The following is a 144,179-nucleotide window of genomic DNA, read 5'->3' as shown; positions in this document are numbered from 1 at the left end:
GGGACACTTTCGACTGTAAAATCGAAGGGCTGCAGCCTGAGCGCCCATGCCTCTGCTCGCGAAACGGCTCTTTTACCAATTCGGTGTAGGCCACCAAAGATAAATTCGTTCGATTTGGCGTCAGTCCTGATCTTGAATGTTTGACTCATCAAATAACTAGAGAACCTTTCTACCCCCCATACCATGGCCAGTGCCTCTTTTTGTGTATGTGGGTATTTTTGTTCAGCTGCAGATAGTGATTTGGAAGCACACGCAATTACCCTTGGTTGAGACTGAGAATCAAATTGAACTAGAACAGCCCCTAAGCCTTGGGGGGAAGCATCCAGCTCTGTTTCGTCTGACTGATTGTAATATCCCAAAGTTTTTATTTTCGTCCAGGCTTCGTTTTTTAAGTAATCGAATTCATTTTCCAGCTCTTCAGTCCAGTAGAATCGTTCAGCTCTCGATAGTTCTCTCAACCGCCACGTCTTCTCTGCTCTGTTAGGAATAAATCTATCGATGAAGTTTATCAATCCTAAGAAACTTCTCACTTCATCTTGATTTTTTGGTATGCGGAACTGCTGGATGGCTTTAATCTTCTCTTCTTCTACGCTCCAACCGCTGGCTGACAAATTGAATCCCAAAAACGTCACTTCCTGTTTTTGCAGAAAACATTTGCTCTCATTGATCATTACATTATGATCTTCAAGCCGTTTCATAACCTCCGTTAGGTTTCTGTCGTGTTCATCAATTGTAGCGCCAAACACTAAAACATCGTCCTGGTAGTTAACAGTGCCTTTGCATCCCGCTAAGATAACCGACTGCATTATCTCTTGAAATATATCTGGAGCGTTGCAAAGACCGAATGGAAGACGCCGACATCTGTATAGTGCTTCGCCGGAGAAAAAGTTCGTTAAATGACGACAGCGTTCGTCAAGAACGACATGGAAGAACGCATGTTTTAAATCCAATGTAGAAAACCATTTTGCGCCGTGTAGCTCCATAATAATTGATTCTAGTGTCGGCATTTTGAATGGCGTACGATAAATGCATTTGTTTGGACCTCTTAAGTCGACGACCAGGCGAATGTCATTTTTCCCTTTTGGCACTACTAGCAACGAGGAACAGAAAGATCTGTCCATGTCTTCAGTTACTGGTTCGATAATTCCGTATGCCAAAAGCTCGTCCAACTTTTGCTGTGCCAATCTTTTAAATCCTGCAGGGATATGCGTATATACATTTCTAGCTGGAGGCAAATCCTTGTTGTAATGTAGTAGAACTGGGGGAACGTTGAACTTCGGAAATTCTTTGGCAAGTGGAATTGTCACGCTACTAACCATTGCGAGCTCACATTGCCAGACGCTTCCTGTTTCACTTATTGGTACTCGCAGTCCCACATCCAGAAGGCTGTATCGAGCTGCTGTGTTGAAACTTAACAATGACCGTGTCTCCTCTATAACATAGAACTTTTCCAACATAACCGGCCTATCTTTCGAAACATACAGCTTTGCCAAAAAAGTTGCCATTACTTTGATTTCCCCAGGTGAAGCATAGGCATGCAGTTTCTTATCCGATATCTCGCTTAATTCGTGCAACTTGTTCATAGTGGACTCGTTCTGTAGCATTTTGTCCCATATCTTCCTTGCGATTGTATTAACTTGTGCTCCAGAGTCAATGAAGAAAATGACTCGCGCTCCAGCAACATAGCCGACAACATATGCATCTTCTTCTGTAAGCGGATTCCATGCAGGAACACTACATATCAACTTATTAGTACTTTGGCTGATTATGCTAGACTCAAATTTGTCGTTGTCGGTCTGAAAACGAACGAATTATAAATATTGCGACGCATTATACAACTTAGTAGTCTTATCTCACATTTAAAACCAAATAAGTGCAGAAAATTCATAATGCCAATTTAGACTGTTTTGTTGGTAAATGAGGCATGCAAAACTTATGCAACGGTTATCCCGATTAACCAGCGTTACAATTTTTTTTTTATTGTTCTTTGTCCAATAATGGCGATCGCCGAAGATTGAAAACAAATCGCTATTGAAAATCATGAACTGGTTGACCGGAATACCTTGGGTGAAAACCTGCCGCAAATAATATTTTCCATCTCCTTCGATTTGTCTCCGCTCATACTACACACGGAACAATATTCGAACCTAATATTTCACTTGATGGAGACCTCAAATAAACTCCCAACTACAAACAACGTTTCCGAATGATAAATTGAGCCAACCGAGAACCCGTATCAAGAATTTCTTCACCCAATAATTAAAACTTTTTTTTTCGTTTGAGTTTATCGATTTTAATTAATTATTTTTATTTAAATTCAACATTACATCAAATCGTCATTATGCCAAACAAATTCAGTCCAAATGTGAGATAAAACGCTTAAAATATTATCTACTATTATTCTACCTTCACAAAGTCTTGCGCTGCCTCTTCCTTGTCTTCGCCGTTTTGAGTAATCGCTGCAAGCTTCGGTCTTGGTTCATCTTCATCCGCTCCACTGCGTGCACGCTTTTGACCAATCCCTTGACGAGCCACAACTGAACAGGTGCGAGCTAGATGACCTCGCCGGTTACAATTGTGGCATACTTTATCCAGGTTGGGACATTCTGCGGGGCCATGATACATACTGGCGCATCGCCAACAGGAGCTTCTAGACGAACCCTGATGGTGAGATTGTGCCCGCTGGTATATTGCTTTGCCTCTTTGATTGCCACGGAATCGTGTTGTTGCTCCACGCCGGAATTGGGGTTGTCGAACTGAATCTTGCGACACCATCGCTACTGCTGCCGTGTTGTGGCGATTTAGCTTCTGGTATTCCTCCTCATTGGAAACCTCCATCTCACGATCCCTGACTAACGCAATCAAGCTATTCATGTCACCTTGGTTGACCCAATTACGATGAGCCAAAACACGTACTCGCTTGTCGCTTGATCCCTTGACAAGAGTTCGCGCAATAGCCTCCATTTCTTCGTCACCTTTGTAGTCGCATAGTTTCGCGGCAGCTGCAACTCGCCGAACAAAGGCAACGTTCGATTCTCCTTTGATTTGGACAGTATTCATCAGCTTGCCGCGTTGCCCAATGATATAGGTCCTCGATCCAAAATATCGATCCAGCCGAGCGATTGCATTGGAAAACGGATGAGTTCGTTCTTCCGGCATGTCTGTTGTAGAAGATGTTCCTCGCATTACCTCCAAAAGTTGCGCCCCGGCTTTGATCTTGAAGATATCCATTTTTGCCTGTTCGTCAGTTGCGTGAACCAGGTTGAAAGATGCCGAGATTATCTCCTTCCAGTGCTCGTATGCTTTTTTGTCCACATCATTCTCGCCCTCCGACGGCTTGCATTCCGGGATGTTCAACGAGCCAAGAGACATATGGTTCATTGTTACCATCAGAGACTCGTTTTCTGATTTCGGATGATCATTGGAATCCTCACTGGGGCTTGATAGATCGATTCCTTTATCACCGATTTCCTTTTCTCGAAGTAACTGGTCTCTTTCAGCCCGTGCAAGAACCAATTCGGTTTTGAGCGCTATCAGTTCCTCCATAAGCTTCCTTCTCGAAATCTTCTTTGATTTAGAGTTTGTTCTGAAACAAGAAAGAGCAGAATATCCTCATTATCCACATTGCATATCAAATCAGGAAACTGCCTCGACTACAGTTCCGATTATTCTCTTTCTTATGTTCTTACTAACAGGACTGCCTCGACTACAGACCTGTTAAATCAATCAACAATTCAGACACTCTGCCTCGACTATCAGAGGTCAATTAACCGGATTCTGCCTCGACTACAGTTCCAGTTTACTTCATAGTAACAATAGCTTTGGATCTTTGTTGCTTACCTCTCCTGATCGGTAGTGGTTCTCGAACCTTCTGCGCCATTGTCGTAGTCGGCGGACCCCGATTCGGTAGGTGCCCTGACGAACTTGTGACTCTCCATTATGATGACAATCCTTCAAAACGAACCGACCGAAACAAGAATGGGTTGCACGAGCAATCGCACCACTCTTCTGCTTTTCGCTGCTGTCGGAGAAGTCTCGATCCGATTTCAGTGATGACCCGATCGCTTTGCCGTCCGTGATACGAATGAGCTGCGCGAGCGATCGCACCTCTCTTTTGCTGTTCTTCGCTGCTGTCGGGGAAGTCTCAACCCGATTCCGATGGTGACCCGTTCGCTTTGCCGTCCGTGATACGAATGAGCTGCGCGAGCGATCGCACCTCTCTTTTGCTGTTCTTCGCTGCTGTCGGGGAAGTCTCAACCCGATTCCGATGGTGACCCGTTCGCTTTGCCGTCCGTGATACGAATGAGCTGCGCGAGCGATCGCACCTCTCTTTTGCTGTTCTTCACTGCTGTCGGGGAAGTCTCAACCCGATTCCGACGATGACCCGTTCGCTTTGCCGTCCGTGATACGAATGAGGTGTGAATGCAATGGTGTCACTGTTTTATTTCATTGCTTTGTTCGTTGGCAGGGAAACCTCAACGCGATTTTTGCCTCTGCTATTCACGTTCTCGAGCAGAGTAAGCCACACCTCTTTTACAACGGAGTGGATAATTCGCAAAAAGGCCAGACCCTACTGTATGGGATATGTGAATCAGCTATTTTTAAATAATACCAAACTACTAATTTAAAAACAAGTTATTTTTTAACAGTTTTATTGTTCATATCGTTCTTTATTCTCTACATAGACCTCAAATTGACCCTCAATTGGGAAAATGAGAGGCGACGGCTGAGACTTTATTTTATGGAAATTTTCAAAATTGATGAAAAAAATTAAAAATAGTTGTTAAAAATTGCCATATTTATTCGTCGTTTGGCAAAAACTGCACGATAAAATTTTGACGAAACCCTCTCAGATCTTTCGTATAGACCTCAAATTGACCCTCAATTGGGAAATTGAGAGGCGACGGCTGAGACTTTATTTTATGGAAATTTTCAAAATTGATGAAAAAAATTAGAAACGGTTGTTAAAAATTGCCATCTTTGTTCGTCGTTTGGCAAAAACTGCACGATAAAATTTTGACGAAACCCTCTCAGATCTTTAGTATAGACCTCAAATTGACCCTCAATTGGGAAATTGAGAGGCGACGGCTGAGACTTTATTTTATGGAAATTTTCAAAATTGATGAAAAAAATTAAAAATGGTTGTTAATAATAACCATTTTTATTCGTCGTTTGGCAAAAACTGCACGATAAAATTTTGACGAAACCCTCTCAGATCTTTAGTATAGACCTCAAATTGACCCTCAATTGGGAAATTGAGAGGCGACGGCTGAGACTTTATTTTATGGAAATTTTCGAAATTGATGAAAAAAAAAATGGTTGTTAAAAATTGCCATCTTTGTTCGTCGTTTGGCAAAAACTGCACGATAAAATTTTGACGAAACCCTCTCAGATCTTTAGTATAGACCTCAAATTGACCCTCAATTGGGAAATTGAGAGGCGACGGCTGAGACTTTATTTTATGGAAATTTTCAAAATTGATGAAAAAAATTAAAAATGGTTGTTAATAATAACCATTTTTATTCGTCGTTTGGCAAAAACTGCACGATAAAATTTTGACGAAACCCTCTCAGATCTTTAGTATAGACCTCAAATTGACCCTCAATTGGGAAATTGAGAGGCGACGGCTGAGACTTTATTTTATGGAAATTTTCGAAATTGATGAAAAAAATTAAAAATGGTTGTAAAAAATTGCCATCTTTATTCGTCGTTTGGCAAAAACTGCACGATAAAATTTTGACGAAACCCTCTCAGATCTTTAGTATAGACCTCAAATTAACCCTCAATTGGGAAATTGAGAGGCGACGGCTGAGACTTTATTTTATGGAAATTTTCGAAATTGATGAAAAAAAATAAAAATGGTTGTTAAAAATTGCCATCTTTGTTCGTCGTTTGGCAAAAACTGCACGATAAAATTTTGACGAAACCCTCTCAGATCTTTAGTATAGACCTCAAATTGACCCTCAATTGGGAAATTGAGAGGCGACTGCTGAGACTTTATTTTATGGAAATTTTCGAAATTGATGAAAAAAAATAAAAATGGTTGTTAAAAATTGCCATCTTTGTTCGTCGTTTGGCAAAAAACTGCACGATAAAATTTTGACGAAACCCTCTCAGATCTTTAGTATAGACCTCAAATTGACCCTCAATTGGGAAATTGAGAGGCGACGGCTGAGACTTTATTTTATGGAAATTTTCAAAATTGATGAAAAAAATTAAAAATGGTTGTTAATAATAACCATTTTTATTCGTCGTTTGGCAAAAACTGCACGATAAAATTTTGACGAAACCCTCTCAGATCTTTAGTATAGACCTCAAATTGACCCTCAATTGGGAAATTGAGAGGCGACGGCTGAGACTTTATTTTATGGAAATTTTCGAAATTGATGAAAAAAAAATGGTTGTTAAAAATTGCCATCTTTGTTCGTCGTTTGGCAAAAACTGCACGATAAAATTTTGACGAAACCCTCTCAGATCTTTAGTATAGACCTCAAATTGACCCTCAATTGGGAAATTGAGAGGCGACGGCTGAGACTTTATTTTATGGAAATTTTCGAAATTGATGAAAAAAAATAAAAATGGTTGTTAAAAATTGCCATCTTTGTTCGTCGTTTGGCAAAAACTGCACGATAAAATTTTGACGAAACCCTCTCAGATCTTTAGTATAGACCTCAAATTGACCCTCAATTGGGAAATTGAGAGGCGACGGCTGAGACTTTATTTTATGGAAATTTTCAAAATTGATGAAAAAAATTAAAAATGGTTGTTAATAATAACCATTTTTATTCGTCGTTTGGCAAAAACTGCACGATAAAATTTTGACGAAACCCTCTCAGATCTTTAGTATAGACCTCAAATTGACCCTCAATTGGGAAATTGAGAGGCGACGGCTGAGACTTTATTTTATGGAAATTTTCGAAATTGATGAAAAAAATTAAAAATGGTTGTAAAAAATTGCCATCTTTATTCGTCGTTTGGCAAAAACTGCACGATAAAATTTTGACGAAACCCTCTCAGATCTTTAGTATAGACCTCAAATTGACCCTCAATTGGGAAATTGAGAGGCGACGGCTGAGACTTTATTTTATGGAAATTTTCGAAATTGATGAAAAAAAAATAAAAATGGTTGTTAAAAATTGCCATCTTTGTTCGTCGTTTGGCAAAAACTGCACGATAAAATTTTGACAAAACCCTCTCAGATCTTTAGTATAGACCTCAAATTGACCCTCAATTGGGAAATTGAGAGGCGACGGCTAAGACTTTATTTTATGGAAATTTTCAAAATTGATGAAAAAAAATAAAAATGGTTGTTAAAAATTGCCATCTTTGTTCGTCGTTTGGCAAAAACTGCACGATAAAATTTTGACGAAACCCTCTCAGATCTTTCGTATAGACCTCAAATTGACCCTCAATTGGTAAATTGAGAGGCGACGGCTGAGACTTTATTTTATGGAAATTTTCGAAATTGATGAAAAAAAATAAAAATGGTGTTTAAAAATTGCCATCTTTGTTCGTTGTTTGGCAAAAACTGCACCATAAAATTTTGACGAAACCCTCTCAGATCTTTAGTATAGACCTCAAATTGACCCTCAATTGGGAAATTGAGAGGCGACGGCTGAGACTTTATTTTATGGAAATTTTCAAAATTGATGAAAAAATTAAAAATGGTTGTTAATAATAACCATTTTTATTCGTCGTTTGGCAAAAACTGCACGATAAAATTTTGACGAAACCCTCTCAGATCTTTAGTATAGACCTCAAATTGACCCTCAATTGGGAAATTGAGAGGCGACGGCTGAGACTTTATTTTATGGAAATTTTCGAAATTGATGAAAAAAAATAAAAATGGTTGTTAAAAATTGCCATCTTTGTTCGTCGTTTGGCAAAAACTGCACGATAAAATTTTGACGAAACCCTCTCAGATCTTTAGTATAGACGTCAAATTGACCCTCAATTGGGAAATTGAGAGGCGACGGCTGAGACTTTATTTTACGGAAATTTTCAAAATTGATGAAAAAAATTCAAAATGGTTGTTAATAATAACCATTTTTATTCGTCGTTTGGCAAAAACTGCACGATAAAATTTTGACGAAACCCTCTCAGATCTTTAGTATAGACCTCAAATTGACCCTCAATTGGGAAATTGAGAGGCGACGGCTGAGACTTTATTTTATGGAAATTTTCGAAATTGATGAAAAAAAAATGGTTGTTAAAAATTGCCATCTTTGTTCGTCGTTTGGCAAAAACTGCACGATAAAATTTTGACGAAACCCTCTCAGATCTTCAGTATTTGAGGTCTATAATTGGGAAATTGAGAGGCGACGGCTGAGACTTTATTTTATGGAAATTTTCAAAATTGATGAAAAAATTAAAAATGGTTGTTAATAATAACCATTTTTATTCGTCGTTTGGCAAAAACTGCACGATAAAATTTTGACGAAACCCTTTCAGATCTTTAGTATAGACCTCAAATTGACCCTCAATTGGGAAATTGAGAGGCGACGGCTGAGACTTTATTTTATGGAAATTTTCAAAATTGATGAAAAAAATTAAAAATGGTTGTTAAAAATTGCCATCTTTATTCGTCGTTTGGCAAAAACTGCACGATAAAATTTTGACGAAACCCTCTCAGATCTTTAGTATAGACCTCAAATTGACCCTCAATTGGGAAATTGAGAGGCGACGGCTAAGACTTTATTTTATGGAAATTTTCAAAATTGATGAAAAAAATTAAAAATGGTTGTTAAAAATTGCCATCTTTATTCGTCGTTTGGCAAAAACTGCACGATAAAATTTTGACGAAACCCTCTCAGATCTTTAGTATAGACCTCAAATTGACCCTCAATTGAGAAATTGAGAGGCGACGGCTAAGACTTTATTTTATGGAAATTTTCAAAATTGATGAAACAAATTAAAAATGGTTGTTAATTATAACCATCTTTGTTCGTCGTGTGGCAAAAACTGCACGATAAAATTTTGACGAAACTCTCTCAGATCTTTAGTTTAGACCTCAAATTGACCCTCAATTGGGAAATTGAGAGGCGACGGCTGAGACTTTATTTTATGGAAATTTTCGAAATTGATGAAAAAAAAATAAAAATGGTTGTTAAAAATTGCCATCTTTGTTCGTCGTTTGGCAAAAACTGCACGATAAAATTTTGACGAAACCCTCTCAGATCTTTAGTATAGACCTCAAATTGACCCTCAATTGGGAAATTGAGAGGCGACGGCTGAGACTTTATTTTATGGAAATTTTCAAAATTGATGAAAAAAATTAAAAATGGTTGTAAAAAATTGCCATCTTTATTCGTCGTTTGGCAAAAACTGCACGATAAAATTTTGACGAAACCCTCTCAGATCTTAAGTATAGACCTCAAATTGACCCTCAATTGGGAAATTGAGAGGCGACGGCTGAGACTTTATTTTATGGAAATTTTCGAAATTGATGAAAAAAAATAAAAATGGTTTTTAAAAATTGCCATTTTTTTTCGTTGTTTGGCAAAAACTGCACGATAAAATTTTGACGAAACCCTCTCAGATCTTTAGTATAGACCTCAAATTGACCCTCAATTGGGAAATTGAGAGGCGACGGCTGAGACTTTATTTTATTGAAATTTTCGAAATTGATGAAAAAAAAAATAAAAATGGTTGTTAAAAATTGCCATCTTTGTTCGTCGTTTGGCAAAAACTGCACGATAAAATTTTGACGAAATCCTCTCAGATCTTTAGTATAGACCTCAAATTGACCCTCAATTGGGAAATTGAGAGGCGACGGCTGAGACTTTATTTTATGGAAATTTTCGAAATTGATGAAAAAAATTTAAAATGGTTGTTAAAAATTGCCATCTTTGTTCGTCGTGTGGCAAAAACTGCACGATAAAATTTTGACGAAACTCTCTCAGATCTTTAGTTTAGACCTCAAATTGACCCTCAATTGGGAAATTGAGAGGCGACGGCTGAGACTTTATTTTATGGAAATTTTCGAAATTGATGAAAAAAAATAAAAATGGTTGTTAAAAATTGCCATCTTTGTTCGTCGTTTGGCAAAAACTGCACGATAAAATTTTGACGAAACCCTCTCAGATCTTTAGTATAGACCTCAAATTGACCCTCAATTGGGAAATTGAGAGGCGACGGCTGAGACTTTATTTTATGGAAATTTTCAAAATTGATGAAAAAAATTAAAAATGGTTGTAAAAAATTGCCATCTTTATTCGTCGTTTGGCAAAAACTGCACGATAAAATTTTGACGAAACCCTCTCAGATCTTAAGTATAGACCTCAAATTGACCCTCAATTGGGAAATTGAGAGGCGACGGCTGAGACTTTATTTTATGGAAATTTTCGAAATTGATGAAAAAAAATAAAAATGGTTTTTAAAAATTGCCATTTTTTTTCGTTGTTTGGCAAAAACTGCACGATAAAATTTTGACGAAACCCTCTCAGATCTTTAGTATAGACCTCAAATTGACCCTCAATTGGGAAATTGAGAGGCGACGGCTGAGACTTTATTTTATTGAAATTTTCGAAATTGATGAAAAAAAAAATAAAAATGGTTGTTAAAAATTGCCATCTTTGTTCGTCGTTTGGCAAAAACTGCACGATAAAATTTTGACGAAATCCTCTCAGATCTTTAGTATAGACCTCAAATTGACCCTCAATTGGGAAATTGAGAGGCGACGGCTGAGACTTTATTTTATGGAAATTTTCGAAATTGATGAAAAAAATTTAAAATGGTTGTTAAAAATTGCCATCTTTGTTCGTCGTTTGGCAAAAACTGCACGATAAAATTTTGACGAAACCCTCTCAGATCTTTAGTATAGACCTCAAATTGACCCTCAATTGGGAAATTGAGAGGCGACGGCTAAGACTTTATTTTATGGAAATTTTCGAAATTGATGAAAAAAATTAAAAATGGTTGTTAAAAATTGCCATCTTTATTCGTCGTTTGGCAAAAACTGCACGATAAAATTTTGACGAAACCCTCTCAGATCTTTAGTATAGACCTCAAATTGACCCTCAATTGGGAAATTGAGAGGCGACGGCTGAGACTTTATTTTATGGAAATTTTCAAAATTGATGAAAAAAATTAAAAATGGTTGTTAATAACCTACGAGAATAACGTTTTTGAAAATAACGAATTGTTTGACTGTATGTCGGAACAAAACACTAGTAAATCTAGGCTTGACAAAAATCATGCGACGTATCATTACATAAAACATTGATTAGCATTGAGGACCTAGTTCTCAATAGTAATGTAATTGAAGAATTTAATTTACATGGCTCAGATTACGCACTCAACGAATCAACAGGAGAGTTATCCTGCATTCAAATTGATCAAAAACATACAGAAACAAAAAACAATCTTCAGATTAAGGACAGCAGTGATGATTTCTTGTTGAATAGCCAAATAATCAGAGAATTTTGTTTGCATGATGCTGAGGGTAAGCTTGACAAATCAATTGGACATACGTCTAAAGATGAAAATTTGTCTTGCCGTAACAACAGAAAAATGAAATTTTGCATTAGAGACTTCCATGATTCTGGCCTCAAATTCTGTATCACTCGAGAACAATTTAATGATCTGATTGATCCTGTCACTAAACGTCTAATATCATATAAAAAATTACATCATTGCAGGAAATTTACAAATAATACAAATGACAAGAGACAAATCACAGGATATCAAGATTTGATAAGACGTATTAACCCTGAGTGCGTTATGTACGTTGTAAATAAAAAAGATTCTCTACCGTTGAAGAAACAATATCGCACTATTAAGATACATGCAGTATGCATGCATGAAGCGTGCAAACGGTTCATAATAATTAGCACTTTTAAAATAAAAGATGCTGCTGACATCGAATTCCGAATAATGCAAGATATAAAAAACATCAACCATCCTGATCGTATGGCGGCTCAAATTCGTGGTAAAGAGAGGGTGGAAATAAAAAATGATTTACTTGGTAAAAGGCATAAGGATTTTCGCCAAGAACAAGTGACTAAACTTCCATCAGATCGTTTAAAAAAACTAAATGATCTTGGTAAATGTACATCTGTGGATACGATACGTAAAATAGCTGCGGAAGCTGGATCAGATTTAAGAAAAGATAAAGATCAATTTAAATCATTGATATTGATGTCAATTGAACCAGATACTTATATTCATCGTTTATCATATAAACAGAGGAGATCCAGTAATTTTACTATAATTGCAAAAATTGCTTAAGAACACGTTGTGATGTTAATTCTGATCTAAACAAAATGGTATTTATTTTGAATAAGTCCCAAGAGTAGCGTGATTCATCACATAAACATGGTGAAAAATAATTCGCGAATAAGCATGATGAGGTATAAAATATAATAACTAGTGTGGCAATTTTTCGGATCGCGCATGCTAACTTCGCTTTTGAAAATAAAACCGTGTTTATTCGCCGACAGACGTATCGAGAATGAACGCGGCGCTACTTTTTCCTCACACTTCCTGCTCGACAAAGCTCTGCACGGAAACGGTTTGACGCACAACAATTGCGTTTTGCTTTTCCGACCAAGTTTGCCCCTGTGGGTTTCACATTTTACGTTTGAATGCTATTTGAACCTTTTACACTGCTATAGCTCGTCCATCCTGACCTTTCTGTTGCCCTCGACAGATTGTCTATCGTTTGCGCTCATTCTCGTTCAAAATAATTACATTTTTCTCTCTTATTTCTAATGTTTACATTTTCGTGTTGTTTACATTTTAGGTCGCTTTTTTTCATCTAGATACTCCTCATCTACATAACTTCCTATCTCCGACTGATCTAGATACTCAACGTCTTCGTACTCTTCTTCGGAATCTGAAAATTTAGAGATTTCCTCCTCTGGGTTCTTCTGATACAATCGCATGTTACTCGGATCGAAAATACCTTCGAATTTACGATTCGAAACCTGATAACCTTCAATGTCCGAGATTACGTACCGATTACGATCCAATACCTTCTTGACGACGTAGGGCCCTTTAAATTTGGGGTTCAACTTGCTTCTTTCTCCTACTTGCTTAACGGTCCGAACAGAAACGAGATCACCTTCACGATACAGAGTGTCCGCTTTACTCCGCATATCGTACTGGTCTTTGTTGTACTCTTGCAATTTACGGATATTTCGCGATGCTGCATTTCTGATTGCAGGCAAATCCCGGTCAAATTTCTCGTTCAACATATCAACGTAAGCCGTAAGATCTTCCAGAACATTTCGTTTTTGAACTACACCAAACAACAATCGTGAGGGTACATCACCAATCGATCGGTTAAACGTATTGTTTAGCAAATATTCCGCCTCAATCAATACCGTGTCCCAATCTTGTGAACGTTCTTCGGCTAACTTGCTCAACAACGGGATCAGTGTTCGGTTGTATCGTTCAATTTGCCCATTCGCCTGCGGGCACGCGGTTGCTACGAGCTGATGACGTATACCATGATCCTTCACAAACGACGCGAATTGCTTAGAAGTAAACGCTGCTCCCCTGTCGGTTACTAAAACCTCGGGTACCGAATATGCAATGTGAAACGATTTAAGATGCTTCATTACTTCGCGAGAGTTCGTTGTCTTTGTCGCATAAAGCTAAGTATGCTGTTTCGCTCAAGAAAAGTAAAGACATTCCTTGACTGAATGGGTCAAGAAATTTCCTACAGAGAGCCCCCTTTGAAGTGACATTTCTTCTCAACTGCGTACTGCGATCAGAAAAATGTAATTTTCTTGACCATTTCTTGGAAGAAATTTTCCACGCATCGAGATAGGCGATTCCTTTTCTTGTCAGTAGCAAACCAGCCTTAAACCTTCAAAAACTTCGTGAATGCATCTACAATGGCGAGAATATGTACGTTCTTTCCTTTGGTCAATGTTAACGGTCCGAGATGATCTGCATGAATCGTATGGAATGGAATGCTCATCTTGTCGACGATAAGCAGTGGTCCATCCAACTTTTTCAGCTTCGGATTGAACGCGATACACGTAATACATTTAGAGATATGATCCTTGAGTTTTGACTGCATTTGCGAAAACCAATACGACCGCTTTATCAGTTCACTTACTTTGTCGATACCGAAATGCCCTAAACCATTGTGATATTTGAACATCACCGACTGCTCCATACTAACAGGAACATACAACAGAAGACGGTCTTTGTATTTCCGGAACAACAGATTATCCCTGACTTCATAGAACTTGCTTTCACGATTTTCTAAATCAGCTTTTATTCTGACGATGTTTGAGTCCCGTATCTGGTTAACATAAAGCGCATTATCAAATATGGAATCCGTTTCGCGATCGATAGCGTAGCAGTGCATTCGAGACAATGCATCCACATGCTGCATCTTCGTACCGGCGCGATGTTCAATTTCAAAATCGAATTGATCTAAATACAAAGCCCATCGCGCAATTTTCGGGTTGACATCTTTCTTCGCCAATGTCGCTTTTAACGAATTGCAGTCCGTTACGATCTTGAACGGAATGCCGAAAAGATAAACGCGGAACCGTTTAACGCTGTACACGATGGCCAATGTTTCGAGTTCAAACGAGTGTAAAACCGACTCTGCCGCAGTCGTTTTACGCGAATAGAACATTACCGGATGAAATTCATTATCGATCAATTGTCGCTGCATTAGTATTCCACCGAAACCGCTAGCTGACGCGTCAGTATGCAACTGTGTTTCCAACGCCGGCGAGTAGATGCTCAAAACGGGTTTTGAAATTAGAGCATCTTTCAACTTCTCAAACGCTTCGTAATGTCGCGACTCGAACTTAAAGTTCTTATCGTGACTGTTCACCAGTTCATACAGCGGATTCGCGATCTGATTATACCGATAGATGAACTTTCGAAAGTAGCTCATTAAACCGAGAAATCTTTGCAATGCTTTTTCGCTTGTCGGTACCGGAAACTTCTCGACGTTTTCGATATGCATATTACACGGCCGGATTTGATTGAAAGTTACCTCGTAACCAAGAAATACAACGTTCAACTTCAAAAAAGAGCACTTTTTGATGTTCAACTGAATGTGATTATCGGATAACACACGGAAAAGCCTCTTCAGTAAATCTAAATGCTCTTCAATAGTCTCCGAGCTTGCCATAATATCATCGATAAAAACTACTACTTCATCACTTTTTATGAACGGGTCCAAAACTTTGGAAACGTACCGCGAAAATATGGCAGGCGAGTTCGCGTAACCGAACGGTAGTTTGTTGAACTCATATTGACCGCTTTCCGTTATGAACGACGTGTATTTTCTCGAGTCCTCCTCGATATCGACATGATAGAAGCCGTTTTTCATATCAAGCGAGGTAAAATACTTTCGACCTTGAAGCTTACTAATCTGATCTTCAATTATTGGGAGCGGAAAATGGTTACGTTCGACAAGTTTGTTCAACGGTTTATAGTTGACGCAAGGCAGTAAATTTATTAACATTAGTAAACTATTTACTTGAATGTCACCGACTTTTACAAAGACGGAAAGAAAATCCGAATACACGATCGATATCGTTATCATTCGCTTATGCACGTCGCACTTGTCAAAAGCCATATATGACGATGTTGATAAATATTATTCCAAACAAAAAAACCGACAAAGTTTAATTTGCAAAATAGCATTGTCCACATTGTTTGATGTGTACGAAATAGATGATGTATATAGTCTTTTAGAAGCATTATGGAGCTTCATGATCCATGACAACACATCTTCATACACATTATTAAAAACAATCGTGGACAAATATGGAACTAATATATGAACGATATTTGTGAGCCAGAAGCATACAGTGAAGATGGCTTTAAGAAAGATTTGATGAACGAAGATGTTTCGGAATTGAAAACTATTTATGAAGCAAGCCCATTCTACAGAATAGCATATAACGATTTTGAGGCTTTACTTCACAAGAGCAATTCAAGTATCGACGAGTTTGCTAAACATAATCCAAAACTGTCGGACTTCATTCACAATATACTACAAAAATACATAACGTATATTGTAATGCTCTCCCCGTTCTTTTCTATAAAACATCTGTATCGTTGCAAGAAAAATCACAAAAAGTGGCCATTAGAGCAAACAATGGACTAATAGAGGCACACCACAAGGACACGAAAACAGATATTAGAAATTCAGTCATTGTTGGCAATCCGCCTATAAGACTGGATGATCACATCAATCACATATTCAAAAAAGATGTGGAAACTAAAAAATAAAAAGTTCAACCTCTCTATTCCCAATTCAAAGAGCAACACGGAACATAAAAAAAGGAACAGCATTTCTAACCACAAACTATTAAAGCTACCCCTTCCTCAATAAGCAACCCAAGCTCTATTACATGTTCACCGTTGAATTCTACAAAAGAGAAAAAATCTCTAACCAATATGCGTATCTCGGATTTGAAAAAATCAAAAGCAGAGACGATACTCTCCATTCTTCTTTCGCGTTAACACTACCCGACTGGTGTAAGGGCGATGACATATTGCAGGAGTAGAGAAGGGATAAAAGGAGAGAAGAGAAAAGAGTCAAAGCTCTCTCAATGCAAACTATATGGAAAACGCGCTTACCTGGTATACTGAAGGCGAAGTGAAGAGGTTCAAAGAGATCTGTGGAAATCATTTGCTGCTTCGACGCGCAAGAACGCTAGTGAACGCTAGAGAAATATGATATGACTGCGCTCGTTTTTGGCGTAAATGGAGCACGGATCAGAACGTTTGCTAGTAAATTAAATCCACAAATAGGGAATTTTCTAATTAAATGAATTAACTTTTGTAACTTATCATAATTACAACTGATTTATTGATAAACTGTTACCGTGATGAATCAAAATCCGGACAGGACCAATATCCGGACACTCTGGTGAAATTCAATAATTTCAATGTTAAATATCCTTCCTAGTGTGAGAATATTATTCCTACTATTAATGTTAACTATTGTTGACCATTGTAACATGAATCGACATCAAGTTAGTCTTGTAAATCATTAACAAAGACAAAAACAAAAGTCGCGTTTGCTTTCAAAATTAACGATAACCAAAGAAATTCTACTCAATGCGCCATCGCGTTTCGGTGATTCATCACGCGTTCGTTACGTGCTTATCATATGTGATTCATGTTCTGTAGTGATTTGTTTGTATTTTGTTCTCGGCAAAGTCAATAGTTTCGAAGAAATTAATGAAATGCATGTAATTCTGTGCTAGAAAAAGACTGTCCGGATACTTATATGTGTGGTTTCGAATCCTGACACAGTGTGTTAGCATACAATTTTTCAAAGTTCAAAAAGAAATACAACATCATAATTGTTCGAAAACCTGGAAAACTCGTTGAATGTTGTACCGTTGTGATTTTAAATAGTATTAACTGAAAATGTTTGTAAATTATGTGTAATTATTGGGGTACGACGCACATATCACAAGTATCTTTTGAAGACTTCAAAACCTACGTTTTATGATGTTTCTGTATAATCCAACAGAGGAACAACATTATTTTTACAAATCCATGAATCTTTGTATCGTGATATCAAGATATGTTTAATGGTTTTTATTTTTTTTAAGAACAACTGCGATTTTTTGAATGTCCAGATTTTGATTCATGTGTCCGGATTTATGGACACGACATGATGCAGAATTAACTCAATTTTCATTAAATTCATTGTAAATTTTGTGAAAATTATCAAGTTCTAACCTAAAAGCTATCATCCCAAAGTAATACATAATAAAATAACGATTAACCAATCGTATGCAAGCATTTGAATATGTGTATCATCTTAGGTGTCCGGGTTTTGATGCATCACAGTAATCAGTATTTTTGTTTTCTATATTATTTTATTGCTTTCTCCAGTTGATAACTACTTCAGAACATCTTTTATCATTAAATGTGGTGGAAGAATCCCTACTTGGTATTGTTGGCGAAAATGAAAAACTGTTTTCGATCGAAATGGCATTTGAATATAAACAAGAACAGGGGTGAATAATATTTTGCTTGTTCAGCACTAATCTCTCTTTTAAATATCTATATTTTTCAACATTTTTATTACAATCATGAATAATTATAATTCGTCAATCATATATTCCCTATTTCTATTTGTCTTGTTTCCTGTATACATTTTCCTCATAAATCGAGATAAAAAGATGTCGAGGAATATGATCAGTTGATCATGTAAGCTCAGGCTTTGATTTAAACTTTCATCAGTTTGAATATTCACTCTTGTATAATTTTCAGAGTACTCTTGGCTTTATGTGACTCCATTTTGCTGATTTGAAGAGCAGATTGTTCACTGTTAGATGATTTGACAGCAAATAAACAGAAATACAGAATGATAATACTGACATCTAAATTAGAAAAAAAAAAAAAATCAGATGGATTTTCCATCGAAAATTGAAATTCAAGGTAAAAGCAATATTCACCGTCCCAACCTCACCTATCTAAAATAATCTATCCAGCCCAATGTGAAACAAAACCAAAACAACGCCATTATGGGTTCCGGGCAATTCGATCGGATAAACCTTAAGTAACTGTTTGTAAAACGCCTCTAAAAACAGGGAATCTTCCTAGAGTTCTTGATTACGATTCAATATCAAGCACCAGTTCAATAAAATTTTGTGAAATATTGTGTGCAACACTATCATCCAAAGAATTGCTGTTCCATTACTCGATATTTCCATGAGTCGATGGTCCCTCCAATATCGACTCATGGAGGTTTCACTGTATCTAGATATTTTGTGCAACACTATGGCTTACGTAAAACAAACTTGCTGCTTGTGGATCACTTGTCAATGCGGTATATAAAAAATCGACAAGGCATGTTTGATAAAATCTCAAACTATATTACTTAGAACAGACAGAAAGCGAGGATGTGAAAGAGGAGCGTACGCGTTGAAGGTGTCTCCATGCATGTTGTATGAAAATCGCGCTTACCTGGCATACTGAAGCGATGCGAAGAGGGATGGAAAGTGTGGTCAAGCGTGAAAGCAGTTCGTGTGGTGCTTCGACGCGCGAAAACGCTTGAAGATAATTTGAACTATTATTGGCAGCACTAATATTGCGCGTGAATTTCGAACTGATGAAAACAGTTGGGAGTAAACTAAATTAACAAACACAAAAGAAAAGTTCTTTTTTATATTTGAAAAAAAAATGTGTGCTTTGTACCACTGAACTGATCTTATACATTAAATTCCCCAAAGCAAAATTATCACTCGGCCATTCCGTAGAAAAAAAAGGAAAACCACAATGTTCCATGACTTATAAATAAGAGAGTCGATTTGTTATCAATCATTAAAACCATAGCTTTTACTTCAATAAAACGGGAAATTGCTCTCAAATTTGATCGATTATTACCCGTTCGGAAAATCAATATTTACTTAAAAATTAACTGCAATTGGAACCATTCGTGATCTTGTTTATAATATCGATGATTCAAGTTTAGAAAAGATTCCCATAAACCATTTAAAGTACTCGTAGAAAAGGTATGCAATTAACATACTATTTCATTCCATAGATACAAACATTGTTGGAAATTACACAGCGATTTCCTTCCGTGTGTAGTGAGTCCCAACCTCCTCATTGTATACCGTATGACTTCTTAACATTACAGTCCATTGATGAATTGTCAAATAGAATGATTTGTAATCAGTTGGAGTACTTTATAGATAGTAGTTAATTCGCATGATGATAAGAGTTATACAACTGTAGTACCGGCAGTGTTCAAAATAGCCGGTTAGGGAATTCGCATCTCGGAGAGCAAGTCCTGAGACTATAATGTAAGTTATTCAGTGTACTGTACTGTGAATTATTATAATAAATGGAATTCGTTGCAGTCTTGAAGCTGCAGATACAGTGAGCTGCTATCGAGAAGTTTCACTCTTTCCCGAGAATGTTGCGTCCCCTAACAAACATGATATTATATCTATAACTAGTGTATTGTTTAAACTTCCAGTCGTCGCGCGGTTCACCACCGTCAAAACCACTACACTGCTGTTGAGGACGAAAAGCGAGTTTTTTTTCAAAAGTGTTGTACAAAATACAAAAGCGCGACGACTGAAGTGTTAAGTGAATTTAAAGAAATTTTTCGTTCATAACAGCAGAAGTTTAATAATTTAATTTTGATTGGAAAAAGGCATTCAATTTCAAAATTCTCGAAAATTATAACTTTTTTTGAAAAAATATTCGGTAGGCTTGATAGATATCATTTTTTTAATTTCTTTATTTGTATCATTTCAAACATTACATTCATTTCTTCTGTGTGTTCTGTGTTATTGGACAACACTAGCATCCTTATTCAGTAAAACAAATTTAAGATTTTATTAACAACATATTACATTTCATTTGCTGTAGCAGTTCAGATTTTTAACAGGTGAGTTGATTTCACCTGCTTATAAGAGAAAAAACACATTTTCAATTTACTTAACTTAACTTAACCTAAAAATATAACGCATTAATCGTGGCAATAGAAGATTGTAACGTTTTTGCCTGAAATTATCAATTATTTTATTTGACATTTGTTCCAATATTTCAACATTGGATATTTTATGTAACACATTAGTACCATACAAGGGAGGAAGCTTCAGAATCATTTTCAAAATTTTATTTTGAATTCTCTGAAGAGCTTTTTTAAAGACAATTTACACCGTCTTCAGCCATAGGCTGCACAGACTGAACATAACTAACATTAGACAACGGACACACGGAACAACCAGTGGACCAGTGAAGAATTTTTCGTTTGACGAAAAGTTTTCTCCGACTGGGGCGGGAATCGAACCCACACTCCATAGCACAATACGCCTAAACGACTGACGCCGCTAACCGCACGGCTACGAAGCCCACATTTCCTGGTTACAATCACAACAGCTAGTCCATATTGATACAGCATACAGCATGGTTGGTCTGAAAATTTGTTTGCATATCAAAAGCTTGTTCTTAAGACAAAGTTTTGATTTTCTATTAATAATGGGATAGAGACATTTTACATATTTGTTACATTTGACTTGAATGACCTCAATGTGATTTTTGAAAGTTAAATTCTTATCTTGCATGAGCCCTAGATAATTACCTTCATCTGACAAATTTATTGGAACCCCTCTCATCGTGTCAACATGTCTACTTGAAGGTTTCAAATAAAGAGCTTTTGGTTTACGTGGGAATATTATTAGTTGAGTTTTGGAAGCATAAGGAGAAATCTTCCATTTTTGCAAGTATGAAGAAAATATATCCAAACTTTTTTGCAATCGACTACAGATGACACGCAGGCTTCGTCTTTTGGCGGAGAGGCCTGTGTCATCCGCAAACAAAGATTTTTGACATCCCTGACTCTGGTAAGTCAGATGTGAAAATATTGTATAATATTGGTCCCAAAATGCTGCCTTGGGGAACACCAGCTCTTACAGGAAGTCTGTTAGACCTGAAGTTCTGATAATTAACTGTAAATGTACGGTTTGACAGATAACTTTGAATTATTCTAACAATGTATGTTGGAAATTTTTTTTTTTTAATTTTACGATCAAGCCTTCAGTGCCAAACACTGTCGAATGCTTTTTCTATATCTAGATATGCAAGACCAGTAGAATAGCCTTCAGATTTTTTGGAATGAATCACTTTTTTTATACACGTAAAAGTTGATGAGTGGTCGAATGTCCATTGCGGAATCCGAACTGTTTATTGGCAAAAAATGAATGTTCGTTCATGTGGGCCATCATTCTGTTCAAAATGACTTTTTCAAAAAGTTTACTGATGGAGGAAAGCAAACTGATTGGACGATAGCTAGAAGCTTCTGCAGGATTTGTGTCTGGTTTCAAAATTGGTACAACCCTAGCATTTTTTCATTTGTCAGGAAAATATGCTAATTGAAAACATTTGTTAAAAATATACTTTCGGGAAGTTTCTTGATGAGGATGTAAAAATTCCATCATCGCCAGGAGCTTTCATATTTTTGAATTTTTCAATAATAGTTCTCATTTCTTCCAAATCAGTATCCCAGGAATTTTCGAAAACGTTCTCTTGATTGAGAATATTTTCGAAGTCCTGAGTAACTTGATTTTCTATTGGACTAGTAAGTCCTTAATTAAAATTGTGCGCGCTTTCAAACTGCATAGAAGTTTTCTTCTTCCAATGCCGGTATTGGCTTCTGAGGTTTTTTTTTTTTAATTTTAGATATTTTCCAAAAATGCTTAGAGCCAAGGTACACTTGAGAAATTTTATTTTCAAAATTTTTGTTTCTTAATTGAGAAAAACGTTTCTAGATTTCTTATTTATTCTGTTATATTTTTCTCCAATTTTTATGTTGTTCTGCCCACGCAGTTACGGATCACCCACAGTGACGGATCACTTTGGCGTTCAACATCGAATAACTTGCCCAAAACATAAACGTTTACGTAAAACATATTTTTCCCATGTTATACTATTTGTCTTCTACCATTTGTAATGTTCAACCGCTAAATAACGGTGTATTTGACAAATGTTTAGTTGGTACCACACAGCTATCATTATATGGTCGTTTTCTGCAAGAAGTGCCGTCAGCATTCATAAGCTCCCACAGGTGGTAAAATTCAAATGTTATAGCATAAAACATGCTCGTTCGCTTCGATTCAGTATGAATTCATCATTGGAAAACATTTTTCTTGATTGTTGATTCTAAATACCAAATATTAGCACTTCTAACTAGTGATCCATAATATGGACCAGGAAATGATTGTTTACTACGGTTATGGATCACATCCAAAGAATGTAGATATTTTCTTCACACGCCATCGAGAAGCAGTCTTCCTGCTTGATGAGAAATGATTTTAACAAACTTGATACATTCTACAGAGTCGCCTTTACAGGCCTCTGTTGATGCGAATGGGACATGGGAAAGGAGAAGAAACCGAATAGAGCAGCCGTGCGCGCTCTCTCTCCGGTCGCAGGCAGCATGCTGTTGCCGAAGCACAAAATCAATGAAAACACGGAGCGCATTGAAACTCTTTCGAAACCTCTCCCAGTATGCCATACCATTTTTACCTCTTCTCTTCTCTTTTCGCCAACACTTCACTTCACTTCTCTTCTCTTTCAATATGTCATCGCCCTAAGGCGATTCACTCTCACGAATAATACCCTTTGCTAGTAAATCCTCTATGATTTTGTTTTGTTCCTTTCGCTCATACTCGCTTAATCGTTGAGGAGTTGAATTAAAATATCGGTTATCCTTGAGCTTTATCTCAACACAGTGTTTCACTAACGGTTCGATCGGCTTCTCGCGAGACATGTACTCAGTTTCGAAAAGTTTACACACTGTACCGCTTAACGATCTGGTTTCATCTGAGTCACCCACATCAAGAGTGCAGTTTGCGTTCACGAACAACGATTCGTCTTCGCCGTCAAAAACATCTTGCATCGCTTCAATATCGAAGCTTGCTTTAACACTTCGATCGCGCTCAAATATCAAACCACGAATATCGTTCTCTTCGAAAAACTTTCGACCCAAGATCATGCCCATTTTCATCGTATTGTTAGCGACCACAGTTAGATTAGCTACAAAAACATCTGATCGAATCTTCGCTCTCGTCGAGTATGACCCTACTATTTCAATTTGCGAATCGTTCGCCCCTACTAGAGCCTCATTATTATCTTTGCAATACGTTTGCTTGTCTGGGAAACAACTAGTTTTGATAAGACTCACCGGGCATCCGGAATCCGCAAGCGCTTCGATCTGCTGCAGCTGGTCTCCAATATCAAGCTCCACTGGGACCAACGACTGACAATCAACCTCCAAAAACTTTCCAACGCCACCGCTGTCGCCACTGCTCCCGGTCGCAATTAGGTACACCTGGTTACTGGTACTCACTGACGGCTTCAGTACAGCTACTTCGCCGCTAGATCTTGCATTCGGTTCACCTCGTCGCTTGTAACACGTCTCCTCACCATGACCCACTTTGTAGCACACCGAGCACCGGGGCCGCCGCTGGGGCTGCGGACAATTTATCGATATATGTCCGGAACCGTGGCAGTTGAAACATTCATCCTTCGAGTTCCGTTTCGGATGTCCATCACCGTCGTTGCTTGAACGGGAATCTTCGTGTTGCTTCTTGCTACCTCCCGTCACTGTAGCAGCCTTGGCAAAGTTTACCTTCGTTGTATAACTCCGCCGCTTGCACATCTCCTGGTTCGACTCGCAGTAACGAATGTGTTCGAGCAGCTCGTAGATGGTTGCGTACTTCCGTGTAGCGATGCTCCCATACAGCGGATCAAATGACAGACCGCTGATGATGTATTTGATGATGGCTGAGTTACTCAACTTTCCGTTTTGTCCGATGGCATTCATCCTGAACACATAGTTGTCGTACGACTCCTTTCCATCCTTCACGCACTTCGCCATTCGTCGGTGCACATCGGCCTCGTCTTCGTAATCCGGGAAAGCAACACAAATCTTCGCCTTGAAATCGTCCCACGCCAGAATCGATGGCCGCTCGCCGAGATACCACTGGTACGCCGCACCCGAAAGTCGGCACGATGCGTACAACAATGTCGTTTTAAATGACCACGAATACATACCACGATAATGGTCGATTGTTTGGAGCCAATCCGAGACTCCGCCGCCCTCCTTGAATAATGGAATTAGCTGCTTCAGCTCCTCCGGATGAAAACATCGCTCGAAACCTACGGCTGCACGAGATGGCAGCAGCACGTTGCCGTCATTTGTTTCTTCTTCCGCAATCTGCTCCTTCGCTGTCTCTTCTTCCTCCCTGCTCTCGTCGTCGTCCTCCTCCAGTCCAAGAGACTTTCGGCCAACCTTTCGCCGCGGCATTTTCGCTTGCTCGCTGGAAAGTCCAAAATCGCTGTCTTCGGACGGGGCTGGTATTATGCCTCCCGTTTTCACTGGTCGGCACTAACTTCCCACGCGGTTTTCGATGGATTCGTTTCGACGCTTGAATCCGGGTTTTTCGTACCCAACAACTCGATACTCGCAAACACGATTTGTCGCACTTTTCAGGTCAGCCGGAACGCGAAAACTTTTCGGACTAGGGCTGATCCCACTTCTGAATAAGTTGTGGCAATTTTTCGGATCGCGCACGCTAACTTCGCTTTTGATAATAAAACCGTGTTTATTCGCCGACAGACGTATCGAGAATGAACGCGGCGCTACTTTTTCCTCACACTTCCTGCTCGACAAAGCTCTGCACGGAAACGGTTTGACGCACAACAATTGCGTTTTGCTTTTCCGACCAAGTTTGCCCCTGTGGGTTTCACATTTTACGTTTGAATGCTATTTGAACCTTTTACACTGCTATACTAGGTGAATAATTTTTAAGATGCTATGAACATAAAAGAGTATTATAGTGAACAAATAATAAATCGTACACTAACTAGTATTTTCGTTCTTCTCCGTGTAGGGTTCATTCACAAATTTCATAACGCCAAAAATGGATTGGATCTGACGCAAATGGTCTATTAAGCATGTGGTACTAAAATTGAGACAGTGCTTTAGGACCCTATAGATGGCTCTTTTTAAGTGGTAGTAAAAACAAAATCCTGAATCAAAGAAAGCACCATGGAACATGAACTAAACACAAAAAGTTATGTGTTTACATTACGCTTGATTCCTACCCGCATGGAAAAATACAGTATGAGCTACTTTCAGAACAATAAGGGTTCATTCAAATGCTTCATAACGCTGAAAATTGCAATTTCCGACACCCCCTCGTAACGCTTTTTGTATGAATATTCTACAAATTTTGTATGAGCCGTAACACCAGCAGAACACCCACCCACCTCCTTCAGCGTTATGAAATTTGTGAACAAGCCCTAAACATCTTGTAACGGTTAAGGTCAATGTATCATGGACAGTTGCTTTCATGTATGTATTATTCACCATTTTAAACAGTATGAATTACCCCTGTCCAATCCCCAGTTTTTGTATTTTTCTTCGAAAGACAATCATTTTTAATGAATATTAACGCATTCCGATTTTGTTTATACGCACTCCTAATTTTCTTATGAATTTTTAAAAACATGGATACTCACCATATTTTGAAAAATAATTCGAGATGTGGCACAGTTCGTTCAACCCTATGGGTATCAGCGTGGTGATTTTTCAACATTTTTCTGATTCCACCCCTGCATTGGGATGCTTGTTTACATTTGGAAACGTCAAATCAGGTGCACGCTCAAACTGACCGTGATCCCGGTCAGGGCGCCCCAAACTGGAGCGCCAATGAAACTAATCTCAAATTACTCAAACAAGCGTTCTTTAACCAGGTTGGAACTGGCGCAACCCGAATCACAGTTTCAACCCCAACCCGATTCAAGTTTCAACAGTTACGGTACCGGTAGTTCTATTAGAGACTATTTTTGCTGTTCATGCCGACAAATGCCTAAATCTATCTGTTGGCTGTTGATTCGGAAGATTCCCGCCTAGAGGCAGTAACAGCCGCGCAAGGAAATTTTGAGTGGTTGTTGTTGCTTCAAGTCGGGAATCTTCCGGCTTATTCAATCCTCGTCGGCACAAAACATCTGTTGACAACAAGGCATCTGTTGACTACAATCCTTGCGTTACAGAACCGAGTAGTGTTCGGCGGGTGCAGTCATAACCGGCCGAAGCGGTGAAGGTGGTATCCGCGGTGATAACGGAGATTTCAGGAACCGTAAAGGAAGGAGGTAGTGAAACCAGCGGAGCCCATTATGATGAATGAAAACATAAACAAAAATCATCTGGTCATGCCAGCTGATCATAAATTCACCACAACGTGGTGGCAAAACCATAGGGGAAAAAGAGGTCCGCATTTTTTCGAGTGAAACAAATTGTAGGGGACCGAGGGGAGAACTAACGTGCCGCCAGTTTTTCATTGTTTTCCAATAGTTATAGGCTTCAAAACACATTGGTTCCTTAGGAAAGTTTGTTCAGTAAAATGACAGGAAGCATATAAGCCAATTAAAAAATTGACTGGAATGGTCTATTTGAGGCCAGAATCACATGTTTACTTATTTTTTAAATAATTTTCGTTGGTTTGTGTCTAAAAACATTTTTTTTATGTTTTTTGAGATTTTGTCACACCCCTTGGTTTAAACTCAAGTTTTGAGTTTATTTTGTTTTCCGCGTCCCATTTGAAATATCAGATACAACCCCAGTGTTAAAACTAAAAGCCCTGTGGCATTTTTGTCGACAAAGTGAACTTCAAACATGATCAAAAGTGTCAAAGTTTATATTTGGAATCATTTTAAAATTAAAGTTTAAATATGTTATAGCCAATATTTGAGCTGGAAAAATTGCTAAAGTAGTTGCAAGAACATGCTCTGTTGTATTATTGAATAAAAACAAGAATTCATTTTAAATTTTATGACCCAATTGCGTTTTCAGTTTTGAATAGCAAAAGTAAACTCATTTTTTTTAAAAACAATATACTGACTCTTCTAAGTATGTAGCGCCATTATTGAATCAGCGCTAAAATAAACGAAAATAAATAGGCCCACCAATAAGTTTCAAAGCTGGTAAACAAACGAAAAACATATGATTCGAAACATCTAATAAAAAGGCTTATTTTTCAGATTCGCCGTAATCGCGAAACATTCCTGATCATGTTTTGATTCAGTGTACGAATGTCGGCTTACAACCCGCTGGTGTTTTTATTTTGGTAGCTGAAATCAGTCAGGGCATCACGTCACTTTTCAGTTTTCACCGTTGTTTTCTTATATGAGCCAGAGAACCAAAACAAACTTCCATCCATTCGCAGCGCGAGCGAAAACGTTTACGGAGTTTCCTTCTCCTCCTCCGCATTCAGTAAATAATACCAGCCAGGTGAGGAAAAACCGAGAGGAAAATCTCAATTCCTGTTCGAGCGTATAGGCCAGAGCGTAAACTAGGTACTCCATACCGAATCCGCGCGAAGTTCAGTTCAGTTGGGTTCTTGTTCTCGGTGCGACGTGTAATCGGTTCCGTGTCCGTCGTTGACTCCGAGGTGTGGTCGTCGTGCCTGAGTTTATGTCATCGTTCCCCCGTGTTCCGTGAGAAGAATCCTGACCATATCCAATCCCATCTTAAATGTAGGTACGGTGTTTGCATTGCGTGATAAGAAAAAATCTCATCGTGAAGAGTGCTGAGAAGAGAAGAAAGTGAAGTACAGAAAGCCTAAGCTTTAAGGGTTTGCCTTACAAAAGAGTGGATTGATTCCGAGAATTTCAGTAAAAAGAAACCCGGGAGGAAATTCTATCTCCTGGAAAATTGTTTGTGCTCAAAGAAAGAAGGAAAATGAATGCCAGTGTGTTGTCTCTAATCCGGGTGTCCAATTCGGTGCTCGGTCAGTATACGAGATTCGTGGCGGGAACTCTGGTTCAGGGGCCAACCAGTGGGTTGATATGTGCGGAACGAATACAGGAGGCTTCCCGTTGTGAGTGGTTCCCCCCATCACAGAGTAGGAGGTTTAGCAGTCTGAGCGGAAGCAGCAGGAGAAGCTTGACGAAGAACACCTGTAGGATTAGCATTGAGAAATCGTGGCAAATGGCAGCTGGAATGAAGATAGGAAGTAGTCGAGGATATACGCAGGCGGCGTCCACTCTGACGCGGGAGCAGCTCCACGATTTGGTGTACCGCCTCAACGAAGACGAACGGGAACTGCTGATGAACACGCTGAAGCAGTTCGAATCCAACAAACAGAAGGCCCAATTTGAAGGTATCACTTTTGCTATTATTCTAGAAGCAAACTAGTTAATATGGACTGTTCATAAGCCACGTCCTTGTATCAGCTCCTATCGATTATACAAAAGGTATATCAGCCCCAATCTTTATCCTTTCATCTCCAAAAATGTTCTCGTGGTTTATGAATAGTCCATGTTTCTGTTTCGAATGGCAAGAGCAAATCTGCTACACTATTTCGATGTGTAATTCAAATAAGCTCCAGCTAAAAAAACAGCACACCTCGACGGATGAAAACTTTGCGATGTTTCGTTTTTCAATCGATCTTAATGAGCAATATCTAAAATGAACCAAAATATGTTGATTATCTATAAATAGAATTTGCAATTGCTCGAGGCGAATAGTGGGATAAGCATTTACTATGTCTGTGGTCTCGCATTTACGGCTAGATCCTAGAAGAATGTTTGCATTGTAGAACAGTCGTAGCGAATCGGAAATGTTAACCGCAACAAAACGGATAATGCGCGGTTTGGTTTGGTGGAAATTATTTGCATTACAAACTATGTACAAAACGATTTTATTCGTCTGGAACTGAAGCTCGAGAACGAATGAGTTTTATACATGCCGTTTTTACTTGGAAACAGTGCCGTAGCGTGCGGTTGGCCAGGTTGGCACCCGCCAAGGGCGCCAGGCTTCAGGGGGCGCCGAAATGGGAAATTTTTGGAATACATATATTCTGTATGGACTTATAATGAATAACACCAAAAAACTAATATCATCTAAAAATACTAAGCGGGTTTCGAGCAGAATTTAAAGCAGGATTCTTTGGTGTCATTGGTTCCATTGATTGTCAACATTTGTTATTACAAATTTTTTGCCATTTTTTTTTAATGAAACTTTAAGAGGTAAGTTTTTTTAGAAAGCTTCTTTTGATATCTTTGACTCATGAAAACAAAACTACAACTTTTTAAACAAAATAATTAACATATTCGACAAATTCTTGATTATTAGAAAAAATGATAAAAAATGCATTGAATATATACTGCAATCACACCTCGTTATTTGAGTCATCAAAATATGACTAATAAATAACATTTACTAGATTTATTGAGCTTTTTATTCGATTTATTAGATAAATGTATTAACAACTTAGAGAAAGAAAGGAATCGGCAATATCTACAACAATCTTTTCAAGAGTATGATGTTCACTAAAAGGTTTACAGAAGCACAAGAAGACGCGATACAAGGTTCTGGGTAGTAAATCCGGTAGTTTCTTCAATTTCGTCGCTGGTCATATAAACAATAGTTTTGTTGACACATTTTTTAATCTTCAAAAACCTTCAGCAATTCCAACAGTTCACCTTTGAAAAAGTTTTGAAACATTTTGCATGCTTTCTTGTACAAATCTTTCCAATGCAAGCTACTGTTTAAGTATTAATTGAGCATCAATGGACAATTTTCACAGAAAACGCCTTATAATTTTGAAAAGAGTCCTGGAACATTTCTTAGAATTTCATGTAAACCTGCAAAACAAGAGATTTGAATAAGGGGCGCTCAAATGTCGGTTCGCCAAGGGCGCCATGAAGCCACGCTACGGCTCTGCTTGGAAAGCGAGATTTTTGGCAATATTCATTGCAAGATTTCAGCAATTTAATAAACATGATATAAAAAGTTTTAAAATATGATTTTTGATTAATTTCATTGGAAGGAGATTATGTTCGGATACTTTTTGTTTCAAATTTACGATTCAATGGTTTAACATTTAAATTTTGAAATTAACTACAAATATTAAGTACAAATATGTCAGAGCGCTAATGATTATTGAGTACCAATGATTGATTGAGTGGGTAATTAATCAATTCAATTTTACTATTATTATTGATGAAAATTTTTGAAGCCATAATTAATGATTCTGATGGCTGATTAATCAAAAGTATGATTGATGTGTAAACTTTAATAATGGATAAAAATTGATTATTATTAACGATTAAGGCAGACTGATTTGGAAGAAGTGAGAACTATTATTAAAAAATTCAAAAATGTGAAAGCTCCTGGTGATGATGGAATTTTCTACATCCTCATCAAGAAACTTCCAGAACGTAGCTTATCATTTTTAGTTGATATAATTAACAAATGTTTTCAATTAGCATATTTTCCTGACAAATGGAAAAATGCTAAGGTTGTTCCAATTTTAAAACCAGACAAAAATCCTGCAGAAGCTTCTAGCTATCGTCCAATCAGTTTGCTTTCCTCAATCAGTAAACTTTTTGAAAAGGTCATTTTGAACAGAATGGTGGTCCACATCAACGAAAATTCATTTTTTGCCAATGAACAGTTCGGATTCCGCCATGGACATTCGACTACTCATCAACTTTTACGTGTAACAAATTTGATCCGTTCCAACAAATCTGAAGGCTATTCTACTGGTCTTGCTCTTCTAGACATAGAAAAAGCATTCGGCAGTGTTTGACATGAAGGTTTGATTGTAAAATTAAAAAAACTTTCCCTGGCCAACTGAGCCTCACTGAATGCTGCACCGCGTTCCTCTCTTTGTGCTTCTGTGCGTGCGCGTTGCATTCTTCGTCTAGCCCGAAGGCAGATTGCTCGAAGATTTGCAATTGATTCGCACCACCAATACACCGGCGGCCTGTTCTCTCTAGGAGGGGCTTTTCTCGGCATGGAAGCATCACACGCTCGTGATATCATAGCAACTAGCTCTTCACCGTTTAGGTCCAGAGTGTTCCGTTCGCGCCTCAGGGCTTCAGTGAATACTTCGCCGTCGAAGCGCGCTGTTTTCCATCCTCGGGCTTGGGTCGAGTTACATCGCGCTGCCTTCCGCCCGCCTGGTATTATACTATAGCGAATCGATTGATGATCGCTATGAGTATAACCGTCATCAACGCGCCAGTTCATGGTACCTAAAAGGTTAGGACTACAAAACGTCACGTCGATAATCGATTCTGCACCATTTCTGCGGAAGGTACTCACTGTACCCACATTTGCCAGCTCTACATTTAAAGCGGCCAGGGATTCCAGCAATAGTTGGCCTCTTTGATTGGTGCAGCGGCTACCCCACTCCACTGCCCATGCATTAAAGTCGCCAGCTATCACTACTGGCTGCCGATTAGCTAGTTCGGCTATCATCCTGTCGACCATGTGGGAAAATTCCTCAATCGACCACCTTGGGGGCGCGTAACAACTGCAATAGAACACGCCGTTGATTTTTGCTATCGCAAAACCGTCATTTGAGCTAGAGACTACTTCTTGGATTGGGTATCGTCCTGTCGTCCCTATAGCTGCTAACTGTTGAGACCTATCCGCCACCCAGTTCCCGTTGTTGGCTGGTATGCGGTATGGGTCCGATAATAACACCACGTCAGTCTTGGTTTCCGAGACTGACTGCCAAAGCAGCTGCTGGGCTGCATCACAGTGGTTTAAATTTAACTGTGTTACTTCCGTTTTGGCTGCTTTGATACTCCGCTTGTGCCCGGACATTTGGGTCCGCCCGTTAAGTGTCCGTTGTCTGCTCTGTCGACACATATTAGGCACTTAGCGATTTGCTTACAATCGCTTGCCCTATGGCCTTCAGCGCCGCATTTTCTGCACATCTTACTTCTGTCGGGACCATTGCAATTCCACGACTTATGGCCCTTCCCGAAACACTTGAAGCAAACTTCAGGAGGCTGTTGTATGCTCAGCCGGCAAACCGACCAGCCTACCTTGAGTATGCCCAAGTTCTTCGCTTTGTTGGCCTCTGCGACCGGCAGCCTGATCGCCGCCACCTGGGTGCCCTGCGGGCCCTTTCTAAGGTGGATGGCCTTACTGGCTATGTCGATGTCACACTGCTCTTTGAGGGCAGCCGAGACCTCCGCTGCATCGGTGACCTCATCCAGATTTTTACACTGGAGAGTCGCTTCAGCAGTAAGGGATCTTACATCAACCTCGTCACCAAGTACTTCTTGTGCCAGTTGCTTATAGACTGCACCCTTTTCCTTGGCGTCCTTCTTTAAGACTAGGATCATTTCACCAATCCTAGTTCGCCTTATGCTTCGCACGTCTGCGCCCAATGGCGATAGCTTCTCTGTGCTTCGCATCGCCTTCAGAACCTCGGCGTATTTTGCTTCCTCCGTTTTGATAACGAGGGCTTCGCCTAAATTCCTACGTTTCGCTGTTTTCGGTTTAGCGCTCTCCTTGGGCTCCGTTTTCGGTTTCCTCTGTTTTTTCTTATTTCCAACTCGTATCCACGGGTTGCTGTTGCCTTGCGCCCGTGGTTCCTGTGGATGCACTGCCTGGTTCCGGTTAACCCGTGGCTCCTTTTTCTTGGCTTTCTTGGCCTTAGGCTTGGTGTTGGCCTCTCCTTTGTTGCCATGTCCTCTTGATCGCGGTGCTTGGCTCGTGCCAGCTTTTCCGCTCTGGAGGACGGCCGCGTAGGTCACTTTTCCCTTAGCAACCATACGTCTTTTCGCCACGTATTCATCCCCGGAAGCTTCCCTCTTCCGCATCGCATATCGAATAATATCATCAGATATATTCGCGTTGCCTGTGAAGGAAAACACTTCGGTCTGACACGACCTTGTTGTCTTTTTGGCCTTCTACCTTGCCAAGTTGTTCCTTGGCTTTCTCGTAGTCCTGCTTTGCAGCTAGGACTGATTGTCGCAATTTCAGTAGACTTGTTTTCAAGTCTTTGCTGATATTTGTTTTGCTCTTAACATACTCGATGATGACATCAAGTTGCTCAGCAGCTACCTGCATTTTAGGGAGGTACTCCCTATTGTGATCCATGGCCTCGATTAGTCCCGGGCCATCGGTCACCACACATGTTGCACTGGAGCGGCCAGTGCCTGCCGTCGTCACAGTATCTAGGCTTTTGCCCACACTGTTTTCAATAAAGTTGGTCGCCTCCTTCCTTGGCGGGAACCTTAGCCGGTTACTGATAGGTCCAGAAGCCTCTCCTTCACATTCCACTAGTTGTTTGTTTTGTTTGATCATCTCTTATGGGTCCCCCTAAGAGCCGCTATCCATCTCCGCTGGAATAGTCGCCTTTATAATCCCATGGTTATCTATGCAAGCAGGGAGGCCATGCTAGGGTTGACATAGTCCTTTATGGGGTACTATGTTCAGAGCCAGATCGGCGCAGGTCAGGTAATGGCATCTGAGCCTACTCCCGCCCAGTTGGAACAACCAGGCGACGGATTTGGAACGTACTCTAAGGCCTGCCACGGTTTTACGGGACGGGGGCAGCCTGCGCCATTAACCCACTCGCCGTTTCGGGCCAGTGTCACCCGACCCTACTAAGGGAGTAGAATGTCGCCGCTGTCAGCCTCAAAGCATATTATCCAGTACATATACCGTTACTTGTCCTTTGTCGTGCGCTGCCAGTATACATAATTGGGGCCGTACTGGCGTTGGTCCCAATGTGCTCGAAGCACTCCTACTCGTAATTCCATGCCTTGTCCGTTTGTATCGCGACCAGTATGCCATAATCAGGATCTCACTGGCATCAATCCTGATGTGCCGGTTGGCACTCCTGTTAGTTTGGGCTAGGGTACTTTAAGCGGCACCGGTCGCTGTGACAGAGTTGCATTCGGATTTTTGTGGTTTTTATGAAGGTTCATCAGAGCCCACTGCGAACTTCACCACATCCTAGGCAACTCCCCAACTCGCAGAGGTCCTGGGGGGGGGTCCGTTAAGCCCCTGGACTTTCGTCCCTGCTGCCCCAACAAAAAAAAAACGCATAATGCGAAGCCATAAGGGTGAAAAATTTAAACTAATTTACAACATCCTTATAATCCCACCCTTATTTAGCCTCAGGTTTGAGACTGAAGAAGGGAAGCCGATTGTCTCGGAGAAACACAAGATCACTTGCACCATTGCTCCGGGTAGCACAGGAAGGGCACAATACTGTAGAGGGCGCCCTGGTACTCCACAGGCTCCGTTTGCGGTTAGGTTTTTTTTAGACCCCCCTAACCATTCATTCTTAGGCACGGTAAGCTTAAAGCGACATGAATTAGGGGTCACCTGTGAGATGGACTTTTACCACCGGAACAGGCAGTCCGTAGTGTTAATTCTTAGCCAATTGAAACAACCGCTACCGACACTACACGGCTATCTAGGCTGTTCGGGAAAAGGAAGTTAACATTGATGATTAACTCCTGACGTGCCCAAACAGCCGACGGGTGTGATGTGCAAATACCCAAAACCCGACCCATGTTGGCCGTGATCTAATTTTTACTCAAGCATGCGGCCAACATTCACCAGCATCCGGCGGAGTGTTACTGAATATTCATGACTTTGTTGTTCAACGTAGAGCTGAGAGGGTAGATGGGAATGGCAAACAGCTGGCAACGAAAATTTCCGTCGGTTTGGAATTTCTTTGCACTCTTTTCGGTGTGTTCATTTGACTTCCGGATTGAGGATGACGAACAGATGAGGATTAAATTCCGGATCGCTCTGGCTGTTTCTGTAATTTGTCTTAGCTCTGCATGTCTGAGCGTGAAGCAATGCTACAAAGTAGTCCAGAAAACGGTTCTGTGCGGTAAGCTGCATTTTGCCACAGTTAAGAGGCCCTTGCAGGTTTCCACTTGGTTGCTGCTTCTGTTGCTAAATGAAGTCTTCGCTCTAGCCGATCCGGAACTGATGTCGACACTAAGTAACAATGTAGAACCGTACAGTGATTCTTCGTCGATGTTGCCGTTTCCTCATGGAGAGGTTATTTGTTAAATAAATAATAGAGCGGTCCCGGAAGCGTGCACTGCGTACAGCACAGGAAGTCGACTTGTGTGGGAGAAATTGCTCTCGGTAAATGTTTGATGAGGGTGAAGCTGGGCTATTTGTTTTGGTTACTTTGAATCGTAATTTTCTTCGCGTTGAAACGGAAATTTTGTGCTAAAGGATGTTACAATTCCTTTTTAATGACGTTGTAACAATAATTCCATGATTGATCTAAATTAGCGTTCCTAAAACTTATATTGGGAAATTTGGAAAGAATCTAAAGTATAAAAGTAATTATACAACCAATGTGAGTACTACTAAAGAAAGTAATCAATTTGGGTATACAAAAAGGGCCCAAAAAATTGATTTTCATTCAAAATATGTACTGATTTGATTTAAATAACGTAAGCAGCGCTCAAGTTTAGAAATTACAGCCAGAAATTGTTCACTTGGTGGATGCTCACGGAAAAATAAAAAGTGCAAATTCAATATATCCCATACTCATTCAGAAGCATCGTCTCTCCCGCCGTTTTCAATTTGAGACATTTTCTGTTGGCTGTTGGTCGCCATATGCTGTGTGCTTGCCATGCTGTTTAGAATCATCGCACAAATTTAATATTATCGGCACTTAACATTTGCCGAGCATTTATGTTTCTTTTCGTCGTTATAGTCCACCATTTCTGCAAGCGGAAACCTCTTCGGCTGTAGAGACGAATTCCATGTCAAATCGGTCAGTCACAGAACTCGACCATCTTGGACTTGCAGTAAATTTTGCACATGTTTTCGGTATGATGCAATAAGTGTTTTCCATAGAAAAATCAATCATTTTGACTCGAGCATAATTTATGAAAATGGCCTATACATTTTTGCTTGCAACTTATTTAAAAAAATCTAACTCCTAAACTGTTGATTTTAGAGAAAAATGTTCTATGAAGAAGTTGTAATGAATCGTTTGGCCTATTTTCATGAAAAATTGAGAAATTAAACTTAAATTTTAAATTACAAAAAAAAAACAAATTTGTACCATATTTTGATAGCAAACAGAAGTTTGGGACAAAGTTTCATGATGGAGAAATTTTTAATAAAAAAGTTTTTCTAAGAACAACTTTTGGTCGATTTTCAAAATTTTGTTGTTTTCTAAACAAATACGTTCTGATGATACAATAAGAATCTCGAAATCATTCTGAACCATAATGATTATATGAATAATTTCTCTAGAAGTAGTAATTTTCGATTTATATCGAGTTTAATGCAAAAAATATTATCTAAATATTAATGTAGGCCATTTTCATTAGTTATTCGCGAATCATTTCAAGATTCTTATTGTATCATCAGAACGTATTTGTTTTGACAAAAAAAAAAAACAAAATTTTAAAAATCGACCAAAACTTGTTCTTAGAAAAACTTTTTTATTAAAAATTTCTCCATCTAGAAACTTTGTCCCAGTCATCTGTTCACTATCAAGATTCTTGGTGAAAATTGAAAAAAATATTAGAAATGAGGTTTTTGTATAATTTAAAATTTAAGTTTTATTTTTGATTTTTTTAAATTTATTTTTCAGTGTATATTTTTTTCTTATAGTTCAAACGGTCCACTACAACTTCTCCATAGAATATTTTTCACTAAAATCAACAGTTTTGGAGTTAGAATTTTTCAAATTAGTTGCATGCGAAAATGTATAGGCCATTTTCATAAGTTATTTTCAAGTCAAAATGATCGATTTTTCTATGGAAAACACTTATTGCATCATACCAACAACATGGGCAAAATTTAATCCAAATTGAAGACTATCGAGCACGATTTTTATTTTTTTAGACTAATTCTGGATGGAATTCGTCTATAGGAACATACATCGGAAAGAAAAATTCGAAGAAATCGAGAAATATGCTTTTAGCATTATAAAGGCACCAAATTGGTTGACGGTGGGGCATCTTTTGTTGGTTTTGGTGTTTCCTGAATGTTGCATTATAAACCTTCATTCAGCCAACATACTTTTCACATGCAAAAAACACTAAAATGTGCATAACTTTTTTGTATCTCGATGGATTTTGTTAAAATTTTCAGAACTTCTTCTAGTTTTTGGTCCAGGAAATTTGGGAATATGGTCCAGGTAGTTCCGGATTGTCTTGGGGTGCCAAAATTGGCCACATCGACCATTTAACGGATATCTCAAGAGCCATATGAGCTAGAAGGTTGGTGTCTTCGACGAAGTTGTTCAGCAGATGAAGGGCTATCTGACAGTGAAAAATGTAATTCACAATTTATCCGCTAGGTGGCGTTTGTAACAAATTATCTTCAATCTCATGTATCCCGAGATCCTGATAAACTGGTCTTCGGAAAAGTTATTCAGCAGATCAGAAGTTAACAAGCAGATCAATGCCAGGTGGCTCCAGTTTGTCTTCGGCAATGTTGTTCACATACTTGCAAAAATTTTAAACTCTCATATATTATGCTCGAGATTTTTCTCGCTTGAGTTGTACCTTAATACATGAGTTGGATCATCATTGTTTTATTTGCCTTTCTTCACTCAAAGCCTTATTTTATTATTTTTAGCTTTGGGCTAGTTCATCTCGGGACCAACGGTTTTACTTCCTTTCAGAAGGAAGTCGTCACTGAAATCCCAGGTCCCAATTTTGATACAAATTTTGTTCCCCAGATGTTACTACGGATATTTTCAGAGAACTAATCTAATTCAACAGCATGATAAGCAAGAAGGTTAGTTTTCGGCAAATAATTCCGGATGATTGAAATTTTCTTAATAGGGGGATAAAGTTGGTTTGAGTTTTGTTCGTTCAGTGGCCCGGCGTATTTTTTGAAAAGAATTTTATCCCAAGAATGTCGGTCCCAAGAATGTTAGAATGTTGGTCTTTTAGGCTTTTTTTAGACAACAATAATCTTCCTTATAACAATCCAACCTATTTGTTATAGACGGTTTAGATGCTAAACTGGCTGCTCAACTTTAAGGTTTAAAGTTAGAGCGATCTGAATACAAATGCCATGGTTATAACAGGCAATGTCACTCATAACAAAACTTGTTGAAAAGTTCTCTGAGTTATGTGTTATTAAAAACTTCCATGAGTCGATGTTCCTTAACACGCTTACTTAACTGCTGTTCATAACGAAATGCTTGATATGTTCACTATTCTCCGCCTACTCCTAAATATCAACTAATGCTAATCCGTTTAGTGAAGTGATATTTAGGGAAGTGGAAAACTTTTCCATTTAAATGGAAACGTCTTGGTCCACTCATCCGTCATATCTCTAATACTGCAATACTGTCGGCATTAGACAATCTTTGTGCATCACCCCTTACCAATTTGATGGTGGACTTATTGTTAGATTTCCTTACAATATTGGACAACATATTTTCAACTTTTTAATTTGTAATATATTTACTTAGGAAACAGGTTCTCAGTTATTTCTTGGCCGATTTGAATATCCGTTATTACTTTTGATCTCAAAGAATCACTCAATCATATACCGTTTTGATTCATATTACGGACACTTAAGGCTTCAGTGAACTTCAACTAATAGAAACATATATGAATTGAATCGTTCCCTATACAACTTTAGCGTAATCAGGCCTTGCAAACACTTAAATTTCGAATGCTGGGTGAAGATTTGGATTCCACAGCTTTAATTCACTTTAATCAACAAAAATGTTCGGCCTCTTCATGATTTTTATTCCTGACACAACCACACTTTTGCGTCATATTCCGGACACATTGATTCGAATTCCGGAAAGCTCATTAAAAACACAATTAAAATAGTCGAATCATTAAGTAAATGCACTAATCCGTTAAAAAGACGTCAAAACTAGTTGAACATTGTAAATTTTCTTGGATTGCTATGTAAAATGTTTATAAAAATCATCTTTCAAATTGAGAACTTTTTTACGGCCCATTTTGAAACATTTCGAGTGAAATCTTCCCCATACAAAGTAGAGTGTCCGGAATTTGAGGCTGTCCGGGATTCGAATCAAAACGGTATGTTGAAATTAAAGTTCTGAAGTGCTGTGAAATTTCATCCATAAAAAATCAGATCTAACCCTTTAAAGTTTTTGTAAAACTGCAATACGCGCTAATGTTTTGCGACTAGAAGCTGAACAGCTTATTACAAAAAAGTTATCCCAGAGTAACCATGATGAAGACAGTAACATCTAGAAAGTTGATCACATTTTGTATTACAGTGATCCCTCCATGAGTCGATGTTCCATGACTCGATATCGACTCATGGAACCATACTGAAAGCAAAATTTCATGGTTACTATGATGGTCCCTTCAAACAGCTTTCCAAAGGATTGCTGTTCCATGACTCGATATTTCCATGAGTCGATGGTCCCTTCAATATCGACTCATGGAGGTTTCACTGTACATATTATTCATATTCTAGTCTAAACAGTTCAATACATTATACATAAAATCGCAGCCAATGAACGAAACCCCATGTTAATAGCTTTTACAGCAACTACCCCTTAGTGTGTCCAATCACGCTCTTTCTACGCTACCAGCAAACGCAACTTCTCTTTCTGACATTTTCTGTATTTTCCGCTCGCATGTTATCCCGCACCACGATGACGAAACGCAACACGCACACCTACCCGCAAACACACATACACCCGAACATGAACCGTGATTTCCGCTCCATCGACAACTTCCAGGACAGTTGGCGGCAACGGTGTGGCGAAGCAGGTTCGGAAGACCGGCCAAACTAAAGCCCGCCCTCGGAGACGTTGATCCTACCGGTTCCTACTGTGCGGTTCCGGAGGACTGGCTGCGGAAAAAGTTCGGTAGGAAGGCAGATTACTATTTTGTTCGGTTCTGGTTTTTTGGTTTTTACGTTAGTTTAGCTTTAGTTCGTTTTTTCGAGTGCTTGTCCTGGGAAACTCATTCCGCATGGCTCAACGGTGCTGGGTGCTTGCTTTTTCGCGCGTATTAACAAGCTACATAATAACCACGTACCTATACTTAGTGTTTGCATTCATTGTATTGTTTTGTTCAATAACCGGAATAATTCTACTAATCGAAAATTAACAGATAGCTATTCAAAATGTATTTATCCCACATATCATAATTGATTCAATTGATCGTCAGCAAATAATGCGAGGTAAACAGTCCGAAACTGGTTATGCAATTTGAATCGAATTATTATTGGTAGCAATCAGAGTCAGATAATAGGCGTCAATGGCTAATAGAGATTGTTTCCCCGGCACAGGAGCTCTTTCACATGACGGGAAACAGGGATGCTAGAGAAATATAGTGAAGAAAATTCAATTACGTTGTCCCATTCGTAGCACATATCACATTGGATATGTATTTAGAAGCTGCACATCGACGTGGATGACAGTGTGTTGCATCAATATTATTTTGGTTCTACGAAACGGTGACAACAACTGCATTGATGACATTTTTCACATAACTGCTTAACCGTTTATTAGAAATTCGTTGCACGGTTGATAGAATTTAATTCAATTTATTTTTAAACACTTCCGAATACATCAAACCTCTATGATTCATACTCACTGCGCCTTAAATTATTGTCAACAACAGAAAGGACAGTGCATCTCCATAAAGGATGCTATCAGTCAATAATTATTTCCTTTCATAAGACCTCGATGTGAGATGGAAATAATAACAATAAAGAACACATTTATTTATTTATTTAGAACACATTTAGGAACTTAAATGCAACTCTAGATAGAATAATTAAGAATTTCTGTTTGGTGGATTCCTGGAGATACTGAAGAAGCCTTACTTTGATTACTAACTTTATTAGTCGGGCTCCGCGGCCTTGCGATTAGCGGCGTCAGTCGTCTAGGCGTATTGTGCCACGGGGTGTGGGTTCGATTCCCGCTCCAGTCGGTGGAAACTTTTCGTCAAATGAAAAATTCGTCACTGGGCTACTGGGTGTTACGTGTTGTCCGTTGCCTAATGTTAGTGATCGTTCAGTCTGTGCAGCCTATGTGCTGAAGACGGTGTAAATTGTCTTTTTTTTATATCTGCAGATTCATAGCGAATTCAATCTTCAGAAAAGGAAAGTATATATAAGGCTCAATTATTACCAATGCATGCTTTGTTGCCTAATTCCAATGCATTAATTAGTTGTGTTTAATTTTTTCAATGAATTTCAATTGTGAATAAAATATACACCGCAATTGAATATGGTTTTCTGGCAACCTACTCCCGTAATGAAAAGCGATTGCCGAGGAAAGCAAAGGGCATTAATTTCAATTTGTGATTTAAAGCATAAAAATTCAGTATTTTCGAGTGCTTTATAGACAAATCATAAGTTTAATAGTGCATGAGTGGTCGGTGCGTAGCTTTTGTGACAAATTAGTATTGGAGCGGAGAATTGGACCTTTCAAAGTGGTGAGTTTTTCTTAAGCTGTTCTTGTGTTGTTTTATTCGGCAGCTCACGAATGACGATAATTTCGTAAGCATTTATTTCATTCAATGATAAAACCCATGTTATATCATATTTTTGTGAAAGATGAAGTTTACAAGGAAGATTATAGTTCAAGGAATATATTGAGTACATTGAAGGTAATTCTTGTTCCGTAGATAAATTTTTACAAGGAAGATGCGCTCTCGGGCTAGGCATTGGATATATATAGAAAGCGTTGTGTTTGGATGGGCATCTAATTCTTCCGAAAGAGGTGCACTTTGCGAAAAAGGACCACGTGATTATTGAGCTGAAATCGAATTCAGGTTAACTTCTGCGTTCATGAGTCCTCTCATGGCGTAGTGGTAACGCGCCCCAACTAGAGATCGGGGAGTCGTGGGTTCGATTCTCACTGAGAAGACGTGTAACTTTTTCGCAAATCTTCACATCAATTTGTCCATCTAATCCAATTGCAAATTATATGTAATGTTTAGCTTTTCGGTAGTTGTTAAAGGAAGATAAGTTAGTGCTGCCGAAAATATCCTCAGGGTGCCGAAGCCATCATTTACCCTACCACTTTCCTCGTTTTTTTTAATGCCCAGGGAAAGATTAAGTTGAATTACAAAACGTCTCTGTTGCATGTTACTTTCCAAGTGAATGCAATAGCTTTGCGGATAGCTGTCTTATCTCCTTCCTTACGCGTGAATGCTAGCCGCCTTTTGATTCATGACTGTTAAAAAAGATAAAAAAATCAGCCAGTCCTACTTCCCTCCCATAGATCGTTTTTTTTTGCGCATCTGCTCTTGGTGACATCCGGGTGTAATATATCCTGTAACCGTGTCAGCTTAATCTCCCAAAAGGAGAACATGATTGACAAAATGAAATACATATTTTATTACTTCCCCAGATGCGACACTTCAAGCGTGTAACGCCAGATTCCAGTACCAAATTGTGATGGGACTCAACAATGACACCGGCAAATTGTTTATAATTTCCTCTTCTCGCTCGATACATGACTCGACGCCAATTTACGTCCATAAAGGGAATTGTAATGTTCCTAATAGAAACATGCTCCCCAAATGTGAAACAGCACAAAAGGCAAATATGGCAATACCATGTATCTCTAGTACCTACCAGAATAGCTGTTTGCATTAATTTCCTCTGGTTGAAGCACTATCTCTGTTCGAAACTGTAACACCAGTTTCAACACTGAACTGGTTCTGAGGTCCAGAACATACGGAAAAGTTGACCTTTTATTGCTTCAACAAGGATTGCTTCTCGTCTGCAGAAGAATAGCTACGGATTTCCCATTAACATCCTCCAGCTGGGGATCTCATGTTAACATACACTCCCGTGCAAATGTTTGAATTCACCCCATAAAAACATCTCTAATTTTCTCAGCATTGGATAGACCAACATTTTAAACCAATACGACATTCAAATCATAATCTCATCATATTAAATTTAGACAGGACAATCTGAAAACTATTCAAAATCGTTGAAAAAAGTCATCGTGCAAAAGTTTGGGTCACCCCACAGTACGTGTATGTTGAAAAGTTTGGAGTCTCTAAAATTTCTTTAAAAAAACGAAAAAAATGACTAATATTATACTGTTTATGTTTTTATTTTTATTTATTTGGTTTTACATCAATTAGGGTATCCGTCCTATTATGGAGGACTTAAGCACGGTGTTGAAGTATAAATCGTATTACAGTGTCCAAAACCTAAATATTATTGTATATTGCAATGTGAAGTGTTAAAACTATCCTTTATCTGGAGTATAGTGAAGTAAAAAAGTAAATTTTGGAAACAAACATACATTTTTTAACATAAATCTGAAGCTCTTTTTCTGTCCTATTATTGCGGTATTTCGTCCTATTATTACGGTAGTGCCGTCCTATTATTGCGGTATACAAAAAATCATAGATTTTATTACATTCAGTATATGTTCAATGCCATACAATGTTCAAGCATTGAAATTATGCTCTCTACATGTTAATGACACTGCACGGTACTGTCAGTTTGTGTGACTTTGGACATATCTATAAAGAAAACTAATTTATTATTTTATGTCACGATTCGAAAACAAATCAACAGAATCGAATTATTTTCTGCTGGTTTCGTATCCTTTTTCATCGTAGCTGGACAATGTTAAAGTAAATAGACAAGGTTCTTCCATCTGAGATCAGTAGTCGCTATATAATGAATTTGTTGCCTTAAGTATAACCTACAATTTTGGTGCTTTTTACCACTAGCTTTCATCAATCCAATGCAATTTTAAAAGAATGTTTCCTTGCGATCATCTTGTATCTTATTTTTCCAACGTATTTTTGGCATGTGTTCCGATTTTCAATCAGTTTACGTGATTTTTCGGTAAAACATTATGTTTATATGCAATATATTTGTAAATAAGAGCAACTACAGGGTAAATGTAAACATAAATCTATTGTTTGACTAAATAAATGTATGATTGACACAAAATTGTGTCCAAAAAAAGTATCCTAATAATATAATTAATGTTTCCAGCAATTACATTTAAAATTACTATTGAAATTACAAATTTTTGAATGGGATTTACAGATAACGCAATGATAGGCAAAAAGATATTTTCATTGTCCTATTATTGCGGTATATGCTTATTCTAAAAAAATATAGAACTTTTATTCAAAATTCAATATCCATCATGAAACTACATCCATACTGAACTGATATACCCGTTGCATATAATCATTTTGGGTTTTAAACTTAAAAATACACGCTTATGAAAACCCGCTAGTAGATAAAGTGACTGGTTAAAATTATAGGCTTTTCTTGATGCATCATTTAAAAATGTTCTTACAACGATCAAAATCGTTTAATTTTTAAAGCATTTATCTGGTAAAGCTTGGGAATACTATAAGCGTTTATCATCATCAATAAAATCCATAAAAAATAGAGTTTTCGATTTATAATGAGGGTTTAATTCTTATACCGCAATAATAGGGAATACCGCAATAATGGGCAAATTACCCTAGTTTGATAAAATCTCGCCAACAACATTTCGCCAATTTATTCGGTTCATGGCCGCTTCTCTCCATCCTCGACTGCGACCCACGCTCTCCAGGTCCTGGTCCACCTGGTCAATCCACCTAGCTCGCTGCGCCCCACGCCTTTTTGTTCCGACCGGATTCGTAGCGAACACCATCTTTACAGGGTTGTTATCCGGCATTCTTGCGACATGCCCTGCCCAGCGTATCCTTCCAGCTTAAGCTACCTTCACGATACTGGGTTCGCCGTAGAGTTGAGCGAGCTCGTGATTCATCCTTTACCGCCACACGTCGTTCTCCTGCCGCCGCCGAAGATCGTCCATAGCACTCGATGTTTGAAAACCCCAAAAGCTTGCAAGTCCTCCTCGAGCATAGTCCACGTCTCATGCCCGTCGAGGACTACCGGTCTTATGAGCGTTTTGTACATCGTGCATTTGGTGCGGGGGTGAATCTTTCTTGACCGCAGTTTCTTCTGGAGACCATAGTAGGCACGACTTCCACTGATGATGCGCCTTCGTATTTCCCGACTGCGTAAAAATATTCAAAAAATATTTCTGTTAAAATACGAAGAAAAATTAACTTTTGAATGAACCATATAGGGTTTCAATTGAACGTGTGAGTCCATAGATATGGACAAAACACTTTCGCATGTTTATTTTTTTTTTTTTTAGTGGGTGACCCAAAACTTTTGAACGGGAGTGTAGTTGCGCTCCCTTTGCTTTTCAACATTTCAAAGGTGACGGGCAAAGTTTGACTTCCCTAAATCGAGCTAATACGAGAATGTAGGTGTGCTTATCCTAAGCATTCTTCATTCGCGCTCGTTTTAGCATAGCGTGCGATGTATAGATAGGTCTCTCCATGCCATGTTCCATCAGCTGATGGTGTGATGATGACTTCAAAAGCACACATACATTATCGAGCTTCCCATTCCTGATGAGCCTCCCAAAGGTCCGGGGGTGGTGTATTGGGTAAATATTGATTTTAAATTGTAGTGTCACTACCGTACCAGGTACCGGTTTCTGTGCTAATCGGGTCTCCTGTATCGGTTGTACATGTTTTCAGACACAGTCGAATCTGTATACTTATAAAGATATACTTTCGATCTGATGACTTCTTTGATGGTCTTTCTCCTTACGGACAATCGATCATTATAGAAAGCTTGGCTTGTAGCTTTGTATGAGAACGTTTTAGGTATATGATATCTTAGCTCACTTTAAGCTCTTTGATGTTGTTGTTGTTTTTCTTATTGCTGGTTTTACGTCCAAACTAGAATAAGACCTGCTTCTCTAGCCTTATGTATATATTAACACCTCCACAGTTAATAAACTGAGAGCTTTCTTTAACACTTGACCATTTTTGCATCTGTATGTCGTGTGGCAAGCAAGAAGATACTATCCATGCCCAGGGAAGTCGAGGAAATTTCTATTACGAAAAGACTCCCGATCGGTGGGATTCGAACTTGGTGTTGCTGAATAGCTGCGTGTTCACTGTTACGGCTATTTAGACCCCTAATAAAGCTCATCTTTGTAGTAGGTTCAAAATTCATAGAGGTTTAATTATGGATTACAGAATATATCAACGTAATGCTCACGCATGTAAAATTATTGTTACGACTAATTCACAAAGACCATGCCATTCCCATAAAGATTGCTTAGCCACTTTCCTAATGTCTATACGAATGTGTACGAATAGAGTTTTTAGGAACTTATAATTCTATTACTTCAAACTCAATGCAAGTTAATTCCAAAAATAGCTTCGCGGGCCAAAGGCTTGGAAACCCACTGTACTAAAACATGAATTGTTTTGACCATCAGTGGAATTCCAGAGAAATATGAGGAATCTTAGCGTGATTCTGCAATCTCAGCCTATTTTTAGTGTGATCTAGATTTGGGTATCTTGGAATCCTGGGCTCCTTATTGTTAAAAGATTCCGAGAATTTCCAGCGGAATATTTGAGGATTTATAGTGGAATCCTGACAAAGCAAAACACTTCCATTGTGATCTTGAGTATTCTCAGGAATTTCGAGTGGAATTCTAATAATTTCTTGTGGACTCTTGAGAATTCTTAAGCGGGATCCCACGAAAGTTCTGGGGGCGGGCTTTTACAAAATCCTAAGAATTCTCAACGAGATCTTGTCAGTTTTTTTTAAGAGATCTTGCCGAATTGGGAATTTTTAAACGGTGTCCTGGGATTCCTAACTAGCATGATTCTGAACATTACACATATACGGTATGCCGGGAATTTATAACGGACTCTTGAGTATCTCCAGCGAAATCATAATGTGAATGTGAAATGTGATATTTCTGATTCTCAGTGATATTTCTAGGATTGACAGGGTGGCCACCGAACCGGGAAAAGAGGGAAAAAAGACGGGAATTTGAAACCACCGGGAAAAATACGGGAAAAACCGGGAATTTGATATGGTCACCATGAAAATCGTTGTGAACAAACATCTTCAAGCTCTGAATCTACATACCATTTAAAAAAAAGTTATGTTCGATTATATCGTTATTTGACATCAGTATTTTTTGACAGATATCAAACGTTAATGATTTAATTTATTAAAACCTAGTTGACCCGAAGAAGAATACTCTTCTATTCAACTTTCCCGGTGGATTTCTACAACAATTATTTTTCACAAATACGTAGCACCCATTGCACAATCTAATACAGATGTTTGACTTTTCTCTTTGATTAGCAATGCCTTAAAATATATTATCTTTTTCTTGTCCATTTTTTTACTTTTCTCTACCCTATTAGTGATCCTTTATATGAGAGATACGCGGATGTAAAATGGGATGATTTAGCAACAGACCAGCAGTGCTGAGTTTGCTCGGCGTCGAGAATAATATTCATTCTTGGGTTTTGCACAATGGTCAGATGAACTTATTTAACCATCTAGGAATTTTAATTAGGTTTACTTGAATTTTGACGGATTTTCACGCTCTGCCCTTTGATTGTGTGGTTTTTTTTTGGTGACAGGTTCCCATAACTTTTCGAAGCTCGAGATCTAAGCCGGCTGTCTCCTTTCTCAGCTTCTAATATGTCAAAAGTTATTCAATCGACTAAGAATTGAACAAGTGAGAAACATACTTCTACATGTGTGACTTTGTTTCATCTTTATCTTGATGATGTTAAAGATGTTTTAGAAAAAAATTGTCCTCCTTGTTATGTAGAAAATCTAAGAGGCATATTGTTGAAAAATATGGGTTAATAAGCATTCAAAACAAACCCCTTCCGAAGAGAATCAAAAATTAAAAACATAAGATCCGTCCTATTTAAACAATTAAAACCTAGAATTTTTTGAAAATACTACCGGGACACCGGGAATTTCAAAATGAAAATTTTGTGGCCACCCTGCCGGATTGCGAGCGGGATCCTGCTGATTTCTTGATGAAATCTTGGGGATTTTAAGCGGGAATCATAGCGAACCTATGGAATTTTACTCGAATTGGAGCTATAAGAGCGAATAGATCTGGATGTCCCTGTTAAAAATGAATTATAATCGTTTTGGATTCACTGCAAAATCACAGCGTAATAAAAAGATTCGATAAGAACATTTTTGGGTATTTTTCATGCAATCCTAACTTGGCAGGATCTCCAGATAGCATCCTTGATTTTGATAACGCAATTTTAAAAATTTCCAACGGAATCTTGAGGATTCCTAGTGCATTCCTGTACACTAGACCTGTTCATATTTAAAAAAAATGTCTGGAAATCTACCGGTCAAGCAGTATTTGAAATTCTCATGCTAAGAACAATGTCTGGTCAAATTTTCAGCTCATTTGATAAAGATTTCAGTATGCTTCAAGTTGAAAATGTGTTTTTGGACTTATTTCAAATTTTGAAAAATCATAACTAGCATGTGGAAAATCAAAACCACTTGCTATTACTACTATTTGAAAGCTAATTCTATTCTGTTAAAGTTTGTCGAACACGCTAACAAGATTAAATTGAGTTTTAACATTGTTTGATCCAAATTTGTACTCCGCTATACCCAGAAATTACAGTTTTCTCAATATACATGGTATATAAAACATGCATTGGTATTATTTTTTCAGGCCCTAGTCAACGGGAATCAAACATAATACATTTATGAATTCATTGACCTTCAACAGATTACATGTTGCTAAAGGCAATAAATTACAATAAATGCCCAAAGATCGAGCACCGCATCGCAACCTGATGATAGTTGCATCATGCATGACACATGTACCGGAAACGAATGAATTGAACAAGTTAGCATTGCTTTTTCTTTCCGAGTGATGATTGTTTTGATCGCATTTCACTGATCATTTAGAACGATTTGAAAACAATCATCATCATCGACTGAGAAAAGGCAGTGCTAACGTGCTCATTTTTTGTATTCATTGAAGCTCACGGTGGTGCTCTTGGCTCACCCACAGTGGATTTACAAATGTGCTTCATAATTACCTATTTTTTACAATTTATTTTCGTAAGATAAATGGTTACTTTGAACGGGATTGACTTTTAGATATGCATTGTCATCATGTTTGGAAATTAAAAATCCGAAATTTTCATGCAGGCATGCTGTTCAGTGAAAACAATTCCCGAAAAAAGAGATTTTCAAGAACCTCGAGATACAAACCTCAACCAAACTATGTTAAAACTTTCTCCAATCATAAAATTGTATTCAGCAAAAGTTCGTAGAATTGGATAAACTACTATGTAGAAGTATTTCCGATAAATTTTGATGTTTCATTCGGTAGTTATGATTTTTTAAAAGCTTGAAAATAGCCCAAAAACACATAATTGATTTGAAGCACAACTAAATTTACTCTAAATTGAGTGAAATTTTGGCCAGAAGTTCATTTTGCAATGAAAAATTAAAGTATTGGTTGACTGGGGAGTTTCCAGACATTTTTGAAAATATGAATAGGTCTACTGTACACCAGTGGTTCCTTTTTGAAGTTGCGCCTCCCTTCGAATTTCTACACAAATATCGTGCACCCCTGAAAATGAAGGTTTTCAAAATCATAGTTTATGGATACTTTGCTTTTGAATCGTAGTAACAATAGAATCCTATGTATTTAATATGATGATGAGTATGCCAAATCCATTGAAGTAATACATAATTGATTTATAAAGTATTTCCCAAAAGTTCCCAAGAGTTTGTAACTTCATCACTGAAACGTCTTACTCAAATCTAACAAAAATCTTGCAGATCATGTTCTTGGGAAAAATCCCACAAAAACATTCCACCAACATTAATTAATAATATTCCCATATTTTCGTCATAATCTTCCTCTGAAATCGCCTCAAAAATATAACTTTTGATCTGAAATAATGCCTCAGGTATCTTGCAAAAGTTTCAACGGAAATTCATCAAAGATAATGCTACGAATTTACCTGGTTCTTGAATCTGTTAACGGCACTTGCTAACAGAAGTTTCCGAGAAGATTGTTAACCTTCCGTCATAAATCTACCCTGAAATTTATCAAGAATCACTAATACAGTTGCCAAAGTTTTACCAGAAATCCTCATTGAATCTGCTATAAATCTGTCATTTAAAATCTTCTGATAATTTCATTACGATTCTATCAATAATGATTTTAATGGAATCAGTCAAAACTGTAAGAGGAAATTTGCCATGATTCCCGTACACTCAACCAAGGAACTTCACGGAAATTTTCAAGTTTCTTGTCAAGAAACACGTAACCATGTACATATGTATATGTATATATGTTACATATGTAATCTACCAAAGTTTGGTCCACAATTTCCAAGAATTACCCAGATATATCTTCAGGATTACGATCTACTAGGAAGTACAAAGTAAATTTGCTGACCACGATTTGTTAGGACAAGTTCCGGTTTTGTTTGTTTCTGTCATTTTTCGTAATAGGCGCTGCATCCACTGTATGGAGCAGGATCAACCTATTCTTGTTGTGAATGATCCGACATGTCCGAAATCTACTTGAAACATGTGATTTACGCAAATGTCATCTTGTCAGACAACATTCAATTGACAGATTTTGTGTTTCTCAATCTCCATTATACCGCTCGTGCTGTGTGTGAGAGGTGACGGTAGCGGATGAATGCAGAACAATAAAAATACTGCTGACCATGGCAATGAAACGAACGTTGCGCGAAGTGTCGAATGTTTATAGCATCGCTTAAGACTCTAGTATTGAGAATCGATGGGAATTTGTATGCTTGCTCTACAACACGATTTATAAATGCAAAAAATATCAATTGACAAAAAAACTCTAGGTTAATATAGGGAGTCGATGCCGTTTATGGACCCTTTGCGTATTATGGACCCCCTACAGAAAAACATAAAATTTACACTTAAAGCAACCTCATTCCTATGAAAATCCACCGGAGGAACTTCGATTGCATTGTTAGTTATCAGTTTCAGGCAAAATATTTGGTCTGAGGCGCATAAATATAGATACAGTAATGACTCAATTTTGTCAACCCCTTTTTGCGGAGAGCTTTTTGCTCCCACGGTTTGATTGTTAAACTTTCTCCAAATCTTATTCAACTCAGTCAAAGTTACTATAAATATGCATAAAATAGTGAAGTAAGAATTATGATAACTTGTTTTATTTTTGAAGCTGAAAAACTTTTTGAAAAAGAGGCTGACAAAATCGGGTCATTACTGTTTTTGAACAGTTTTGTAAATGAAACCACACAAGAGGGTCCATAATTAGCATATCCAGGTGGGTCCATAATAGGCACGTCGGCAGCGAGCCAGATTACATGGGAATCAAATGGAGGGTCCATAATGGGAAACGTCAAATTTGTAAACATTCCTATTATGGATCCCGGGAGACAACAGTTTTCCAAATGTATATTTCGCTGGAAAATTCGAATGATTTTGTATGTATCTTAAGCGTACTATGAAGTTAACCCGTATAGGCCTGAGTGAATGCAAAAATTCTAAAAACCTCACCGCTCAGCGAATTCTTAATGGATTCAAATGATTTTTTGTCAGTATACTGGCACATATATCTAGTTTCTAGAAGTGTACAGAGGAACGCGGAAATATTCCTGTGGCCGAAGTTATACCGATGGGTCACTGGGTCAGGTCGGGTGAGAAGGGTACTGTGCGTTTGTGCCCCTAGAGGTAGGCAAATTTCAAGTCACAGATATATTCTGGAATCGGCTATAATGTGGCCACTATATGACGGAATTTGAAGAAAATTGCATCAGTGTAAACATTTAAGGAAATGATTAAATTAGATATCTATGAGTTTTGCATTTGATTTATCCTACAAATGACCATTTTCGGGTCCCGGAACGCCTAAAACTTACGATAAAGCGGCTAATTTGTATCTGAACATTTGTGCCAAGCTTATGGGAACGCATTTTAGTGCACAGTTATGTTTGAAGTCTAGTTTTCAAGAATTGAAACGGTTTAGTATCCAACAAACCTATAGCCGGTTCTTCCGGGCATTAAGTCCGAATGGCCACATCCGGTTTATTTTGAACGGTGCAAAACTCTTCATTTATAATGTTGAATATCAGATCTTAATGATTTACGCAAATTAAAATGATTGTCATTGCAAATAAATAAAGGTAACTCGGCATGTCCCAAAAAATAGCCCTTTTTTACCCGACTTGACCCAGTGACCCACCGGAATAACTCCGGCCACAGGAATATTTCCGAGTTCCTCTGGCTACTTCTAAATAAGTAGGCCAGTGAACTGACAAAAAATCATTTGAATCCGTTAAGAATTCGCTGAGCGGTAAGGGTTTCAGTATTTTTGCTTTCACTCAGGCCTATACGGGTTAAAAGATTGAATTTCTTGTTTGACGCCACAAAACGTATATCCGTCTGAGATATCATTGCAGAAAAGCGTCGAGAATGAATTTCAGCTACTAAGGGGTCCATTACTAGCTTTTTTTTTTAAGAATGTTTAGTAATAATCCTACGAGTCAGTTGCGGTCTTTGGGATACTGTTATAATTAATGTAATTGATACATTTGCATGCCATCACAGCAATTTTATGTCCCCGAAATTAAATCGCATTGACAACTCGCTATCCTTAACTCCCAACAAGCTCGAAAGGCAACGCGAAGGTCGAGCATAAAGGATAATATTTTGCTAATCATTTATATGACCACACCATGTAATGTTACGGACGTGACTTAAAACTGAAACTCGGTCTATACAGCAAACGGAAATATCGCCATCGCCGGGCAAGTATATTTCTTACTGCTCAAGTTCAGGCTGCCCGCCGGAAGGTTGTTTGTGTTTGGAGTGTACCGAACCGAGTGGAAGGTATACTGAAACTTAGACGAGAAAATAGCGCGATCCTTTTCTCGCATTTCATGGATTATTAAAATTGGAATTTTTGCTTGTTGAACTTCGTGTTGCGGCCAGTCATGGCCAGTCGTACTGACCGTAATTTACGATCCACGGAATGTGCTCCAACAGTGCTGATGGGAGTAAATAAAAACATAATCACGAAGACATTGAACCGTTTGAGGTCAGCGGCAAATACGCGATATTTTGTGGTGTTGACCTTTTTTTTGATGTTTGTGTGCGACAATTATTTTACATTTTTCATGCTGTGTGAAAAGCACATGTAGAATTTATTCTGGTTGGTACCATTTGCTTTGATGTTGGAATCCTTTTGAAAACTTGTTCAAACATGACCCAAATGTATTGAAATACTCAATGTTTTCCAATGTGAAACAGCATTACTAATAGATTAAAGTTATGTACAGCGGTCCGCGGCTACAAAGCAAAGCCATGCTGAAGGTGTCTGGGTTCGATTCCCAGTCGGTTCATGATCTTTTCGTAAAGGAAATTTCCTTGACTCCACTGGACATAGAGTATCATCGTACCTGCCACACGACATACGAATGCAAAAATGGCAACTTTGGAAAAGAAAGCTCTCAGTTGATAACTGTGGAAGTGTTCATTGAACACTTAGCTGAGCTCTGCCCAGTGAGGACGCAATGCCAAGAAAAAAAAGGAGAAGATGTGTATAAAAAGATAACTTCTTCAATATGTTTCATTGCAATAAATGGGTTTTGAAATCCCAGCATTCTATACTTTTTATAACTAGTGTTGTTCTATAGTTTTGCGATTAGAAAATTATTTTTGAGAACAAAAAAAAAAATATTTGAAAAATGTAGCTTGCCTTGCACCATATTTCCCGTGTTGATCTTAAGTCTTGCTTTGAGATAGATGCTTCCAATTGAAATGGGCTTCAATATAACTTTTTACAATTTTGCACGAAAAGCAAAAAGACTTTTCTCTTGTTTGATCCGTTGACTGTTGTACCAACTTGAAGTAAAAACATATCATTATTTTATCATTTGATTCAATCTCTAGGTAACATTTCAGTTGGATGATCAAATATATTATTTTTTCAATTATTTTTAATTCATTAGATTAGAAGGGCCCAGATAGTCGTAGCGGTAAATGCGCAGCTATTCAGCATGACCATGCTGAGGGTCGTGGGTTCGAATCCCGCTGGTCGAGGAACTTTTCGTAAAGGAAATTTTCTCGATTCCCAGGGCATAGAGTATCTTCGTACCTGCCTCACGATTTACACATGCAAAAATGGTCAATCGGCAAAGAAAGCTCTCAATTAATAACTGTGGAAGTGCTCATAAGAACATTAATATGAGAAGCAGGCTTTTTCCCAGTTGGGACGTAACGCCAGAAAGAAGAAGAAGAAGATTAGAATAATTCAAAAAGTTGATTACAAATTTTAAAATTAGTTAATTCACTAAATTTCAAGAGGTCTCTTTTGGACCTTCAATAACAATTCAACTCATATATTAGCTTGAGATCTATTACCATTGAACTGAGATTTATAATGAGAAAAGTTTTTAATTCAATAAATGAATTGTAATGAGATCACATGAATAATTTCTCCATTTGAAAAATTCTTTAAAAATTGAAGGAAAAAATCTGAATTATGTTGTGAAAACCTGAATTGGTCAAACTCCATCTTACTAAATCAGAGACTGGATTCTATCAGAACTTTATCCATGATTTTACGAAAAGCTTGGTCAGAACTCTCACAATATATTGAGCTGGATTCGAAATACAAAATTGTGTTAGTTTTGAGCAGAATGTGTATGACACCTTCGTCAGGATTCTTGTAGATTCCAGGGGAGAATTAATCTCGAGCGTGGTTCTGATGAAATTCTTGGCACAGTATCCTGTGCAAGAGGTTCACTTAATCCTGAGCAGGATACTTTTAAAATCTTGGACGAGATTCTCACATGATTCGGAACCGTCATAGCGTCCTGGACAGGATTTCTAAATAATAGTAGGTGGGGTTTTGACAGAATACCATGCAGATTGCTGACATAATTAAAACCAAGATTCGTAAAAAAACATCATTCGCACAGAGTTCATGATCGTTTTTTTTGGAATTCTGTGTAATCTCCGAGTCAACATTTTGGTAGGTATAACTTTTGTGTTACAATTCTATACCAATGAAATCAATCGTATAGAATGCACAGATAGGTCATATACCTACCAAAGTAAAAACTGTATACGCACTTCTGATTTTAACGATTTTTATGAGAGAGTAGTATAAATCTGCCATCAGTTCACATTACTCCACACAATCCCCAACTTGCGTAGAATTAAACCTAATCCGCTCATGTTTATTAAGCCGTAGCCATTATTACCACATCAAAGTAACGAGTGACACACGGCGATGAGCCACAGTGCATCGCCCTCATACGATTTGATCCATACATCTAAACAACCAACGGCGTTAATGAGTCCCTTGTCATCCATCGTGTCTCCCATTAATCATACTCACGTTCTAGTAGTTGGGGTTTAAGTGGGGAACACTGATGAACGACGATGTCATTGGGCTCGTACAATAATCACGTTAGCTCATTTTCCCACATGCTGGGACTCTTTTCCTATCTTGCAACACATTGTGAGCTCACCACCATTAATACACCTCTTCTTTATAAAATATAAGTTTCATTTTTTTTTTCTATATTGCTATTGCATTCTAGTTCTAGTTTAGATTGAATTGTCATTGTTGCAATTCAACGCTAATAACGTTTCAAATTGAATATCCCCGACCAAGAAAGTTCGATACTGCTAAGGGCTTACGTTGTTATTGAACAGGCCTATTACAGCTTACGGAGTATCTATCGCAAAGTCGAATGGAAGCTAATGCGGTATTTACTTTATGGGCGAAAGCACACAGGAAACTAAACGATACCGTTTATGATACTAGGGAAATACTGCTGGAAGTCAAGTTCCAGAAAAGAAAATGATAACGTTTAACACCCAGCCATAATGTTCCGGAAGGCTGGCAGCTACTGAAATTTTAATCCTCATCAAGGAGTAAGCCATAGGTAAATTGGTTTTGGGTTGAAGGATGAGTACTAGGATAAATCTGGCTTCTCGAACTGATTCGGTAACCCCAAATGATATCAAAATGCTGTCATATTGATAACATGTTTTGATGAAACTTTTAACAAGTTTATATTATTTTGATATTTTTATTTGAAGTTGCAATTAAATCCTGCATTCCTGCATATTAAAACTGATAACTTATTCTAATAGTTTCAACAAACAACTACATAATTAGTTGTAATTTTTTATCAATCATATTAAATTATGTTACCAATTCTGATAGAAATTTTTGATCTCAAGTTCTGATGTGATTGTTGTTGACTCGATCAGAATCATAGAAAACAATAACAAAGGTAGAAAGCAATATTGGTAATTTTTCAGAGGAAAAGCACTCAGTTTCAAACTAAGTTTCAATCTAAAATTGGAAAAGCAGTCTGTGATGCCATGGGGAATAATCAGGAAGGAATTCAAAAGAAGTAAACATAATTTTATATTAGTATGTAGAATAGGGGGAATGTTCCACCTCGAGTTATTTCGTTTCCAAACTAAAAGAACAAAAACTGTATAATATACGTTGAAGCAGGAGATGAACAATAAACTACCATACGAACAATAAATACCACACAATGACTTCAGAGCAGCAGAAAAAAAATACTTATCTACAAAGCAATTTATCTCGTAGCTCTATACGCTTCGCGTTCGGAAAGCTTTTCCACGAATCTACAAGTAATTTCGTGTCTTGTTTTATTATGAATTATTTCCGTTTCTTTCGTTTTCAATTTTCCTGCCCGTGGGCGGGTTGTTCGTATTTCAGGCTTCGCTATTGTTTGTGAGCATCTGCGCTCTTACTGTTTTGGCAATGGAAACGGCGTTTGGCGGAAGATTCGCAACCGCAGGCTCATGCTTGGGAGAACAAACGCTTATCAATTAATTATGCTTTAATTAGAGCTTGTGTCCTGACTGGAGATTACTCCTGTTTGGCTTCGTCTAAAATCTGCTGAGCTGCTTACCAGGCATTTTCAGATGTTCTGTACAGGTAACTATAACCATAAGCGTTTATGATTGTAAATATAATCAAAGAATGATGGAATACTAACTTTGTAACAGTTTTATTGCATGTGAGTTCTTGTGTGCCATCTAACAATACTAAAGCCTGGGTGGAAGGATCAGAAATACAGGACTGAAAACGAGCAGTCTTACTAATTAAGCTTTCATCATTTTTTTCCTTTTCTTCCTAATGTGGCCAACTTGCAGCGGAAACAGTTCCAGCTCCAGCGACGAAGGATTTGATGAAACGTGAGTACTTTTATCTTCTTGTTACATTCACACAACGAAAAAAGAAACTACAAAATGCTATACAATACGAATTATTCCGAGATTTTCTCGAGGGTATTTATCATCGTGCGCAAAGTGCACGTCAGTTCAATTTATGTGGAGAGCTTTTGGAATGATTTACTTATTTGAATTGAAATTTGTATGAACAAATTGCGGGCGAATCGAGCAGAACCGGATGCAAATTTTTCCCAACTTCAGCTGCGTACGCTGGCTATTCTGGATCACGATAATACTTTCAGGCGAAATCCATTAGAATAAGCTCTACGGTCGTCACTCTAATGCATCATGTCTAGTCCTCGCTACTAAAGGTGACAGCGAAAGCAGAACACAATGCATTTTTTCCGAGTTGCATCGTTTGCTTATCTTTATGCGAAATACCATCAAAAAGGATATTTACTTTCACCTCCAAATGACTATGGTTGTGAAGCTTCTACCGCTGCATAGCATTGCAGGGCTGGTCTCTTTTAACTTTTATAATGCGTTGGGAAAATACCGCCTACACGGCAAAACAAATAGATTGTAATATCACGCCATTTTAGCTGCGCATCAGTCCTTTCATATGATGGATATATGATGGATAATTACGTCATTTAAAAGTTTAAAACCTATCGAGGTTTAGCAATTGTTAGAACATGTTCGACAAGACGACAAAAAAGATGTAAACATTTGACCGGAATTTGAACCCTAGTCTAGCGAGTGAGAGCTTCGTCCGATACTACTCGGTCATCTCACCACGCTGAAGAAAGTGAGCTAAACTTGATACATGTTTTGTGTTGCTACTCAAAATGGGTTTCTTGGCGTTTCCGTCAATCTGATTACTTTTTGAGCGGAATATTGGTGTAAAATGGATGTAATCGAATTCAATTACGTCCGAATCTTGAGACATACTCAAAAATAACATTGGCCTTTTTTTTCTGTGTTTGCTATCACAGGTAAAATTGGTCAACAATGACACCTATTCACTACGAGGGTTAAGAGACTTGATTACTATTTTAAAATAACTCACTAAAAGCCTTTTTATGCAAAATCTCTAAAATATGTTTTTTTCAATCAAAATGAGCCCATTTTTTTTCTTGCTGGAAGCACAATAAATTATTGGTTAAGGATCTTTTGATTGAAAAAAAACTGCTGAATCAGTCAGAAGCGATTCCATTGACCACATACACCGCCATTATGCGAGAAATTCTCAAAGAGTATCTGCTAGAGAGTTTTACTCCACGGATAAAAAAAACAGGGATTCGGGATTTTTATGTTTGAAATCCCGGGATTTCCCGGGGCTAATCTTAATTATTTAAAAATAAGTATGAATTGGTCGAAACTAATTAAAGTTTAAAATTTTGATGTTTTATGGAACATATAGGTAAAAAAGGGAGATAATTTTAACATGTGTATTGTAATTTTTGTTTGTATCATTGTTCACCTTTTAGTTATCTTTAAGTGTCAGCTGTTATTTGTAGCTTTATGTTAAGAACTTGTGGGGTTTTTATGCATATTTGTACACGGTAACTACTTATTTTATATCTGCTTTTCCCCACCACACTTCATGGAGACATATTTGTCAGATGAAGATTACCATATAAAATAAATAAAAATACTGTAACCGAACTGTACTTCTATACTTTTCAAAAAGAAGTTTTTGTTTAATAATACGATGGATAATATTTTGACGCTTTTGTTTATCTTCGGCAAAGGATCACTTCCATTATTCACTGGCTTTAGGGCATTAAGAGCCAAATTGTATGAAACTTAGTAGTAAGATCACTTGTATACGAGGCATATTGTTCCAAAATATGGGCCCAGTGGCTTGAAAAACGAAATCATTGTCGAATCATTGTCGCGTATATATCACTTTAGTGCCTCTTGTTCTATCAAAATATTTTCTTTTTTCAGGATCATACTTCTTTCAAGAAAATAAACACTACTTTTTGAAATTATATTGAAAATTTTATGAGTCGATCTTCCCCAACTTGATATAAACACATTGAACCATACTAATATAAAACCACCTCAACTCTCAACTTCCGCATGCTTCCCATTCCATAACTATCACAAACAAGTGTCAAAGCATTTTTCGACAGCCCAAGAATACATAACATATGTCAAAGAGGTGTATAGGTGACCTTAATCATTTAAGACTTAAACCTATAAACATTTTGCATGCTAATAATGTTTACATTATAATATTGAGAATTCTCGCGATTTTTGGAAAATATTCCATGGATATCCCGGACATTCTCGGAGCCAATCCCATGGAGATTTTAGATTGATATTCTTAGAACAACTTCTGAACGAAAAAGGATAACGATTTATTTTGTTCTTAAACGCTAACAGTTGGCGCCAGCGGCAAAAAGTACAGGTACCGTAATCCGGGGTAACATTGATCAGCGGGGTAAAATTGATCGCAATGACCTTCTTCGTAAAAAGCTCGAATCAACATTTGTTGATGAAATATTTTCAATGCATGAATGGCGATTCTCTTTCTTCTAATCATGAGCTAATAAACAATAAGGTTTTTGCGAAAATAAAGTTGTGTTCATGCGTAAATTTTTCAACTTTTGTAAACAATGATTTTCATGATTATGGATGACACCATAAAAGAATCATGTCTCACATGAGTTCTGTAAACGATATGAGCAAGAGAAATGCGGTTGTTACTAAAAATGACATCGCCGAAAACGACTCCGTTGTCAAAATATTCATAAATATGTTCAATAAAACATAATTCACTAATTATTATAAAGCGTGAAGAATTTCCTTAGGAAATTGCATATATTTAGGCGTATTCTACAATTCAAGGTGTTTTTAATTTTAAAATAACTCAAAAAGTAAATGACTTATAAGAGTTTGACCTTCATATTCGGCTTCAGGGACCATGATTTTAGTAAGTAATGATATTTTCAATATTACCGAACGATGTTTTCATGGTGTGATCAATGTTACCCCATATCAGCTAAATCAAAAACTCACTTAAAACATTTTTTTAAACATGCTTTAAACTTTCAGAAAACAAAATACAGTACATAAACACAAACAATGGGTGGCAGTACTTGTTTTAAAAATATAAAATTTGCAACACATGCATTTTCAAATCAAATGTTAAAGAAATATTCAAATAAATGATCAATGTTACCCCGGATTACGGTAACAACCTTTTAAACATTCAGCTTCATTCACTGGCCGCCGAGCGACGACACTGTTGTTTGGATTCCATTCACTTAGGGTGCCGGTACCAATGGTTGTAATGTACCAGTAGATTGGACTATGGAATAAAACGTACATTTTTCGATAAAAACGTCATGTGCTATTTTTGGTGGATAGATCGCCTCTAATTTAGTCGATTTGTCAAATTTCAGCTTTTTATCTTATCAAAAAGTCATATAAATAATTAAGTTTACGTGAAAAATTGGCTCCCTTGCACCAATAGTAGCCGTCGTGTTCCAGCAGTGGATTGGTTGGAAGCAGTTTTTAAAATGGATGTATAAAAATGATGAAAAGCCCTAGAGATGATCTTTATGCTTCATTCGAAAGATATTTATTGCTGTTCCGAGGGAAAAATGTTAAACCTACGTAAAAATTTACCATTTTGTTAAAAATTCCTTGTATCATTCCCGAACGTCTACTACTGGAGCACTAGCGCAACTACTGGAACACGTAAACCAATAGTGGCTCAAGCGATTTTATGTTAAAAAATTAGTTTTATCACTTTTTTTATATTTTTCCCATATAGTAGAGGTTGAAATCTTTCTGTTGAGGCCAAAAGATCTCTGTTAGGGCTTTTCGTTATTTTGTTATGATTTTTTATAGCTTAGGTAGTCCACTATTGGCACCGGCACCCTATCGCACTACGCTGGATTCTCAAATTTCTCAAACTTTCAACACAAGCGCATGGAAGAATGGTAGTCGATAGTTGTCAAAACGTATGGAAAATAATGAAAAACGTAGATTACTTGCAATTAGGAAACTGGATCAAAAAAGTAGTATTTAGAAATAAAGTGTAAAGTGAATACATAACTTTTTGTGTTTAGTTCATCTTCCGTGGATTTTGTTTTTACTATCACTGAAAAAGAGCCATCTATTGCCTTTTCAGCTTTGAATATCGCCCTATTACGTCACTTGGACCTTTAAATTTAGGTCATAAAGCTCGTTTGAATATGTTGGCGCAATATGACGTAAGTTCAGTGATGAGAAAAGTACTGGAGCAAACATTTACCGCCTCTACATTTACATCTTTCTACCCGACCATCAAAATCCAAAGCAAACCATAACCGTTCAAAACAAAAAAATGTCACGGCTCTTCAAAACTGTAATCTTCTTCAACGTTTTTCAACCCCGAATGCGAAATGACTCGAGCACAGTGGTGACACGATTTTTGCGGTTTTCGGGGTTTTGCATTTTTGCTCGATAAAGGTAGCATGAAATTGAACTTGTTTATATGTATCGCAACGGAATTTTTGTGCTCTTTCTGTTAGAGCTAATAGATTTCAATTAGTTGAAAACACTAGCGAAATATTAGCGATTGAATGATTTAACACTTTTTTCAATCATTCACCTTGGAATGCCTGCCCGAAAACGGTCATAGTGGAGATACAAAAACAGTCAAGCAGTGTGTGAACCGTTGGCAGCGCAACGCCTGATGGTATTGATGCTGCTGCTGTTTTGTGTTTTGGTTGAATGGCAGAATCGATGAACTGTGGTGAATTGTGGTCACAGTTCCCAAGACTGCGTAAGTTTACATGATTTTCTTTATTCCGACGTAATTTTATTGGATTACATCAATTTTCCAATAATGTTCCCCTCGAAATAGAAACGAAGTCGCTCGATGAAAGGGCCAACAAGCCCCATTCGACCAACAGTGCACAACTTGTTTAAATTTATTACTGCTCTATTAGATGACTGAATTTACATAGAATTCATAAAAAAAATCTGGAATAGCCTTCGAATAACATTATTACTGAAAATCTTGGATAAACCTTTGTTTACGTCCGTTGAAAAGGATTGAAGAGTTCCTTCAAAAGTTTCTCGTAGAATCTCTAGAGCAGGGCTGCACACCCCCCCAGGTCGCATTCGGTCTGCGACGTCATTTCGTACGGCCTACAAGCAGTTTAATGACTCTTCTAATATATGGCCCGTTGAATATTCTACTAATTTAAAGGTAGAACATACTAAGGATCATTATTTATCGTTTTAGTATGGTAAATTGGATTTCAAAACTTGTTAATTAACTTTATATCATTCATAATGATCTGATTTGAAAATACTGTAAAATTCAGCTGCACTTGAATAAGCACTCTTTTAAATAGGCGTTAAAATTATTCTACACATGAATCTAGTTTGCTCATTTGAGGTTCCTAATGAGAAATCATAATTGGAATAATTTTATTAAGATTATAAGAACAATTTGCCATGACTTTATTTCAATATTTGATTAGAAAAATTGAATCAAGCTTAAATTAAATATGATGGGAGAAAGCTAAATTAGTCGAAAAAATATCGTTGCAAAGACTTCATTCTTACAAAATCTTCAAATCAATAATTATAGCGAAATGCTGAGTAACATTCCTACAAAAACATTAGCGTTATTTCTCAGAATTATTAAAAATTAAATTTTAAAAATATTCTGGGCAGGGTTTCTAAATAATCCTGGAGGTTTTCTGCTCGAATCTGTCTAAGATTCACAGATTTCAGAACAGCATTTTAGAAGATTCTGAGGAACAATTCTTAAAGAAAGCTGCGTTAAATGTTCCCAAAATATCTTCACTCACGATTCTCAGACAAAATCCTGAGTAAGATTCTTGTAATATCATTGACATGATCTTGATATAAAATTTAGAGAAGGATTTCCAATTCTTGAACAAAATTCTGACGTAATATTGAACACAACTCTCTCACTGGATCATTAGATAATACTGTGAGGAATTTTTACTGAATCCTTACTGTTTTTTTTTGTTCAAAATAATTTCGCTTTTTTAATTTGTTTTAACAACATAATATAAACGCTTTGGCCCGCCCGCAATATTTTTTCTAAAATTTGGCCCGTGGCTCAAAACGGTTGGAGAGGCCTTGTTCAGGCCAGCAGCAAGCCACCGTGATATTTCAACCAAGCACCGCACCAGTGGACGCACAATACCTCATGCTGCCGGCCACAAACACTTCATATTCACCACACTTTCACACCACAACCTTATACTCACCTCAAAAGCATACCATTCAATATTATTCATAACTAAAAACAAATAGAAAAGGTTAGAGATAGCATTATTATTCAATTAACTTTCTACTTACCATCGAGATCATTCCAGATCCAAACATTAAATTTGCATTTTTATTGTTTGTCTATCTTGCATTGTGGCATTGTCTGACAGTTCGAGAATATTCAATCCGTCAATTGTATAACAGTTTAGACACAGCACATCATTGTGTACAACAATGCACATCGAGAATATTCTATGCAAGTACAATAAGGAGGACTATTGATACAACACTATGTAATATACCAAATCAGTCTGAAATAAATCGTGAACTAGAACTTATCTCTATAGTATTAATTATTCCCTACCGGATCGTATCCGCGGGAACAGGCCTGCTCTATTACTGTAAGTACTGAAGGAATTCCTCAAAAAGTACCTGGGAAACCTGAAGACTTATTCTGATGAATCTACGGTTTGATTCTAGAACAAAAGCTGAACAGCATTTTTGGGGAAAGGTCATAGTAACGACTTCCTTCGTAAGGAAAATAAAGCCGTTGGTCCCGAAATGGACTAGCTCACGGTTAAAAATCTCGTTAATAAAGATAAAAAAATGAAGAATAAATGGCTTAGAAATTCATAGGAATCTTTGGAGAAACCTCTCGACTAATATCTGGAGGAAATTTTAGAAAAATGAATCCGAACCGAAAACTTGTATGAATTCCTTGGTGAAGCCATGGAAGAATCACTGGAAAGGCCATTGTTTCTGTTTCGCCTCTTATTATAGTATATATACTATTTTTAGACTATCCATCGCTACCAGCCCTGTATTTGGAATCCTTTCTATTCATTACTCTTTTTTTATAGCTGAATGCCCGTGCATCATAAGGACAAAAGAAGAAAAAAGAATTGTAATGAGAACGCTCGTCATGTGTCAGAACCAGTTGACGATACAGAAAAAAAGTGCAGTAAAGCGAGTTCACGTTACTTGAATAGATGACGAAACCACCCACCCACATTCCGGTTCGAATAGCTGCAATTGAGTGGGCAGACTGCGATGATGATTGCTTCATAGCCCTTAAAGGGCGCTGCCTTTAAGATAGAGTTTATTCTCTGGGAGGAAAAAAGAAATTTACATGAATCAAAAGCAAAAACGCAGGTTCATGCAATGTTTCTCAGTGATGAGATTTTTGTCTTAGTGAAATTTTTTAATTATTTAAAATTGATTTGAAAAGTATAGAAACAGTTGTGTAAGTAGATGATCGATTATTTATTTCCGTGTCATTGGCAATTATTTGTGCATTCAATGAAAATTTGTGCATGAAATAAAAATGACTTTATTCAAAATTAATCACACTTCTGCTTTGATTGCATTCACACCTTTGATATTTCTGTCGCTTAAGTTGTGTGCTTATAATCAGATGCGAACGGAAGAAATGGCTTATAATAGGCAAAATACTCAAGATTTAATCCTATTTAAAAGCAAATGTGAGCTCTTCCCTTTCACAGGCCGTGCTTGAGACTGAAAAGTACACTGTTTGCCTTTGAAGCTAATGTGGATGCAGTTGGGTATGGCACCTTTAAATTGCCATGTGGAACCTGTGATGGCGACAACGATGATGATGATCAGCATTAAGAGCACGCCAAGATTCTATGCTATGTAGGAGGTATTTTATACCTAAAGCAAAATTGAGCATCAAGCATGCATAACCACTTTCGCCCAGTACTTAGCAGTTTGGGGGCCCTAATAGACTTAACCTCTAACATACAGCTATTCAGCAAGATCATGTTGAGGATGGTAGATTGTAATCCCGTTAGTCGGAGATTTTTAGAGTTGGTAATTTTCTTTACATCGCAGCACTTAGAGTATCTTCTGAACCGGCTTAAAAAATATAATTTAATAGCTGTGGAACCTCTTAGGCAGCGAAGCAGGCTCTATCCCGGTAGATACGTAACGCCAGAGAGAACAAGAAGTACATTGCAGTCTCTTTTGCACTCCTGCTGGTGGTAGATTGGTGGGTGCTAAGTCTGGAAAGAAGGTTCGGCCACTCGAGACGTGCGGTTGAAACTCTTCAAACGGTGAAAAATATAAACGATGCCGCTTTGCACTCTAGGGTGGTCGCAATCGGGAAGGACTGCATGGTGGCAAAACATAGCCTTGGATGCTTGGTCATAGGTTAACTATGCATGAGAATAGCTACAATGTGGTTACAAGTGCAGCTCTTTGGCTCGACCTCGAATAAGCAAATAGGAAATGTAAACATGCCTTCTTTCGATGAGTTTGTTTTCCCGCTGTTTCATCCCTGGGAATACTTTAACAACAATCGAACCGTCTCATAGTTTTTGTTTGTTTAAATGAAACAAATATGCGTTTATGAATGCATCAGCTGTTTAGCATCAAATTTTTCGTTTCAAAGCATATTAAATTTATCATTATTTGTTCTACCATTTTGGGTTTGTCGTTCGAACTAGACGATCACAAACGTAAATTGTGTCCTTGTATGTGAATCTCAGTTTCATATGATGCATTACCAACCGACATTACTGTGTCATGCAATTAAGAATGAAATTATACATTGGCTCATAAGCTTACACTTAATTTCCATACTGCTGTTTGAAAACGATGATGCATGTGAGCTAATTTCTGTTCTGAAAATTTGTTAATTTCACTCAAAGGAAGGGTATTTTTTAATATTTTTCATTTGCATCATTTCTATCATTACATTCATTTCTTACATATAGGCCCATCTAAGTGTTATGTGTTAGGCAACACTATCATCTTGATTTAGGAAATCTGAATAAAGCTATCATCAACATTTGGTTAACAATATACATTAAGGTTTTTTATGTCGGTCAATGTCCAGCGTAAAAAAACCGCGTTAATTCAAAAAACTACGTAAAAACCATTCCAATTCGAAAAACGACGTAAAAAAACCCGCGTTAGTTGAAAAAAAAAACGACGTAAAAATAGACCTAATGTTGTTCGACGTTTCATGACCAGAGGAATCGTAATGTTTTGTATGAAAAAACGTCGTTTTTTTTTAACAAACCCGTTTTTTACGCGGTACCGCGTAAAATTTCAATGTTTTACATTTCATTAGCCATAGCAGCTCGAAATGTTTACAGTTGAATCAAATCAATCTGCATATAAAATTAAAAGAAAACATTTTTTAATAAACTCAACCTAACATAAAGTGAAACATGCTATGGAGGCAGAATCAAAATTTTATTGTATACATATGTTCCCAGTAAACACACGATTGTATATGCATGCAGCCTAATGGCGGATGATAATAGGTGTATATCGATTCCACATTTGTACTCTTATTTGCTATCATATACGATTTTGTGTTCACTTCAATTTCGAATAATGAAAAAGTTGATATTTTATACGTCTATGAATGCAACTCCACCATATGGTCCACCTAGGCGTTCATCACGATATAAGAAAAAAATTGGATCTCCGAGTTTGTATCAAGCATTCAAATAGGTTTTAGTAATAACTCTAACCGAGGGCCAAACAGCCGTAGACTAATTCCATCCAGAATGAGTCAAAAATAACAAAAATCGTGCCTTATAAATTTCTATTTGGATTATATTTTACTTATGTTTTCAGTATGGTAGAATAAGTGATCCACAGATGAATCAATAATTTTAGCTCAAGAATAACTTCTGAAATCGGCCTATGAGTGTATTTTTCTTGCAATTTATTCGAATAATTCTAGCTCCTAGCGTTCTATAGAAAGATTGTAGTGAAAGATCGCGCTTCAAACAAACTACACTGAAAAAATATTTTATTTTTTGACATGAAAAGTTCAAAAAGAAAACTTTAATTTTGAACACACAAAAACATCATTTTTAATACCACCATAGAATATTAATAGAAAACAGATGTTTGGAACAAAATTCCTTGATGGAGACTTGATTAATAAAAAGTTTTTCTATGAACAACTTTTGGTCGATTTCCAAAGTTTGATCTTGTTTTTTTTTTTTGGTAAAATATATACATTTTAATGATTATAATTGAAATGGCCCAGATAGCCGTAGCGGTAAACGCGCAGCTATTCAGCGTGACCACGCTGAGGGTCGTGGGTTCGAATCCCACTGGTCGAGGATCTTTTCGTAAAGGAAATTTTCTCGATTCCCAGGGCATAGAGTATCTTCGTACCTGCCACACGATATACACATGCAAAAATGGTCAATCGGCAAAGAAAGCTCTCAGTTAATAACTGTGGAAGTGCTCATAAAAACACTAATCTGAGAAGCAGGCTTTGTCCCAGTTGGGACGTAACGCCAGAAAGAAGAAGAATGATTAAATAAGAATCTTGAAATTAATCTGAACCATAATAATCATCATGATCACTTCTCTAGAAGTAGTTATTCTCGAGTCATTCCAAAGTAGTAAATCCAAGTGAATGATTGATCTCTTCGAGTGATTTATAGCCACTTTAGAGACATTTCAAGAAAAAGTAGAACAAACGTTTCAGTTTCGTCGTCATAGTTTGTGCCTTTTCCCTTCAAGATGTTTGAAAAGAAGTTCGCAAAAAAGTCGTAAGAGTTTGACCGGGAATCGAACCCTGGTCTATCGAGTGAGAGTAGCTTCTGATAACACTTGGCCATCTCATCAGGCTGAAAAAAAGGGTTTGATTTGCTACAATTAAGACAGTGTCGCAAAATGGATATCTTGGCATTTTCGTCAATCGAATCCGAATACGTTTTAGGCCAAATTGTGTTCTAAAATGGATGTGTTCGAATTAATTTACGTCAGATTACTGATATATAGTCACAAATTACGTTGCTCGATTTTATTTTTTTTTCTGTGTATGGCCCGCTGCATTTTGTGCGACTCGCGAAGAGCTCGAAGATCCCTCTCATCTTCTTCTTCTTGGCATTAACGTCCCCACTTGGACAGAGCCGGCTACTCAGCGTAGTGTTCTAAGAGCACTTCCACAGTTATTAACTGAGAGCTTTCTTTGCCAAAGTTGCCATTTGCGCATTCGTATATCGTATGGCAGGAGGTACCATGATACTATATGCCCAGGGAAGTCAAGGAAATATCCATTACGAAAAGTTCTTGTACCGACCGGGAATAGAACCCAGATACCTTCAGCATGGCTTTGCTTTGTAGCCTGGGACTCTAACCACTCGGCTAATGAAGACCCCCCCTCATATCTGTCTTTTTTGCTGCTCTACCAACTTGATGTTTGAAAATTGCAAGGCTAATTATTTCCACATTAATTCTTCGATTTGAAGCTTTTTTTTTAATTTGTTTAAATGTGATAGAATAAAAAATAAATCATTCAAATGTTAAGAAAGTAAAAATTCCTCAATTTTAAGAGAATTGAGTGCAAGAAATCTCTCTAATAACTTTCTTCACTATCAAATAGCCAAAGTTTGAACATGGAGGCAAATCTAGAGGGAAATTATAAGCTTATACATAAAGTCTATGAAAGACATTCTTACCAAAAATTTGGACAAGATTGTAACAGAATTCATAGTACGATTTCACAGAATTCTAGTCATCATAGAATGCGAGAATTTTCCGATTTCTGAGCAGGACAGACTAGCATTGGGCGATTTTCCGAAAATCGTTATTTTTATTTTTATTAATCGATTTTTTAAACGATGTTTGGAGCACCTAAAATCGGATGAATCGATTTTCTTATTCGATTTTTTGTTTCGATTCAATGGTGAAATTCTTAAATAATTTTTCGACGAGTTGATGAAAAAGAAACCAAATTTTGAACTAACCATGAAGTGTAGTCTCTACTATTGAATTTCAAAAGTGATCCAATTAAAATATATTGAAATCCATTGCAAATGTAGGGGAATAGCACCATTTTTCAAGCCATCACTAATTTGCGAACCATCCATACGATTTTGGCCTACTTTGTATGAAAATCCGAAAATTGGCATGGAATTCTTGCAGGTCGAAAATTAGTACTTCCCCCTATTTCTTCTCATTTCAAATTTCATGAATTTTAGTTCGAATTCGATTCGAATCGATTTAAAAACATCGATGCAAGGGATTCGATTTAATCGGAGAATCGATTCAACAGTTCACATTCGAATCGATTCAGTAACATCGATGTTAGGGACAGATTTGCCCAAGCAGTCTGTCCTAGGCTTCAGATTATGGAACATGATTTTAAATTGAAAAGAGAAAACTCTGTGCATTGTTTTCAAATAATACTAGAAGATATACTGAAAAAAAATCTTATGGAAATTTCTGACAGAATTCTAATAATGATTTTATAATATCCTGGACTACACACTTACAGTTTTCATAGCAGATTTTAATAAGATTCCTGGGCTGGATTCTGTCGTGTATCTGAGTAACATTATTACATAATCCTTGGCAAGATTAATTTACCAAAAATAATCGAATTCAACCAAACAATCTCACTTTCATCAAAAAAAAATATCCGATATTTGGCCCACGATTCAGAAAGGTTGGGCAGGCGTGATCTAAAGCAAGTTAATGCTCATTTCAATGTGACGTTCACCCATGAAAAAAGGGCGCACTTCTGCGCATCATCTTTTGCATTTTTCCTACGTTAAGCGAGGGGTTTTTTTATACATTTTCAGTAATACTAAATTGAAGTTGGCAGGTTCAGGAATCTAGGAGTTGGACATTTTTGACTGTCCTTGGCATAAAGTAACTTCGTATTTGCCACACGATACAGGATGCACGATACACAAATGTTAACAGAAAGATGTACTATTTTACGGCTCTATTAGCACCCGCAGGAAGTGTAGGCGTGGGTTCTTCACTTGCTTGTAGTCTACGTACATACTTCTATGCTACCTAGTACCCACTTCAGGTTAGGTTTAGAAGATGATAAATCTTCGCTGCCAGCGTAGACCGACATTCGTGTTTGTTGTTGATTATCACTGGGTTCCTCTCATTCACTGAAGTTTAGTGCTAGTATCCCTTAAGGACTGTGTCGAAATGTAACTGCCAACATATTAAACTGTCCCCGAAAAGTTGGGGTGATCTTCCCAGTCCTTTATGAACAGTACCATAATTACTTTTCTAATTATTTGACAGTTTTTTTAATAATCACCTAATGTATTAAAAAAATGCACACTTCGCAAAATGCTATAAATAACCAAAACTGTACAAAGATGGCTGATTTTTTCAGTAAATTACGCTTTTGCGTTCTGAAATTTGGCGAAATTAAATTTATCAAGAAAAGAATCTTTTGCATGTTATTCTACAAGTTGCAAAAATTGTGTTTGACGAGGAACTTTAGTTTCCTCATTTAGATAGCAAGTGTTTGACTCCAACGAAAATAACTGATATGAAGTGCCGTAATAATAGTCTTTACTATTGTAGTAGTTTTGTTTAATAGGTTAACAAAAATTGGATTATTTCCTATTGTAAGTTGTGAGTACCATACTATCAAATTATCAAAAATTACGGTACTCCTATTTTTCATCCACGTTTATCCCAATAACGATCGTTAATCAGGAAAAATCTGAACTCAACTCGAATTCTCGTGAAAGGTTAGCTTCAAGCTAGAATAGTTCGTAGTCTTCCAGGGGGAGACTACGAAGATGAGAAAACCGATTGGCTAGTTCTCCGTATTTTGTTTTCCTTCTAAGCAATGGGGGGATAATCTACTCAACAGACTCCGGACCGAGGTCCGGGAGTGTGGGGTTGGGGACCATTTACTACACTCAAGCAGTAAACAGGACTACACCCCCGACCCACTAAACCATTTCCATTGCCGCCAAACCCTTCGTCTCTCCGGGACCCCAAGAAGGCATTGCTTTGGAGAGGGGCTATTGCACATCGCATCCTCCAGGTTAGCTGCGTAGCCATGCAGCAACGAACATCGATGACACGCTTTGGGGGGTCCACCAAGGTAGCATGCTGGCGCTTTGCCAGCTTCCCAGGTGGTCCTCACCTCCCATTGTCCGCTGAAGGCGGGCAGGGTCGACCACTACGCCCGCGCCCAGCTACACCGCAGGTATCAAGAACTGATACTGCGGGCTTCGCAATTTGACCTACTGAAGGCTCAGGCCCTATCAGCTAGCACCAGCTGGGATTGCTGACGAAGGGGCCTCCACATGCCCCGAACAACCAGAGGCTCGTATCCAACCCAGTAGGCCGGCGCCACGACAGCAGCGCTACCAGGATGTTCTCCCCGCGGTCACTCAATCGCTGTAAGGCTGTCGATTTCGACCGTAGGGCACCGGTATGACCTATGTAGCCGACTGCGAACCCTTGGACCACCTGTTGTTTAGCGTCTGCACTAGCCACTCCTCGAGTCCACTCGCCACCTCCTTTGGAGTTCCGAGACGATGTGGGTGATAGCCGATGAAACGGCATTCCAGCCAAACTCGTCTTCACACATCCTCTGGACCAAATTGTTCGGAGTCGTGTCCCGACCGCATGTGGCAAACATGCGGTCACGCATTGTGCGGAAACGCGGGCACACGAACAAAACGTGTTCCGCCGTTTCCTCTAAACCTGCACAAACTGGATATTCGGGAGAATCCGCATGACCGAAACGGTGTAGATACTGTGTAAAGCAACCATGGCCCGAAAGGACCTGTGTCAGGTGGAATGTTAGTTCCCCATGGTGCCTTTTGACCCAGATATCTAACCTCGGAATCAACCTGTGAGTCCACACTCCCTTGGTGAAACTGTCCCACGCACGCTGCCATTTAACCATGGAGGCCAGTCTGGCAGTCCTGCGTATGCCTCTTGTGCCGCGCCTTTCGAAACACTCTATGTCTACCATGATACAGATACCAATAGGCACCATACCGCAGAGTGCATCGTGTGACACGGTACGGTACGCGCTCGCAACCCACATTAGCCACATAGGCACATTAGCCTATAAGTACTCTCTAGCTTGCTACGGTAGCTATCGGTACTCAAAGCCGTGCTCCAAGCCACCATACCTCAGTATGGACGAGGCGACACTGGCCAGAAGCTTACGCTTACTGGCGTACACCGCAGAGCTATTGGACATCATCCGGGATAGTGCCACAATAGCTGTGGAGGCTCTCTTGCAGGCATATTCGACATGGCTACCGAAGGTAAGCTTATCGTCGATCATCACCCCCAAGTGTTTGACGGAGCGCTTCGAAGTGATCGTGCAGTCGCCTACACTGATCACCGCTTGCTGCACCGACTTTCGGTTGTTGACAACAACAGCCTCAGTTTTGTGGTGAGCCAATTCCAGTTTCCTGGAGCTCATCCACTCCTCCACAATTGCGATCGAGTGGGCTGCAGTCAATTCCACTTCTTCGATCGATTCACCGTAGACCTCCAGCGTAATATCGTCGGCAAAGCCAACGATGACCACACCCGCCGGGAATTTTAATCTCAACACCTCGTCGTACATGACATTCCATAACACCGGACCCAGGATGGAACCTTGCGGGACTCCTGAGGTTATGTGAAAGCACTTCTGACCCACCTCTGTGTCATAGACTAATACCCGATTCTGGAAGTAACTTCCGAGAATCTTGTACAGGTACTCGGGTATCCCCAGACGCAGGAGCGCATCAGCCATAGCCGCCCAACTGGCACTATTAAATGCGTTCCTTACATCCAGAGTCACTACTGCGTAGTAACGAATACCCCTACTCTTACGCTGGAGTGCTATCTCAGCGGTTTTCTTAACCGTCAGAATAGCGTCTACGGTGGACCTCCCTTTCCGGAAGCCGAACTGGTTGCTTGAGAGACCATTTACACCCTCGGTGTACCTCAACAGTCTGTTGAGGATGATCTTCTCGAGCACCTTCCCCACCGTGTCAATCAAGCATATTGGTCTATACGCCGACGGGTCACCGGGTGGTTTCCCCGTCTTTGGCAATAGTACCAGGCTCTTCCTCTTCCACACATCTGGAAATACTCCCTCGTCCAGGCATATCTGCATAGCAGATCTGAACATATCGGGAGCCTCCAAGATTGCGACTTTGAGGGCCAGGTTTGGAACTCCGTCCGGACCTAGTGCCTTCCCCATGCTTAGGGATTTTGCAATCCCTACAAGTTCCTCATCGGTTACTCTATCCTCATCGCCAGCCCCAATCCCCGGCTGTCCTACAAAAGGAGGCCATGGGCTAGGGTTGTGGCGCGGAAAGAGCCCCTCGATGATCCCCTCCAGCATCTGTGGAGATTGCTCCGTAGGAGCAATTGCACCTCTTGTCTTCGCCATAACGATCCTGTAGCCATCACCCCACGAGTTCGCGTTGGCACTCTGACAGAGTCCCTCAAAGCAGGCCTTTTTGCTTGCCCTTATCTCGGACTTCAGCGCGACTTTGGCAGCGGTGAACACCGCCCGTCGTTCTTCACGCTCTTGCTCGGTACGTGCCCGCTGCATCCGCCTCCTGGCCCGTAGGCAGGCACGGCGCAGGTTCGCAATTGCTTGAGTCCACCAGTACGTCGGTGGTCTCCCATTTCTAGGGTGGACTTTCCTAGGCATGGTCGCATCGCATGCACGCTCAGTTCTCCGTATTTGAGAGATTGTGAAGATAGGACAACCCAGACAATCAAAAGTCCGCAAAACACGGTGGATAAAATCGTCAGATTGATAAGTTTTCTCGCATAAAACGCTTTTTTTCTTAGTTCATTTGTACATTTTGTTTCGTCCCGTACACTTGTACAAAGTAGATAAATCGAATCAATGCGTAGCAGCTGTCAAATCAACAATTGTTAATTTAAGTCGCATACGATCACAGGTTAGTTCGGAAGAATATTTATACACTCACATTTTATACTATTATTCATCACATATTCGCGTATATCGCCTCCACTTTTGTACACAGAAGGACTTTTCGCGACATCTTTTAAGTGAAATTTTGCACATGCATAGCCTCCAGGTGATTTCGTTATACGTACATTTTGGTTGTCTGGGAAGTCGGCTTACGGTACGAGCATCGACTAATCTGTACTGGTTGTCGTTGCCCTTGCCGGCAATTTAAATTTGGACATGGTGGGATTTCGCCTCTTTCCGTTTTACGTTTCTGGTCCATTGGAGTGTTAGTGGCTCTAGGTGACCTCTAACTCCGAGCTGCTTAGTGACTGATTCCTCCAACAGAGTTTAAGAGGAGCCTTCGTCGATGAAGGCGAATATTGTTTGAGATGAACTGCCACTGAAGATAACGACGGGAACAATGCGAAATAGCGGCCATTCCAAGTCCTCCGACAGCACGTGATTCGCTGACATTCCTACGTTTCCAGGGGAGAAAGAAGAGGGAGGTGTGTAAGAGAGTGTTATGCTTTTGCCTATATCCTTCGATACCACATCCATTCCAGGAACGTGGCCATTTGCCGTGACTGTTAAAGCACGTTCGACACAAACCTTAGGCTGAACAAGTTTCCAGCATTCGTCCAACTGAACTGATGGCATTCCGCCACTCGATGTCCACTCCGACCACACGCTGCACACGGCTTGCTAATCTTCAAGGAGGTGAGAGGATTCGGCCCATCGTTTGTTGTGGAAGTTGTCCTCGAGGCTGACCCTTCATTCGTCGAAAGAGGCAGTCGTTTACCAGCCCGGCCATGTAGTCCCCGAAGGTTTCGAGGGTCGCCGGAAGGTTTTTGTTTTTGTAGGTTGCCCAGTCAATCCGCATTGAACTAGGGAGTTTTTCTACAAGTTCCAGCATCAATGCCGGATTGGATAGATGATTTTGCTGACTTGCCGTCCACATTTTGCACAAAAACCGAATTGTATAAGCGTCTCTAAGGGATAGTACACTAATTATGTCACGCTAAAATGGGAGTTTTTCGACCACCTTCCCCCCCTCCCCTTGTCATGCTTTTTGTATGAGCCCTCAAAAATCCGTTAGCCGCCGATTTCCCTCCAGTCGGCGTTCCTCTTCGACTAGCTGACGCCTTCTTATATCCTCCTGCTTCTGTAGTGCTTATTCCTGCAGCCGCTGCTCTTCTGCGACAATCTTCAACTCTTAATGCAACAATTTAACGCGGATACTGGAAGTTACACTATTTGGTGGATCGGGAAGAGTTTTCCCCTCCTTTGAAGCCGTTTTAAAACCTCCCTTAGAAGTTTTCTTCTTATACCTATCGCCGAAGGGCACTTGCAACACACCTCCGACAGAAGGCCCCTGCTTGGCCGCGCACTTCCTACAAACATACCTGACATCGAGATATTTTACGCTACTGTCAACTAATGCGCAGCCAACGTGCTCCCACAATTCGCAGACTGGACCATCTCGCTCTCCGTCGTATCAGGACGATCGCACGAATGGCAGTTCCGTGGGGCGGCATGGTTGAGGGACTCCTGATCTTCCATCCTTGCTTACTACCACAAATTTCTTGTAGAATGTGGGGTTAGAGCGGTTCAAAATTTGAAAAAAGGTTGAAAGTCCAATCTTGCATATGCTCCTTACCATACTTACCATAAAAATGTGAAATGTTCAGTTTTCTAGGTGGTGATTTAAAGGTAGCCCAAAGACAATGTAGGTTCATATGGAAATTACTATGGAGAAATTTTTAGATATGTTCCAAACTCGCTAGTACTGTAATGTAAGTACAAACTTATTATCCCATAATAAAAACTCATTCTTCAAACCATAGTAAATACATTTGCTGGAGAGCGAAATTCAATCCGACGGATAGCAGAAGAGGTATTAATGAGTTTATTTGCTATTGTTTAGCTTAATATGGGATTATAGCCCTGCAAACATGAACAAAAATCCCAAACAAAATTAACACAAAAGGGATTTGTTTCTTCGGCAACATCCTTCATTACGGTTTGAAGAATGAGTTTTCAAAATGGGATGATAAGTTTCTACTTACATTACAGTACTAGCGTGTATGGAACATTCCTCAATTTTTTTCCATAGTAATTTGCATATAAACCTACATTGTCTTTGGGCCACCTTTAAAGCGCCACCTAGAAAGCTGAAAATTTCACAGAACACTATTTTTATGGAAGGTATGGTTAGGAGCATATGGGAGATTTGATTTTCAAACATTTTTAATATGGGAATCGCCCTAATGAGGGGTTGGCGAAACAAACTCTCGAAAGCAAACTCGAATTCTCGTGGAAATTTAGCTTCAAGCTAGAATATTGTAGTTTTATTTAAATAAATGATTTCAAGAAATGTAATTGTGTAGCACTTACAATTTTGGTGACCGTCTAGTCAAATCCAACAAGTTTGAGCCGCGAATTCCCTTAATTACAAGTTAAACTGATCACCTATATAACGACGCAATTCAACTGAGATTCTTGGAAAACTAATAATAACAACTTCGATGAATTTCACGAATTCTGGCACAATGTAAAATTTGCGGAAAAGTTACACGTCTTTTCGGTGAGAATCGAACTCACGACACCCTGTTCACCAGATGTGGCGCGTTACCCATACACCACGAGAGGACTCATGGACATAGAAAGTCAAACCTGAATTCGATTTCGACTCAATAATCACGTAGTCCTCTTTTGCAAAGCGCACCTCTTTCGGAAGAATAAGACGCCCATTCAAACACAACGCTTTTTATTGTAAATGCAATGCCTAGCCGAGAGCCTTTTTATTTATTAGGTATTGAAAGACCATCTAGTTGACAGTCCATTTAATCCAATTGCGAAGTATATGTAATGTTAAGTTTAATGGTAGTTGATCAAGCTTCCACCCGGCTAGTTAGCCGTAAAACGATAAATCATAATTAAAAAGTATTTATCGAACAATGGATTCATGTTCCGTAACCAGACGTTGGACAACGTCGCGACCCATTGGGAGCCCACACTATACAAATCTCGTTTCCATATATATGTTTTTCTTTTTACGATTAATTTGCTTGAAATAATTAAAAAACCACATTTTGCGCGAATTCAAAATTAGAAGGTTTGGCAACTTTAATTATATCTTAAACTCAAAACCAAATGTTCAGGTGCTCTTCTAAATCTTAATCACATAAAAAAGAAACTTCAAAATTTGAGTTGAAAATATTAAGATTTAGAGGTGGAATAAGAATTTTCAATCTATAGAATAGCATCTTCAGTAAAGTTAATGTAACTTTTTTTATTTACTAAACAATTATGAAACATTTAACATCATTCTACTCAATAATACATTTATCGATTGTTTGTAGAACATCTTAGTCTTAGTTAAAAGTAGTTTTCTCCAATTTTTCCTTATTCTACTAAAAAATATACTCTGTTTGACCATAAGTTTATAAAAACTCAACCAATTCCAAATATTTCTCAGTTTATGTGGTTTGAACTCAGAAGAGCACACGAATATTTTTTTTTACTTTTGATAAATAAACTGCACCCTACCATACATAATATTGAAGATTTATCAGTATTTTATGTGCTACAAAAAATCAATTCAACTTGTAGAACGAACATCTTGAATGTTGCTAATTACTTTGCGCTACAGTGCTTAGCGAGGGTCGTCATTTTCCACAGAATGTTTTTTCTTGCGTTTGTAGTTCGTGAGCGTGGGATGTTGTCATGTGTGGCATGGATGCTCGTAACTTATGGTACAATAGCAAATAAAACACGGACAACACCTGTCAAGATTGCTGATTGTCGATTTAACAAAGGTGTCTCACACAGTGCAGAGACACGCATGAATTGTTTATTAAAGGGTAGCAATGAGTAGAAAAAGCTACGACACATGATTAGTCACCATGATAAAGCATTGGATTATCGAAAACGGACGTGAGACGTGATATAGGACCTTTTCCATCAATTCCTTAGGTTCAAAACTTTGAACAACTGTTAAATTAGGCCTATAATACAACATTCCACATCCTGGCAGTTCGACACCCATTTCAAGTTCTTTTCAAATGGTCAGTAAAAAAAACGTTCTATACAGGCAGGATACCATTGATCTTCGTTAGGAACCGGAGCAAAAATAACGAAAACAGGAAATCGTTTCCTTACGAGTGATAGATGACTGAGTAGCAACAAACAAAAAGGAAAAGTTCTCAACAATATTTTCATCTGTTAACATATCGCCTCTTTCTTGTCTCAGTTATCCGAGCAAGACGACTGAACCTTTTTTAAAGGAGATGAATCGGTTCCATTTCCCTTTTTTGTTATCGCATGGTTGAGTAGGTATCATTTCAGAATCATATCCCATTCAAATAGAATATTCTTTAATCGTTTTTTAAGCCAAATTATCAAACCCTATAATCGAATATTTAATATCCCAAGGCAACGATATTGACCATTAGCATATGCATGGAACAATTTTCGAACTTTTCAACAAATGGTGGGAAATTTGTTGAACAGGTACTGCACAAATCTGTCTTCAAGCTTGACTAAACATCAGTACCAGGAATTTGCTCGTGAATTATCGAAATATCGCTTCGCCGCCCACTCGCTCGAAAGATTGCCGAACCTCATTGAAAAACATCACCAAGCTCATTTTTATACCTCGGACCAGTAAAACTTTTCTAATGAGAAGGGTTTTCATCGCGCCAACAATCAGGATGCCAGGATTTGTGGGTGTGCTGTTTTAGCACATAGTTGTAAATTTATTCTCATGAAAGTTAAGGTAGGAAGATGCTGTTTCATGATATAATTTACGAGCTATGGTTTTTAGTGCTCATGTGTACGCGTTTCAGATGGGGAGAATCTTCTTTGATGGGATGGTGTAATTATACTGCTAATGAATTTCACATCATCTCAAGAGCTGGTCATTGAGTTAGATTGTGATTCACGACACGCGCGAAATACAATCTGAAAGCATTTGAATTGGTAATATCTTTTTTAAAGGTTCAATTTACGCCTTTACCTTGCAATCAAACACAATTCAATTCAGCACAAATAGGTAAAACTCATCAATCACGTTCGCGATAGAAAGGACTCGGTAAACGATGTTGACTCAATTTCGATTCCACTTTGACATTTCATCGCCACTATCGTGTCCTGAAATGGGTGTAGGTGTGATAGTCGAATTTTATTCAAGGGACCGTCTATTTTGTATACATGTATTTTAACTACAACTTTCGCTATTCCGGACGAATTTGGTGAAAGGCTACCAAGTTAACCTACACAAACCCCTTTGGGACACAAACGGAGGCTGAATCATACAGAACACGCTGGGTTTTCATGAATAAAATTAACATTCAAGCGTAAAAGGATTTCAGCGAATCCGGTGCCATCGTCGCCCGCGGTTTACTGCTGTGAAAACTAGGGTGCGGCTTGTTTCAGAAATGTTCCTTCGGTAATTTCAACTGGAAATTCCCTAATAAATTTCGCAGATATTGTCACAAGATTTTTTCCAGATATTTTTTCAGTTGTTGCTCCACAGATTTCTTAAGCTTGTGCAAGAAAGTTAACAGAAGTTTATTCCACATTTTTTAGGAAACGCGTTTATTTATTCTATTTTATTCCAGGAAACTCATTATTCAGGAGTTCAAACGCCGATTTTTTCCGGTATCCTTCCAGCCATTCTCATATATTTTTTCAAATTTATTTATGCAGTTTCTTACAGAAATTGCTTAAAGAATTCCGTAAGGGCTTCTTCTTCTTCTTTCTGGCATTACGTCCTCACTGGGACAAAGCCTGCTTCTCAGATTAATGTTCTTATGAGCACTTCCACAGTTATTAACTGAGAGCTTTCTTTGCCGATTGACCATTTTTGCATGTGTATATCGTGTGGCAGGTACGAAGATACTCTATGCCCTGGGAATCGAGAAAATTTCCATTACGAAAAGATACTCGGCCAGCGGGATTCGAACCCACGACCCTCAGCATGGTCATGCTGAATAGCTGCGCGTTTACCGCTACGGCTATCTGGGCCCCCTCCGTAAGGGCTATTCAAGGAAATCATTCAAGAAGTCTTCCAGGATGGCCCCAATAAATTGAATCATAGATTTCTATAAATAATCAGAGATTCGTGTAGTTACTAAATCCATTTCCCTAAGAATTTTCCCATGTTTTCATGCAGGAATAACTCCTGCAGTCGTTTCCAACATTTCTTGAGTAAAATTGCATCATTTATGAATCTTGAACGAAATTTTATGCTGGAGTTTTCTAGGAAGTTCGTAAAATCACTATACGAGCTCTTGAACAAATCTTCAGAGTAATATCTTAAGCAAACCTTCGCCGTCTATCTGAATTAATTTGTAATGAAATTCCAAAAGAAAATCATAAAAAACAATAAGCAACACCCTACTGTGCACCTGACATGTGTCCCACTCGTTCATGCATATTTGTGATTTAAATTCTGCAAAGAATGACTTTTTTGTTTCCGTTTGAATTTACCGGATCAGTTCTTGATTCGCTACAAATCGTTTCGCTGACGTCGTTTGCTTCATCGTGTCAGAGTCGTCAGGTAAGCATGAAAAGGCAATTTAATTATCGCATAATTGAATTGCATTCTCATTTCGGAAAAGTTTTCACCTCTTCTACCATAGGAGCATAAGTTCCAGCTTGATTCCGATGGGAAGGAGAATCCATTGGATTAAATACCGAACTCTATTTCCTATGATCCTTTGTTTGAAGAAACAAACAGCATCCCTATTTCCTCCTTTCTTGAAATGTTTGGTTACCCTCTTTTCCTACCACCTGCTAGTGGAATTAGTAAGAAAACTAGATTTTGCACCACAGATCAAGTCGGCAAGATTCGTTGGGTTTATGTTCAGCTTGTGCTGTAAACATCATCATTTTGCAATTTGTTACACAAATAATTAATTCCGACAGTCCGGATGAGTATCATAACACCATGCCACCCAATTACTATCGCTCATCAAAAATTATTGGCTGTCTTGTATCCAACGGAGCAGATAGTTTGTTTGTGGTTAAAGCCCTACACATCAATAACTCTCCAATACCCAAAATTTCATTTTTGATCTAAACATCTTTTTTCGCTATCTAAAATCGATCGAAGCACGTTTTGGACAATAATATGTTGTTGTTTGCAAATTTGTTAATTTTGGTTTTTGAATTTTCTAATTTTTATTTTTGAGCATCCCTATTCTTTTTTATCCCCATTATTTTTTCTTCTGGTTACCTATTTTTTGACAATAATAAATAGTTGAGGTATTACAGTACTTTTGAAAAAAAGATTTTTCAAATTTTGTTTCTGAACTAACGGAAAACAATTTGGAGTAAATATTAAACCAGCAGGCTCTATTGTTGATTTTGATTTTCGAGCTACAATACACAAAATTCAGAAGGCTAACAAGATCATATAAAAATTTAATCACAAATATATCATATTGAGTCATAAATATCTCCCGTTGATGAAATTTAGATATGTTGTATTATTTTTCCAATAATTCATGACAAGATTAGGAAAGGGTATCAGTTATGGCTATAGCGGTTCCCTATTTGGCCATATGTGTTTTCTCGAAAACTTACACATTTTTAATATCTTTGAATGTTCTAATATCAAGATATATTTGATATCAAACTACATAAACACACACAATGATTGAAAATTTGAAGATAATCAAATTATCACGTATGGCGAAATAGGGAACAATTATGTCCATAACTGGTACACCTACCCTATATCAGAACGTGCTACTAGTCATTTTAAAACACATCATGTTACAAACAGTTATAGCGAGTCTTACTACAATCTTGTTATCACTGGAACAGAATTTCAACTATATTCATCATTATAACATAGTTATTTTACAGGTTGTCATGATAACTGGACATAATATAATTGTGTTTTATTGTATGAAAAACATTTACCAAGAACGAGTTAGTTTGTCGTTTATATACGTCATTAACTGTGACGTCATGTTTTTCAGCTTGGACTCAGGAGCAATTTGAAAAACATCAAGTCCATCCATATGAGCTGAGAAGACGTAAAACCAGTTGAACTTCCATCACCCTTTACTTCAAGTGTACCAATAGCCTCAACGGTAGGGGCGTCAGGTCCATTCCGGTGGTTTGGTACATGTCTTGGTTCGATTCCCGTTAATGACTCGGTTTTTTTTTAAAACAATATAATCCTTACACTTACACACTTAAAAACATGTACCCAAAAAATGAGTAAATATATAAACAGTTTTTACGCTAATTGATTTTTACCCAAAGCGCTATTTGTAACAAAATATGTTACAATTTTGATATGCTGTAGTGCAAAATTTTAGTTATTTTAACAACATCCTGCATCTAATTCATAACAACCGGTGTTACAAAAAAGATCGTAACTAAATAACACATCAAGTTATAATTTAAAAAGACACGGACACCATGTCTCCAGCCATTTAGCTGCACATTGTTTTTTTCTGACTTGAATTCCCAGGAAACCAATAAGCATTTGAATAAGCCGTAAATCAGCCTTCTATTTGCATTCCATATGCTCACTGCCCAAATACAGCAGACTGATTGCTTAGCTACCTTAAAATAGCACACGGCGTGTATATGGGAAAGGTTTATCACAAAAAAATAGGCATCGCTAAATCTTTCAGCATTCGAAAATATAGGTTTTTAGCTTTCATTTGACGTGTTCCCCAAAAAAATCCACCGAGGGATCCCGAACATTTTTTTTTATTTAAAATTTTTGTTCTTTAGAGTACATTATTTTTAAATGTAATCATTGCAAAAGACAGCTTCGTTGGATAAAAGTTTTATTTCCATATAAAAGTTCATAAAATAAATATATATACATATCTATTGAGTTTCATTTTGTAAAAAACAAAACTGTCCTATGTGATTTTGAGGATTTATTGAGCTATAGGACACTTATTCGATTAGATATGTTGTAAGTTCGACTGTTCACTTATTCATACTGTGGAAGTATATCTAACCGAGCACTGTTTCTTTTCATGGTTAGAATACATTAAATTTATTCTTCTTCTGTCTGGCATTGCACCTCTGCTGGGACATAGCCTGCTTCCCAGCTCAGAGTTCGTTTAGTACTAAGATATTGATTGAGAATTTTCTTTGCCAATCAACCGTTAAAGATTAAAAGTAGAATGGATCAACATTACAACGGCCTACGAATTAAATGGAATATGCTTAAACGCCCTGTTACCCAAGCCTTAGCAAAAAGCTTAAAAAATCCTCATTAAGAATATTATCCAGGCACCCGGAGTAAATGACACTACACAGACTTTTTTAATAGTATTGAAGTTATTTTGATGTTTTTAGCTTGGAATTTCAAAATTTAATAAGAATATAGTGGAAGATATTTCCTGTTAAATCAAATCATAAACATAATTCCACCGTGAAAGTGGTTTTCTGACAAGCAGAACAACAATAATACAATTTTCTCAATTACTGCAGTAATTAAAACACGTAAGTAGCTTACAAACAAGAAAGTTTTACCATTTTATACTCCTTTTAGATTGATATCATATTCATATAATATATGTTTTCAATATGAGATATGGTTAATTATGTGATTATTGGCAACGGTAAGTGCTATGAGGAAGAATAAAAAGTTAAATTTCATGTGCCCACTTGCCCCGTAGAGTAACTGCCATTTACAGTAGATTTTTATTACTTTATTCTAAGGGTTTCAATGTCTCGAAAGGATACCTTCCCATTCGTGCGGACATCAGCGAATACAGGGTGCAACTTTTGCATTTTTTTGGGCTATTTCATGAAAGCAACATCAATCAAGTGGCTGCATTTATTGGTCGTAGCAAAATGAGCTCCATACAGCATGTATTTTACATTACCTTTTGGAGCTTTTTGGGGGGTTTTGCGATGATAGCGACTCAAGAGTCTGCCTTGAGCTCTGCCTCTGTTTTTACAGTAGCTCCATAAACTTAAGTCAGGAGGAGTTAAATTAGGATCTCCAAATTCAAATCATGTGTCCCTTTTTTATGTCAGATGTCCATGGAATTTCCGTTGCAGAGACATAATGAACAAACTTCCAAAGATATCGAATTTATCGACTGTTTCGTACTGATTGAAAAAAAAATTGACTCAATGATTCTTTTGGTCTGGTCCAAACTGTTAGTACTTACTTGGTAATGGAATGGCGTTTTTTGAATCTTGAATAGATTTTCTGTTCCTCAAATGTGGCATTTTTGCTTATTTATGAAGCCAGATTGTGCCTGTTGACTACGATATTTTCTAGGATTTAACAGTTGAGTTAACACAACTGCAAGACTATTTTCAATTCAAAGAGTCACTATTTTGACATGTTGTTTTTTTATATCATATTAATTGTGGAAAACCTGACAATATTAACCCAGCAGCAAGTGATATTGATTTGTAAAAATGGTTCAAAAGAGCTCTATTTCGGATCAATCGTTTGGCAGTAAAAGTGACGTTTGGTAACGGCACCCAAAGGTGCTATTTTAAGTAAACTTGATGTAAGGCTGACATATCAGTTAAAATTAATTTGCTTACCGCTCAGCTGTGCGGATCTTGGTAAAAGAATGAAAATTAGTTGAACTCAACTGAGTGTGTCCTCCACTGTACGAGTAAGTGTCGTATCCCCAAGATCACATAGGACAGTTATGTCTATTACAATATGTAATCTTATATATCTATGTTATATCAACTTCCATTTGAAATTTGGGCTACCATCGAGCTTGAGAGAAAAAAAAAACTGTCTTTTACCATGATTATATTTGAAAATATTGTACTTCAAGGAACAAAAATTTAAAATAAAAAAAAATGTTCGGGATCCCTCTGTGGATTTTTTTTTGGGGAACCCGTCAAATGAAAGCTAAAAACCTATATTTTCGAATGCTGAAAGATTTAGCGATGCCTATTTTTTTGTGATAATATTGTTCTACCAGACACGCCGTGAGCAAAAAGACTGTCATTCAAAAGTTTGTTAACTGTTAATTAGCATTTCAAAAGCACAACATGTTTTGATTTCCGAGTCTTGCAACGAAGCTGATAACAGAGGCAAACATTTTCGAAAGCCAACAAACTGCAATCTGTCTCGCTGGCAAGCAGGACACCCTTTTCTGACCTTCAAGAGGAATCACGAGAACATAAAGTTATTACAGATAATAATTCAACATTGAAATAATAAAAAAAGATACTATAATGAATTACATTTTATTTGATACATACATTTGTGTTAACCTACAATCACATGTGTCTGTGTTAACCTACAATGCTTTGAAATGAGAGAAGGGCATAATCCGGTATGCAAAGGGTTTATGTGATGTTAAATTTTGAAAACCTTAATTCAGTGCAATATATTCGAAATAGTTTTCTCCTATTCCTTAGTTATGTAGCTTATTTAAAATACAAACAGTAGCAAGAAAAATACGTAACTTTTTTACGCCCATTTTGCACGATTTATTTTAATAATATGAAAGGGTATGCCCATTTGCACCATTCCTTCTATTTTCTTCTATTATCCTCTTATGATAGGCCAAACTTACAAGAGAAAGATCCTTCTCAAGTGAATGCCTTCTTCAACACCTATTTCTTTCGATGGCCCAAATCCCAAATGTTTGCGAAGCAGGAATGAAATCCTGTAGAATCATAGTTTAGGTATTGCATCAAATTTATTTAAATTTTCGCTTCATATATAGACTATCTTGTAGCGCGGCACACCACTCAATAAGCGTAAGGGTCATAGGTTCGAATCCCAGTGGATTGACTAAAAAGACTAGTATCAACAAAAATGTTAGAATACAGACAGCAGCGATGTGAGACGAAGACTGAATAAGAAGGGAAAGAGAGAGAAAGCTACGAAAGTTTAAGGAGAATGAGAGAAAGAGTTAATTTTTGTTTTGCTCCACGTGAGACGTTACATTTTAGACGTTATCATTCTTGACAGCTAGAAACGAAATTATCTGAAAGCCTAGCATTTAAGCAGCCGTATATCGAACCAAATGCTGCATTTTAGTAGCAAATAATTCAATCTTTTTGTCAACGTCATATCATATTGCAAAACAAACTACGCAGGTAATCAGTAAGCACTTAAAAAACTTCAATTTAGCAGTATACGCGCCTTACTGCGGGTCATTAAATGCAAGTAAGCCGCATATGCGCCTTAATATGCGGCTTACTTGCTTTTAATGATCTGCAGTTAGGCACATATACTGCTAAATAAATGCTTTTAGGTACATACTGATTACCTGAGAAATTTATTTGTAATATGACATGAAATTGACAAAAATATTGAATTATTGGTTCTGAACGTAACACCCTTTTAGCTTAAAGCTATCGATAAAGTCTCAGTTGAACAATTTTGTTGAATTGTAACCAACGGTGAAAAATTTTGCTCAAATTCACAGAAAAGGGAAAAATAGGTTTCAATTTGACGACAAGGCCTAAGAAATCAATAGGAAAACATGAAACAGAGCTCTCAGCTCAATTTGTTTTGAAATTATCATAAACCTTATCTCATCCCTCTAATATTGTTTCTATTATTTCTTACTTACAGTGGGATTAGTAAATGCACTGCCATTCATAGGATTCGGGTTCCTGGATAATTTCACCATGATCATTGCGGTAAGTATGTTAATTCTAAATGCAAAAGTCGAAATGTTTAGGGTCAAACTATTTTAGTAAAGTTCTGTTTTCATTTTGTTAGAATAGTTTGATTAGCAATGGAATGATTTTCAAAATTCTATTGCCATTCACAGCAAATATGGCCTGTTTTTAAACTCATAGTGAATTTTTGATTTTTTTATGCCTATCAAATTTCAGTTGTTGTAAGGTTTGTTTAAAGTTTACATGTAGGGTAACGGTCGTATTTTAGACCCGTAAGGAAGTAATTTTCTTTATTTTTGTCCAAATTAATTAATTTCACATCGTAACCAAGTTGAGGAACATGCCAAAATGTCGAGAAAAACTTCTTCTATGAGATAAAAATGCTCACACGGTCATGTATTATTCAAAAAAATGTTGAAAATAATTGAGCTGTGAAGCTCTGTTTTTCATTATTTTGGACCCCCAGCATTTAAATTCGATTGGCGACAAAGTCCACGATACTGGTTGTATAATATGCTTGCTTATAGTCTAATCAATCGATTGACAATGGAAAACTGAAGAAATTATACGCTTTGATTTCAGAAATTTGAGGTTATTTTTAGATTTGAAAAATTTATGACAACCTCAATTTCTGTGTTTAACGTGTTGTAACGGTTGCATTAATATCAGATAAAATAAATACATTTTCTATATACAAATGGTTGATGCCAATGCGAAGTAGTCCTATCTTTCAAAATAACTTGCGAATTGCGTTGATCTTTTGTTGTGAACTGGGAAATTTGTAGGAAAATGGCTCAGGGGGTCGAAAATATATAGAGGTCCAAAATATATTGGTTACCCTACACGACGAACACGAGTCAAATATACAAATTTCGAGTAGAAACCACGTGCTCCGATGGGGATCGAACCCACGACTCTATGTTCGCTAGATAGGCGCTCAACCTACAAGCTGCTAAGCCCCTTGAGAGACCCCCACGCTCGGAGGCGAACTGAACTCGATTATCCAAAAGCACATGGTATCATCATTTCGCAGTCTAAACCTCTTCGGATGTATGAGATGCACATCTGACACATGACAGCTTATAGATTGAAGCGCCCATCTAGCGAATAGGGAGTCGTGGGTCCGATCCCCACCGAAGCACGTGATTTTTTTTTCGCAGTTTTCATTTAAAATTGTACATTTGGCACATGTTCGTCGTATACATGTAAACCTAAAAACAGCAAAATTTATTAGGCTGGAATTGCCTAGAACTTAACAATTATATTTCAGATGTTTTGAACTAAAAAATAATGCCGAATCATCCTACCTACGTTCGTAGGCGCCAACTTGTGAAGTATTTGGGAGAGACCTTCAAAAGACGCAGAACTGTAAACAAAATCGATGCTGTTCAGATGAACAGCATGACATCTTCTTCTTCTTCTTTCTGGCGTTACGTTCCCACTGGGACAGAGCCTGCTTCTCAGATTAGTGTTCTTATGAGCACTTCCACAGTTATTAACTGAGAGCTTTCTTTGCCGATTAACCATTTTTGCATGTGTATATCGTGTGGCAGGTACGAAGATACTCTATGCCCTGGGAATCGAGAAAATTTCCTTTACGAAAAGATCCTCGACCAGCGGGATTCGAACCCACGACCCTCAGCATGGTCTTGCTGAATAGCTGCGCGTTTACCGCTACGGCTATCTGGGCCCCAGAACAGCATGACATATTCATGTGGAAACAGGCGCATTTGGTCGGAACACATTGCATTCTGTTCAGTTTTGGATAGGTGTCATCATCACTTCGTTTTTTCGTGTAATATTCTTTGTGTTGAAACATCCTCCTATGAAGTAATTACTCCATGTATAATCATAAACCGTGTAGTTTTTAATCTGATCTGTTTTTTTTTTTCTATTTCATCTTACGTTTATCAAGAGCCGTACTGTATTCTAGTCACGTGCTTTTGGAGCTGCTGCAAACCATATAACTGAAGACAAGCATCCTTTTGATTTTATGATTCATACAAATGTATGACCGGTTGTCCTCATTGGTACAGTAATTTCCCAAATTGATAGACATTCACAGAGCTGTTACAGCCCAAGTAACAATTTCAGTGCTTTTTGATCTTAGATGTTATTTATGGAGGTTTTATCAGAGATGTATTCATTCCTAACCAATTTAATAAAGCTTTGCAAAGTGCTAAACGTTCTTTTCGGTGAACCCCCATTAAAATGTTTTGTAGATATCTATAAGAGCTCCCGTTAAAACTTATTTGCTGGTCACATTTGTTGATAATAAATTGTATTTTGAAGGAGCTGTGTAGTGTCTATTGAAACCTATACTTAAAACCTCATCATGCTTGTCTTATAAAGGCATAGGTAAAACTTCTAAGACTGCACTAAGTCATGTTAAAGCATTCTTAAATCTCAACTGTCTGATGCATGTTATTGGAATGCAGTCTGCGTGTGATTATCAATATCATTATGTCAAGGCTCCCAAAAAACCTATTTGTCTCAGTGCAAAACAAATATTCTGATTTAGGAATATTGTAGCCAGTGAAGGATTTTGCGCACGGGTTTTAAAGTTCAAAGGCGTTTATGAAAGATTATATTGTTCGGAATAACCACCAATTGATCTTAAACCATCCCAGACAAGACTAGCCAAATTTGACTGGATGGGATCCATTTTCTATTGTCGCCGTTTCAGATTGATAATGACAATACACGTGTGAAATTTCAATTTATGGTTGAGATGAGCATCAAATCATTCTGAAAATGAAATGGAGTAAAATGTTAGATAGCCAATTATGATCTCGTAATTCTGGCGTGTTGCTGTAAATCAAAAAAAAAAAAAAAAAAATTCATTCCACCAGTAAATTTTTATTGGCAGGAATTTTACGCGATCGTAAGGAAATTTTATGCCCCAAAAAAAATGATTATTTTGATTGGTTATTATGAGTCGGCAGACATCAATATTAAAAAAGGTTATGGTTGATGTTTGTTCAATCATTAGCTCTTAACATTCACACTTAAAATAAATCGCAGTGTCCTGTGAAATAAATCACCGAATTCGAACTGTAAACAACAAAAATACAGATTTTCCTGTGAAATCTATTATTTTACCGAAAAAATCCGTGAAATCGACTATTTTACCGGAGAAAATACGTGAAACAAACAATTTTAATGTAACCCTGTGAAATACTAACGAACAGTTCGGTAAAAGCATTATTTTCACCGAACTTCTGTGAAATCGTGTGACAGCCGCTCTGGCAGGCATGAGCTTCCTTCTGTTTCAGTTTTTGCACACCATTATCAAGCAGTGAAAGCTGGCTTAGTGGTAGCAAGCCTGCTTCCTGATCGAAAGGTCGGGAGATCGATTCCCGGTTGAACCGTTTTCATGTTTTTCTTTATGATTTTGTTCAATCATTTTACAGATTATTCGGTGATTTTTCACCGAACCTTCAGCTGTTGAGATTACGGTGAAATTTCACCGTAATCCGTAATTTTTTTTAAGTGTGTTGGTTTTATTCCGTGTATTAGGATATCGTAAAAGATTTAATACAATGGGGGGCCTACCTTAGCCGAGTAGTTAGAGTCTGCGGCTACAAAGCAAAGCCATGCTGAAGGTGTCTGGGTTCGATTCCCGGTGGGTCCAGGATCTTTTCGTAATGGTAATTTCCTTGACTTCCCTGGGCATAGAGTATCATCGTACCTGCCACACGATATACGAATGCGAAAATGGCAACTTTGGCAAAGAAAGCTCTCAGTTAATAACTGTGGGAGTGCTCATAAGAACACTACGCTGAGTAGCCGGCTCTGTCCCAGCGGGGACGTTAATGCCAAGAAGAAGAAGGCTATACAATAGTTCTTATGAATGTTTTATAGTATACAACAAGGGTAGATGTATTCATACGATATAAAACTAAGAAGTTTAGAAACGGTTTTAAGGTATAGTCTTAACAACCTCCTGTAGTGTAGGCCATTTCGGGCTGAACGGAGTTTTATCCAACACTGAGGAAACTGGAATTATGTTATTTATAACACCTTTCGTATGAAGGTAGTATTTTTTACAGTATTTTGCTAGCCGAAAAACATTTCATTCGATTCGTATGATGCCCATAACTCGCTTATGAAAAGCATACGAATCAAATTCAAAATTCATGCGAGGCCCTATTACATTTCATACGATGTGCTTATGAAATCCAAAGCAAGCCTTGTTTGAAAAATATCATACGTTTTTCTTACGAACCGAGCCTGGTCTATTTTCAAATCGATTCAAAATGGCGTTTGTACAGAGGAAGCTCGCGAATTTCAAAGTTTTGGCGAAGGTCGTGGCTGTGTTTAGAGGTAAAAATGAATTTCGATAATTCTACGTAGAGTGCGGTGTAAATAGTGCGGCCAAAAGATGAAATTTGCAAAGCTTTATCTTGTGTACAATGGAAATACGAGGTTATCGAAGAGACTAGAACAAAACGTGAGTTTATTTATTGGATTTTATCATATGTTTCGAATTATTAATCAACAACTAACTGACTTACAATTCATAAACAAGTTTTATAATGTTGAAGTGAGAATATTGATATTCTATAAGACAGCAAAAGGCATAATAATATAAAATAAATTACATAAATTTTCGTACTGAGATTCATACAAGTACAATTTGATGTTCATAACAAATATTCATAGATTTCATACATTTATAAAATCTATACGACTGTACTGCAAAACTCATACTATACTACAAGCTAATTCGTTCATATCGTCATCGTATGAAATATATAATATTTTCTTTTGGAAAAATTTCATAACCGTTTCGTATGGAAATCGATATTTTTTTCCTAGTGAAGATTTATTAAGGTTATTAAGGCTAATTAGTTCTAAAATGAGTTCTAACGATATGGTGGTAACAACAGCTTGTAGTAAATTAAAAAAACTAAAAATGTTACAGTCATCTCTCCCTTAACGATATAGAAGGGACCATCGAGTTAGGGAGGTATCGACTTACAGAACACAAAATCAGTGCAACTGCGTCCCAAGGGACCATCGAGTTAGCCATGAAAACTTTTACTATGGTTCTCTAACTCGATATCGAGATACGGAATATCGAGTAAGGGAGAGTTAACTGTACTTGGGGCCGTCCATAAAGGACAATTTTTTTCACTGATTTTTTACACCCCCTCCCCCCTCGTAGCATTTAGTCACAGATACTGATACCCCCCTTGGAAAATACGTAGCATATCAAACACCCCCCCCCCCTTATTTTTTACTTGTTTTCCTCAGCGATTGGACACAAACAAATCATAAAAATCCAGAAATTAAAAACAAAAATTGATATTAATTGATATTAATTATGACTGAAACTTCAGGATAATCTGACGAATAATAGTTTGATATACCATAGCGCTCATAAATCATTTGGAAACCGTTTAAACTAACTTATTTCATGTTCAAGTACATAATTTTGGTTACTTACTTGTAAACTTAACAGTTTAAATTTAATTTGGTTAAATTTAATTTGTAGTAACTTTGCTATGGTCAAAACCTAAAACAAGTTTATAACTGAAAATGTAAAAAAAAGATAAAACTGTTGTTTGGATTGATAACAGCAATGGGTAAGGGTTCGAAATATTTTATAATATATTAAAAAGAAATTTTGTTAAATTAGACATTTTTTTTAATTATTCGTGGTTAAAAAACAGATTTCAGTGAATATGATCAACAAATTACCTTAACTTGGAATGGATCTCCGTCTTTATTCTCGAAATTCAAATCCATTCAGCAAACAGTGGCCAGATAGAGAAAAAATATGTTCCAAAAATCAGCGGAAACTTCAGTATCGTCACCCATACTGAAATATTCTTACACAACTCATAATATTTATTAGAATACGACTGTTGTGTAACTTCTAAAATTAACGGCTTTTAAGTCTTACGGATGGATTTTAAAAAAACGTAGCGTTTTGATTCATCCGTAAGACTGAAAAGCCGTTAATTTTAGAAAAAAACAACTCATAATGAAACAATGCTCTTTCATTGAATTACTGAGTGATTTAGGAACCTTAATGATAGGACAATTTAAAAATTAAGGATAACACTCGAATTTGATGTCCTCATTATTATCCAGGCTGTTCCATCAAGAGCATTGATATATCAAAACAAATCGTTGAGTTGACTGAGTGGAATCTCCTGCAACATTGAACGCACTGAATAAAAATCTTGTTTTGCTCTTTTTTACCGATTTTTTCAATATGCTACGGCCGCAAGTTAGGACACCCCCCCCCTCGTCACACATCGTCACAAATTCTTGAAGACCCCCCCCCCCCTTAAATGCTACGTCATTTATGAACGACCCCTTGGGAGCTCTGAGGAGAATATCAAGAATAATATAGTAAAATGTGTTATTTTTCATCATAAATTGTTGAATGGGCGTTCTGCAGTATCTAGGGCTCAAATTATTTATGTAAAACTTACCATTGCTTTGATTGACAATGAATTATTATTTCTGGAGTGAAAGCATTCCAGGTTGTACACGTTTAAACCACTTGAGACGTTTCTAGATAGTGTCCGGTATTTGAGCTTATAAGATTGTCCAATTTGGTGCTAAAATACATCAGCAAAATTGGATGTCAAAGTTCTTATTTAGATTAGGAATTTTAAATTGTTATCAAGGATAATTGTTTATGATACTGTGATGTATAATCATCATATATAGGTAGCAAAAATATGGAATTTAGAACAAAATACTTGAAATTGGGCAATGCGTTGAACAATACAATTAAAAAAACTTTGAATTTGATACATTGTTACATTGTTAAATTTATTACCTACACGTAAAAGTTAATGATTGTTCGACTCTAAAACATCTAACTGTGACAGTCCATGCTTTTTATTTTTTGAACGTGTCTTAAATTAAATTTAGAAATCGAACCAAATAATAAAACCTTCCATAATACTAAAAATATTGTTAAACTTGATCCTGTTCATTTTATACGCACCCCCTCCTATTCGGAGGGAGCGGGCCATTTGGCATAAAGCCATTTGGCATAAGGTCATTTGGCATAACGCCATTTGGCATAAAGGACATTTGGCATAACGGTCATTTGGCATAACGGACATTTGGCATAATTTTTAACTAAGTGAAAGATGAGGGTCATTTGGCATAACGGACATTTGGCATAATTTCAATATATTTTCTGTACATACTTAAATTGAAGATTTTAGCATTTTATTACTGTTTTATTTTAGTAACAGCTGAATCTGTTCTATAATAATTTATTTATTCTCTTCTCTGGCAAGCCGCCGAAGAAGCCAATAAGTGCGATATGAATCCATCAGAAGAATCCGGTTAAATCATACCACCGAATTCAATCGGACTGTAAACTTTGTAGATGTATTTTATACGACTTATGTTGACTTACAATCCGGTGATATCGCTTACTAATAGACGAAATACCGATAAAGAAAAAGATGGTGAATTTCTTTCAGAAGCTTCCAAGTTAATCAAAAACAACTAAACAACGATGCACTATTTCTTTCTATATAAATACACGTTTTATATTTGATTTTATATGCTCTGTAAGAGCTCTAAGAGAATGATAAAATCAACCCGTTAAACACATCTATTTAACATGGTGAGAGTTAACGTGAACTATATCATTAGAATTCATTAGAAAAGAATCGTAGGATGCTAGAAATTTAGAACATATTTGATTATTGAGTTAATTCCTGCAGGACAAAACGCAAATTCTTTTATCTATTAGGGCAGATTGCCAACTATTGCACAGACTAAAAACGTGCCAATTATTGAACAACCCGTGTATTCCTTATGGATGTGCAATAATTGGAGTGTTTTTAGTCTATGCTATATTTTGCTATTTATCCTAAATGTTATTTGAAAAATTCCCAAGAATATTACAATTTATATAATAAGAAACAAATATGAAAAATCGGTGTTCTAACAATTTGTTGGTGCCAATTTTAGTAAAATGTTTATTTGAAGAAAAATTCTTCTAAACATTTTAAAAATATTGATTAAAAAAAATAAAAGCTTCTTTATCCGATATTTATATCATATGACACTAATAGTACAACCTTGAAAAAAAACCAAAGCCATACGCTTATGTGTTACACTTTTCACCACACTGCTGCCGTATAAGGCTTGCGAGCTTTTCTTAACAGTGTTGTACAAAATACAACAGCACGACTACTGAAGTGTTAAAAACGTAAATAAAATAAAAAAAATTAGTGCTAAAAAGATTTTTTTTCAATTCACGTTGTCTTGGCCAAGACATTTTCATAAAGTATCATTTAAAAAAGTAATTTTAAATGAATTTTTAAGGAAAGGTACGATGGGTTACGTCATCTATAGCTTTCTGAAAACCAAAAATGAGTATATCAATCCTACTGATTCCATTTTTTTTTGTAAAATCAAATGGCTATCAGCTAGCGTACAATATTTTTAAGTGTTATTAAAAATGTACCACTGATTTGGGAAGAATAATTCGCAGAATGCTGTGCGGATTTGGCCGGAGTTAAATTCTTAGAAAACCACACCCTGGATTGAATATGTCATCAAGATGTTTTAAAAAGTTCAAAAGTGTCGGTGAACCGCAAAGCGTTCTATCATAACCACACATAGTTTATATAGAAGACCTTGATTATTTGAGAATCTCGACAATTTTTTGGTTGAATCCAGTCAAATACTATGTTAGATTCATGCTCAGTATTTCATGAAAATTTCTTTCAGGATCCATATTGTGATTCATAGAGATTGTGTTTGAATTCAATATGTATTTTCAAACTTTACCATTTGTGTCACGCGTGTTGGCGCCCCCTTAAGGCTGGCGCCCTTGGCGGGCGCCAACCTGGTCAACCGCACGCTACGGCACTGGTTGTGGGTCACTCCTATCCGCCCTTGACGAATCTTTTCCAATTGTTTTACAAATACTCATAAAAGGCACCGTGGGGTTGTTTTGCCTCAAGAGTGCATATTACCCCAGAATGCCTTACGTCTTATTCATTTTTTTTTCCTCAACTTGGGTGAGATGTCATTCTCCTCCAAGTTTAAGATTGCAACTTGTGAACTGAACTCTGCATCGTTGCTTGCGTATAGCAATAAACTACTCGGGGAATATTTAAGTCAAAGAAACCAAGACTTGTGGTTGCTAGAGCTATGACATATATTACTTAGTACGATCCGAGGGATCAAAGCAACCCGATCTAGCAGAAGGACGAAAAAGTGTTAAACCTTTTTGGTTACTGTCAAAATCTAACTACAAACATCTGTAGGTGGCTATCACCGCCAGCAGAGAAGTGAATAAGTGCTTACATTTAGGATGTACTTTTTTCAGCACGAACTGTTTCTTGAGCTACTACTCAAAAGCTAATTATGTGTATATCAATGATGGTGTAACTTTCTTCATGAATAAGCTGAATAAGTTCTTTGAAATTCATTATAAATCCATGCTAACAGTAGTTCACTTTTGTTTTCAATTTCGGCCGAACGGCATTCGGCCAAATGACCCGGAACCGAAAATGCTGAACATATTATCAGAAGCAACTATGGCTCTAAAATCAATAAATCGAGACGAAAACCTCATGTCCGCCTAAACTAGCTTCCTGAACCAGTGTGCAGTGCTTGATCGGGTTCGTTTTTAATTTCAAATTAAGAAATATTGCGTCACTGATTGACACCCTAGTTCATTTTCTGTTATCCTGTTTAGTCATGATATTTATCTAGAGATTTACCCTTCTTTTAAACATAAGGTATTCTTTCGAGGGTTATTGCTATAGCGATTCGACGCGTTATTTTATTATATAGGAATTTGCCCTTCTTTCTAACATGACTTTTTCTTTTGCGTAATATTTATTACAACAGTTTTTTCACATAGAAGAAGGAGTATCTGAATAAAATATAAAATACCAATAAATCATAAATACTTACTTTTCAGATGGTTTGATATTATGCCAAATGTCCGACATGCCAAATGACCTTTACTTCACATATGGTTTGATATTATGCCAATTGATTCTTACTTTACATATGGCTTGATATTATGCCAAATGTCCGTTATGCCAAATGACCCTTTATTTTCACATTGTTCAAAATTATGCCAAATGACCGTTATGCCAAATGGCTGTTATGCCAAATGTCCTTTATGCCAAATGGCGTTATGCCAAATGACCTTATGCCAAATGGCTTTATGCCAAATGACCCAGACCCCTATTCGGAAGACAACTTTAAGTACTCAACGGCACCTGTTGAGGGGCGAAGCACTGATTCTTCCAAATCACTCTCGTTCACCCAAGCCATTATTTTTGTTCTGCTCTTGTCGTTTCCGTTGCTCATCCGTCGGATCACCACACCACCCACAGGGAGACTACATCGAGCACACCCTAGGACTGTTCATGTGCATCTCGACGATGGCTGCGGCTGCCCTGGGGAACACAATCAGCGACGTGATTGGCATCGGGTCGGCTTTCTACGTGGAAAAGCTGGCCGAGATGAGCGGAGTGAAACCACCCAAACTGACGCCGATACAGCTCGAGATGAAATCCAGCCGGCGGGCAGCGAACATGGTAAGTGGGCGGGACCTGATTCCTCCACCCCAGGAACTCAACCGTAATTGTAACGTTCACAGTGTTTTATTCTGTCGATTTTGTGCGCTTTTTGAATATAGTCTAAACCTTTGAATGTCCTATCTCCTATGGGCCTATTTTTTGAAATCAATTAAAAAAATATATATATTGTTTTTTAATACTGAATTTATTGTTTATCAATCCTTTTTTCAAATCGTATTTCATAAGACTTATTAGTTTGATTGTAGAACGCATGAAAAAAAGCTCTTATAGACAAAGGTTTTTTCATGGCAATAAACTTTATAAAAAACTAAATTATAAATATTAGTATTTGTATTAGGAAGGATAAAGAAACATTATTTGTAGAGCTCAATCAGATACAACGACATAAATTTAAAAAAAAAATAACAGGTAGAAAAACCGTGTCTTCGACATAGTTGGTTCAAATTGTCATTTCGAATGTCCTGAAAAAATATTTTTTCCTTCACACTGCTAGGTGGACATGTCACAAAACTTTTGAGCTTTTTTATAGCATAATTCAAGAAACATCTTTGAACAAACCATGTCGCTAAAATCAACAGTTTAGACGTTATTCAAAAAGCGCACTAAATCGATAAAATAAAACACTGTGACGTTCGATTGCGTTTCGGTTCAGTGTCCCTGGATGGGTTCGATGAAGCTTGAGTTAATAAGATTGTGGCTTCGTTGGCTACACGATGGCATTGTAGTATTAATTGATGGTATATTTCGCACAGGGACGTGTATTAGGAATTACCATCGGATGTCTGCTGGGGATGTGCCCGTTAATGTTCATGAAGGACGACCCGAAAGATGCGGATAAAAAGGACGAAAAGGCCGATGCAGTTGGTGTGCCGGTAGACGCTGTCATCGCAGTACATGGCAAGTAAACCAACTCATCCCTGATTATGCCGCACCGAACAATCGCTGCCGCTGGGAGGCAGAAATCTTCTCAACCTTAGTCAATTTTAAGATAGCGCTAATTATACGAACGGTATTGTGTGGACCGAAGTCATGCCACGTCGAACGTTTATGTTTGCATGTTTGTGTTATCTGAAACCGCACCGAGACGGGCGCGTGAATTTTATTTAGACAAACCTTAACCGTGTAAATAATACCTAGGTTTAATTCCTAATGACGATGGATGAAAGACATAGATGAATAGAATGATGAAAGGCGAAGGGTATGCACACTTTGCCACACGTGCTGAGTATAACTCACGTTATTTACTTTCTACGCTAGTCTTTCACTCTAAGCGGAATGCGATCGTGTAGTAGTTAGTTACAAATATCGACTTTTGATATTTTATAGAAGTTTTCCATTTTTCTCGAAATTGCTGCTCAAACATTCGAAGGTTTAGCTTTATCACAATCATCGCTGCTTGCGACTAATCACGTTCTTTCAATTGTATTTGATGCTGTTGGACATGCTTACGGTTAAACCCCTCTGGAAATGAATATTGTTATCTGATTGATCCGTTAGAACTTTAAATAGCGTTATTCTGCCAAAGCAATTCGACTATAATAGAACAATTCACGTAATAAGTGTAATAATTAAAAATAAAACAGCACGCGTAAGTATTATTCCAGAGAATATCGATTTTCTTATTAGAAATTAATTGTATTGGCGAACTGTAGATGAGCTCGATATTGTATGACATGTCTATCGCAGTTACCAATAACATTACAACTATTGTTTGTCATACATTCAGTAAATGGGAGATGATTCATAAACAATATAAAAATCTAGCTGAACTTGATTGTGGATCTATTTCTTAATTAATCAATTTGTTTCTAAGAGATGCCGGCGGATGTTTGGACAATCTGCAAGGATTTCTTAAGGTTTTTCCTTGATTTTGTCAAGTATTCTTCCTTGGGTACTTTTTTCCAAGAGACTATTTCTGGACTTTGTCCAAAGAGTATTAAAATTTTTTTCCGAGAAATTCTCAAAAAGTTTTTCCAAGAACTGTTTTATGAATACCTGCAAGAATTCCTCGAACAAATTGTGCAAATGTTCATTCCTGAGATAACGCAAAAAATACCTAATGTTTTTTCATTAGAAATTTCCATGATTCATTCCACGGAAACACCTACATAAATTGCAACAGGTACTTCATCATTCTACTAGATGATTTGAATGAAATGTGACTTCCGTGACATATAATGCTCCTTATTGGAGCGTGACATGTCATATCATGTGATATAAAATTCAATGGACCAATGCACGAGTTCACTATTTGACGTTTGAGCGGTGCCGTGTTATTTATGTGGCCATAGTAACGAGTGAATATGGCACCGCTCAAACGTCAAATTAGTGAACTCGTGCATTGGTCCATGACATATCGGTTGGACTTCAATAATATTTATATCATGTAAATCAGCAAAAGCTTGCTAGATTACCTGACAAAAAAAAACAAATTTACATGATTTCAAGTTTTAATTTAACTGACTTTATGTTTCACATACATATAGTTTACATAACGTGTAATATTTTTATTTTTGAAGCGTTGTCCATTAACCACGTTGTCATTTATTTCAGATTTTCAGACCCCCGCCCTCCCCTCTCGTGGTGTTCTGTCCATACAAAAATTTTATAATTTGCATGAACCGTGGTCCTTGGTCAGACCCCCCCCCCTTTTCCCATAAATGACCACGTGGTTAATGGACAACACCTAAACGGCATTGGGTTTGCTGCAGAAAGCTATTCATACAAGACAGTGACTTCAATCACTGTTTTTAGTAGTTTTGAAGTGCATTGACGCCGCTTGCGATTAAAAAGATTTCGGCACACATATCTACCCCCTGTTAAATGATATCCAATACTATAAGCACAGACAAATAGACTTAACACTTGGAACAAATTTCATAAAGATCTTTCGCACAGTGCATACCATCATCATGGTATGGTACCATCAGGTGAGCATGTTGCACGTACTACTATTTTGTGCAACATGACCTGTATATGGCGTGTGAAACGTCAAACACGTTGAAAAACGATGCCTCTAGTTGTGAGCTGAGAGAGACTCTTTGGCATTTTAATATTGCTAATATCATCCCTATGGAAACTGGTATCGAAAAATATTCTTCTGTTGATCATTTCCTAAATACTATTGGTTTGTAATGTAATCCTGATACTATAATGTGGAAAAAGGCTACTCACATAAATGAAATACCAAAAATTTGACATTTAACAGCACTGGTTGTGTGGTTTTAAACAATAAATTTGAAATGATCGTTAAATGAGTGGTCGATGGAAATTCTTTCACTGTTATGTATGTTTGTCTGTGCTATAATGGACTATTATTCAAAGTTTTGCACTGTATGTGTTCAAGAAGGAAAATCTTTTGGGTTTGTCAAATTAGGACTCTTTGTGTTTTTTTTTTCTTTTGCTATATCTATATGTAACGTTCAGTATCAGAAGGGCGTAACTGCAATTATCCAATTTTCTTCATCGATTTTAACTTTTGTTCTAATCTAAATAGAAAATCGACAAAATAGAACTATTAGATCCATATACGACTGTTTATAAAATCTCAGAAGTTTATTCTGAACAATCAAAACAAAGAATGAAAAGTTCTAACGCTGTCATACAAAGTAGGATGAAATTGGACCGAAAATTACTTCTTTTTTCTCATCAACTTATTGCTTGATTTTAAGGATTTTGCGTATTATGAATTTGGCAATAATTTGTCAATGTGTGCAAAGCTCTATTAACCAACACCTTAGGATTGTACATTCAAATATCCATCAATCATCGCCGATTTGTTTTACTATACAAGCTTAAGCAGCAGACGTAATTCTGCATCTTTGTTATCAATATGCACCTATTTCTGTTAAACGTTATGGTTTGTGATATATTATATTGTATAGAAGTACGATTAGTGTTGTTTAATTGATGCTTTGCATTACCAGTTACCAGATGTAGACAGAAACTGAAGCACTGTGGGTCCACCAAAATTTAAAATTCGTAGTTCACTAATAAATATCGACTCGTAACAACTGAACCATAGCCATATTACGCGTAAAATGTAGTAAGCAAACGAATTTCAAATATATCGTCCAGACAGGTTAGTCGTTTAGATTACATGTCCCCCATAAAATATTACAAATATTAAAATTAAACATAATAGGTATAGTTATCTTAGTAAATGGTAGACCCGAAGCGATGCAATCGCACTGCACAATAATCATCCACCGAAACTGGATGAATCGTACAAAACACATCCATTGAGACATTCTTTTCGAACAGTAGTTTGCCTGTAGATATCGAAGAGCACAACGGTTGCCACTATTTCTGTTTTTAACGCTTCTTGTACGGTACGTAGTACCTTTACCATAATTTTCGAAGGAAAAACTAAATGAGTTTCTTCTATCGATTTGCTTGAGCTGTCAAAGAATCTAACAAACCTTCCGTTATTGCATTTGTTACCTAGAGACAAAAGGTCGTAAACGATTTACTTGGTATGAATTCCTAATCTTCTGTAAAAAACAGTTAGCTTCGACCTTTTGTGCCTTCTTTTTTCTCTTCAATCTTATATTCTTTCGACCTTTTTTCATAGATACATAATTCATAAATGCATGACCGAGAAGAAGAAAAATAAAACTCCCTCAACTGGGACAGAAATTGTTTTTAATTACAACGCTCGTTTTACATTGATTTGAGCTAAAAAACTTGTAGTCTCTAAGGAGGCAACTGAAAATAACACCTTACAAGTGGTATAATTGTCCTCTACTATTACAACCCAAACACCCTGTCGACAAATAGATGTGAACTGAATTCTAACAGAAGTAACCTTCTCCCCACTCTTATAGAATGGCCTGCCTTAAAAAAAATCCCTAAAGCTTTCTGATTGTTGAGAAAAACTTTAACTCTAGTATTCGTCGAAGATGTATAAGAGCAGATAATTGCCATGAGAACAAGAAAGTACCAGTCACTCTACGAGAGCTGCTCACTTTCAACGTGGTGAACGATTTTTAGCTAGCGCAACTCGTCTCAGTGTTTCTATTTTTCTGCAACAAAGTTTATCACCTTCGAAAGTATAGAAAATCGTTGATAGAAATCGGTAATTAGCAATTTTTGACGAACTGTCTTGCAATGAAGCGAAAAGAATACTATTGTAGGAAAACCGAAATTTGTAGATTATAAGACAACCAAACAGCAACAAAGAAACATCGATAGAGCAACTATGCTAACTTTGCAGAAATTCGAATACATCAAAACTTTATAATAAGAAATAGGTGTTATCCACAACTGACAGCTCTTCCATGACAAATCAACAACTATTCGATAGCAAATTATATGCCATGAAGCCCATATTGAATTGACATGAACTAAATAATGTGAATCAAACAACAACAAAAATAGAAGCAAACAACAACAATTTACTTAACATTCTTATATAATACGCGCGGAACGATGAAGTCATTTTGCAAAAGTGAACATATGAACTAAACGATAATCTTAGATCGACAAATCGATCAATCTCCACAGGAAACAAAAATAAAATACTAAAACATCAAATACTAAATGAATATGAACTCCTAGTGATAAGCTGATAACAAACTGATGAAAACAGGAAAACAAATTTGAAACTTGGAAAAACGCTAATATGGTAATGATCCGAACGAGCACTGTGTTTTTCTACAGTACATATAGAGAAATATCCTTCAACTTTAATCACTCATTTGCCAAGGGTTCCGCATCAGGCTCCATCCATCTTTGTTTTTTTTTTATATGAAATTCTTACAAGATTTTTACAATTCTTCTTCTTGGCATTTACGTTCTCACTGGGACAGAGCCGGCTTCTTAGCGTAGTGTTCTTATGAGCACTTCCACAGTTATTAACTGAGAGCTTTCTTTGCCAAAGTTGCCATTTTCGCATTCGTATATCGTGTGACAGGTACGATGATACTCTATGTCCAGGGAAGTCAAGGAAATTTCCTTCACGAAAAGATCCTGGACCGACCGGGAATCGAACCCAGACACCTTCAGCATGGCTTTGCTTTGTAGCCGCGGACTCTAACTACTCGGCTAAGGAAGGTCCCGATTTTCACAATATTTTATTCAAAAAGTTCAAGCGTTTCTTCAGGGAATTCTACAGATTTTTTCCAGAGATTACTTTTAGAATTTCAGCCAAATTGCATAAGCAACCTAATCTCCAAGAATTCTTCCAAAGATTTCTCCAAGAACTATACCATGATGATAACTCTGCGGAGTTTTTGTCGCAAGCACCAAAATACCTTTATTAACTTAATTAAGGGTTGCTGAATCCATTGCCGTTTTCAAAAATATCATAGTACGTCTAGTTTTTAAGATATTGACTGTTGAAAATGCTAAATTTGACTATTCTAATCATGCATGCATTTGACAAATTTGACTATTCTAACTTGCATGCAAGTTTACCAGCTTGTATGGCAATTTATTCGCTCAATTTGCCACATAATTCAAACTACATGTGTATAACAATTATTATCAACAAAAATCATAATACTTTCGATGCTCAAAAGTTATATTTTGATGTTTTCGAAAAGTATTGTATTTTGCCATATAAGAGAAACGAAGAATTTTGTATGGAGACTGTAAGCATGTTAGAAAAATCGATTTAAACTTAATTTTATCGTGCAATTTCAACAAAATTATATCTGAAATGAAAGTTAAATTCATTTATTGCATTATTCATTTATTTGATGAATCATACTTAAATTTCATGTACACATCAATGAAAACAGTGTTTTATACAACTTTGACGACCTGTAGCTAAAAATTGTGACGTGCTGGAACATTTCTGAGAACGGCATCAGATACAGCAACCCTAAATCTAATAAAGACACATAATTTGATCCTTGAGACACGCAAAAATGTCAATTTTGTTGCGCTGTGTGACCGTTAGTAAATAGTTCCCATAGTTGTTTTTCAAGAAAACATTTTACAACTTCTAAGACAATTAACGTTCTACAATTAAATAGAAGTTCTGTAGTATTTTAATAAATATCCTGAAAAACTAGCTATTAATGAATTTGGAACGAATTTCTTCGTAATCACAGACAAACAGACGTAACACTTAGAACAAATCGCCATCAAAATCATAGTCGAGAGAACATGTACGCCCAATGCTAAAATCGATGTGTTTGGCCGATGGGCCAACAGATGGCGGTAGCGTGTAAACGTCAAACGCGAACAAAAACGATGCGAATTTAGTACTATACCATTTAATTCCACTAGAGTTTGTATCCTTTGACAGATACGCGTATTTCGACCTCAACTGTAAGGCCTTCTTCAGTGTCGAGTCTAGTACACGACACTGAAGACGGCCTTACAGTTGAGGTCGAAATACGCGTATCTGTCAAAGGATACAAACTTTAGTGGAATTAAATGGTATAAGCCATTTTATGAGACGTTTCAGGTCATATGTTTTTTGTTTGTTCACCAGCTTTGAAACTTTCTGGCGGGCCCATCTCTTTACGTTTCTTCTAGCGCCACATTTGGGAGGAGCTAATTCATTAATGGCATGCAACAAGCTTCTCAATCTTCCCCAGTAAAATTAAAATTACCAGGCAGGGAAGAATTTATTTTTGCTACTGGTAACATCAGATATGTAACCGCGTAGAAAAATAGCCAGAAAGAGACGAAAACGTCATCACCAACAAAAATGTTACCAGCGCCATTCACATATCATGCTAGTTTTTAAAACAATAACAATGAGCGGCCCTCCAGAAAACGTCAACCGAATGTCTCGTAAAATGGCTTATAGTACTAAATTCGGTTTTTTCATCTACTAATAACATTTTCATCGGTGATTCACCCTTCTTTTGCACTGTTAAGCGAAGTATGCACTTCAACAGAAAAGTAATCGCCTATCTCAATGCGTGGAAAATTTCTTGCAAGAAATGGTCAAGAAAAGCTTTTTTCTTTGATCGCAGTACGCAATTCAAAAGAAATGTCATTTTAAATGGTGCTCACTGTAGAAAATTTCTTCCGCAGAAATTTTTACTTTTCTTGGGCGGAACAGCATACTTAGCTTTAAGATATATGAAACATCTCGGTACAAACCGCGAAACGTTACACTGTGAAATGACATGCCGCCAAATGGCAAACCGCGAAGTAGATTACCGCAAAATGTTATACAATCCAATGAGCAAGCCGTTAAAACACTCGCATGAGCGTCTCAGCAAAAAAAAAAAATGATTATTTCAGACAGATTTAACAAAAACTATAACAAACTGCGAAACTTAAACCATCAACCAGAGCATACCGAAAAAAAAAACACATAATTTCTGGACTGTCGTGAATCGGGAGTACAGGTTTTTTTTTCCAAATTAAGAAGAAAAAAATAATACAACCGTAAGATTACTGAAAGGTTTGTTAAAAACTCAATTTGACTTGCACATTGGTGCAAACTGGATATCACCGAAGCTATAAACATCCGGGATAATTGTAAAATTATTTAGGAAGCTAAAAATTCTTAGTGAATAGTTCAACGTGCAAAAGCTCCTTAAGTATTTCGCTGGAATTTCTTCAACAACTCTGCAAGCAGTTTTAGTGTTTTCAACAAGAATTCTTTCAGAAATTCTCCGAAATATACTATTTTTTATGAACCGTGGAAAATATGATCTAATCATTTTCTAGGAATCGATGAAAGAAAATCCTGCTGAAAAGTATACTGCAATTGAGTCAAAAACTTCTACAAAGGTCGAGTGAAATGACTCTCTATTTGATTTACACGGCTAGTCACTTCACTCGAGTCGAGAATTGTCACCTCGCTATAATACGAGACCGACTATTCTTGCCTCACACCAGTCGTAGAATGAACCCAACAGTAAGGATTGCTCAACAGATTCTTCCAGGAATGCTTGCAAAATCAAGAGCATCATCGGTAATCGCGAGTAACACTACGCTCGTGCTAATGTATAACAAGCGAAATTTGTTTGAGATGCGTATACACATTACGCTATGCCACCGGTCTTGGCATAATCCATGAAATGTTCCACATATTCTTTAGGAATCTCTTGACAGTTCACCATAATATGTCAATAAATATTTCCAGGAATGCTAATGTAAATTTATTCAAGAAGATCTACACTGTAGGTTGTCCCTTATTTTTCTAAAATGTGAAATGTTTTAAGTTCGTCATTGTAAAGTGCTCGTTTTGGTAAGAAAAAAAAAAGACAGGTAAAAATGTGAAGTCCGTTCGTGGACGCTAAGTGTTCCGCCAACGGCCTTGAAGGTATCAAGTGTAAAAGACCCCCGTGCGCAAATCGAGCTCGCTGCTCTAGTACACTCAACATGAGTACGAAAAGTCACTAGTAACAATTTCTTTTGCGCGCGTTCAGTCAGCATGGAGGTTTATTTGCTCTAGTCATGTTGCGTCCACTAGAGCAGCAATATTAACACCTGATACTTTCGGGGTTGTTGGGGGACCACTTAGCGTCCACGTACGGACTTCAATTTTTTATGATTTTTTCCTTATTAAAACGAGCACTTCACATTAAAGAACTTGTAACATTTCTCATTTTCGAAAAATAGGGGACGGCCGGTTGTAGAAATTCTGTAGGAAATATGTCACTTGTTGATTCATGGGTGAGAATCCTTTGGCTGTCCTAAACAGGTATTTTTGCGCGTAGGACATGTCGTACACTCGTAGCTGTCCTTCCCGCGCCACCAAAATAATAAATATAATCCGGGTTTATTCGAAGAGTGGCGTGAGATGAGAATTGCCTGTCTCGACGCCACTCGTATCATAAACCCAAGTACGGATTGACGCGAAGATACTGCGGTGGTCTGGTACTTCGGACGTGATATAACATTTAAAGGTTTTTATTTGCTGAAAACATAAATATTTTATTGGAAATTCAAATTTTAAATAATCAATAATTTACGGTGCAATCATACGGTAGCAAATATTTTGTATTTTGATTCAAAATAAACGGTTAATCACATTTCAGAATAGCATCAATTCAATTTAGAACTAATGAATAGGTATAACGGAATTGGAATTTTCGTAGCAAAGGTACTTTTTATGGATTAAATACTTAAGGCCAGAAAAAAAGATTGGATGATCTGGTTTTTTTTCTCGTTATGACCTAACTACAAATTACTTTTTTTGGGGTTAGTAAATGATGTTTCTTAATGGAAATGTTAATTAAAACAAATCATAAAAAGTTCTGATTGTTGGAAAGCATATTAATGATAAAAATAAATGTTAGCTCATTTTCGACGGATAAATTTTTATAAATTATAAAAATTTCAGAAAAGAACTAAACATTTCGAAAGTTCGTTTGTAGCTCTCATAGACAAGACTCGCCGGTTGCTTTCCGTTTCCTTCCGCCAGATCGCATTGTGGCCTTGTTCCGTAGGATAATAGTGGAATGAATTCATCATAGGTACAGTTCCGGTTGCCATGTTCGATTTCCATCGAAAGCGTTTCAGTCTCGTTGCCATCTTCATCCTCTTCAGCGTTTAAGCCACCGCCATCTTCATCGCTGTTCATCGGATACATGAAGCGAAACTTCTTCCAGCTAATTGTGGCTCCGTAGTTGCGTATGATCGGAGCCAATTGCTGCGCTGGAAGCGGTTGAAATTCAGCCTTATAGTTTGAATGTGTTCCGTTGAAGTGAACGGCTCGGTTCAGCAGTTGGGCTTTTTCGATTGCCATTTGCAGGGAGCATTCGCAGTCTTTTAGTAAGAGAGATTGTTCCACCGAGGGATTTGCAGCCGATATGGGGCATCCACTAGTGCAATTGTCCTGCTGCATTGGCGTGGACGGTTCACTAACAGCACCACCGGAAGCATCGCCTGCGGAACTGACGGCACTCTGTGCTTGCTGGGTGGCGGTGGTCCCACGGAACAAGAGATTTCCAGGTACATTAACGTTGCTAGCTATGAAGAAGGCCCCTGCAATGGTCATAACGCTGGCGGTGTAACTCAATGCAATGACGGTGCTGTAATTGAGGATTTGCTTGGCCAGTGTCATGGTCGGAAGGAAGTTGATCAGCTCGGTGTAGGTCAGCCAACCGCGTGCCAAACCCTGTCGCTTGGCGAGCACCTTCTCGACTGATTTGAGCTTTTCGAAGAATTCGTGATTCGATACGTACACTCTCCAACCCTGCGAAAACAAATAATGTTCAAAATTGGTTGTTTGAACCAGTTTGAGAGCTTATTCTACTCACAATTGCATCAAGAAATTCAAGCTCTAGCTCCTTCATGTGATTGACCGATAAGTTTCCTGATTCGGCCCAGGCACTTAGATAGATGTCCTCATCATAACCACAGTAAAACTTGGTTGACACCATCTGTAAAAGGAATGAAAAATTATAAGTTTTTTTCTGGTGCAATGAAATATCTTCTGATTACAAGTTTCCAAAGTATGACCGTAAGCTAAATGACTAACTATCTCATCTACATATTCGGACCCTCTGAGCTAGGCTTTGCAAAATTTAACGATCATACTGTATACTGTAACACACGAGCCATAATTTCATCCCATTTATCCCCTGCATTTTTATACGGTTTCCCGGACAAACTGATAAAATTGATCAAGGCGACGATGGAGCGAGTGATGTGCGTAGTCCGAGTATCATGGACACTCTTGAGTCCCTTTCAGGGTTGGGAAAAATCTTGAAATTCACTCTACAGTAGCCAAGCAAAGCAAATCACAGTCAGCGAAGGCAGTGAAACTCACGCTCATCGCTGCTGTAGGCAAAAGCCTTGAATATTGCGAAACACCCGTTGCTAAGGGCAACCCAAAATTACTGTAGAAAAATGTTCTATTTCCCGCTGCATTTCCCGCATTTACAGCCTATGATGACACTACCAATTTAGAAAATTCATGCACCAAAAATGGACCTATGGATCAATGCACGAGTTCACGAATTTTACGTTTGAGCGGTGCCAAGTTCACGCGTTTCCATGGTTACGTAAATAACACGACACCGCTCAAATGTCAAGGAGTGAACTCATACATGGACCTATGCACGGGTTCACTATTTGACGTTTTAGCGGTGCCGTGTTATTTATGTCACCATGGAAACTAATGAATTCGGCACTGCTCAAACGTCAAATTAGTGAACTCGTGCATCGGTCCATTGGTCCATGTACGAGTTCACTAATGGACCGATGCACGAGTTCACTAATTTGACGTTTGAGCGGTGCCGAATTCACTAGTTTCCATGGTCACCTAAATAACACGACACCGCTAAAACGTCAAATAGTGAACCCGTGCATAGGTCCATTGACGTTTGAGCGGTGCCGAATTCACTCGTTGCCATGGTCACATAAACAACACGTGACAGCTATGTGAATGGTAAGTACCATCAGTGCACCAGTATCCGCTCATGTCCCTATTTCCGCTCACCAGTGAAAAAAAAAAGATTTTTCATGTCAAAAACCAACATTTTTCGCACGGATATATTCTAGCAATATTAACAACTTTCAAATGAACCCGTCTGACATTATTTTCATTCGGTAAAATAATTCTTTATATTGAAAACACAAGACCTCGTGAGCGGTTATTGGGTCACTGGATATTTTTGTGTGTTCCAATAACCGCTTGTGATACTTCTTGATTTGACAGCTTGATTAATAATGAACTCTTTTAAAAGCACGGCCTGCTCAGTGTAATGCTTAACTACAACACAGCTCATGCAAAAAATTAAACAAAATTTCAAAGAAATGTCGATTTTATTATATAGCCTTCTTTATTGCAGTAGTAGCTATGGTTTTATCACAGACAAACAGACGTAACACTTAGAACAAATCTCGATCAAAATCATAGTCACGAGGACATGTACGCCCAATGCTAAAATTAGTGTGTTTGGCCGACAGACCAACAGATGGCGGTAGTGTGTAAACGTCAAACGCGAACAAAAACGATGCGAGCGCTGCGGGTGGTCGATTGGCCACCTACTATATTTTTGATTCGACCGTTAAAAAGGTGGTCGATGGACAATGATGAGAGTGTGACGTCTGTTTGTCTGTGGTTTTATCATAATAAATATCAGGATGAATAACGGAATTCGAAAAAATGCATTTTCTAGTAAGTTCGTCACGAAATCTGTTTACCGTGAGCGGAAATAGAAACACTTAAATGCAGTAACAAATGCAATTAAACATTGCGTATTTCTTTTACCACTGGACTATCGCAGAAGTTTTTACAAGTGCGGAAACGCTAATAAAAGTGCGCAATTACATCAAATCGCGTAGGTGTCTTCGGGGGACTTATTCTTCGTAAATCAAAGAGTAAGTGCTCTGAAGACACAAACAGGATTCAATGCAATCCCGCAAGTTAAAGAAATACACAATAAGGGTATTCACCTAAAAGCGTGAATCTCTTCGTAAGTCATGATTACCTGCGTATCTTAAATATTCCACCATAATTCGTAAACTATGAATGGAATATTTCAAATGATTGAAATGAGACATTATTCAATCCAAGAATGCGATAATAATCGTAACAACTGTCGTCGTAAAGATCCCAAGCAAACGATATTCATATTCAGAGAATGATTAAAGCGTGATGATTGCTGAAGGATAATGGAGACAATGAAATCGTATGCGCACCAGATTTAGCATAAAATTGCTTATGTTTAGGATAAGTTTTTTTTTTTTTACTTATCTCGTTTATTTGGTAGGCTCGGGCGCCATAGGGCATAACAGAGCCGAAATCATTTAATCTTTTACATTTATTTTTTTTTACATATTATATTTTGTAATTACTTTAAAACTATGTTAGTTTGGGTAACCGAAGTACTCGCGGTTGATTCGAGGTTAGGGATTACATTTGAACAATAGGAAAGGAAAGGATTTCTTAGGGTTTCTGTTGTACTTTTATAGTGATACTTAAACTACTTAGACTACTAGCTTGATAAGATTTGATGGGACAGGTTGTCCAGAACTGTAACGAAACTAAAAAAACGTATTAAACGGGGGAGACAGCGACAAGACGAGGACAATTTGAACGGGAAAACGATAGACAGGGGACGAACGACAATCAAACTCTGACATCAATACGTTTCAAAAACATATAGATCGCATTCATGTATTCTAAATCAAGGCTCGCCAACACTTCCCTAACAGGTTTCTGTTGTTTTCCTCGGACCCGGAGTGTTTCAGTCAGTTCGGATCTGATGCCACGGTGCTCATCGCATCCCCATACGACATGTTCAATATCCTGGTAAGCCTCGCCGCAAACACAGAGATTGCTTTCCGAGAGCCCAATACGGTAGGTATGCGCGTTTAACGAATAGTGATTGGACATAAGCCGACACATAACACGAATGAAATCACGACTCATGTCCAATCCCTTAAACCATGGATTTTTCGACACCTGTGGAAATATGGAGTGCAGCCATCTACCCATTTCTCCGTCTCTCCATTTCTGTTGCCAGCTGATCAAGGTCTCCTGACGGGTCAATGCAAAAAATTCATCGAAGGTGATTTGACGCTCGTAAACATCACCTTCTATTGCGCCTACCTTAGCCAGAGAGTCCGCTTTCTCATTGCCCGGAATGGAGCAATGAGAAGGGATCCAAGCCAGGGTAATAGTGTATGAGCGATTTGACAAAGCACTCAATGCTTGGCGTATTCCATTCAGGAAGTACGCTGAGTGCTTTACCGGTTTCATTGACCGGACAGCCTCCAGAGAACTTAGACTGTCGGTAAAAATGAAGAAATGCTCGGGTGGAAGAGAACTGATGTACTCTAAGGTGTAATGTATAGCTGCTAGTTCAGCAACATATACAGAACATGGCTTTTGAAGCATGAAGGAGGCGCTATGGAAAATGTTGTAAACACCGAAACCAGTGATATCGTCCATTTTTGATCCATCAGTGAAGAACTGTCGGTCCTCGCTGACATGCCCGAATTTACTTGCAAACATGGGAGGGATAAACTTTGAACGTAAATGATCTGATATTCCATAGATCTCTTGCTTCATGGACAGATCGAAAACTACAGAGGAACGGTCGAAGTCAGGGAAGTCACCTCGAGTGGTATTAACCGAAGATGGGCTGACCTCCAGCGTCATGTACCAGTAGTACACACTCATGAAACGAGTTTGAGGGTTATGTTCAAGCAGCTTTTCGTAGTTTTCAATAACCAATGGATTGAGAACCTCACAACGGATGAGGAACCTGAGTGTTAACTCCGCGAAACGATCTGTCAGAGGCTGTACTCCTGCAAGTACCTCTAAACTCATAGTATGAGTTGAGTTCATGCAGCCTAACGCGATGCGAAGACAACGATACTGAATCCGTTGTATCTTCAGCATATGTGTTTTCGCCGCGGATTGAAAACAGAAGCTACCGTATTCTAAAACTGACAAGATGGTGGTTCGATACAGCTTGATCAGATCTTCTGGGTGGGCTCCCCACCATGTTCCGGTTATAGTTCGCATGAAGTTGATTCTTTTTTGGCATTTCTGTGTCAGATACACAATGTGCTTCCCCCAGGTGCATTTGGAGTCGAACCAGACCCCGAGATATTTAGAAGACATGCTATGAGAGATTGTCTTACCCATGAGTGTAAGTGGAAACTTAGCAGGTTTGTGTTTTTTAGAAAAGACAACCATCTCAGTTTTCTCCGGGGAGAATTCGATACCCAGCTTTAAGGCCCAAGTAGACAAATTGTCTAGAGTATCCTGTAAAGGTCCTTGCAGCTCGGCTGCGGTTGGTCCTGTGACAGAAACAACACAGTCGTCTGCAAGCTGTCTTAACGAACAATTTTCCATGAGACAACCATCGATGTCCCTCACGTAAAAATTATAAAGCAGGGGACTCAGACATGAGCCCTGGGGGAGACCCATGTAGCTTATTCGTGAAACTGTCAAGTCGCCATGAGCAAAACTCATATGCTTCTCTGACAACAAATTGTACAAAAAATTGTTCAAAATTGATGAAAGGCCACTTGCGTGGAGTTTGTCTGAAAGGACATCAACACAAACTGAGTCAAAAGCACCCTTAATATCCAAAAATACTGAACCCATCTGCTCTTTTTGAGCAAAGGCAAGCTGAATTTCTGAAGAAAGTAGCGCAAGACAGTCGTTCGTTCCTTTGCCTCTGCGAAAACCAAACTGCGTATCTGACAGCAAGCCACTCGATTCAACCCATTTATCCAGTCGAAAGAGAATCATCTTCTCTAACAACTTGCGAAGACATGACAACATTGCGATTGGACGGTACGAATTATGATCCGACGCTGGTTTCCCAGGTTTTTGGATAGCTATCACCCTCACCTGCCTCCAATCATCCGGAACAATGTTACACTCCAGAAACTGATTAAACAAGTTCAATAAGCGCCTCTTCGCGACGTCAGGGAGGTTCTTAAGCAAATTGAACTTTATTCGATCCATTCCTGGAGCGGAATTATTACATGAAAGGAGGGCAAGTGAGAATTCAACCATCGAAAACGGTCTATCCATGACATCCCTATCATCTGGAGGGGCTCGACGAACGCGATCTACTGGAACTGAATCCGGACAAACTTTCTTGGCGAAAGCGATAATCCACCGCGGACTGCTCTCTCGATCTTCATTAATCGACGACGCGTTACGCATTCTTTTTCCGACGGTCCAAAGCGTTCTTAACGAGGTCTCGCGTGATAATCCTTCCACGAAATGGCGCCAATAACCACTTTTCTTCGCTTTGACCAAGTTTTTAAACTTAAGTTCAAGGGAAGAATAGTGCTCATAGTTGTGAATTGTACCACGTTTCCGGAAAATTTTAAACGCGGCGGATTTCTCGCGATAGAGTTCCGTACACTCGTCATCCCACCACGGATTGGGAGGCTTTTTACGAATCGACGGACCTGGCACAGGACGACGTTGTGCTTGAAGCGCGCTGTTGAGAATCAACTCGGATAAAAATCGATACTCTTCCAACGGAGGAAGAACTTGTACCGCTAGTTCTCCATCAATGATCGTTTCAGCGTACTTTCCCCAGTCAATGTGTTTCGTGAGGTCGTATGCAAGATCAATGGATGAAGGCTGATGTGTTCCATTAGTAATTGACACTACGATCGGCATGTGATCACTACCATGGGGATCCTGGATTACCCTCCATGAACAATCCAGTGATAGTGAGCTCGAACATATGGAGAGGTCTAAACGGCTATCCCTTGAACTTCCATCTTGCGCTGGAGGTGCAACTCGCGTAACTTCCCCAGTGTTTAGAATTGTCATATTGAAGTCGTCACAAAGGTCATATATCAACGTTGATCGGTGGTCGTCATACAGTTCCCCCCAGCCTGTTCCGTGGGAGTTGAAGTCCCCCATGAGCAACCGTGGCTCAGGCATAACTGAGCAGATGTGAGAAAGATCTCTGCGAGAGATCGCAGTTCTCGGCGGAAGATATATGGAGGCGACACTGAGGCTTTTGCCTCGGATAGTCACCTGACATGCAACGACTTCAATGCCTGTCATCGGTGGCAGATCGACTCGGTAGAACGAGTGATGCTTTTTGATCCCTAAAAGCACCCCTCCATACGAGTCGGGACGATCCAGGCGAATAATATTGAAATCATGGAAAGGAAGGGTCGCATCAGGTGTTAGCCATGTTTCTGACAACGCAAAAACATCGCACTGCAAATTACTAACTAAAAATTTAAAACTATCTAATTTAGGCATAATACTACGACAGTTCCAGTGTAGAACAGAAATCACATCTTCGACCTCGGTGGATAAATTATCCATCAAAAGATATGATCGATGCAAGGAAGGGCATTGTTGAAGCAAGTTGCTTCAAAAGAGGAGTCACACAAGGAAGAAGACCGTTGACAATGTTCTTCACTAGGTCGGAAGCATTGAAGAAATTGAGGATGATATCCACGATGCCAGAGAGCGTGAACATTGCAGCACCCTGAGATTGCTCCTGATGCTCCATATGTGGGCTTTCTGGCTGAGAAGTCTGAAAAGTTGGGACATCTGGGATTTTTGATGTGCCCGGTAGCGGCGGAAAGTCTTTTTCCTCTTGGAGTTTGAATCCAGGAGGTGAACGCTTGGAGACTTTCTCGGCAGGCTTAGAATGTTTCATGGCTGATGGGTGGTCACTGCTAGGCAGATTCCGAGGCTTTTTTGTGGGTCTCTGGAGCCTCACACGCTTCCTCGTTGTACCCTTAAAAACGAAGGGAACCCCTTCACCAACCTCAGAGTCGGAGCCCTGATCATCAAGAGGCAGAGAAGAGTAGATGTTTCGAGATTCAGCGGACGGAGCAGCCTTTTTCAACATCTCGGCAAAACTTCGCCGAGAGCGCTGCTCTAAAGACCGCCGCTGATGTTGCTGCCGGCGTACGTACGTCGGGCAATTATCGAGAGCATGTGGAGGACCTTCGTTGCAATAAACACATTTTGGAGGTGTACTGCAGGCACCATCCACATGTCTCTCCCCGCAAGAAGCACAACGGGGTTTATTGCAGCAATACTGAGCGGTGTGGCCCAGCTGCTTGCAATTGGTGCAATTCATGACCTTCGGCACGTACAGCCGAACAGGTAGTCGAAGTTTGCCGATTACGACAAAATCCGGCAAAGCAGATCCGGAGAAAGTCACACAAATGGAGTCTGAATTTGAATAAACTTTCTTTTCTCCCACCTGGGATACCGAGTGCAATTGCTTGCACTCCAGTATCGGGACAGGCGGAAGAGAAGGGTTTTTAAAACGACCACAGCCCTGCATCAACTCTTCGCAGGTCATACTTCCTTCGGTGACTACTCCCGCAATCTCGACCCGATGGCTCGGCAGATATACATGATACTCTCGTGTAAAGAGCTCATAGCCTGCAATCTCGTTGGCTTGTTTACGGTCACTGACGGTGACACGAAGCTTACTGGTACCCACAGTATCGATGGAGACAACGGTTGAGAATCGCTTAGTCAGATCCTTACTGATCTGACTAGTGTTCAACCGTTTGCCTTTGGGTCGAAAGAAAACAACATATGGCCCGCTAGAGTCGGGCGGGTAGGCCTTGAGGCGGGGGCACGCTGGAGAAGACACGTTACTGGTTTCCATTTGAGACGATCCAGCTTGAAAGGACAAAAATGGTGTAGGGCTGCTCGTATTCTGTTGGCTCGCTACATTTGGTGCCAACAATAAAGCTTCAGTAATGGGATACGACGTACCCCCGCCATCATCATCTTCGCCCATTGCGGCAGCTCAATAGTGCCACGGGCACAGAAATATATATCTGTACTAACACTTATGGCAAGAATAAAGTTCCAATCACACAAAAAGGGAAAAAACAATAAGGGGAATGTGAAAAAATACCTATACAAAATAAAAAACTGAACGATCAAGACGGTGGAAGAGGGGAAATCAACGGGGAATTATCTATGTACTTATCTTATCTGCACACTGCGATTTGCACTGACTGTCCGTCCACTGAACCATGCGGTTATTCCACACACGCGGAAAGGAAGCACGCCAATGTGTGTACGCTCTCTTCACTACACGATGAGTGGCAACGCGCGGGACGGGGAAGTAAGCCAAAGGCGATCGGCTAGCTGTTAGCAAGGCTGTGTATGTGGTTGGACGCTCGCTGTTCTCTCTTCTGCTCTCTCACGGCCAACCACCGATGAACACGGTCGTAACTCACTGCTGGAAGTACGACGCGGGCCGCACGCCCAAGTCGCACGAATGGGAAAGACCACGCGGTAATGAAAGTATGGGCCACGCGGTTGGTTTTGCAAAAAACTAAAACTTTCAAACTACGATGGTCCTTTGGCTTCGCCAAAGGAGTAACGCTTCTAATCCGAACTTAACACTTTCAACTGCACTCAGAACACTTTAATTGCACTCGAAAAAACCAAAACTTTTGGAGAAAAACGAGGCGGAACCCGGACAACGAGAACTGTCGACTGTCTCGCACGGTAGCTCGACAAAGAATGTTTAGGATAAGTTAGGTTGAGTAAATTGAAAACGTGTTTTTTTCTCTTATAAGCAGGTGAAATCAACTCACCTGTGAAAAATCTGAACTGCTACGGCAGATGAAACGTAATATGTTGTTAACAAAATGTTAATAAAATCTTAAATTTGTTTTACCAAATTAGTATGATAGTGTTGTCTAACACAGAATACCTAGATATAAGAAATTAATTTAATGTTTTGAATGATACTGACCTTTCAAGTATATCATTTTGGTCACACGATACTGTTTTTGTCGGAATACGAATGATTTTGTCGTTGTCTCCCGTGCTTTATTGGCGAAGTTGTGAGTTTTTTGCATGTCGCACAAATCATGCCCAGATATATGTGATGATCTTATTACCTATACATCAAACACACAAACTGTTCAATATGCACAAGTGATTGGTTTTAGCTTTAATTTAAATACATAGCCCCTGGAAATAGTATATGAAATTTCAAGTTTGAACTTTTTGTTTTTGGTAACTAGATGTAGCTTTTATTTTTCATTGTGTCGGAAGTGGAACATTTTATTTGAAATAATTCGTAGTTTATTTTACGCAGATTTTCATGTACGCAACTTTAAGTGAATAGGCCTTTTCACATGACGTTTCAAATCAGCTGATCCGGAAGCTCTTTGACAGTTCTTCTATGAAAATGACAGGCCCGTGTTAGCACCGGTCCTCCACCGATGTAAACAAATGCATAGACGGACCTGTCACATGAAAAGGCATATAACTCTAATATTTTTTGTAACTTTTTCAAATTCTTTTAATTTCGCCGCTTAGTATAGGAGTATAGGAGCTATATCGTGACATAAAAAAGTAATGATCGACATAATAGTTATTTTATAACAAACATTTGAACACATATGTTCCCTCAAATGAGCGGAATCTGTTGCACTGATGGTAATTGATATACGTTTATCAAGTATACCTTGGTTTGCAATTATGGTTATGCTAAACTATTTTCTCAATTATTATTATTTCAGTGGTATGAAATTTATATTAGCTTTCTAAAAGCGACTTCTATAGATTTTTCAATGCTTCAAGAGGGAAATTTATGGAATTTGTTAATTTGATTTGCATGAGTGTAGGCAAAGGAAAACCAAAAACAGGGTAATAGACTGTATAAATCGTGTGTATAAATCCAGTTAGAATAGTGTGCTATAGCTACCAATATCATCGCATCTCAAAAAAGTTATTAATCTGCCTTTGCACAACAAAAAAAGCTTTCTTCTAATTGAAACCAGTGAATTACAAATGTGATCACCTCTACGGTAAACATTACTGAAGCGTGAAGAGAAAGAGTAGGTAAAAGTTAATCATTGCGTTTAGCTCCTCCGATAGATCACGCTATCGCCAAAGATGCAACAAAACAAGCAAAGCGCTTCGAATGCATCATTTAAAATAGGTCGTAATTTCTCACTGTTGACTCGCTATTTCTGCCAGCCCATTCATTGGCGCTGAGATTCAATCGCAAGGTTCAAGGTCCACCCATTCGTCACGAATCCGAAATTGGGTACTTACCATTGACACTATGAATAGTTCCGACGGGGTAATTCGACGCGCATAGGCCGGATCCACGACGTTCAACCGGTCCAGATAGATCATGGCCAGGATGAGCGAGCAGGGCGTTACCGTCAGATTGCCCACGGTGACAAAGTTCAGCCGGCTCAGCGAGTGGCCGCGGTGCGATTCGGAGAAAATGTCCGCTGCGTAATCGGCCAGAGGGCGGCTTATTTTGGTGCATTTCACCGTCGACGAGCCGTAGTACAGCGTTTTCTTGATGCGGTTGAGGAACTCCTCATGATCAATCACCTATGTTGCGCGATAAGAAAGAACAAAAAACCATAGCATTGAAATTTGGTTTTATATGTATGTTTGAATGTTGATTGGTGCACGAATATGGAATTCGATCATTTTTAGACACAAATAAGGTTCTTTTTTCCAAAGATTTAATGCATATGGATTCATTAAACGTTGAATAATAGATGACACCTATGACTTCATAATTTCTAACCAACTTGATGTGCCTTGTTGTTAGCATATGAAATTGATACACTGTATGCGAGATTGCCATGAAAGGAAGTGGATTTTCGATTCGACTGACCTTATTGTTATCCGTGATATTGATGGATGGTTGCTCGGGTTCAATCATTTTGGGGTGTCCCTGTTTACTGCAGGCACATCACCACCGGTAGATCACGAGGAAAAGTTTGCACGTATGAAAATCACGCTTTCACCGCGGAAAATAAGTAGAATTTGCAAAAGGAAAGCACACAACAATCGAGATAACACGCACCACCGCGGACCACCAGGCCGTGTTTTTCTTTCTGCGATGCACGAGAAAAATGATGGACGATGGCGGACTGTCAGCCAGCAAAGGTGAATAAAAGAAATATTGTGGTGAATATAGATGCATCAGGGTTGAAGTCCGCACGGAAGCACGGCACTACTCAAAATGAGTTGTTAATGAATTCATTCACATATTTATTTCATAACGCTAAAAATGATCATTTTTGACACCCACCCACCCCCTCGTAACGCCTTTTTGTATGAATCTTCTGAAAATTATGTATGACCCGTAACATCATAAGGACACCCACCCACCCCCTTCAGCGTTATGAAATTTGTGAATAGGCCCTAATCGAAAGTTTATTTATGTACAATAAATAATGTATTTCACCCACCTGGCAGTGTACAATTTATATCTAATGTTCAAAGATTCTGATTTTGATTAAATAAAGGCTTACAGGATCTAAAATAATACAAATGTTCCATTGACCTTTGTTTACTCGCAGTTTGTATTCAGATAACGATGTGTCATCTCAATTCGACAAGTCAATTTGTCATTTTGACATCTCGCACTTCTGTAGGGACCCGCACTTCTGAAGTGCGGGGTCCATTGAGGTGGGAACTGCGCAATACTTTAGCATTTTTTCCCGCTCAAATAACGGATCTTCTTCTTCTTCTTTCTGGCGTTACGTCCCCACTGGGACAGAGCCTGCTTCTCAGCTTAGTGTTCTTATGAGCACTTCCACTGTTATTAACTGAGAGCTTACTATGCCAATGACCATTTTTGCATGCGTATATCGTGTGGCAGGTACGAAGATACTCTATGCCCTGGGAAGTCGAGAAAATTTTCAACCCGAAAAGATCCTCGACCGGTGGGATTCGAACCCACGACCCTCAGCTTGGTCTTGCTGAATAGCTGCGCGTTTACCGCTACGGCTATCTGGGCCCCATAAAATAACGGAGATCATGTTTGACGTTCGCTTAGTCGACAAAAATACCACAGGGGTTCAACTTTTCAACACCGGGGTTGTTCCTTTCTGACATTTCGGAAGGGACACGAAAAAAAAATACAAGCAAAATTAGAGTTTAAATCAAGGGGTGGACAATATTAAAAAAAAACTTTAAAAAATGTTTTTTGGACTTAAACCATCGGAAAATATTAGAAAATTGAGTAAACATATGTTTTTGACCTAAACTTAAGCGTTTGGCACTAAAATTGGAAATTGGAAAGCCCTGCCTTTATGATCCTATAAGAAGCACTAAATTTCAAGTATGTTTTTTTGCTGGCTTAGTTTCAGAAATAGGTATAGAATAACCTTTTTGAATTTATTTTTGATTGAAAAATAAAAATTTAATTTTAAGCGATCGTTTAAAGCCTTAGCTTTTAGGTGGGCAAATATGTTCTACGGTTTTCAACGTGGATATTTTTCTCCTGCTAGGTTCACAGCTAAGGTACAAGATGCATTTTGAGGTTTCTTTTTGATTGAATAATAAAAAAAAATTAAGCGATAGTTTGAACCCTTAGCTTTTAGATGGGCAAATTTGTTCTACGGTTTTCAACTTGGATATTTTTTTCCTGCTAGGTTCACAGCTAAGCGATCTTTTAAATCAAAAATCGTTTAAATCGTTAGATCAAAAATTTGTATATATTTGAATGATGAATTGATGGGCTCCGTTCTACAGCAAGGTCGTGATAGTATGAACAGCTGCAGAGACAATTGGTCTGGTCTGTGGTAGTGTCAGTGAACAACGTAGCAGCGCACCTTTCTACCATCGCCACCAAGCCCTTCACTAGATTTGCGCGGATCAAAAGGCTGCAGGATATCGGTTCCATCGAAGTTGATGTTAATCACCATCGCAAAGTATTTATTATCAGGGTTGGGAAAAAATCTGAAATTCACTCTACAGTAGTCAAACAAAGCCAATCACAGTCAGCGGAGCCAGTGAAACTCACGCCCATCGCTGGCATTTGGCTATCACATACTTTATTAGAACTTAATTTAATCTATAAATACAATTGGGTCCTAAAATGTTTAATGAAATCTTGTTTTTATTTAATGACACAAAAAAGCATGTTACTGCTACTATTTTAGCAATTTTTCCCGCTCAAATAACGGCTACATGATATTTAAACTTCAATATAAAAATTTGGTCCATAAATGAACCTTGACACTTATGATCATGTTTGACGTTCGCTTAGTCGACAAAAACACCACAGGGTTTTTAGTTTTAACACTGGGGTTGTTCCTATCTGACATTTTAGAAGGGACACGGAAAACAAAATACACCCAAAATATGAGTTTAAGCCAAAAAGTGTGACAAAATCTAAAAAAATGTTTTTGGGCTTAAACAAAAGAAAAACATTAAAAAAAATGAGTAAACATGTGTTTTTAGCCTAAACTTAAGCGTTTGGCATTAAAATTGGGACAGGCCTTTAGGACCCTATTATCATGCTGATTTGCACATTTCACCAAGGTCAATGTTTAAAGTGCTTCTTGTAGCATTGGTATGCCGGTTTTTACTAAACAATTACTGCATTCCGTGAAGGTATTTTTATGTAGCTCATTCGTTCTGCAAAGATAAAATCACTTAGTTCGTAACGTAATAGATAGTATTATTTACCTTTAAACTTACCAATATTTAGATGTTTGTTCCCTTGGCATTAGGAGATAGAACGGACAAAATAACAGAGTCCGCCAAAAACCCTCAAGACATTCTTCACCCATTAAAGAGTAAACCTCCGAAACTAATAAATGGATAAAATGTACCCTTTATCCAAAATTTGAAACTACCCCTTATTTTGATAGCTTCATATATCGGAAAATAATGGGTATTCTTTACTCCTTAAAGGGCAATGCCGGGTTTACAGTGTACACTCTGGAAAAAATCTAAACTAAGAAGTTTAAATGTCACACTAAACCGCTATTCGCCTGGTTGACCCCAGGCTCCGTATTCCGGCTGGCAAAACTGACTTAGTATAACTTTATTTTATCAGAAACATTGTATAGCTTAAAAGTATGAGCGTCAAGATTAACATATTTTGATTGAGTAATTGTGTATTTACCCTCGGATTTATTTTTCGCTACACAACATAAAACATGAATCATGTACGTTTATTGATTCCTTAACCATTTTCAACAAAGCTTTTAATTCATATCACAACACTTTTTATAATCCATGCTGTTTCGGCACTTTTTTGGAGTAAAAGGTTGTTCCAAGGGTTGACAGTGATCCTCGCATAGCTCATCCTGTATTCCAAACGGCGTTTCCGGAGCCAACAATGCCATCAGGAATTCCTCATTTCCCCAGCTCTCGCTGATCTGAACATCTGAGAATAAGCATCAACAGAATTAAGTACAACGTTCGTTCGATGAGAATTCTGCTCTTGTTGAAACTTACCATCGCTATTACCGTAAATCGTACCAACGAAAAAAGCATCCCGTTCCGTTGGGATTTGGATTCCTGTAGCTTTTAATAGCGGTTAAGTGGACGCTGCTTGGATAGGTTTTTACAGGCGGGATTTTGAAATCACTTTTTGGCACCGTTAACAATGGGTTTTCTCCATGAATTTGCAAACACCGTGTATTAACCGGTCACAAGAAAAAATTCCCTCTAAAAATGGCGGCAAACGTAAACATTTCTGACGACGAATGAATACACTGATAAAATTATCATCACACCAAACTAACTTAGTTTAAGATATGAAACAAAAACAGTTTATGTCTTAAACTGAGGCATGTATAAATTTCGCAAAAGACAAAAAATATTAAATTTTAAACCAATTACGTTTAACATTATTTCAGAGTGTAGTGATGAAAGTAATGCGCAATATCATGAATATTGTTTTCCGTGCACTTCAAAACTCACCACAACACAGTGCAGATTGAAACATTCCGAACGCTCGTTGAATCGAACAAACGTCAAGTGCCGATAGTTTGTGCTGTGGGCTCGCTCAGTTTTTGATTGCGAAACTTTGTTTACGAGTCAATATTTCCACCGCTTTTCCGGAGAAAATTGAATTTCTTTGCAGATTTCATAAATTTCCTACATCAAATAAGATGATGCAACTACGATCTATAGTTAAAAGTGTTGTGAATGTGGTAAGTTAAAGGTTGTATGTAATTACTGGTAAGCCAGAACTTGATAACTTTTTATTTCTTCTTGCTAGCGGAATTTGAGCACTTCCAACATACGATTACTTAATCTGGTTCCGATTGTGGTGGAACAGACCGGCCGGGGGGAACGTGCTTATGATATCTTTTCCCGTTTGCTCAAGGAGCGAATCATTTGCCTGATGGGTCCAATCCATGACGATCTGAGTTCGTTGATTGTGGCTCAGCTTTTGTTTCTGCAGTCGGAGAACGGAACCAAACCAATCCACATGTACATCAACTCCCCCGGAGGCAGCGTTACCGCCGGATTGGCCATCTATGACACAATGCAGTATGTGAAGCCCCCCGGTGGGCCACGTGGTGTGTTGGTCAAGCTTGCTCGATGGGATCGCTTCTGTTGGCTGCCGGTGCTCCTGGAATGCGTCACTCACTGCCAAATGCGCGGATCATGATCCATCAACCTTCCGGCGGGGCCCAAGGTCAAGCCACCGATATCCAATCCAAGCGGAAGAGATTCTCAAACTGAAAAAGCAACTCACGGAAATTTACGGTAAACATACGAAAACTTCGGTCGATGTTCTGTACTCCAAAATGGAACGTGACACGTTCCTGAATCCGGAGGAGGCGCAAGCTCTTGGGATTATCGATACGGTTTTGGAGCATCCGCCGTCGTCTACCGAGGGATCATCATGATCATAGTGTGATTGATGATATTACAATTTGTGTTGATTTTGTTAGGGATTTATTGCAATTTTTAATTGATTCCAGAATAAATTGATAGATCATGTCATCTATCCAATATACAGAAAGGCTTTTCTTTTGGTAAGATTTCATTTCGCATCATTTATTTATTATCTACATAGGGTAAATAACCATTTGGGTACTTCCATGATTCACTTTAGCAATGAGGGGGCTCTCTTGGCGAACGTGCAGGAATAGGATCAGACTCCTGGTTTGTCTTATTTGAAGAAATAGTTCGTTTCATGAGTGATTAGTGTTTTTCAAGAGTAGCGCTTCTGAGCGACTTCAAATATTCCATCAGTTTACTTCCAATACTTTCATATACTTTCAAATAGAGTTGGAGTTGATTAGAAATTGCATGAACTTTCAAAAAAAGGCAATATTTCTATTACAATAATCAGAGTTTTTGGATCTTCTGAACGAGTGTGCTATTCAAACTAAAGCTAAATACGGTTACCATTCATTGAAATCATTAATACTTCAGGAAAATAAAATTTCAAGCTGGTGAGAAGAGCCTATTTTTAGATTAACCTGTATAAACACACCTTGTATGCAGAATGAAACATTTGCGATTGATTTAGGATTTCCTAATCCAATACATCGAGCTTTGTGAAGTAAGACAGAGCAGTTCCTTCTTCGGTTTAGTCCCCGAGAATAGTTTTATGAAAGTCAACCAACGATACCCTTCCATCGGAAACTTGGTGAAGAACGTCAGGTCAAGAAATTGATTTTTGGAAACTTGTACACACCGGGTTTGATGGGGCATTTGAAATCCGGATCCGTACTTCTGAAGAATGGCGCCCAACGGCCTTTTTCGTCGTTTATGTATCGGCAGATGTCGGCAAGCGTTACTTTATTGAACTGTTCACAGGTTTTCATGTCCAACGTGGCATCGATTCGACACTAAATCATCTAAAGAAAGTTGTTCAAAATGCATGTACTTATCATTTTGTTGATTTTTTTTTGTTAAAGCTATTGAAACTGCTTGTTCAATCTTCATGTTATTTTAACGATAATCATACCTCTAGTGGCTCCTGGATAAGTTCAGTGACAGAGAAGTTTCCGTGGAATTTAATGATGTTCGCCATTAGAGGTAAAATTTAGATTTCCCGGGAATTGAATAGCATATTTGTCTGCATAAGGAACGGTGCATGTTGCAGCTTTCTCCTGGGAATATCTCTTACGCGCTACGATAATCCATATAATCAGTAAGCTGCGTAAATTTGAAAATAAATTCACTTACAGCGCAACTAATAGCGTTGCCGAATAGAACTGCAAAGTTATGACAATGATCACCATGCCTCGCAGCTCACTGGTGCATTTTGGAATATAGCTCTCGAATTGAACAATTTTGGCAGCCATGATCTGTTTTTAATTATCTTAGCTAAAAGCACACAACCATGACGGCGCGTGAACGGTGATTTGGTTATTAATCACCTCAAGTTTGTGCTCTTTTTCAGAATTACTGTGTTTTCCGCTTTGTGATTCTCTGCATATATGCATATAGCACAGATAAACAGATGTAACATTAAGCTTGTCTTACTTCTTAATGTATATTTTTCTAAAATGTTGTAACTCTCAACATACTAAGCAGGATAACAAAAACGATGTTGATATAACGAAATTTTGTATCAAATGTGATTTTTGTGCAATAAATATGAACTGTTCAGTGTTCATTCCAAACCTCTGGCTATCTCGAGTTCTCGCTGATTCTTATAAACTCTTGCTTGCTGTATTTGATTCAACTGTAACCTTAATTTACTATCTAGATCGAAGATTGTCGTAAGTTGATCTGAATTGTTAACTTAATCCGTGGAAGAGTGAACTCAGTTGGTAAAAACGAGGTTTTGCTTTTTGGGGTTTATTTGTAAAAATATCATCTGATATTTTAGGATAGTTTATCAGATAGTGGCTCCGCGAAGCCTTAGTAGGGGCCTCGATTTGACGCTCGTAAACATCACCTTCTATTGCGCCTACCTTAGCCAGAGAGTCCGCTTCTCATTGCCCGGAATGGAGCAATGAGAAGGGATCCCAAGCCAGGGTAATAGTGTATGAGCGATTGACAAAGCATCACATGCTTGCGTATTCCATTCAGGAAGTACGCTGAGTGGCTTTACCGCGTTTCATTGACCGGAACAGCCTCCAGAGAACTTAGACTGTCGGTAAAAATGAAGAAATGCTCGGGTGGAAGAGAACTGATGTACTCTAAGGTGTAATGTTATAGCTGCTAGTTCAGCAACATATACAGAACATGGCTTTTGAAGCATGAAGGAGGCGCTATGGAAAATGTTGTAAACACCGAAACCAGTGATATCGTCCATTTTTGATCCATCAGTGAAGAACTGTCGGTCCTCGCTGACATGCCCGAATTTACTTGCAAACATGGGAGGGATAAACTTTGAACGTAAATGATCTGATATTCCATAGATCTCTTGCTTCATGGACAGATCGAAAACTACAGAGGAACGGTCGAAGTCAGGGAAGTCACCTCGAGTGGTATTAACCGAAGATGGGCTGACCTCCAGCGTCATGTACCAGTAGTACACACTCATGAAACGAGTTTGAGGGTTATGTTCAAGCAGCTTTTTCGTAGTTTTCAATAACCAATGGATTGAGAACCTCACAACGGGATGAGGAACCTGAGTGTTAACTCCGCGAAACGATCTGTCAGAGGCTGTACTCCTGCAAGTACCTCTAAACTCATAGTATGAGTTGAGTTCATGCAGCCTAACGCGATGCGAAGACAACGATACTGAATCCGTTGTATCTTCAGCATATGTGTTTTCGCCGCGGATTGAAAACAGAAGCTACCGTATTCTAAAACTGACAAGATGGTGGTTCGATACAGCTTGATCAGATCTTCTGGGTGGGCTCCCCACCATGTTCCGGTTATAGTTCGCATGAAGTTGATTCTTTTTTGGCATTTCTGTGTCAGATACACAATGTGCTTCCCCCAGGTGCATTTGGAGTCGAACCAGACCCCGAGATATTTAGAAGACATGCTATGAGAGATTGTCTTACCCATGAGTGTAAGTGGAAACTTAGCAGGTTTGTGTTTTTTAGAAAAGACAACCATCTCAGTTTTCTCCGGGGAGAATTCGATACCCAGCTTTAAGGCCCAAGTAGACAAATTGTCTAGAGTATCCTGTAAAGGTCCTTGCAGCTCGGCTGCGGTTGGTCCTGTGACAGAAACAACACAGTCGTCTGCAAGCTGTCTTAACGAACAATTTTCCATGAGACAACCATCGATGTCCCTCACGTAAAAATTATAAAGCAGGGGACTCAGACATGAGCCCTGGGGGAGACCCATGTAGCTTATTCGTGAAACTGTCAAGTCGCCATGAGCAAAACTCATATGCTTCTCTGACAACAAATTGTACAAAAAATTGTTCAAAATTGATGAAAGGCCACTTGCGTGGAGTTTGTCTGAAAGGACATCAACACAAACTGAGTCAAAAGCACCCTTAATATCCAAAAATACTGAACCCATCTGCTCTTTTTGAGCAAAGGCAAGCTGAATTTCTGAAGAAAGTAGCGCAAGACAGTCGTTCGTTCCTTTGCCTCTGCGAAAACCAAACTGCGTATCTGACAGCAAGCCACTCGATTCAACCCATTTATCCAGTCGAAAGAGAATCATCTTCTCTAACAACTTGCGAAGACATGACAACATTGCGATTGGACGGTACGAATTATGATCCGACGCTGGTTTCCCAGGTTTTTGGATAGCTATCACCCTCACCTGCCTCCAATCATCCGGAACAATGTTACACTCCAGAAACTGATTAAACAAGTTCAATAAGCGCCTCTTCGCGACGTCAGGGAGGTTCTTAAGCAAATTGAACTTTATTCGATCCATTCCTGGAGCGGAATTATTACATGAAAGGAGGGCAAGTGAGAATTCAACCATCGAAAACGGTCTATCCATGACATCCCTATCATCTGGAGGGGCTCGACGAACGCGATCTACTGGAACTGAATCCGGACAAACTTTCTTGGCGAAAGCGATAATCCACCGCGGACTGCTCTCTCGATCTTCATTAATCGACGACGCGTTACGCATTCTTTTTCCGACGGTCCAAAGCGTTCTTAACGAGGTCTCGCGTGATAATCCTTCCACGAAATGGCGCCAATAACCACTTTTCTTCGCTTTGACCAAGTTTTTAAACTTAAGTTCAAGGGAAGAATAGTGCTCATAGTTGTGAATTGTACCACGTTTCCGGAAAATTTTAAACGCGGCGGATTTCTCGCGATAGAGTTCCGTACACTCGTCATCCCACCACGGATTGGGAGGCTTTTTACGAATCGACGGACCTGGCACAGGACGACGTTGTGCTTGAAGCGCGCTGTTGAGAATCAACTCGGATAAAAATCGATACTCTTCCAACGGAGGAAGAACTTGTACCGCTAGTTCTCCATCAATGATCGTTTCAGCGTACTTTCCCCAGTCAATGTGTTTCGTGAGGTCGTATGCAAGATCAATGGATGAAGGCTGATGTGTTCCATTAGTAATTGACACTACGATCGGCATGTGATCACTACCATGGGGATCCTGGATTACCCTCCATGAACAATCCAGTGATAGTGAGCTCGAACATATGGAGAGGTCTAAACGGCTATCCCTTGAACTTCCATCTTGCGCTGGAGGTGCAACTCGCGTAACTTCCCCAGTGTTTAGAATTGTCATATTGAAGTCGTCACAAAGGTCATATATCAACGTTGATCGGTGGTCGTCATACAGTTCCCCCCAGCCTGTTCCGTGGGAGTTGAAGTCCCCCATGAGCAACCGTGGCTCAGGCATAACTGAGCAGATGTGAGAAAGATCTCTGCGAGAGATCGCAGTTCTCGGCGGAAGATATATGGAGGCGACACTGAGGCTTTTGCCTCGGATAGTCACCTGACATGCAACGACTTCAATGCCTGTCATCGGTGGCAGATCGACTCGGTAGAACGAGTGATGCTTTTTGATCCCTAAAAGCACCCCTCCATACGAGTCGGGACGATCCAGGCGAATAATATTGAAATCATGGAAAGGAAGGGTCGCATCAGGTGTTAGCCATGTTTCTGACAACGCAAAAACATCGCACTGCAAATTACTAACTAAAAATTTAAAACTATCTAATTTAGGCATAATACTACGACAGTTCCAGTGTAGAACAGAAATCACATCTTCGACCTCGGTGGATAAATTATCCATCAAAAGATATGATCGATGCAAGGAAGGGCATTGTTGAAGCAAGTTGCTTCAAAAGAGGAGTCACACAAGGAAGAAGACCGTTGACAATGTTCTTCACTAGGTCGGAAGCATTGAAGAAATTGAGGATGATATCCACGATGCCAGAGAGCGTGAACATTGCAGCACCCTGAGATTGCTCCTGATGCTCCATATGTGGGCTTTCTGGCTGAGAAGTCTGAAAAGTTGGGACATCTGGGATTTTTGATGTGCCCGGTAGCGGCGGAAAGTCTTTTTCCTCTTGGAGTTTGAATCCAGGAGGTGAACGCTTGGAGACTTTCTCGGCAGGCTTAGAATGTTTCATGGCTGATGGGTGGTCACTGCTAGGCAGATTCCGAGGCTTTTTTGTGGGTCTCTGGAGCCTCACACGCTTCCTCGTTGTACCCTTAAAAACGAAGGGAACCCCTTCACCAACCTCAGAGTCGGAGCCCTGATCATCAAGAGGCAGAGAAGAGTAGATGTTTCGAGATTCAGCGGACGGAGCAGCCTTTTTCAACATCTCGGCAAAACTTCGCCGAGAGCGCTGCTCTAAAGACCGCCGCTGATGTTGCTGCCGGCGTACGTACGTCGGGCAATTATCGAGAGCATGTGGAGGACCTTCGTTGCAATAAACACATTTTGGAGGTGTACTGCAGGCACCATCCACATGTCTCTCCCCGCAAGAAGCACAACGGGGTTTATTGCAGCAATACTGAGCGGTGTGGCCCAGCTGCTTGCAATTGGTGCAATTCATGACCTTCGGCACGTACAGCCGAACAGGTAGTCGAAGTTTGCCGATTACGACAAAATCCGGCAAAGCAGATCCGGAGAAAGTCACACAAATGGAGTCTGAATTTGAATAAACTTTCTTTTCTCCCACCTGGGATACCGAGTGCAATTGCTTGCACTCCAGTATCGGGACAGGCGGAAGAGAAGGGTTTTTAAAACGACCACAGCCCTGCATCAACTCTTCGCAGGTCATACTTCCTTCGGTGACTACTCCCGCAATCTCGACCCGATGGCTCGGCAGATATACATGATACTCTCGTGTAAAGAGCTCATAGCCTGCAATCTCGTTGGCTTGTTTACGGTCACTGACGGTGACACGAAGCTTACTGGTACCCACAGTATCGATGGAGACAACGGTTGAGAATCGCTTAGTCAGATCCTTACTGATCTGACTAGTGTTCAACCGTTTGCCTTTGGGTCGAAAGAAAACAACATATGGCCCGCTAGAGTCGGGCGGGTAGGCCTTGAGGCGGGGGCACGCTGGAGAAGACACGTTACTGGTTTCCATTTGAGACGATCCAGCTTGAAAGGACAAAAATGGTGTAGGGCTGCTCGTATTCTGTTGGCTCGCTACATTTGGTGCCAACAATAAAGCTTCAGTAATGGGATACGACGTACCCCCGCCATCATCATCTTCGCCCATTGCGGCAGCTCAATAGTGCCACGGGCACAGAAATATATATCTGTACTAACACTTATGGCAAGAATAAAGTTCCAATCACACAAAAAGGGAAAAAACAATAAGGGGAATGTGAAAAAATACCTATACAAAATAAAAAACTGAACGATCAAGACGGTGGAAGAGGGGAAATCAACGGGGAATTATCTATGTACTTATCTTATCTGCACACTGCGATTTGCACTGACTGTCCGTCCACTGAACCATGCGGTTATTCCACACACGCGGAAAGGAAGCACGCCAATGTGTGTACGCTCTCTTCACTACACGATGAGTGGCAACGCGCGGGACGGGGAAGTAAGCCAAAGGCGATCGGCTAGCTGTTAGCAAGGCTGTGTATGTGGTTGGACGCTCGCTGTTCTCTCTTCTGCTCTCTCACGGCCAACCACCGATGAACACGGTCGTAACTCACTGCTGGAAGTACGACGCGGGCCGCACGCCCAAGTCGCACGAATGGGAAAGACCACGCGGTAATGAAAGTATGGGCCACGCGGTTGGTTTTGCAAAAAACTAAAACTTTCAAACTACGATGGTCCTTTGGCTTCGCCAAAGGAGTAACGCTTCTAATCCGAACTTAACACTTTCAACTGCACTCAGAACACTTTAATTGCACTCGAAAAAACCAAAACTTTTGGAGAAAAACGAGGCGGAACCCGGACAACGAGAACTGTCGACTGTCTCGCACGGTAGCTCGACAAAGAATGTTTAGGATAAGTTAGGTTGAGTAAATTGAAAACGTGTTTTTTTCTCTTATAAGCAGGTGAAATCAACTCACCTGTGAAAAATCTGAACTGCTACGGCAGATGAAACGTAATATGTTGTTAACAAAATGTTAATAAAATCTTAAATTTGTTTTACCAAATTAGTATGATAGTGTTGTCTAACACAGAATACCTAGATATAAGAAATTAATTTAATGTTTTGAATGATACTGACCTTTCAAGTATATCATTTTGGTCACACGATACTGTTTTTGTCGGAATACGAATGATTTTGTCGTTGTCTCCCGTGCTTTATTGGCGAAGTTGTGAGTTTTTTGCATGTCGCACAAATCATGCCCAGATATATGTGATGATCTTATTACCTATACATCAAACACACAAACTGTTCAATATGCACAAGTGATTGGTTTTAGCTTTAATTTAAATACATAGCCCCTGGAAATAGTATATGAAATTTCAAGTTTGAACTTTTTGTTTTTGGTAACTAGATGTAGCTTTTATTTTTCATTGTGTCGGAAGTGGAACATTTTATTTGAAATAATTCGTAGTTTATTTTACGCAGATTTTCATGTACGCAACTTTAAGTGAATAGGCCTTTTCACATGACGTTTCAAATCAGCTGATCCGGAAGCTCTTTGACAGTTCTTCTATGAAAATGACAGGCCCGTGTTAGCACCGGTCCTCCACCGATGTAAACAAATGCATAGACGGACCTGTCACATGAAAAGGCATATAACTCTAATATTTTTTGTAACTTTTTCAAATTCTTTTAATTTCGCCGCTTAGTATAGGAGTATAGGAGCTATATCGTGACATAAAAAAGTAATGATCGACATAATAGTTATTTTATAACAAACATTTGAACACATATGTTCCCTCAAATGAGCGGAATCTGTTGCACTGATGGTAATTGATATACGTTTATCAAGTATACCTTGGTTTGCAATTATGGTTATGCTAAACTATTTTCTCAATTATTATTATTTCAGTGGTATGAAATTTATATTAGCTTTCTAAAAGCGACTTCTATAGATTTTTCAATGCTTCAAGAGGGAAATTTATGGAATTTGTTAATTTGATTTGCATGAGTGTAGGCAAAGGAAAACCAAAAACAGGGTAATAGACTGTATAAATCGTGTGTATAAATCCAGTTAGAATAGTGTGCTATAGCTACCAATATCATCGCATCTCAAAAAAGTTATTAATCTGCCTTTGCACAACAAAAAAAGCTTTCTTCTAATTGAAACCAGTGAATTACAAATGTGATCACCTCTACGGTAAACATTACTGAAGCGTGAAGAGAAAGAGTAGGTAAAAGTTAATCATTGCGTTTAGCTCCTCCGATAGATCACGCTATCGCCAAAGATGCAACAAAACAAGCAAAGCGCTTCGAATGCATCATTTAAAATAGGTCGTAATTTCTCACTGTTGACTCGCTATTTCTGCCAGCCCATTCATTGGCGCTGAGATTCAATCGCAAGGTTCAAGGTCCACCCATTCGTCACGAATCCGAAATTGGGTACTTACCATTGACACTATGAATAGTTCCGACGGGGTAATTCGACGCGCATAGGCCGGATCCACGACGTTCAACCGGTCCAGATAGATCATGGCCAGGATGAGCGAGCAGGGCGTTACCGTCAGATTGCCCACGGTGACAAAGTTCAGCCGGCTCAGCGAGTGGCCGCGGTGCGATTCGGAGAAAATGTCCGCTGCGTAATCGGCCAGAGGGCGGCTTATTTTGGTGCATTTCACCGTCGACGAGCCGTAGTACAGCGTTTTCTTGATGCGGTTGAGGAACTCCTCATGATCAATCACCTATGTTGCGCGATAAGAAAGAACAAAAAACCATAGCATTGAAATTTGGTTTTATATGTATGTTTGAATGTTGATTGGTGCACGAATATGGAATTCGATCATTTTTAGACACAAATAAGGTTCTTTTTTCCAAAGATTTAATGCATATGGATTCATTAAACGTTGAATAATAGATGACACCTATGACTTCATAATTTCTAACCAACTTGATGTGCCTTGTTGTTAGCATATGAAATTGATACACTGTATGCGAGATTGCCATGAAAGGAAGTGGATTTTCGATTCGACTGACCTTATTGTTATCCGTGATATTGATGGATGGTTGCTCGGGTTCAATCATTTTGGGGTGTCCCTGTTTACTGCAGGCACATCACCACCGGTAGATCACGAGGAAAAGTTTGCACGTATGAAAATCACGCTTTCACCGCGGAAAATAAGTAGAATTTGCAAAAGGAAAGCACACAACAATCGAGATAACACGCACCACCGCGGACCACCAGGCCGTGTTTTTCTTTCTGCGATGCACGAGAAAAATGATGGACGATGGCGGACTGTCAGCCAGCAAAGGTGAATAAAAGAAATATTGTGGTGAATATAGATGCATCAGGGTTGAAGTCCGCACGGAAGCACGGCACTACTCAAAATGAGTTGTTAATGAATTCATTCACATATTTATTTCATAACGCTAAAAATGATCATTTTTGACACCCACCCACCCCCTCGTAACGCCTTTTTGTATGAATCTTCTGAAAATTATGTATGACCCGTAACATCATAAGGACACCCACCCACCCCCTTCAGCGTTATGAAATTTGTGAATAGGCCCTAATCGAAAGTTTATTTATGTACAATAAATAATGTATTTCACCCACCTGGCAGTGTACAATTTATATCTAATGTTCAAAGATTCTGATTTTGATTAAATAAAGGCTTACAGGATCTAAAATAATACAAATGTTCCATTGACCTTTGTTTACTCGCAGTTTGTATTCAGATAACGATGTGTCATCTCAATTCGACAAGTCAATTTGTCATTTTGACATCTCGCACTTCTGTAGGGACCCGCACTTCTGAAGTGCGGGGTCCATTGAGGTGGGAACTGCGCAATACTTTAGCATTTTTTCCCGCTCAAATAACGGATCTTCTTCTTCTTCTTTCTGGCGTTACGTCCCCACTGGGACAGAGCCTGCTTCTCAGCTTAGTGTTCTTATGAGCACTTCCACTGTTATTAACTGAGAGCTTACTATGCCAATGACCATTTTTGCATGCGTATATCGTGTGGCAGGTACGAAGATACTCTATGCCCTGGGAAGTCGAGAAAATTTTCAACCCGAAAAGATCCTCGACCGGTGGGATTCGAACCCACGACCCTCAGCTTGGTCTTGCTGAATAGCTGCGCGTTTACCGCTACGGCTATCTGGGCCCCATAAAATAACGGAGATCATGTTTGACGTTCGCTTAGTCGACAAAAATACCACAGGGGTTCAACTTTTCAACACCGGGGTTGTTCCTTTCTGACATTTCGGAAGGGACACGAAAAAAAAATACAAGCAAAATTAGAGTTTAAATCAAGGGGTGGACAATATTAAAAAAAAACTTTAAAAAATGTTTTTTGGACTTAAACCATCGGAAAATATTAGAAAATTGAGTAAACATATGTTTTTGACCTAAACTTAAGCGTTTGGCACTAAAATTGGAAATTGGAAAGCCCTGCCTTTATGATCCTATAAGAAGCACTAAATTTCAAGTATGTTTTTTTGCTGGCTTAGTTTCAGAAATAGGTATAGAATAACCTTTTTGAATTTATTTTTGATTGAAAAATAAAAATTTAATTTTAAGCGATCGTTTAAAGCCTTAGCTTTTAGGTGGGCAAATATGTTCTACGGTTTTCAACGTGGATATTTTTCTCCTGCTAGGTTCACAGCTAAGGTACAAGATGCATTTTGAGGTTTCTTTTTGATTGAATAATAAAAAAAAATTAAGCGATAGTTTGAACCCTTAGCTTTTAGATGGGCAAATTTGTTCTACGGTTTTCAACTTGGATATTTTTTTCCTGCTAGGTTCACAGCTAAGCGATCTTTTAAATCAAAAATCGTTTAAATCGTTAGATCAAAAATTTGTATATATTTGAATGATGAATTGATGGGCTCCGTTCTACAGCAAGGTCGTGATAGTATGAACAGCTGCAGAGACAATTGGTCTGGTCTGTGGTAGTGTCAGTGAACAACGTAGCAGCGCACCTTTCTACCATCGCCACCAAGCCCTTCACTAGATTTGCGCGGATCAAAAGGCTGCAGGATATCGGTTCCATCGAAGTTGATGTTAATCACCATCGCAAAGTATTTATTATCAGGGTTGGGAAAAAATCTGAAATTCACTCTACAGTAGTCAAACAAAGCCAATCACAGTCAGCGGAGCCAGTGAAACTCACGCCCATCGCTGGCATTTGGCTATCACATACTTTATTAGAACTTAATTTAATCTATAAATACAATTGGGTCCTAAAATGTTTAATGAAATCTTGTTTTTATTTAATGACACAAAAAAGCATGTTACTGCTACTATTTTAGCAATTTTTCCCGCTCAAATAACGGCTACATGATATTTAAACTTCAATATAAAAATTTGGTCCATAAATGAACCTTGACACTTATGATCATGTTTGACGTTCGCTTAGTCGACAAAAACACCACAGGGTTTTTAGTTTTAACACTGGGGTTGTTCCTATCTGACATTTTAGAAGGGACACGGAAAACAAAATACACCCAAAATATGAGTTTAAGCCAAAAAGTGTGACAAAATCTAAAAAAATGTTTTTGGGCTTAAACAAAAGAAAAACATTAAAAAAAATGAGTAAACATGTGTTTTTAGCCTAAACTTAAGCGTTTGGCATTAAAATTGGGACAGGCCTTTAGGACCCTATTATCATGCTGATTTGCACATTTCACCAAGGTCAATGTTTAAAGTGCTTCTTGTAGCATTGGTATGCCGGTTTTTACTAAACAATTACTGCATTCCGTGAAGGTATTTTTATGTAGCTCATTCGTTCTGCAAAGATAAAATCACTTAGTTCGTAACGTAATAGATAGTATTATTTACCTTTAAACTTACCAATATTTAGATGTTTGTTCCCTTGGCATTAGGAGATAGAACGGACAAAATAACAGAGTCCGCCAAAAACCCTCAAGACATTCTTCACCCATTAAAGAGTAAACCTCCGAAACTAATAAATGGATAAAATGTACCCTTTATCCAAAATTTGAAACTACCCCTTATTTTGATAGCTTCATATATCGGAAAATAATGGGTATTCTTTACTCCTTAAAGGGCAATGCCGGGTTTACAGTGTACACTCTGGAAAAAATCTAAACTAAGAAGTTTAAATGTCACACTAAACCGCTATTCGCCTGGTTGACCCCAGGCTCCGTATTCCGGCTGGCAAAACTGACTTAGTATAACTTTATTTTATCAGAAACATTGTATAGCTTAAAAGTATGAGCGTCAAGATTAACATATTTTGATTGAGTAATTGTGTATTTACCCTCGGATTTATTTTTCGCTACACAACATAAAACATGAATCATGTACGTTTATTGATTCCTTAACCATTTTCAACAAAGCTTTTAATTCATATCACAACACTTTTTATAATCCATGCTGTTTCGGCACTTTTTTGGAGTAAAAGGTTGTTCCAAGGGTTGACAGTGATCCTCGCATAGCTCATCCTGTATTCCAAACGGCGTTTCCGGAGCCAACAATGCCATCAGGAATTCCTCATTTCCCCAGCTCTCGCTGATCTGAACATCTGAGAATAAGCATCAACAGAATTAAGTACAACGTTCGTTCGATGAGAATTCTGCTCTTGTTGAAACTTACCATCGCTATTACCGTAAATCGTACCAACGAAAAAAGCATCCCGTTCCGTTGGGATTTGGATTCCTGTAGCTTTTAATAGCGGTTAAGTGGACGCTGCTTGGATAGGTTTTTACAGGCGGGATTTTGAAATCACTTTTTGGCACCGTTAACAATGGGTTTTCTCCATGAATTTGCAAACACCGTGTATTACCGGTCACAAGAAAAAAATTCCCTCTAAAATGGCGGCAAACGTAAACATTTCTGACGACGAATGAATACACTGATAAAATTATCATCACACCAAACTAACTTAGTTTAAGATATGAAACAAAAACAGTTTATGTCTTAAACTGAGGCATGTATAAATTTCGCAAAAGACAAAAAATATTAAATTTTAAACCAATTACGTTTAACATTATTTCAGAGTGTAGTGATGAAAGTAATGCGCAATATCATGAATATTGTTTTCCGTGCACTTCAAAACTCACCACAACACAGTGCAGATTGAAACATTCCGAACGCTCGTTGAATCGAACAAACGTCAAGTGCCGATAGTTTGTGCTGTGGGCTCGCTCAGTTTTTGATTGCGAAACTTTGTTTACGAGTCAATATTTCCACCGCTTTTCCGGAGAAAATTGAATTTCTTTGCAGATTTCATAAATTTCCTACATCAAATAAGATGATGCAACTACGATCTATAGTTAAAAGTGTTGTGAATGTGGTAAGTTAAAGGTTGTATGTAATTACTGGTAAGCCAGACTTGATAACTTTTTATTTCTTCTTGCTAGCGGAATTTGAGCACTTCCAACATACGATTACTTAATCTGGTTCCGATTGTGGTGGAACAGACCGGCCGGGGGGAACGTGCTTATGATATCTTTTCCCGTTTGCTCAAGGAGCGAATCATTTGCCTGATGGGTCCAATCCATGACGATCTGAGTTCGTTGATTGTGGCTCAGCTTTTGTTTCTGCAGTCGGAGAACGGAACCAAACCAATCCACATGTACATCAACTCCCCCGGAGGCAGCGTTACCGCCGGATTGGCCATCTATGACACAATGCAGTATGTGAAGCCCCCGGTGGCCACGTGGTGTGTTGGTCAAGCTTGCTCGATGGGATCGCTTCTGTTGGCTGCCGGTGCTCCTGGAATGCGTCACTCACTGCCAAATGCGCGGATCATGATCCATCAACCTTCCGGCGGGGCCCAAGGTCAAGCCACCGATATCCAAATCCAAGCGGAAGAGATTCTCAAACTGAAAAAGCAACTCACGGAAATTTACGGTAAACATACGAAAACTTCGGTCGATGTTCTGTACTCCAAAATGGAACGTGACACGTTCCTGAATCCGGAGGAGGCGCAAGCTCTTGGGATTATCGATACGGTTTTGGAGCATCCGCCGTCGTCTACCGAGGGATCATCATGATCATAGTGTGATTGATGATATTACAATTTGTGTTGATTTTGTTAGGGATTTATTGCAATTTTTAATTGATTCCAGAATAAATTGATAGATCATGTCATCTATCCAATATACAGAAAGGCTTTTCTTTTGGTAAGATTTCATTTCGCATCATTTATTTATTATCTACATAGGGTAAATAACCATTTGGGTACTTCCATGATTCACTTTAGCATGAGGGGGCTCTCTTGGCGAACGTGCAGGAATAGGATCAGACTTCCTGGTTTGTCTTATTTGAAGAAATAGTTCGTTTCATGAGTGATTAGTGTTTTTCAAGAGTAGCGCTTCTGAGCGACTTCAAATATTCCATCAGTTTACTTCCAAATACTTTCATATACTTTCAAATAGAGTTGGAGTTGATTAGAAATTGCATGAACTTTCAAAAAAGGCAATATTTCTATTACAATAATCAGAGTTTTTGGATCTTCTGAACGAGTGTGCTATTCAAACTAAAGCTAAATACGGTTACCATTCATTGAAATCATTAATACTTCAGGAAAATAAAATTTCAAGCTGGTGAGAAGAGCCTATTTTTAGATTAACCTGTATAAACACACCTTGTATGCAGAATGAACATTTGCGATTGATTTAGGATTTCCTAATCCAATACATCGAGCTTTGTGAAGTAAGACAGAGCAGTTCCTTCTTCGGTTTAGTCCCCGAGAATAGTTTTATGAAAGTCAACCAACGATACCCTTCCATCGGAAACTTGGTGAAGAACGTCAGGTCAAGAATTGATTTTTGGAACTTGTACACACCGGGTTTGATGGGGCATTTGAAATCCGGATCCGTACTTCTGAAGAATGGCGCCCAACGGCCTTTTTCGTCGTTTATGTATCGGCAGATGTCGGCAAGCGTTACTTTATTGAACTGTTCACAGGTTTTCATGTCCAACGTGCATCGATTCGACACTAAAATCATCTAAAAGAAAGTTGTTCAAAATGCATGTACTTATCATTTTGTTGATTTTTTTTTGTTAAAGCTATTGAAACTGCTTGTTCAATCTTCATGTTATTTTAACGATAATCATACCTCTAGTGGCTCCTGGATAAGTTCAGTGACAGAGAAGTTTCCGTGGAATTTAATGATGTTCCCATTAGAGGTAAAATTTAGATTTCCCGGGAATTGAATAGCATATTTGTCTGCATAAGGAACGGTGCATGTTGCAGCTTTCTCCTGGGAATATACTCTTACGCGCTACGATAATCCATATAATCAGTAAGCTGCGTAAATTTGAAAATAAATTCACTTACAGCGCAACTAATAGCGTTGCCGAATAGAACTGCAAAAGTTATGACAATGATCACCATGCCTCCAGCTCACTGGTGCATTTTGGAATATAGCTCTCGAATTGAACAATTTTGCAGCCATGATCTGTTTTTATTATCTTAGCTAAAAGCACAAACCATGACGGCGCGTGACGGTGATTTGGTTATTAATCACCTCAAGTTTGTGCTCTTTTTCAGAATTACTGTGTTTTCCGCTTTGTGATTCTCTGCATATATGCATATAGCACAGATAAACAGATGTAACATTAAGCTTGTCTTACTTCTTAATGTATATTTTCTAAAATGTTGTAACTCTCAACATACTAATGCAGGATAACAAAAACGATGTTGATATAACGAAATTTTGTATCAAATGTGATTTTTGTGCAATAAATATGAACTGTTCAGTGTTCATTCAAACCTCTGGCTATCTCGAGTTCTCGCTGATTCTTATAACTCTTGCTTGCTGTATTTGATTCAACTGTAACCTTAATTTACTATCTAGATCGAAGATTGTCGTAAGTTGATCTGAATTGTTAACTTAATCCGTGGAAGAGTGAACTCAGTTGGTAAAACGAGGTTTTGCTTTTTGGGGTTTATTTGTAAAAATATCATCTGATATTTTAGGATAGTTTATCAGATAGTGCTCCGCGAAGCCTTAGTAGGGGCTCCACGACAGTTATGAAAATTTGTACCAATGCTTTGAAATTTTTTACTTTCTGCTTCAAATTGCGATTTTGATTATAACAAACCAAGCCATACCGAGAGTTTTGAAGAGTACTAATGTAGGAAACAGAACAACCGAATACACAGAAAACTTGATCGATTCGTTGATTGCGACCATCATTTTGGACGACTGTTTTGTCCTCAAGACTACTTCCTCTTTCTGGCATTACGTCCCCACTGGGACAGAGCCTGCTTCACAGCTTAGTGCTCTTAAGAGCACTTCCACAGTTATTAACTGAGAGCTTACTGTGTCAATGGCCATTTCTGTATGCGTATATTGTGTGGCAGATAAGACGATTACTCTATGCCCTGGGAAGTCGAGAAAATTTCAAACCCGAAAAGATCCTCGCCCGGTGGGATTCGAACCCACGACCCTCAGCTTGGTCTTGCTGAATAGCTGCGCGTTTACCGCTACGGCTATCTGGGCCCTACTAGTCCTCAAGACTAGTGCTCTATAAAATTGTGTGGTGGTTTTAATTCATCTTCACATGATGATGTTTTCCACGTTATGGTGGATGATGAAACATGGTTCAACGGAGTTTTATACACATTGTGGCAGATTCACGATCATAACTTTTATGTACTTCGGATATTTTTACAACAACGTCAGCATTTGGGCTAAGGTTATGTTGGAAGGGTAACATATTATATTGGCGAAACATGTTCATATATATTTTGTATAGGACACTTTTAGTGCAAAATTGTGTATATTGAATTTAGTATTGAAAATACCCCTTTAAACTAGAAGGAAAATAATCATCATCGTTTTTCAAATTTTCAAAACCCGTAATTTAAGATGTAATCCAAACATGCGGTATTTTAAATTTTCGAAAAAAATTTTTTTTCGGTGTGGTGTTCGAACTTGAACCATTTTGCGAGTACCGCAACCCCCTAGCCAAGAGAAGTTGTATTGATATATTCTCCGATCGAGCTGAAATTTACTAGAGTTGTTTGGCTATATAAAAGAAGATATTTCGAAAAATTCCAGATTTTTATTTTAGGGAGAAGCTTGGGGAGAAGTGGTACAAATTAACCGCTAATTATTTTATGTAAAATATATACAAAATCACTTAAACTGATTTGGTTATAGTAAAAATGCACTTATTTGTATGAAATTTTACTTTACGCTATATGAACTTCAAAATGAACATGCTATTTGGATTAAAAAATGTTTCAAACCTGTTTGTTATAATAAAATTAGTTTTATTTTTTCAAATCGACTTATATGAAGTTTTGTAAACTACTAAATATCAAGGGCAACTCAAGGGCTTTCATTTGAGGTGTGCCGTGGAGAATCAAAATCCGGACGGTATGAGCAGCGTATGGAGGCCTTTTGTCGGTAGTTGTAATCGCTGCCATATCTGAAAGAAATGTCAATTTTTCTTGCAAAAGTGTTTATGTGGAGTAAGCGTTGTTTCTTCTCACGCTGTTTGGTTGGGAATCAACTACCGCATTTTTTTAATTTGTGTAATGTTTTGATGGGTTCGATTGGGAGGGCCACATGTGTGTGTGTACCTTATATGATGGTATGTTTGCTGAAGATCATTTTGTAAATAATTGAGTTTAGATTAGTTTTGACTGACTGCACATATGGCTGCTATGAGACACTGTACTGTTTATATCTTAAATAAAATATTGACTTTTACTGGCCTCGATGTTTGCAAGTTCCACGAAAGAATGAAAGAGAGAGAAAGATTGTTAACAATTGCATTTTCCACAAAAATTATGTATTTTCACAAAAAAAAAACATATTTTTCAGTAAAATCCGTTTATACATTACAGAAGTTCTTGAGATTTCGTGTATTTTCTGATACAAAAATATTGGGGGTCATTTTGACCCACTTTCCCTTAAGAAAAGTGTTGTTCTGCCAAATAGGTTTCTTCTTGAATATTAATGAACACATCTTGAAAAACTAAAGATTATTATGAGATAGTTGACAAGCTTTAAGGTTGTGCTTATTGTAACTTGGTTCAATGTTTAAGTTCTAACACTACAACGAAAAATTATTTTTTAAGGAATTTCCTAGATTACCGTGACGCATCAACACCCGGACGCTCAAGAGGACGCACTTGTTTGAAATCTCTTTTGAATAGGTTTTCTTTGAAATTTATTATTATTTTTTCTATTTAACTAACAGTTCAATGTTTGATGATCTTATTAAAAATCATAAATTTCCCGATATAATTATAATTTTTGTCATGAACATTTTAGAATCAAGTAAGCTTGTCCTGTCCTTCAATCCGGACAAATGCAGAAAATCATGACTATAAATCCTGGCACTCTCAAATCGAAATCCGAACGACTATGTTTAACATGAAATAGTAAAATTGAACCATGCAAAGCTATTCAAAATCATCTAAATATATCACGTCTTTAATAACTAGTAGAATGCATGTGTTCTGTAATAGTTTAAAAATAAAAATGTAAGTAATGTTTGTGATTTAGTTGTTTGGACAGACATGTTTGTGTTTTAAACTGCAATCATCACTGATTGGGTCAATGAATCCGCATTGAACGACGCATAGTATTGTTCTTATTACATATTACTCATAAGTTGATGATGTTCAAAATATTATTTCAGTTTTATTTGAAAATTGTGTACTTACGGCATCGAAACATATAATTCCAATACAATGTCCGGATTAAAAAATATTTGGCTCCAGTTCCCGACAGCCTTTTTTTACTATTTTAAACTGTATTTACAGCATATTTTTGCAATGTGGTGTCACTAAACTTTTAAACTATAACTTTGTATATTATTATGTTACAATCACTACATAAAACGCATATTTTTCATTCAATATAGAATAGAGAATATAGAGAATAGAAGTTCGTCTAGAGTAACTTTTTTATTTTTTATTATTTATCAATGATAACTGAATTATAAATGCGTGTAAAATGATCAATCAATCATCACTCCTGTAAATTGCAGCTCGATCGGAGAACATAAATACAACCTATATTGACAAGGAGGTTGCGGTATTCGCAAACTGGCTCAGGTTCATACACTACCGCAAAATTGTTTTTTTACGATAAATTTTGAACGGCTATCCTCGATTATACCTCAAATAAAAGCTCATGAGTCGCCCCACAAAACATCGTACTTAGTTTTTTGACCTAGTTCGGTTGGCAAGAAAAAAAAAATCAATTTGAAAATCACTAAAATTTTTAT

General features: G+C 38.3%; 6 protein-coding genes and 2 long non-coding RNA genes across 9 annotated transcripts; 3 read left to right on the top strand and 5 right to left on the bottom strand.

The window, feature by feature from the left end:
* Positions 1-27,600: 27,600 nt before the first annotated feature.
* On the top strand, positions 27,601-99,380 carry LOC5572431 (transmembrane protein 65). 2 transcript variants are annotated; one of them, XM_021846727.1, is made up of 7 exons: positions 27,634-27,760; positions 28,010-28,631; positions 39,966-40,094; positions 57,287-57,328; positions 86,824-86,891; positions 97,226-97,429; positions 98,185-99,380. In XM_021846727.1, the coding sequence occupies exons 2-7, from the start codon at positions 28,211-28,213 to the stop codon at positions 98,335-98,337; spliced, it is 1,017 nt and encodes a 338-aa protein (XP_021702419.1). In that variant the 5' UTR covers positions 27,634-27,760; positions 28,010-28,210; the 3' UTR covers positions 98,338-99,380. The 2 variants fall into 2 exon arrangements, with proteins under 2 accessions (XP_021702420.1, XP_021702419.1); XM_021846728.1 differs by lacking the exon at positions 39,966-40,094 and having other exon boundaries at positions 27,601-28,631.
* Positions 99,381-107,317: 7,937 nt separating this feature from the next.
* On the bottom strand, positions 107,318-119,696 carry LOC5572432. Its single transcript, XM_001660323.2, has 4 exons — positions 119,443-119,696; positions 118,860-119,150; positions 108,613-108,735; positions 107,318-108,548 (listed from the first exon to the last, which is right to left on the bottom strand). Exons 1-4 carry the CDS (start codon positions 119,488-119,490, stop codon positions 107,679-107,681), a joined length of 1,332 nt encoding a protein of 443 aa, XP_001660373.2. The 5' UTR covers positions 119,491-119,696; the 3' UTR covers positions 107,318-107,678.
* A 2,969-nt stretch (positions 119,697-122,665) lies between these two features.
* LOC110675943 lies at positions 122,666-123,204 on the bottom strand. The gene is made up of 2 exons (XR_002499939.1): positions 123,027-123,204; positions 122,666-122,955 (listed from the first exon to the last, which is right to left on the bottom strand). It is a non-coding gene; the product is annotated as an uncharacterized LOC110675943 (long non-coding RNA).
* A 324-nt stretch (positions 123,205-123,528) lies between these two features.
* On the top strand, positions 123,529-124,548 carry LOC110676916 (ATP-dependent Clp protease proteolytic subunit, mitochondrial-like). The gene is given in 4 exon segments (XM_021846726.1): positions 123,529-123,727; positions 123,796-124,086; positions 124,089-124,233; positions 124,236-124,548. Coding segments are annotated over 4 exon segments (675 nt in total). The 5' UTR covers positions 123,529-123,685; the 3' UTR covers positions 124,433-124,548.
* Positions 124,549-132,964: 8,416 nt separating this feature from the next.
* Positions 132,965-134,250, bottom strand: LOC110676915 (protein CNPPD1-like). Its single transcript, XM_021846725.1, has 2 exons — positions 133,990-134,250; positions 132,965-133,697 (listed from the first exon to the last, which is right to left on the bottom strand). Exons 1-2 carry the CDS (start codon positions 134,035-134,037, stop codon positions 133,350-133,352), a joined length of 396 nt encoding a protein of 131 aa, XP_021702417.1. The 5' UTR covers positions 134,038-134,250; the 3' UTR covers positions 132,965-133,349.
* A 2,962-nt stretch (positions 134,251-137,212) lies between these two features.
* Positions 137,213-138,001, bottom strand: LOC110676914. The gene is made up of 2 exons (XR_002500825.1): positions 137,574-138,001; positions 137,213-137,502 (listed from the first exon to the last, which is right to left on the bottom strand). It is a non-coding gene; the product is annotated as an uncharacterized LOC110676914 (long non-coding RNA).
* A 77-nt stretch (positions 138,002-138,078) lies between these two features.
* Positions 138,079-139,092, top strand: LOC5572433 (ATP-dependent Clp protease proteolytic subunit, mitochondrial). The gene is made up of 2 exons (XM_001660322.2): positions 138,079-138,273; positions 138,341-139,092. Exons 1-2 carry the CDS (start codon positions 138,232-138,234, stop codon positions 138,974-138,976), a joined length of 678 nt encoding a protein of 225 aa, XP_001660372.1. The 5' UTR covers positions 138,079-138,231; the 3' UTR covers positions 138,977-139,092.
* Positions 139,093-139,100: 8 nt separating this feature from the next.
* On the bottom strand, positions 139,101-140,471 carry LOC5572434. The gene is made up of 3 exons (XM_001660321.2): positions 140,266-140,471; positions 140,045-140,209; positions 139,101-139,933 (listed from the first exon to the last, which is right to left on the bottom strand). Exons 1-3 carry the CDS (start codon positions 140,320-140,322, stop codon positions 139,601-139,603), a joined length of 555 nt encoding a protein of 184 aa, XP_001660371.1. The 5' UTR covers positions 140,323-140,471; the 3' UTR covers positions 139,101-139,600.
* Between the last annotated feature and the right edge of the window lie 3,708 nt (positions 140,472-144,179).

This window comes from Aedes aegypti, chromosome 2 (genome assembly GCF_002204515.2).
Source record: "Aedes aegypti strain LVP_AGWG chromosome 2, AaegL5.0 Primary Assembly, whole genome shotgun sequence".
Classification (NCBI taxonomy): domain Eukaryota; kingdom Metazoa; phylum Arthropoda; class Insecta; order Diptera; family Culicidae; genus Aedes; species Aedes aegypti.
This window is presented reverse-complemented; position numbering and strand designations above follow the sequence as displayed.

Excerpts from the sequence above, each read along its gene's own strand:
- LOC5572431 (XM_021846727.1), top strand. The coding sequence starts at position 28,211 with ATGAATGCCAGTGTGTTGTCTCTAATCCGGGTGTCCAATTCGGTGCTC. Across the intron at positions 57,329-86,823 it reads GACGAAGGATTTGATGAAAC|TGGGATTAGTAAATGCACTG; the intron begins GTGAGTACTTTT and ends TCTTACTTACAG. Across the intron at positions 97,430-98,184 it reads GCCGGCGGGCAGCGAACATG|GGACGTGTATTAGGAATTAC; the intron begins GTAAGTGGGCGG and ends TATTTCGCACAG.
- LOC5572432 (XM_001660323.2), bottom strand. The coding sequence starts at position 119,490 with ATGATTGAACCCGAGCAACCATCCATCAATATCACGGATAACAATAAG. Across the intron at positions 119,151-119,442 it reads ATATCACGGATAACAATAAG|GTGATTGATCATGAGGAGTT; the intron begins GTCAGTCGAATC and ends CGCGCAACATAG. Across the intron at positions 108,736-118,859 it reads AACTATTCATAGTGTCAATG|ATGGTGTCAACCAAGTTTTA; the intron begins GTAAGTACCCAA and ends TTCCTTTTACAG.
- LOC110676915 (XM_021846725.1), bottom strand. The coding sequence starts at position 134,037 with ATGATTGAACCCGAGCAACCATCCATCAATATCACGGATAACAATAAG. Across the intron at positions 133,698-133,989 it reads ATATCACGGATAACAATAAG|GTGATTGATCATGAGGAGTT; the intron begins GTCAGTCGAATC and ends CGCGCAACATAG.
- LOC5572433 (XM_001660322.2), top strand. The coding sequence starts at position 138,232 with ATGATGCAACTACGATCTATAGTTAAAAGTGTTGTGAATGTG. Across the intron at positions 138,274-138,340 it reads TTAAAAGTGTTGTGAATGTG|CGGAATTTGAGCACTTCCAA; the intron begins GTAAGTTAAAGG and ends TCTTCTTGCTAG.
- LOC5572434 (XM_001660321.2), bottom strand. The coding sequence starts at position 140,322 with ATGGTGATCATTGTCATAACTTTTGCAGTTCTATTCGGCAACGCTATT. Across the intron at positions 140,210-140,265 it reads GCAACGCTATTAGTTGCGCT|CGCGTAAGAGTATATTCCCA; the intron begins GTAAGTGAATTT and ends GGATTATCGTAG. Across the intron at positions 139,934-140,044 it reads TTATCCAGGAGCCACTAGAG|ATGATTTTAGTGTCGAATCG; the intron begins GTATGATTATCG and ends ACTTTCTTTTAG.